Here is a 137,043-nt window from a genome sequence, read left to right as displayed (position 1 = left end):
ACAAGAAACCACAAAGTGTGGCAGAGTACAGTGTTGGTGTAATGAAAAAGATGATGGTCTCTGCAGTGATGCAGGCTGAGATACAAACACAGCTGCTGCAGCTCTAATGAGAAGGAGTAAGAAACAGCAGGAGCATCGGAGGCAGTAACAATATGAGCTACTGTCCAAGGCCGGACTGTGTAATATTAGATTGGCATTAACCAGTCAGCTGTGTTAGCCTATCAGAAAGGATCATTTAATTACAGTAAGAGAAAAATGTCAAAAGTAATTAAGGGCTCATATCAGTAGTTAAGGGCGACCGTGGCTCAGGGGGTTGGGAAGCGTATCTGTAACCGGAAGGTCGCCGGTTCGATCCCCGGGCTCTCTGTCCTGGTCGTTGTGTCCTTGGGCAAGACACTTTACCCTACTTGCCTACTGGTGTTGGCCAGAGGGGCCGATGGCGCGATATGGCAGCCTCGCTTCTGTCAGTCTGTCCCAGGGCAGCTGTGGCTACAACTGTAGCTGCCTCCACCAGTGTGTGAATGTGAGAGTGAATGAATAGTGGCGTTGTAAAGTGCTTTGGGTGCCTTGAAAAGCGCTATATAAATCCAATCCATTATTATTATCACATAAAAAAAACATACTCCATGTACTTATCATAGTTGAATTCAATTCTGTTGTATTTATATAGCGCCAAATCACAACCTCAATGCATTTTATATTGTAAGATAAAGACTCTACAGAGATCATCCCTATCAAACAACCCCCCATGAGCAAGCATTTGGCGACAGTGGGAAGGAAAAACTCCCTTTTAACAGGAAGAAACCTCCAGCAGAACCAGGCTCAGGGACAGGCAGCATCTGTGGAGACCAGTTGGGGGCAATGGGAGGAAGACAAAACAAAGGACAAACCATCCTTGCTTCTTTTTCTCATAAGCCCTCAGCGTACTCTAGATGTCCAGGAAGTACTTCATCACCCTTCGACTGCAGGTCTTCTGGTAAATCTGATACTTTATGTCACTACTGGCGTTCTTTCTCAAACTCTACAGTTCAAAAGTAGGACTGTACAGGTTAGCCTTTCATCCACAAACCAGCAATCACAGACAGAGCTAACCAGGACCTAGTAGCTGTTCTGTCACTGCCTCCAAACGTTGCTCACACAACTCTCACTGAGTGGACAGTCTACCCACATAATGAAGGCTCTCAATGGCTACTCGATTAGCACCTTTGGAATAAACTCTAGGTTGTCAGCCACATTTAATTCCAGGCCAGAAGTTGTCGGGGCATCCTGCTGCCATCCTGCATCATTATTTTCAGTATTGCTGGAAAGTGTAGAGAGACCAGCACTGGTTACTGGTGACTGGCTGATCAGGCTGAAGACTCTTGCCCAGGTTGGACACCAGGTCAGAAAGTTTGACTGCACTCTACAGATACCTTGTTACATTATTGTAACCATCCACATAAGACTTTAAAATATGAATCTCTAAACAGTTAGAGTATGATAATGCACTCGTGTCTTCGAGTCCTGCACTCTGTCATTATGAGCTGTGGTTGAACGTTTGCAGACTGCCTCCCACTGTCTCTGAGGGGGTTGGTGGTCTCCTTTTGCCTCTGGAGTGAGCCTAATGTACGTGTGTCTGTCAGGTCTTTTCAGAGGTGTGGCTTCTCACTGCTTTCAGCTCGATTTCTGGCTGACATACTTGCACTTCATCATCTAATCACCCCTCTGCAGTACTGAAGGAGCAACTTATCCACCCACTCTCTGCCAGGTCATTACAGCAGCCACAGTGCTAGCTTGTTCAACTGCTTTCAAGTTGCTTTTGTATTTCCCTGCACTTACTTTTGATTCTCCTCTTGTTCGAGAACTTTGACAGCCAGCAGTCTCCATGTCTCTGGAGCCCTGGCTCTCACCAAACTTTACTGCCCACTCACTTTCTGTTGCCCCTTCAGTGACAGTCTGACTCACATCCAGGCTTTATAACGAATAATTTTTTCTCATTCCAGATAATGGAAACACATGTTTGTGTCTGGCTTCACTCACTTTAAAATTGACAGTCAAGCTAATCATCACATGATCAACTTGATAAGTAAACCCGGGATTTCATAATTAGCAATAACGGCGGCATGAGAGTTATCACAAACATGGGCAGCAGAGCATCATGTTTGACAAAAGAAGGGCTGCAGTGTGCACGTGTGTTCACAACATGCTGTGTATGTATTTATCATGTATGGCTGTAAGGCTGGGAGACTGCTATGTAAATCTGCTGAAAGCAAGAAAGAAAAACTGGTGAAGTTATTGGATTTATCAGCATCACAATCCCATCATTAAGACAGGACTTTTACATGGAATTACAAATTATTGTAATTCCATGTTGATGCTAGTATAGTGGTGTTTGAGAGAAAATTAAAAACAAAAAACAAAAATAAAAACTGAATTTAAATGAGTAGATCGGCTGTTATGCAAAGTGTATGTAAGGTCAACAAGGAGCAACATTTAAATGCACAATTTTAGGATATTATTGTTATGCTTACACGACAGTAAAAGTATTTTAAGAGCAAGGGGAAAACTGAAGAACAGTAAAGAAAGTTGCTCGTCAGGCAAAGACCAACACTTTGTCTGTAGGAGTACACACTCCCAGTGTCTCTCACTGCATCCACTCAGAATGGGTTAATTGTTTTGAACAACTTTATTCTCTTTAACGAAGCCATGCAAACTTTTATCTTCATCCTATGAATATTTTTGAATTGTAGGACTTTGCTCTAATTTTTGAGCCTTTGCCTTATTTATTTATTCACTTATTTTTGAGAAAAGCAGACCTAAACTCTGCTAAATACCACAACTGAATAAATGTAACACCCACTCTTTGAGCATCAATATCATGGGATAAATCCTAGTTTCAATAAGGTGTGCTTACTGTGAGGCCCTGTGGAAAAGTCTGTATTACCTGACCAGTTGACGAGTGGTTGGTTGAGATTGCTACCACTGTTTGAAACTGGTTACACTTACAATCAGCTGGAGATTCCTTTGATCACTTGCAGGTTTCCAGCACTTCAGCTGCTCATTAAGAGCAGTGACACTGTGAATGGAGAGCGCTTTGGCTCAAAGTAAAAGTTGCACCTTTTGAAATGTGTTGGTTTTAGCATCAAGGCCCAACTTTTAACTTTATTTCTTGTTGCATCACTTTCACTACTTCCACAGACTAATTGGAGAGTTTTTCATGCAAATTATCATCAATTACCCCAAACAATCACAAGGGAGATCTATATGACTAGTTTCACCCTGCAACAGTCAGCACACAGATTTTACTCCAGCAACAAGGGGTCACTGACTAGTCTCTGTGACTATGGTATATAAAGGCTGGTATCATTTGCATTGCAATGAAAATGTGTGAAGTTTTTCTAATAATGCTGGGGAAGCACTGGTCCCAGCAGAGAATCCTGCAGAACTCTGAGACTAACTTTTGTGTTACAGACGCATTTCCACGCACAAACTGGAGTCTAACAGATAGATGTGATTCACACCACTGCAGCAAAGTTCCTTTAATAGCCTCATTGTGTTCTGTTCTCTGTAACAGCATTGTATTGTGTTGTGAACTGAATGTTGCACTGAGGTCTAGCAGGACAAGCATCACGATGAGTGCACTGTCAAAGGCTATAAGAAGATCATTTGTAACCTTCACTGTCTTCGCTGTCTGACAAATACTCTTCCAAGATTCTTTAAAATATAAGGTAAGTTAGAAATGAGTCTACAATTAGCTAAGACAGTCAGATGTTTGCTTAGAAAGTAAAGGCTTAATCACCGCCACCTTAAAAGTCTGTGATACGTAGCGTGTTACTAAAGATTAAAACTGAATCGTGCTTTGTTCCTGTTTTCGTTTCATCAGTGACAAGCAGTAAGGCGTCCTCGCTTAGCAGAGGGCTTTTGTTCATCAAGCAAACGGAAATATATAAATGAGCGCAACGCCATTTCCTGTCCAGCTTATGTGTGGTCTGCTCTAAGGTGAGAGGAACACATACCAACCTTAGATCAGTTTGAGGTATCTCTTCCTTAAACATAATTACAACACTTTAAGAAAGATTATTATTGTAAATGTTATCCAAACATGGGGAGACAGAAGAGGTTTCTCAGGAAATACTCTTTTACTGGTTTTGATTTTACAGTAAAGGTGAACAAGGAGTCAGGCTTTCAGCTGAGCACCCCAATCTGTGGTTACAGTGACAGATTGCTGCCACTCCTCCTCAGGCTGTGCTTCAAGCATTCTGACAGTTTGCATGACTCGGGGTGTTGATGTAAGGATTCAGCCTGCTGTAACCATGTGTCTGTAAGGCACAATCAATACGTTGATCAATTATTGACACTGGTTGTTTGGAGTAGTAAATATTACGATGGTTCTAGGGGCTCCTGCCCAGACTGGGACCAGCCAGGTTTCCCAGTCTGGCCCCCACAGAGTCTGAGCTCTTTTGTGTGGATACACATCATTTTAGCTGGTCTGATGATGACTTTATTTTTCTGAGTGTGTAAAGAGACGGAGAGTGTAACTGTGGCCAGAGGCCTTGCAGAACGTACGTCTTGGTTTGAGGACATGTTTATGGGCAGACTGGAGAGCACTCCAGCACGTGTTTATTGAGGACGACAATGCGATCAAGAGAGACGGGCTCACAATGGTAGGTTGTTTGTGTCTGTGTGTGTCTCCACCCTCCACCTGCACCTGAGTTAGGTTTCACTTGTGGAACGAATCATCCAAGTCAGCTACAACACAGATGCCTGTTTGAAACCCAACGATGTGGGACCACTGTAATGAGATAATGAAAAGACTACAGGATCTACTCTTCAAATGTGCAAAGCATCAAATATCTCAGTGTAAAATCATATATAAGGCCATGCTTTGATCTTTATGGAACTATTACTTTATTTGAAAATGTTGTTACTTTGGGTGCAACTCAACAATGCCTCCGCTCAGCCCTGGCGCAGGGGGCCTCTGGCGCATCGACCTAACTAGGGGGCTCTTCAACTGACAGGGAGGTTGTTCCATCCTTGGAGGAGTCCACTCTGCAGGTGGGGGAGAGTCACAGGAGAGGTGGAGAATAAACTTAACCTGGGTGTCTACTGTCTTGTGCAGTCTGGGAGATGATTGAATGTTAGGGTGGGTACAGTTTCCTCTGCGGTGGGGTCGGGTGGGCTGCCCCGGGTCCTGTGGGGCAACAAAGGTCGATCAAATGGATCAATACGGCAAGGCCGTGGTGATCCATTTGGCAAGTAAATCCATTGGGTCTCATTGTTGGTCTTCAGACAACAGTTCTGACGGCTAAAGAACCAAATGGGACAGGAAAAAAACCAAAAAAAACAAACAATGCCTCCGCTAACTCGTTTAGCTAATAGCCTGCATGCCATGTTTATAACTCTGCTAACTTCTGCAAGAAGGACACCAATCTCTTAATTTCTCAAGTGATGTTTGCTGTTGGTGAAGTTTGGCTTCAGTTGGTCTAATCCATCAACTATCACATGAGGAAGTAAGGAGGTGTCATATTCAGGAGTGGGTTGGCCAATTGTCTTGGCTCATGCATCATTCTGCTAGCTCTGCATCTGTAGCTTCTTGAGAATGCGATACATCATCACCGTCTTGTCTAAGACAGATTTGCACAGCGGCTAAGAGTTTTTCATCAAAGCGAAATGTGTCATCAAGTATCCAGAATAAAAGATGCCATGTGCTCCCTCTAATTCCTCTTCCTGGCAAAGTAGACGGTCCAGAAAACATTTAGACTATTCAGTCTTGCCCGCCAGCTTGTATATCTGCACTGTCTCTACCATAGGTGTGCAAAATCATTTTATATATGTATAAATTGCATTTAATTGCTTGTCGTTTGGACAGAGCCTGCTAGAGAACCTAGAGACTTGCAGGCTAAGGAGTCGTGTATGTCGGGTCACGAATGTCTTTTATTGTGATTTTATATCCATGTGGTGGCGGGAAGCTGGAGCCACATTACATGACAAACTGTTTTAATGGTTTCACAGTTCAGATTTGTCATCCAGATTGTTGTCTATAAATAATTACATCACATTAGCTCTGCAATAACAACTAACGCTGCCTGAGGGAAGCAAAGGACACCTACAGGAGGAAGGTGGAGCAGAAGTTGGAGAGGAACAATATGAGGGAGGTCTGGAATGGTGTGAAAACCATCACAGGCCACAACACCAAGAAAAGCACAGTGGGGGGACTGTGGAGAAGGCAAACGAACTCAACAACTTCTTCAACAGGTTTGACCAGCCCACAACCCCCCCACCCTCACCTTCACTACAGAGTCCAATCCCCACTCTCCTACCTCCCTCGCTTCCCCCCCTTCCTGACACCATGACACCCCCCTCCTCCAATCCCTCTCTCAGCAGCAAGACATCTCCCCCCCTCCCCTCTTCCCAAACATCTCCCAGTGTCACAGTGGATCAGGTCAGGAGACAACTGAGGAAGCTTCGCCCCAGAAAGGCAGCAGGCCCAGACAAGGTGTGTCCTAGGATGCTAAAGGCGTGTGCTGCTGAACTTGGGGAGCCGCTACAACGAGTCTTCAACCTCAGTCTGCGACTGGGGAGAGTGCCCGCCCTCTGGAAGACATCCTGCATCGTCCCGGTCCCCAAAAAGAACCGGCCCAATGAGCTGAATGACTTCCGACCGGTGGCACTGACGTCACATCTTATGAAGACTCTAGAGCGGCTCTTCCTCAACCTCCTCCGACCACAGGTACAACATGCCCAGGACCCACTACAGTTTGCATACAAGGCGGGTGTCGGAGTGGAGGATGCCATCCTGTACCTCCTACACAGAGCCCACTCACACCTGGATGGGGGAAAAGGCACGGTCAGGATCCTGTTTCTTGACTTTTCCAGTGCCTTTAATACCATCCGGCCCTGTATGCTTCAGGAAAAACTGAACAGGATGGAGGTGGACCCCTGCCTGGTGGCTTGGATCTCCGACTACCTCACCGACAGACCACAGTACGTCAGGCTGAAGGACATCACGTCTGACACTGTGGTCAGCAGCACAGGAGCACCACAGGGAACTGTGCTGTCCCCTCTTCTCTTCACCCTGTACACCTCTGACTTCTGCTACAACTCTGAATTATGCCACATTCAGAAGTTTGCAGACGACACAGCCATCATGGGGTGTATCTGGGATGATCAGGAAGAGGAGTACAGAAGTCTGGTGAGGAACTTTGTCGCATGGAGTCACACAAACCACCTGCAACTCAACACCTCAAAGACTAAGGAACTGGTTGTGGACTTCGGGAGGTCCAGAGAAGGTCCACTGCCGGTTCAGATAGAGGGGGAGGAGGTGGAGGTGGTCAACAAGTACAAGTACCTCGGGCTGTGGGTGGACAATAAACTGGACTGGTCATGCAACACAGAGCACCTGTATAAAAAAGCCCAAAGCCGACTGTACTTCCTCAGGAGGCTGAGGTCTTTTAACATCTGCAGGAAGCTCCTGAGGATGTTTTACCAGTCGGTGGTTGCTGGAGTACTTTTCTATGCTGTGGTGTGCTGGGGGAGCAGCACAGCAAAGAAGGACTCATCCAGGCTGGAGAAACTGATCAGGAGGGCTAGCTCTGTGGTCGGCATGAAGCTGGACACTCTGGTGACAGTGGCAGAGAAAAGGACATTAAAGAAACTGATGGACATTATGGACAATGCTGGGCATCCTCTGCACACGGCCATAAACAACCAGAAGAGTCTGTTCAGTGACAGGTTGCTTCTCCCCAAGACAAGAACTAACAGACTTAAAAACTCCTTTGTCCCACACGCCATCAGACTGTTTAACTCCTCTCTGGAGGGGAGAGGGAGGGGAAACAGGAGGACAAAGGAGGGGGGGACAACTAAGCTGTAGTGCCTCTTCACCTCACTGTGCAATACCTTGTGCAATACTTTTTGTAAATAGTCAACAGACTCAATACTTGAAATGTGCAATTCACTTGTATTTTTATTTTTTATTCCTATTTATTCTATTTATCCCCTTCGTATATTTTATTTATATTGTCTCTGTATTTATATATATGTGTGTGTGTATAACTCTGTAACTTCTGTCGGTGCTGTGCTTTTTTGGAAATCGAATTTCCCAGAGGAACCCACCCGAGGGATTAATAAAGTTCTATCTTATCTTATCTTATCTTATCTTATCTTATCTTAACTGATGCCAATTCACTGTCCAAAATTTAAACAGTAACACATTAGAAAAATTACACAATTAGAGACACTTGCTGACTTACTGACAGAATAATACCTTCATTTGAATTGACCTATGGAGTATTAATCCTTCGATGTCGACTTTTTCTGTTGTTTTGTAGCAGAATTGACGCATTAATAGGGAATGCGAGCTGGTTTTAGGCCATCATGGTTAGTTTTACTCTACTGATGATGTGTTGTTGCAATAGTCCGTAAGCACTTTGAGTAGAAAAACGCTATATAAGAGCCAGTCCATTTACCATTTACAAGACGAAACAAAGGTCAGACATTTGGGTTACCTGCTTGACTGTAAATCAGGACCCTGCCTAGACACAGTGATACTGTGGCTCTGAGAATTTCTGGATGGTCTTGGATAACTGGCCGTTGAAGGAGAGCTGTTTGTAAAAAGTTCCTCTAAAAGGATCGATATGTAGGTCCGCAGGTAGGCTGGCTATGATGGTCATGTGCACCATTACACCACCCATTCAACGGGGGACTGACAGAGTCAACCCTACCATTAAAATTAAGACTCATCAAACTTTTTCCTTCTAATTTTGGTGACTTTGTATGAATTGTAGTTTCCTGTTCTTGGAGGAGGAAATAATGACAACACTCGTAAAATAGTTAGAAAATGTCACCTGCCTAACACTTCTCAGTTCACTGACATCCAAATCACGTTTCATCTGAAACTGTGTAATGTGAGATGACCTAGTGGCAAGCAGAGGCGGAGCCAGACATTTGAAACACCCGGGGCTTAGCCCTAAAGGGTAGTATGCATGTGGGATTTTTTTTTTTTTTTTGGGGGGGGGGGGGGGGGGGGGGGGGTGTAGAAATGACTGAAAGATTAATAGGCTTTGTTTTGAGTTTTGTTCAAAAAAGAATGACTTCATATAGGGAAAAATATATATCACATGTGCAGGACACCTTAAACTAGTTTTTTAATTAAGCAGCGAGGCAGAACAAAGTCGGGCTGTATCAAGACACGAGGACTAAACCCCAATTCAACCAGACCCAGAACTGATCCAGAATTAAAACAGGACTGCAACAGTTCAAAATCAGGACTACTGAGGACTTAACCAAGACAGAACCAGAATCAGAACTAGATGATAGTAGCACTAAAAATCATCATAGACCTGCACTACACTTATTTTTTAATTCTACCAAAGTACAATATTTAGATTGAGAAAAGTTTATATAATTATTTAGCCTTGTTGTGCAAACAAGCCTGCAAAACTTAATTAATGTAGAATTTGAAAAATAGCAAACCTAAAAAGAAACACTAGGTACGAGATACATGAGGACCTGTGATACGGTGATACTTTTGGTAAACAACCATTTGACTAACATGTGTGTCTCACCTGCTCTTGTTCATCTCTGTTCTGTCCTCATTCTCCATCTCCCTCTCTGTTCCTCTCTCTCTCTCTTTGTGCTGACAATCATCAAATATACAGATATTTACAAACTCTTCAGATCAAAACACAAACACTTTTTTAATTGTAACATCAAATCAGACTAAATGTTTATTTTTTTTAGATTGATAAATATAAAAAACATATTTGTTAACTTTAAGAGTAAAGAGAGAAACTGTCTGTGTTTTTTAATTGCAAATGGCACCAAATTGTATTCAAACTGAGCCACACTTATGGAGCTCCACAGTTCTGTTCCTGGTGTTTTGGTTGACATCTCTTGATGTTCCCATGTCACAGAAACAGGCTCTGTGTTTTGCCTTATATGCATCCACAGCTGTGCCACCAGTTTACTCACATGGACTCTACTAACCTATCAGAAGCTTCTTCAGCTCAGAATGGAATCGTCTGCAGTTTTCTTATTAATTAACAATAAACTTAGTGTATATGTACTCCTACATTTGATCAAAGTGATAAAAAATAGAAGCTCTGTCTCTCTTTATTCTGACATTTAACTAATTCAAAATATATTTCAATATTCATCTAAAACAAAAGTTTACTCTAAATTGATGTTGTACAGTAAAAATGTTTTATGTTTTCTCCCTAAAGTGTATGTAAATATCTGGTTACAACTGTGAATATCCTGCTGTGTACTGAAATCCCTCTTGTTTTGCATAGAAATATACTGAACAACATACAAAGCATAATATATAAAATAACATTTACCTGAGTTTTTTCTTTGAAAGAACCCTCTAATGTCCATTCTTATGTTTCAGTACATAACTGAAACCGATTTAGTCGGGGAGTACGGAAGAGGATTAGGGCCACTGGAAAAAAAAAAAAAGAATTCTGACTTTTTTCTCAGATTTCTGAGATTAAAGTCAGAATTCTTTTTTTTTTTTTCCAGTGGCCCTAATCCTCTTCCGTAGGGGAGGGTAAGAACTGAAAATATGAAATAAACACACTAAGCTAAGACTCTAAAAAAATAGCATTTGTTGGCTTTTCATTTCGCCATTTGTTGATTCACTTGAAGAGCAAGTAACGTAATATTGGTCAAGTGATCAGTTTGATATCAATCTTTCATGATACACCGTCATATTTACATTATTTGTACAGTACGAATGATTTGCTTTGGTACCTGGTCAAACTTAAGCTCTCCTTAGTATGGCTGGCTCCGTCTCTCCAACAGCGCACTCACAGGCAGCAGCTGCCCCGCCCTCTCGCTCAGTCGCTTAGTGCCTGAGCTTGGATCATACCAATATCAGGGGGGGATTCACGCACAGTCGTAAATTCCCACAGTGTGCACTATGTGCTTCGAATATTGCTTGCACTTTTTGTTTTATACAGTTGTCAGCCAGGCATCTAACTATGAAAAAATTACACTCCAAAAGACCCCGGGCTTCTGACAAAACAACCCGGGCTTAAGCCCAGTAAGCCACCCCCACGCTCCGCCCCTGGTGGCAAGACGTCTCTGTTTCCACTATTGTAACAGGTCTGTTACTGCAAACCCGTCCCATATGGACACTCAAAGTCAGATTTAATCACAATGAGCGTGTTACAGCTTGTCTGCATAGATTATTGTGATGGGACATACTTTCTCTAAAATTTCTGATCCTATCCAAGCACCACCTGACAGAGCAGCAGTATTCGATGCCCTGTGATTGGAATGGTCAGCTATTGCCCATAACAGTAAAACATATTGACAAGTGTGGTAAATTACTTTGTGCATCACGACAGAGACATCGCCTTTCTGAAGTAGCATGGCAATAAAAATGGCCAGACTAGTTAGGAGCTAGAGAATCCACCAACCCCATAGATAGAAGCGTACACGAGTTCCACACAAGACAGAAGGAGACACAGACAAAGTGGATTTCAGTGTCATTTTATTGTGAAAACAGGATAAACCACGGGTCACGCTGCTGTAGGATCCACCCCACTCTCCCACACAGTGTACATTATTCATTATTCATGATTTTGGAAAGTACCCCTGAAAATGAACAGAGTAAAAGAGCACAGCGAGAGGCTGTCCCACAAGGAAAAGCAACATATAGAAAATTTGGGTGTGTTGCCATGGTAACGTGAGCAGGGAAGCAGTATCTAGAAATAAATAAATAAATTAATGGTACATGTTGGAACGAGGGTCTCGACTTCCTGGAGCAGTGGTGGCGCGCACACACGCGCACAAACTCCACTGACACATAGCTCTTTGATACAGCACACATGGTGAAAACGCTGATGATATGGAATAACGCAGCATCACACACTGATCGTTTAAATTAAAAGGTCACCCACACATTACAGCGCAACATCCGTGCCTCCTGGCAGCACGGGAAGCAGCTGGAACCACGAGACGTGCGGGGCCTCTGCTGAAGGACGTACACAACGTCAGGGCGACACAGAGACACGTGAAACCTGCTTGGACAGGTCATGCCCATGCTAATGCTAACTGATTTGAAAACGTGCCTAGATGTCGCTGAGCATGCGAAGGGCAGGCCTACTCAGGCTAACTTGTTTATTATAAGATCACTTATAATAAACACCATCTCAGTTTATTATAACTTGGGTTGTTAGTTTTGGAGTCATTGCTATTAAATATTTATTGGCAAGAGTAACAGTGTTACAACCAAGCTAACTATTTGCATCTTAAACAGGATCAATAACTGGGAAAAGATGGTTACGTTTTTTGGAAATCTGACTTTACTATGCAGGTACCATTTTCGGCCTGTATACTTCATAAACACTTTAGAAAGATTTACATTTGATAGTTAATTTTGTGCAGTTATATTTAGCAAAGTTTTCAGCTGTCAGAATGTTAGCTTGTTCTGGTGCTAGTTGGATAACTAATCTGTGCTGTACATATTCATACTATTCTGCTCTGCTAGTTGTTGGGATTGTTACAGATATTTTGGCTGAGTCTGCTGCTGTTTGACCTAAAAATAAAGTGGTTTAAGTCTAGAGACCAGTCGCACCCATCTGGCAACATCTGTTTGCAAGGGGAAAATGTGTATTCCCCAACCAGTTGGCAAGTGGTTGCTGGAAGCTGCTGGCAGCCACTGGGTGAAGTCAAAAAAACTCCAACTGTTTTCCAACCAGTCAGGGAATACCCACGTTTCTCTTGCAACCAGCGGCTCACTTAGAGGCCTACAACACTGAGAGTCGATTTTATAGCGACTGCCAACAACATCCAAGTGCTTGCAATTGGTGGGGGATAAAATGTCCACAACTTTTTCATCCTTTGACTGCTCTGACTTGTGTGTCTTTAACACTAACCTGTTGTGGTGATACCGGTATTACCAGTTTGTTGGACAAAATACTCCAAATAATCCAAGCTGTAATAAACTGAGCAACTTCTGACGAACGCTCATTTGTTTGTAGTTTTCAGGATCATGTCCGTCCCACAGATTTCTAAAAATAAAGCTGAAGTCATACCTGATGGGGTCACTTCTTTATTGCAGGTATGAGTAAGGTTATAACTGAGGATGTACGCCTTCTGTCCTAATGTGACTGCAGGATGTTCACTGTGTCTCTGTGTCGCCTCTGAATGAAAGGCACAGAAAAATGAGAGTAGTAATGTGTGTGTGTCTGTGTGTGTATGTATGAGGCAACCAAAGTAAGTCATAAATATCACAGCTCAAAAAATAACAGCAGAATGAATGACATCATGTTTGGACTGTACAAAAATATCCTGTGCTGGGACTCAGATATGTCTGACACGACACAGGCAGAGGACGCATGTAAGAAATCATCCTGGCTTTGTCCTTCTGTGCTGATGATATGATGCTTATTTTCAAATATGGTGTCTCTGCTGATGAAAAGTGTCCCCACAGAGAGAGAGACTGAAACGACCTTTGTGTCTCCACTGCTGTGAGTGAGCGAGTGAGCCGACTGAGAGCTTGCAGCGTTTGGGTGGAAACAGGTGACGAGGGTTAGGTCATTAGCCAAACTAGCAGCGTGCTCACCCACTTAAATTGTATCTTCTACCTTTATAATCAGCTCTTTTTTAGCATGTTAACAATCTGAACTCTGAAAGTAAAAAACAAATAAATGACCTGAACAAATAAGTGTATTTACACTAAAAGACTTAATCTGTTGACATCATCACTGACAAAGAGTCCAATCCAAGGCCAGGCGCTGCACCGTGTCTCCTGTTTTCACTCAGAATGACAGAAATGCTCAGCTCCAGCCTGCATAGCTGAATGTCACTAACAAGTACGTCAGATTATATTAGATATGTCCATCTTTTACACTGTGTGTATCATGAGCCAGGCACACTGACACCCACTCCAAAGCACAGAACTGAGTCAGGATTCCATTTGAACTTTCTACCATCAAATTTACAGGAAATTTCACTTCAAACACAATTTTCCTGCTTCTGAAACGATTCTTTCTTGTATTTACAAAATCTGGGTGTCAATACAATAAAATAAAAATACAAGTAAAGCAGAAAAATAACATCATCTACTCATCCTCAAGAGGAAAACTGCTGTTAGAAGACAGCAAATGTGTAGTTCAGTCTAAAAGCAGACGTCGTTCAGAAACAACATAAATATACCCACTAGCTAGTCCTCAATATAGACACAGCTATGGAGGAAAAATAACTTTAAATGTTGCTGCTTGTTTGTAACTGAGAGACTGAGACAGCGTCTCAGGGCTGCAGGAGTCCCCGTGGGCTCTGTTTGCTTAAGCAGGCTGCGTTTTCCTGCATGGACAGTACTGATCACTGACACTGAGCCTTTTTGTTCTGGTTTTGTTTTTAAACCAGGGGGCCACTTCTGGAGCGATGTAGGAGGAGAGAAACCGGAGTGTGAAGAGAGGCCGCTGTAATGGCTTGTTTGCAGGTTAAGAGGTCCTTTGTGCATTGTTTGTCTTTCATTCTGAGCGCAAAATGAGCCGTTTAAACTGAGCTCTGACAGTGTGAGGTTCTGCCTGCTCGTGGCTTTCCCTATAACTGCTGAGTAAGACGCTGCGTGGCAATAACCTCAGCAGCAGTGCTGGTGTGTGTCTGTGTGAGTGTGTTTGTGTGGGCCTGACCCAGGAGGAGGCCCAGATGAGAATATAACCATTGTTTCTGCTGGAGGATGAGGACCGGGGCGACAAGCCAGCCCAGTAGACTCGTTCCTTTATTAGAGCCAGATGTCTGTGGGTGTTAGAAAGGAAAACTAAGGCTGTTTGACTCGAACCTCCAGACACGGGCATGTGCACAAACGGACACCAGCAATGAGTCCAAAGCAACAAGAAGGGATCTGCAGCTACAACATCCAGCCCGAGGGGGAAAAGGCGTATGTGTAATCTGATTTAGATGTGCTGACTAACCAGGGGTCATAATGAGACAGTTTTCAAGCAGAGTGGACCTGGATTTATTCTATCAGAAAGAAAACATCATACTGCAACTCCAAAGAGTTAGGGACTCAAAAACCATCAAAATCCTTAATGAAGTACAATCAGTAGTGTTATATATATATTTACGCTTGTCTTGCTAATCTCTCAGGATGAGATCAAACTCAGTGATCAAGCCTGAGCTGTGATAACCCTACTGTCACCACGTCATCACCGCTGGAACGCTCTCGTCACATTTTGAGGGTCTTTACTTTGCAACCTAAAGCACCTCGAGGCGATTGTTGTTGTTGTTATTTGGTGCGATACGAAAACATGGAATTATCCTGAATTGAATTAAATTGACTATATTAACCACAATGCCCCCTCACACAGATCTGCTGACCTCCCTGAGCCTGCTTCTGCTGGAGGGTTCTTCCTGTTAAAAGGGAGTTTTTCCTTCCCACTGTCGCCAGAGTGCTTCAAAGGCAGTTGTTGTTCTCTCTGTTATTCTCAGGTCTGTACCTCACAATATAAAGTACCTTAAGGGGATTGTTGTTGTGATTTGGTGCTATATAAATTAAATATTCTAACGCTGTGAAATTAATTTGAAGCTGGAGTGGATTAAAATGTACAAACTGGTGTAAAACACAAAACGACTCCCTCTGTCACTATAGTGTGTGACGGGCAGCCCATCCTCCCTCCTGTGTAGTTATTGACATTACACAACATTAATCACACCACAGGATCCTTTCTCTGTTATGTTGATTGTTGACGTGTCTTCTTTGGGATGTCCTAAATGGCAATGATGTGCACTTAACAGTGACTGTGGGTCTCTGAGGCCCTCAGCCATTTTGGCACCAAACGTCTGACAATAGAAATGTAAAAAAACATAAATTTTGAATGATGTGAAGCACAGAAAGACAAAGCCAAGGGCCAAAAATGTACCACAAGAAATGAAAAAGTTTGAACTTCTCTAAAGTGTCCTAAATGTTTTTCAGCCCAAGAAAATAAAATATTAAATTCTTTCCATCTTAGTTTCAACAACAAAGCAAATTAAATAATCTTTTCATTGCTGCTCGCAGCAGTGATTCATAAGACAATAAAAACAAATAAAGCATGAAGACGAGAAAAGAGGATCATTTAGTGAAAAACAGGTTTGGTTGCTGGAGCAGGGGCACGTCAACGAAGCTCCTCTATGCAGGGCATGGCGGTAATGAGACTCAGCGCCTTTAACCCTTTAACAGCCACACAGGCCGTCTCTCGTCTTGTAGGTTAGAGGCAGGCCGGTGCGCCCACTGAGCGAATCCTGTACCTGTCCAGACACGTTCTGTAGCTCAAAGTATTAAGGATGCTTGGTGTTACAGGCAATGATACGTAAGCACTTCACTGCTGTGGCAGAAGGGCCGACAAACTAATGCTAGAAACCAGTGACAGCGAGCTGTCGGCTGCACCGCCACACTACTAATGTGGAGGTCTTGAGAGTGGAACCGCAGCCATCAGCTGCAGTAATCCTCGAGGTGGTGATGAGGCAGTTTCCCTCTCAGCTGTATGAATCTAATGAGAGCAAGCATGATGGGTACTGGCTCGCCACTCGGTGGAAGATGTGAAGTGTGCCTTACAATTTGGCGGAGTTTCTATATTGATCAGAAGGAGGAGGAGACAAACTTAGCTCCCATAATGCTTTGGGGTCAGGGCACGTGCGAGGACGCTGTTTGCTTTGCAGAATCTGAAGCAGCCTAATTTGTCAGCAGTTTGCGTGTAGGGAACAACATCAGGAGAATCCCTCATCCAGTCCATCCTCTGAGGATAACAACCATGAAGACCTGCTTCACCCACACATTTCAGTCTTTGCATGCGTCTAGTCCATTTAGCCCACATCCCTGTCCAGTCGGTGCTGACTGAACATCCTCTGAATTATTCCCAGAAACTCACACACCTCCGGCACCTGTTTACACATCAATTTTACAGTTTTTTAAATCAAGTTTGTTCCCATAAAATTCTGCCCTCCGCTCATTTCCTTTTATCTGTTTGACCGAATCAGCCGCTCTCAGAGTCCCATCTCTGTCCACCATTACTCCAACCTCAGGTAGCTGGGTATGGAGTAGTTGAACATGAGGAAGTCTAACTTGTAAAGCTGGTAGAGCTGGATCTGCTGCTGAGTGCTGATATTGCTGAAGAACTGAGCCGTCATAGCATCCGTGGTACGAGTGGACTTGGCGTAGGTCGGGAAGCGCAGGGAGTCACCTACACCCACCAGCTGCAACAGGTAGTTTGCATCCTCCTCCAGTGTCTCATACTTGCCCACCATGTCATAGTGGATGTGACACGGGTGACAGAGCTGGTACACAGTCTGCCAGTGCTCGTTGAGTCCGTCCCGCTGTGTGGCCGGGTCCACCAGATACTCAATGAACTCTTTGAATTTGACATCAGCCCCGTTGAGCAGGGCATCCTGCGTGGCGTTCTTGCGGTAGCGGCGGATGATTCGGGTGCCAAAGCGCTTGTGGAAGGATGAGTTGTACTTGAGGGTGAACTTGTTGCGATATGCAGAAACCAGCCTCTCGAAGGGCTCACGAACAAAAAGGAACTTGAGGTAGTTCTTGAGGCGGTGATTGATCTCGGCAATGCTGTACTGATTCAGTGTCTTAAGGTTGGAGGGAACGTGGGCTTCATTGGAAGGAATTTCCATTGGGTCACTGCGTGAGAGAGGCACGAGACAGTGAAGAACAACAGAAGCACTTATTTTCCTTCCTCTCTGTACAGTACCAAACTCACCTGTACTTGCCCCGGCCTGTAAGCACCATCATGACACGTTTCCAGTTGGTACAGGCCACCTTGGGGACATAGCAGTAGATAAGCTCATGGTCTTCATCCACCACGAGGTGTTTGAGGTCTCCGGGTGTCAGGACTCTCCGCTTACGACTCGATGCACTGTTGACCCGACAGGCATCGACTACCTGATCCCTCCTGGCCTGGTGGAGGACAGCAGCTCCTGATAACTCCGTCTGAGAGAGAGAGAGAGAGAGAGAGAGAGAGAGACTACTGTGAAATTCAAATAAAAGGCTTCAGGAGGGTAAGTACAGCACAAGATGTGAACAGTCAGTTTTACTTTAATTATGTAGTTTACAGCACAGAGTTGAAAAGAATCCAGAGTAAACAATGTGTGATGTGCAATAAAGGTCCCTGAACAAACACTGGTTCCCAGCTCAAACTGGGTGGTTAGCCAACTTTCAGGATAATTACCAGATAAACCAATGAACCCTCTTTAGGCTGATGTAAAAAATAAATCTTTCTTTTTCAGCTGTGATTGATTGGGTTCAGCTAACCACAAGCTTAAAGAAGAAAAACTCATTGGCTAAATGAAAAGCTCCAATTCCCATGTTACTAGTTTGGACGAGTATGTCCCAGTGAAAGCCCGGCTGTAATCTGTGTGAAGGGATGAACAAAACAAACAAAATGAACTGCCTACTGGTTTTATTACCAGTTGATCTGATAAGGAATCCAATAATTAAACCCAACAACACTTCATCATTAGCTAAACTCTGCGCAAGTCGTTTGTAACAAATGTAACAAAATGTGACAATTGTGGGATTTTTGTTGACAATAATTGAACTAAACCTTTCCCAAGAAAGGGAACATACCGTATTAGTCACCAACATTCATATTTAACTCACTACACTAGTTATTGTAGCAGAATAATAAAATATTATTTCACACATTTGTTCTGAAACTTAAAGATGTTTTAGTGCTCTTGGTCACTAACACGGCAGTGAGAAAAAGCCGAGCACTCTACAACTGAAATGAATCAGAAAGAGGGCATGAGGACGGATATGGAAAAGACAGGCAGTTAGATTGCGAGTTATCAATCTTAGGCTTTATTATCATACTCATCTCTTTATTCACTCTATCTTTTTGCCTTATTTGAGTCATTCCACAGACTGTGATAGAGATTAGTCCATGGGTGTGGAGGAAAATAATGATATTGGAGAATATTACAGATCCTGCGAGTTCGGTATGAGTGGCTCCAGTCGGTAATCATTTATCGGAGGCATATTTCACCGTCCCAGTGATGCCTGTGGTGAAGCCGACCGTGGCAGGAGAGAAAGGATGAGGTTACAGAAAGAAATGAGAAGAGTAAGAGCAGTATGGAAGTTTTGCATTTTAGGGGCGGGAATGTTTGCTCGTGCCTCTTGATTATTTTTCCTCTGGGTCTACATTCCCCTGTAGGGCAGTGCTCTGGGTTCCTCACAGTATCTAAATTGATTTTACTGTGGCCTGCAGCCTTACCACTCTGTCCCACTCCACACAGCCATGGCCTTTCAGTGATACACTGTCAGGGGCTGAGAGGGTGGGAGAGATGCTGACATGAAGTAATGAAACAACACTGGGGCTAACAGGGAGTCTGTACACGAACACAGCTTTGACTAAAGAGGTTTGCATGTGATTCTCTTGGACGCCAGCTTTCAAAACAGGTCTCCAAGTTTGCAGTTCATCACACGCACAGCTTGCTACGGCATCATGGGGAAAGCTTTTACAGTAGGGGATTGCACGATGTGCTCCTGTTATCCCGTAGCTAACAAGTCTACAACGATCCCAGCTGGGGCGAGAGGCGCGGTACACCCTGGGCAGGCGACCAGTCTATCGCAGGGCAAACACAACAGACAGTCACACCGACGGGCAATTATAATCATTTAACCCAACCCTACTAACTGCATGTCTTTGGACTGTGGGAGGAAGCTGGAGTACAGAAAGGCCCCGGCTACATGGGGGAGTCGGACCCAGGGACCTTCATGCCACCGTGCTGCCCCCCATAAGTCAGATAAGACATCTATAAAATACACTTCTTGAACTAAACCAAAAAATAAAGTACTTACAATCGTTTTTTCTCACTATCTTTCTGTTCACTTATCTAGTGCTCAGTTCATTTAAGTATATCTCACAAAAATACTCTACATTTAAATACAAATACAAACCTGTCCACAAAAATGATGTGGACAGGTTTGCAAAGCAGTTTCATACTGTGAGTCACCTGGTGGTCCAACCTGTCTCCTGACAATTGTTTGCACAGTAGTGTCTCAGTTATAAGAAGCACACTGACTCACACTGACTCACACTGACTGGGCCTCGGTGTAAAACATTGCCAATTGGTTGTATTTTGGTTATATCCCTATACAAAAACACGGTTGCCCAGCACTTACGATATTTTGCAGTCAAATGTAATTTTGTGTAGTAAAAATAAATAAATAAAACACATGCAATCCTTGCTCTCCCTGACCAAAAAATAACTTCCTGTCACATTAGACAGCTCTGCACAAAACTATGATTTATTTTAAACTAAGATTTGCTTTTTTGCACAAGACACAATATTTTATTCCCACCAGAGAAAAAGTAATATCTAGATCTTTCTTCATTGGGCAACGATAAAAGAGTATTTTCAAACGTTGCTGTCTTTATTAGAATTAAAGCAATAGTGGGCGTCCTTTATTCCCATAGTTACTCCTGCTTTTGGGAAAGGGAAGTGGAGCTTTTTCAGGATGGACAATGAAAGTCTCCAGTCAAGATGAAGTGCTCCTTTTGTGCGTCTCCACTTGTTTGCTCTTTTATGCATTTTGCAGTCATGGTCATCAACTCCAAAGCATCAAAGCCCACTAAGGCATAAGAGCTCTTTGTTGATGAAACTCTTAAAGAAAAGGAAGAAGTGGGAGCATCAGGCTATAATTCCCTCAAATGTTGCAGCAGACATGCAGCCCTCCATCTCAGCACAGTTTAAACTGTATTTAACTCGGGAAAAGAGACAAGGGGATCTTCTCAGGCTTGCCCTCAGTTTTCCTCTCATCTCTCTTCTTTCTCTGGGATCACTTTCTACCACTTATCTCATCTTTAGGCAGCCCTGTGAAGTCTCTTGTGGGGTTTTGATGAAGAGTGAGGACAGGGATGAAAAGCAGGAGGAGGAGATGAGATGTGGTGGAGGTCACTGACCTCTGGCCATGTCGAGCTTTTCCCATTGGACAGCAGACTATAGCACTAGCAAATATGCTTGCCCATTTCTGCCCTGATACTTTGTGGACACAAGCTAGTGAAACGGCACCAAATAAGAGCCAGTGTCATAAAATGTCATAAAACCACAGCTATAAAAGTAGTTAGCCGTGACACATTTTATGGCTAATTCAGTTTGATCTCTTCCAATAAGAGCCTCAAACATCCAGCTCAGCAGTTTCTGCGTGCAGGTATACTAGATGATGAATTACTTAGTGTTACAGACACCATGCACTGATATGGAAGTGAAGGTTTAGTCCCTATTTCTCTCTGGCAAACACCATCACAACTTTGAGAAAACCGGGGGGCTGGAAATCCTTAATCCCACCACGAAAGTCATTGTCAGCAGCGTATCTGCAAACAGGGAAGGCTTTACTTCCTTATCCTGAGGGTTCGAGATGATGGGAAATGCACATCCTCTCCTTGTTGCACATTTGTTGTTAAAATGTGTGAGAAAGTGATGAAAGGGCAACATGGAGACTGTGTTTCAATATTTCAAGTCTTCATTTCCTCACCACGACTGTGTTATTGTCTCTGAAAGTTGTTATGAGTTTGAAATATCATCTGTGTATCAGCGCTGAGCCGCTTGTCGCAGCGGTGGTAATGAATAGCTTCCTCCTAATCTGCTGATGATAGCAAAGAAAGAGATAAAGGAAGGAAGCCAGGAAGTGATCGCTAAAGGACAGAAGAAACATATTCCAGTGAAAGTCTGTAAACTAGCTTACATACAAACGTAGACCCAAGGCTAAAGTATCAACAAAGCAAAGCAAGCCAGCGACGCAGGAAGTCTCAGGGTTACTCCACATCAGTTTGGTCACTTTGATTTGACCAAAGTCTCTGACAGAGCCTTCATCAGACTGTTAATTGGCTGCCTTGGCAGTAGTTTTATATACGTGTGCTATAACCTGTGTTTCTGTATTGTAACAAAGTTAAGACAAGTGTAAAATATTCTGAAAGCTAAAATAAAGATTGAACCAACCATATTTTTGACAGTAAATCATCTTCTGTTACTAATCAAACAGTTTTAGTACAGATTAGGACTTAAAGACTTTTACTATGTAGCTAAAGATGACTAAAAATACACTTGAATGTTCCAGTTAGAGTCATGAATTTTCATGGTGCAAAAGTAAGAAATTCACAATTTGTCTCACGTAATGACCTGAGGATGTTTCTTCAGAATAAGCTAAATGCTGAGGACCAAAAGGTTAAGGGAAAGAACAAAATGGACAAGGATGCAGCGAGTGAGAAGGAAAGACTATGACTTGACTGGCAAAGAGAGCTGGCTGATAAAAGGAGAGTAGATATACTGTGCGTGCAGTTGTCCAGGGTAAATAAGGGGGAGGCTAGGAGCTTAGGAGATGGACTCAAACTGGTCTACAACGGTGCCAACAGAAGGGGAAATGGACTTTATTGGCTAGACTGACAGACTAAGTTAGAAAGGAAATGTACTAATGATTGAAGGGAGTGTGTTGAGGGGTTTGTGATGAAAGAAAATAAGAGAGAGAGACAGATGGATGGCAGTTAGTGAATCAGGAAGTGCAGAGGATGAGTAAGGACAACGTGAGGATGAAGAGTGGAAAGGTGGTTGGTCCTGATGACATACAGCGGACTTTTTTTTAACACAATCTAGGAGGATGAAAAAATGCTTGAGGAATGGAGACAAAGTGCCAATTTTCAAGAACAATGATGATGTGCAGCAGAGGCGGAGCCAGACATTTGAAACACCCGGGGCTTAGCCCTAAAGGGTAGTATGCATGTGGGATTTTTTTTTTTTTGGGGGGGGGGGGGGGGGGGGGGGGGGGGTGTAGAAATGACTGAAAGATTAATAGGCTCTGTTTTGAGTTTTGTTCAAAAAAGAATGACTTCATATAGGGAAAAATATATATCACATGTGCAGGACACCTTAAACTAGTTTTTTAATTAAGCAGCGAGGCAGAACAAAGTCGGGGCTGTATCAAGACACGAGGACTAAACCCCAATTCAACCAGACCCAGAACTGATCCAGAATTAAAACAGGACTACAACAGTTCAAAATCAGGACTACTGAGGACTTAACCAAGACAGAACCAGAATCAGAACTAGATGATAGTAGCACTAAAAATCATCATAGACCTGCACTACACTTATTTTTTAATTCTACCAAAGTACAATATTTAGATTGAGAAAAGTTTATATAATTATTTAGCCTTGTTGTGCAAACAAGCCTGCAAAACTTAATTAATGTAGAATTTGAAAAATAGCAAACCTAAAAAGAAACACTAGGTACGAGATACATGAGGACCTGTGATACGGTGATACTTTTGGCAAACGACCATTTGACTAACATGTGTGTCTCACCTGCTCTTGTTCATCTCTGTTCTGTTCCCATTCTCCATCTCCCTCTCTCTCCCTCTCTGTTCCTCTCTCTCCCTCTTTGTGCTGACAATCATCAAATATACAGTTGAAACCAGATATTTACAAACTCTTCAGATCAAAACAAACACTTTTATAATTGTAACATCAAATCAGACTAAATGTTTATTTTTTTTAGATTGATAAATATAAAAACATATTTGTTAACTTTAAGAGTAAAGAGAGAAACTATCTGTATTTCTTAATTGTAAATGGCACCAAATTGTATTCAAACTTGAGCCACACTTATGGAGCTCCACAGTTCTGTTCCTGGTGTTTTGGTTGACATCTCTTGATGTTCCCATGTCAAAGAAACAGGCTCTGTGTTTTGCCTTATATGCATCCACAGCTGTGCCACCAGTTTACTCACATGGACTCTACAAACCAATCAGAAGCTTCTTCAGCTCAGAATGGAATCGTCTGGAGTTTTCTTATTAATTAACAATAAACTTAGTGTACATGTACTCCTACATTTGATGAAAGTGATAAAAATAGACAGCTCTGTCTCTCTTTATTCTGACATTTAACTAATTCAAAAGATATTTCAATATTCATCTAAAACAAAAGTTTACTCTAAATTGATGTTGTACAGTAAAAATGTTTTATGTTTTCTCCCTAAAGTGTAAATATCTGGTTACAAATGTGAATATCCTGCTGTGTACTGAAACCCCTCTTGTTTTGCATAGAAATATACTGAACAACATACAAAGCATAATATATAAAATAACATTTACCTGAGTTTTTTCTTTGAAAGAACCCTCTAATGTCCATTCTTATATTTCAGTACATAACTGAAACCGATTTAGTCGGGGAGGGTAAGAACTGAAAATATGAAATAAACACACGTAAGCTAAGACTCTAAAAAAATAGCATTTGTTCGGCTTTTCATTTCGCCATTTGTTGATTCACTTGAAGAGCAAGTAACGTAATATTGGTCAAGTGATCAGTTTGATATCAATCTTTCGTGATGCACCGTCATATTTACATTATTTGTACAGTACGAATGATTTGCTTTGGTACCTGCTCAAACTTAAGCTCTCCTTAGTATGGCTGGCTCCGTCTCTCCAACAGCGCACTCACAGGCAGCAGCTGCCCCGCCCTCTCGCTCAGTCGCTTAGTGCCTGAGCTCGGATCATACCAATATCAGGGGGGATTCACGCACAGTCGTAAATTCCCACAGTGTGCACTATGTGCTTCGAATATTGCTTGCACTTTTTGTTTTATACAGTTGTCAGCCAGGCATCTAACTATGAAAAAATTACACTCCAAAAGACCCCGGGCTTCTGACAAAACAACCCGGGCTTAAGCCCAGTAAGCCACCCCCACGCTCCGCCCCTGATGTGCAGAGCTGTAGTAACTACAGAGAGATAAAGCTGATGAGCCATACCAAGAAAATATGTGAAAGAGTTCTTGGCGGGCTGATAATCAGTGAGCAGCGGTATAGCCATGCCAAGAAGGAGCACTACAGATGCAATGTTTGCTTTGAGAGTGTTGATGGAGAAGCACAGAAAAGGTCAGGACAGCAGCACAGAGAAAGCATATGATAGCATGCCTGGAGAGGAACTGTGGTGCTGAAGGAATCAGGAGTGGCTGGTGCAGCACATATATGAGTGTGTGAACAGATCTGTTTAAGGTAGGGATGGGATCACATCAGCAATCAGCTCTAATTCTTTGCAATGGCTGACAGATGAGATCAGATGGGAGTGTCTGCAGACTATGAACAGATAGAAGACAACCTGGTGTGTTGAGGTATGCTTTGGAGAGCAGAGGGATGAAGGTCATCAGAAGCAGGGCAGAATACATGTGTGTGAACGAGAAGACGACAGTGTGACAGCTGCATGGAGTACAGGTAGTGGAGGTGGATGAGTTTAAATACCTGAGGTCAACCGTGTGAAGCAATGGACGCATAAGAGAGGTGAAAAATATGTGACAGAAGCACAGCAGCAAAAGTGAAAGGGGAGATTCATGAGACAGTAGTGAGACATAACAAAAGGCTGGAAATGGACAGACTGTCATTGGGAGTGACGACAACGGACAGGATTAGAAACAAGTGCATGAGGACGGCTCAGGCTGAGTGCTTTGGAGACACAGTTAGAGCAGCAAGGTTGAGACGGTTTGGACACGTGCAGAAGAAGTAGACCACATGAATATAGAGGCTATGGGTGGGTGATGGTGGGGAGCCAGACGCTCCACTGTGGTGACCCCTAAGGTGCTGAAAGAGAGAAACTAATGCATTTGATTTATACCTCCCTTTGTTTAGAGAGGCACTGTTCATTCATGAAGCTAAGATTCTGCTCCTTATTGCAATTTAGACGCTGCAACAGTCATTACTCCTGTGTACATTTAACCGTTCGATTTATTCTGTGTATGCCTTGTGTTTCTGAAGACTTTACAGTGGGTGTGTGAAAAGAAGAAAGTCCAGTGTCGAGAGGGTGAAGTGCAGCAGCAGCACGTATCCTGTCTTTAGCTCGATGCTGCTTATTATCATAAGAATGCCGTTTCCGTTTTGTCTCCTAAAAATTCATCCGTCTGCGCTCCCCGTCTCGGGTCGCTGAGTTAGCTTCTCTCTCTGCTCGCCAGCTGTGAAGACAGCCAAACAAAGATCAACAGGATTCATCAAAGCACCTCTCTGTCACACACACTGAGCACTAAAGGCAGTCTGTGTCTGTGCGCACAGGCTGGCATTCATAAAGCAGGCAGGCATAAAGCTGCCAGTGTGCCACAACTGTACCAAATAACACCTGATTTGCAACCATAGAGCTTAACGGGTCGCTGCATGAAAGGTAACAAGGCTCTGCTATGAAAGCTTTATGAGGCAGATTCATCCTTTCCAATAAGACCAGCAGTACATGGACTTTTCCACTATGTCATTTATGAGAAGTCCAGTAGCTGCTGAGGAGAAACTGGGCCAATCATCATGACACAATAACCGCCTGCAGCCACGGAGACACCGACTGGATCTGAGGAAGTTTTTCTGTACCTGTATTTTTCCAGTGGGATAACTGAGAACACACACTCTTTTTCTGAAGCACTCTGCTTCATATTCCTTCCTCATACATTCATACCTAGAAAAAGAGCACAGCTGTCTACTGAGCTGCTCTGAAGGAGGAGTAAGCAAATGCTGCAGAAAATAATAAGCTTAATGTTAAATAATTGATTGTAAAGCAAGAATGTTTGTAATGCCAAATTTGTTGAGTCTTGCTGGCTTTTATACACAGACAGCACTCGGGTGTAGCTGCTGACAGCAGCTTCATTCAAAGTAGCAAGTGTGACTGTTACAGTGTAACTGGATACATTTGAAATACATTTCAGCCCTCTCTGTCTCTGCTACACTGAAACTGGAAAATCAGATCAGTCTAAAATGAGTTTGTTTTTGATGCTCTTGTCCCGCTTTGATGTTTTATGGAAAGCTGTGGTCGTGGTTATTACCTTCTTCAGTAAAGTGTTGAGCTACAACAGCAACTTCAAGTCAACAGCTCTCAGGGAAATGTAAAACATTTATATGAGGCATGTTTCCCACCATCAGTGATATTCTGTGAGTCTAACTTTGAACTCTGTGACTCTGTTGTGCAGATTCAGAGGATTTCAGTGGCAAACTGAGAACAAGAACCTCTCGACCTTGTATCCTACTAGCTGGATACGATCAGTTAACTAACTCACATACACTGGGTCCTGATGATACTGACATATTTACTGATGTCATGCCAATCTGCCTGCCAGCCTCATATTCAGTTAACAAACTGCACGTACTTACCACAGATGCCTGAACTCGACTGCTCTGTGTTTTATCTCAAACATGGCTGGTGCAATGTTTAAATACTGAGCATCACAAAAGCAGCCTTTCTAAGCTACAGCTTTAAATCTGTGAATCTACTGATTCATGATTTTTGTGCTGACGCTGTTGCATAAGGGCAGTGTGGGAAGGCCATGAATGGAGACAGTGTTCATGCCAGGGGCTAGAAGCACTGAGCTTTCCTGCCAGGTGCCATCAAGGTCAAGTAAACATGCAAACACACACAGATACATGCTCGCTATGATGCTACTTGCTGCAGGGTTCACTTCTTAACACATTCGCAGTAGCAGTTAAAAGTACTGCTAATAAAGTAAAAATATTCTGGGAATCCCCAAAACACCACCCTGAGCAGCAGCCAGTCACAGATGTTTCATTAGAGGCTACAGTTTGACACACAGCCCTGGATGTTTATCTGTAAAAGCAGCAGTGGAGCCTGGAGGCCTCGCCTTCACTGAGGGGGCTGTTAACAGACCATCATAAGAATTTAACTGGCAGAGGTTTTTATGGAGTCTTTAGTGTCTTGTGACGATCTGTAGCTTTTCAACCCTAACAGTGTTGTAACTCTGGGGGTAGGCACCGAATCCTTCTCATGCATGCATGTGACAGGAGGACAGGAGGTTAGTGAACTCTGCAGCATGGTCATTTCATGCTTTAAACTCCAGGATATCCGACACCTGGGTAAGGCCGGCCGTCCCTATCCCACGGTAACGTTAAACCGGCAACCTGAGCCCGGAGACAGACCTCCTTCACAGGTGAAAGCTAACCCACAAGGACAGAGAATAATCTTTACACTGTATCTCTGATGTCAGCCCAACGTTTTAAAGTTCATGTGAAGAATGTTATACTGTAAACTCTTTGGATGTGCAAGGGTTTTATGCTGTGGACACCTGCTCTGCCAGCTGATTTGTTTTTACCTGACGAGGAAAAATGAAACACACAAGGGAGAGTGTCGATTTAGTTTGTCGGTCTGTGGAAGAACCACTGACTGCTTAACAGAGTGAAAGCGGAGAGTATATCCCTGATTTTTTTAAAACGTAGCTATTGGATTTATCAACATTTAATCTGAATGGATTCAGAAGTTAATGACTAATAATGCATTGCTGTGACTGTTAAAACGTGAGCCTTGAAAAAGTTTTACTCATATTTACTTTGTTATTTATCTTCCTCTCTGGATACGTGCTCGTGGCCTCGTAATACAGACGTCTGTTTTACTTTCCAGGGTTAAAATGCAACAAAGAGTTAAATTAAGCAGGCGGCGCAGTGACACGAGAGAATGAAATGAACCCGGAGGCCGTACATGTGTGCAGTGATATGTGTTTACTGTATATGTAGAACGTGTGCGCTGATGTACATCTCTGGATCAACAGTGTGTTGTACTTAAATATACACTTGTGCAGAGAACCAGCGTGTGTCTGTGACTAAACAGCAAAGAGAAAAGTGTGGGGTATAATCATAGCACCAAAGACAAGATAATGACAAAGTGCTCTGACTTTCCCTCAGTGCAATCAAAGTTTCTTCTTCCTCTCATGAGCACTTTACTTTGTCTCTCTGCATCGTGTGTTTCACCCCTCAGGGAGAAAAAAATCAGAAAGGAGACGTCGAAGGAAAAAATGAGAAATAGGATTTCAATAAAACCCAGTGACAACTACATTCTCTTTTCTGTTTGTTTTGTTTGTTCGAGTTTGTGATTTGATGGCCTCAAATGCAGCAAACAAGAATTTGTTTGGGTTTAGACGTCTACATTATCAAGAAAATTACGCACTGTTAACTCTGCTGCAGTCAGTGTAAAGTAGAGCTGCTGTGGTATCAGTCCAGTCCTGATTTTCAGATAGATAACACTGCTAAAGCTAAGCTCTGAGATTCCTTTGGTTTTAATGTAAGGACATGCACTCAATGATCACTCAAAATAAGCGGCAATAGTTATTATTTTGGTAGAAAAGTGAAAATAAAATGATATACAATGTACAATTTCCAAAATAACAACAATAATAAAAAAACAGTCCTATTGAGTTCATTATTATTTCAGTTTGTACTTTTTGGTCATTAGTCAGGATTGTTTGTTAATTCCGTTGCTTTTTTTTTTGCTTTGAATCGAATAGAATAGAATTCAACTTTATTGTCATTGCACATGTCACAAGTACAAGGCAACGAAATGCAGTTTGCATCCATCCAGAAGTGCTTTAGCCATGATATAGATATATTACAAAATATATATTAGCAATAATATAGGTATATAGATATATTACAGAAATGGGTCTGTTATAGGTATGAGGGTACAAAAATGGGTCTATTATGGTATGTTATAATGTACACGGTATGAAGGTATGTTATGAATATGCTATAACTATAAGTATGTACAGGCTATGAACAGGATATAAATATGAAACTAAACAGAAATATGCAAGTTATAAACAGTTGTAGAATTATAATTATATTGTACAGAATGATTGTTTATACAGAATTATACAGTAGTGCAGTTAAGATCAGTGAAATATGTGGCTACTTTCTACAGAGGCTATATAAAGTGTAGGTGGTTATGGGTGTATGTTCAGTACATGTGTTAACGTGGGTCAGATGTCAGGAGGCAGAGTTCAGGAGTCTGACAGCTGTGGGGAAGAAGCTGTTCCGGTACCTGGTGGTCTAAGTCCGGAGCTCCCAGAGGGCAGGAGGGTGAAGAGTCCATGTGATGGGTGACTGGGGTCTTTGATGATTTTCCCAGCCCTTTTCAGACACCGCTTCCTGTAGATGTCTTTTATGGCAGGAAGTGGTGCTCCGGCGATGCGCTGGGCAGTTTTCACGACCCTCTGCAACACCTTCCGGTCCGAGGCAGAGCAGTTCCCGTACCAGACTGTTATACAGTTGGTCAGGATGCTCTCGATGGTGCAGCGATAGAAGTTCACCAGGATGTCTGAGGACAGGTGGTTCTCAGGAAGAAGAGTCCTTGGTGAGCCTTCTTGACCAGCTTGGAGCAGGTGGTCGTCCACGTGAGATCCTCGGAGATGTGGACTCCCAGGAACTTGAAGCTGCTCACACGCTCCACAGCCGTCCCCTTAATGTGGATGGGTGGATGTGGGTCAGCATTCCTCCTGTAGTCCACGATGAGCTCCTTGGTCTTCTCGGTGTTAAGCAGCAGGTTGTTTGTGTCGCACCACTCAGCCAGACGATCCACCTCCTCCCTGTAGGCGGCCTCATCGTTGTCACTGATGAGGCCAATCACCGTGGTGTCATCTGCAAACTTAATGATGGTGTTGGAACCATCAGCAGGTCTGCAGTCGTGGGTGAAGAGGGAGTAGAGGAAAGGGCTCATCACACAGCCTTGTGGTACACCGGTGTTCATCGTGATGGTAGATGAGCAGCGGTTATCCAGCCGGACATGTTGGGGGCGGTTGGTCAGGAAGTCCAGTAACCATTTGCAGATGAGGGAACTGATGCCCAGGTCTGTCAGTTTCCTGATGAGTTGTGAGGGGTGGATTGTATTGAATGCTGAACTGAAGTCTATAAACAGCATTCTGGCGTAGGTGTTGTTGTTGTCCAGGTGTGAGAGGACAGAGTGCAGTGCGATGGAGACTGCATCCTCTGTGCTCCTGTTCTGGCGGTATGCAAATTGGTGGGGGTCCAGGGTGGGGGGGGAGACAGGATTTGAAGTGTGCTAGGACCAGCTGCTCTAAGCACTTAGTGATGATGGGGGTGAGTGCTACTGGGCGGTAGTCATTGAGGCAAGATGGGTTGGAGGTTTTGGGTATCGGGACGGTGGAGGTGGATTTGAAGCAGGCCGGTACCACAGCGTGGGCCAAGGACAGATTGAATATGTCTGTGAGCACTCCTGCAAGCTCCCCAGAACACGCTCTGAGAACACGCCCGGGGATGCCATCAGGGCCTGCAGCCTTGTGGACATTGATCCTGCTCAGCACCGCTCCTACATCGGTGGGGGAGAGAGTCAGAGGTTGGTGGTCTGGCGTCATGTCTGCTTTGGTTGTGGTTGTGGGGTTCCCTCGCTCAAAACGAGCATAAAAGTTGTTGAGCTCATTGAGGAAGGAGACATCAGAGGATGCGGGGGAGGGTTTGGTGGTCCTGTAGTCTGTGATGGTCTGGAGTCCTTGCCACATGTGTCGGGGGTTGGAGTTGGAGAAGTGTTCTTCTACCTTCTTTTTGCAATGGTGTTTGGCTTTTTTGATTCAGTGGTTTGGTTTGGTGGTCTGAGTTGTTACCACTTTGGTGCTTCTCAGGAGAGAAGAATGAGTTTCTTAAACAAGAGTTCAGTTCAGTCTGGGCATAGGCTCGCCATCTCCATCCGGAGAGAATCCAGGAATCTGTTCCATCTGCTTTACACCAACGCCAACAAAAAAAACCTAGGACAGTGGCGCGGCTGCCCCTCTGTTGGTCTTCCTTGGTCTCTTGTGTTCTGGGGGCCTCTGGATGTCTGGAGTTTTGATCTCCTCCATACCTGCTTCATGCCCTGGAGGACGGGGCTGTGGCCCCCCCACACCCTCTAGCAGATTATTACATGAAGGAACCTTTTAAAAAACAAAAAACAAGCGCGTCCATGCTCACAGGTGTACACACGGGTGATCACACCCACAAACTACACCCTTTTTGGCTCCTACCTCAAAGCACACTGTGTTCTGTTGATCTTATGTGCTGCACAATAATGTTTAATATTTAGTATTTACTGTCATATTCCCATATATCATTGTGATGTTGTTTATTCTATTACTCTTGTTCTCTTCTGCTTGTTTTCTTTTTTCTTTCTCAGCAGGTGATCCAGGTGATTGATATATGCATTTTTTTTTCTCTGCCCGTTCTGTTAGTTTTTGTCTTTTGCCCTTCTCCCCCGTCCCTCTTCTCAGCTGTTTCTCTTTCCCTCTTTCTTTCTCCCCTTCTTTCCCCCAGTCAAGTCTGTCCCGTATTCAGTAAGTGAAAATAAAATAAACAATAAAAGGTGAATCAAATGGACCATTACGGCAAGGCTGGGATGGTCAGTTTGGTAAAGTAAATCCGTTGGGCATCTTTCTTTGCCTTTAGACAACAATTCTGATGCAAAAGAGCCAAACGGGACAGGCCAAAAAAAACAAAAAAAACCTAGCCAAGATGAGGTATCAGCGTGAACGTGGCAGGGGACACAACCACACGCCCCCCTCTAGCTCCTGCTCACATCAACAAGACGACCGATAGTTCAGCATGGACGTCTGCAGCCTGTCTCATTTACTTTTCAAAGTGCAAATACTCTCAATACTTAATACATGATGGCTGGACTAACATAGTTTCTACACAAATGACAGTATTATCGCAGATCGGATGACTGCAGAAAAGTAAATTTTTTACAGTCACTGGTCTGGCTCCAGTCCCCTCCGCTAACAGGGAGGCGGGGTTTATGACCTATACTGCAGCCAGACACCAGGGGGCGATAGAGACATTTTGGCTTCATTTTGGGGAGCTGGTAGGTCGTCCTTTTCTACAGTCGCTGCACTGATCGCTAACCGTGAAACAGAGAAGGTCACACTTCCTTTTTTCAAAATAAATATTTTTCAAAGAAAACGACTGCAAATGCAAAAATATACATAAAAGGAAGAGAGAAAGGAAATAAAAAAAAATCGTTTTCTCTACTCTGTTACACTTGGTAATGCAAATATGTTATCAGCCAATCACATGAAAGCAGCCTCGGTGCATTTAGGCTTGCAGAAAGGGTCGAGTTGACTTGATGAAGTTCAGACTGAGCACCAAGCAAATGGTTTAAGTGATTTTTAACGTTGTGTTGCTGTTGGTACCAGACATACTAATATGAGTAATTCAGAAACTGCTAAACTGCTGGGAATTTCCCACGCAGCCATCATTAGCATTTACAGAGAGTGCTTCGAAAAAGAGAAAATGTCCAGTGAGCAGCAACTCGATGGGTAAAATGTCTTGATGCCAGAGAAGAGGGCCGAGCTGATTGAATGAACTGAATCTATCCCATGAAGAATAAGGGCAATTCTAACCCCACACTAACGAGGTGTAACTAATCAGAGTGGACCCTGAGTGTATTACTGACATGACACTGCTCAGGTCAAAGTGGATTTTTTGCTTCATTTGCTTGGTTGAGATTTTACTGCTGAGCTTGTAATATCTTTTTTTGATTTCACAGAACTCAGACATATTTATCTCCCAAACTGGACAACTCACACCAAAACACTCTTTAAGGATAAATAGCACCACAGACCAGGTAAAATATGGGAAAACTGTCCATTTACAACCGAGACTTAACACAGTAGCTACTGCTGCAGCCAGAAACTCCACTGTCAGCTACTTTTATGTAGACTAACTAATACAAACTCATCATCTTGCAGGACTTCAAGATTCAAGAACATAAGTGTTTGTCTCTGGAAAGCAACCAACAGCAACCAACACCGTCACACCCAATTTGGGATGAATCAGACTTTCCATTATGACCTGAGTTCAGGTGTCGCATCTCTCATTTTGCAGTATTTTAATTTTTGGCATAGATCGAAATATCTGTCAGCTGAATCACTTTTTGCTGTAAAATATTCTCCTCTGAGAATCCATCGCATACAGAGACCTGAGACGGCAGGAAAAACATTGCTGTGCTTTCTTCTGCCTGCAGTAGGTGCGTCTCACAGTTTCGGGGACTCCACTGCACTATGAAAGCTTAGTGTGGAGCAGGTAATGTTAATGAGCACTATAACCTACTTTAATACACAGTTACATACGAAAGAAGACCAAGGTGGAATCACAAAAAACAATTCAAGATTAGTTTTTCTAAAAATTCAAAGTAGTGAGCCAAAGGCCTTCTGGAAGGACGTCTGCTGGAATCGAGCTTGGTTTGAACTTCGTGTAACCACACAATATAATTATTTTATAGTTTTAAGTAAACAAGCTTGTAATTTCAAGATCACGAAACATTTGCTTTTTGATCTCGATGACACACAAAGTCTTATTTATGCATTTCTCTAATCCATTTCTCTACGGCCTTCTGTACTATAGCTCCTCTTTCATGCACACAGTTTATCTTCTCCGAGAGCAAAACAGAGCACTCATCCCCTTTAAATCCCTTTGTCTCTCTCTTTTCACCGCCTTTCTTCAGCCTGTTTATATGCAGCCTGTAGAGATAGGCAGAGACAAAAAAGAGTAAAGCCTCCTCCTCTAAATCCCTTTGTCTTTAAACCCAGAGTGACTTATCCAGCTTCCTGCGCACACATCTTAGAACCCACACCCACAGCGTATGACTGTGCTCCGGTCTGATGGCTTTACAGCAGAGGAACACTCAAGACAGCTGCTTTGGCTTTTTGCTGTGGGTGAAAGGTGTGACGCTTCTTTCAAGTCTGTGCCAGTCTCAGCTGCTGTGTTCCTGCATAATCTGGCCCAGGGTGCCAATTCCAGAGAGTGCACACACACACACACACACACACACACACACACACACACACACACACACACACACACACACACACACACACACACACACACACACACACACACGATTGCAGTGAGTGGATTGCAGGGTTAGAGGCGTATCTGCAGCTGGTGAAACAGCCACACAGGTATTAGTGTCACAGACACACAGAGACACTTTCCTCTTTTCACTGATTACATTTATTTATGAAGCAGTAAAACGACCTGTCTGCACAACATGGTTAAAGTCTAATGATGTCTGGTCTGAAACATGCAACCCTACATGCAACCCTACATGATGTTCAATATGAACTAATGTGCAGTTTGGTCTACAACAGCCTTCTTTGCTTGTCAGAGGTGGACCCTGTTTATTGAATGTCCAGCCCGCCTCCCACAACAAATATCATTTGTTGTGGGAGGCGGGCTTCTTTCGTTGAGCCTTGTTGATTGGTCAGCTGCTTTGGTGTGATGAGTCATAGAGCGCTATGTCGTCTGAAAGATTTTCGAATTAGAGTCGCTCTTTTTCACCTTTCTGATGATGACCTCATTATTTTTGTCAAACCTGTCAAACGCTCATCTAAACTTTGCTGAATGAGTAAAGCAGCTAGCTTCCAGCCTGGATTAAATACCATTACCAGTCAAATTATTAGTCAAGTGTACCATCCAGTCATTACCCTGGGACCTGACTATTTACTGAAAGAATGACATTTCACAGCCTGAAACTCTTTAATGTGATATTCCTCAGAAATGTATGTGGACACAAAATGCAACTTGAGTGTGATTATCAGGAGGTCATAGAGTCAAGAAGCAGGTTTGAGATGTATGGAACTGCTATTTTTTCACTTTCATGCAGCTTTTATACCTAAATTACGTTTTTGGTTCACGAGTTTCTGTCGTTCAGAATCTTGATGTGGGTATTATAAATCCTCCTATTTCAAACTTTTACATTTAACAAATAACCCACTGACTTTAGCCCCCTTTTAACTTTCAAATCAATTTATTTGTTCAGTCGTTCCAAATTACGTCAGTAACAGAAAGGAAACCGTTTCAAGTTACTACAAAAGGGCTGTTGTACCAGAATGCAGCACGTTACCTGATAAAGTCTGAACGGTAAGTGGCAAAAGTTTAGTCAGATTCAGGTTTTGTCATTGACCCATCTTTTAAAGCGTCTCTCTGCTATGTCAGTATAAAGCTGAAATGAAAGAGGATGAATGAACAGAGCTGTAAAAAACACTCCTCTGTATCCTTTGACAGAATGGTATCTTTAGCAGGTATGGAGTTTAATTCCAGTTCAAATGTTCAGCCAGTATGAAAACGAGATACCTGGAATAAAAGTCTCCCTACAAAACGCCTTGTTTTGTCACTCTGCAGTCATCTGGAAACACCTCTGAGCAGTTATTTTCTGCCATTATCTAAGTTAGACTCCACAGCCATAGACAGTACATGTTTAAACTGATAGTGAAACTTGTGCTCTAACCGCTCTCTATGCTGCTGTGGACCTGTCATGGGTTTCATCTCAGGCTTCTTTGTGCTGTACTCGACTTTCTCACAGAATTTAAGATGTTTTCTCAGGACATTTAAATTCTGCCGTCACTGCTAGCTGAGGAAATCTAGGAAAGAGCAAGAATTCATGGGTTTTTTGGTGCTCTTCTTTTAACACAGTGCTGTGCATAGTTCAATCCAACATATTCATCTCTTCAAATAAGTCATTCCATTCAAATAAAAAGGATTTCAATGCACCTATCAGCCAGCACTAACCAGTGAAGTGAGTATAAACATGGATCCTGACATTCAAGTGGGAGCTACTCTGACATGTCAGCTGACTCCACACCGAGCACAGGAAATGTGAGAAAAGAGTGAGACACCAACACTGAGGTAACCAGCGTTTTTAAAAATATATAACCCCAAAATGTGATGCACACACACACACACTGATGAATGGTTTAGGGGCAACCCAGGGGTCAGGGGTCAGGACTTGCCCAAGGATGCCTCACAATACAAACTGGAGGAGCTGGGGATTGAACCGCTGATCTTGTGGCCACCTTCATACTCCGTTTAAAAACTATTATTACAACCATGCATATCTGAACTGTTTGGCTTTCAACTTAACGTTGATGAGAAGAATTCACCAACAAGCCAAGAAACCTGCATAACTCTGAACGATTGTATTTTTCTTATCAGACTGTCCTGTTACTTTTGGACAAACTCATGCATGTTTTCTGGCAGCAGAAAAGTTTGTAGTAAGAACAAGAAAATAATTCTCTAACTTTTATTAAATGCACTTCAGAAGAAATCCTGGCATCTGGACTTTATGATGTCAGAGGTGGATATGGATGTGATTAGGAGACAACAGCAGTATGATTAAGGCAAACTATTGTTTTAAGCCCAAACAGATGGATCATCAAAACAACTTGAAGCATCTGTGTATCCTTGGATCCCTCAGCACAAACACAATGAACACACATAGACGATGTTAGCCTACATTAGCTGAGTCATTCCTTTTACTACGGCACAGATCTGAGCATCAAGTCTGATTTCTGATTCAGCATTAATGAGTGAGCTGGTATAATCTGTTATAACTGCCTCTGTGAGCCAGCCTGTCATTGCTGGTTGGAGGATAAAAAGCAGGTTTCTTTACTGTATTTAGATGTACTCTGACCACATGTGGCCACGTTAAATTACTTAATTACATTCAGCATCTGATTTAAATTGTGGTTAATAAAACTATCTCTGAGGAGTCAGAGCTTAGCTTTAATATAATGTATTCTAAAAACACACAGGTTCAAGTCACAAAGACGATGGTGTCATTGGGCTTTTGGAAGTCTAAGCGAGACCTTGTAGCTCCCGCCTTCTGCGCCTCCAGGGCTCAATAAGAGGGAAGTTAAGCCCTGAATTAAACACTTGACTTCAGATTTATTTAAAGTGAGCTTTTTTGTAAGAAAACCAGCGAGCATGTATTAGCTGAAAGCAAAAACATCCAAAAGAAGAGAGCGGCACGGAGAGAGAGGAGTGCAGATTATTACAGAGTAGCATATTAAAGGGCTGCGAGGAGCTGAGTGGGTAAATGAGAATACTGCAAGGGAAGCTTTCATTTACTTTTGTTTAATAAACTCTGGAGCTGTGTATTAAAAGTGACGCTGGGAAATTATAGATATGAATATGAGTAAATCTCTACATGCAAATAATAACAGTAAAGCTGCAGGCCTGTCAGCAGTGATGCTGGTGTGTGCAGGCTGTGTTTGCCAGTCACATGAATCATACCTCAGACAGCACGGCCCTGCTGACAGAACGGCCTGAGGACATGGACCCTGTTGCTGTATGCATGATTAATACCGTATATAGAGACATGATGTTGTTCACTAGCAAGGATGCCACCTACAGTGGGGCAAAAAAGTATTTAGTCAGCCACCGATTGTGCAAGTTCCCCCACCTAAAATGATGACAGAGGTCAGTAATTTGCACCAGAGGTACACTTCAACTGTGAGAGACAGAATGTGAAAAAAAAATCCATGAATCCACATGGTAGGATTTGTAAAGAATTTATTCGTAAATCAGGGTGGAAAATAAGTATTTGGTCACCTCAAACAAGGAAAATCTCTGGCTCTCACAGTTGAAGTGTACCTCTGGTGCAAATTACTGACCTCTGTCATCATTTTAGGTGGGGGAACTTGCACAATCGGTGGCTGACTAAATACTTTTTTGCCCCACTGTATTTAAACTGGTTCCAATATTTTGAAGTTTCATTAGATTTTCTGCATTTCGTTTCAATCATTTCTATCATGCAGCAGTTAAAAATAAAAACAGGTGGATGGAAACACGCCTACAGTCTGCGTAGACCTGCTACTGTGAATGACTGCACGAGGTCGCTGTGTAGCCACCGTGTAGGCTGCTGCTTGCAAAGTTTATGTTTTGTAAAAGTGGATTACAGATGCACTAAAAGCACAAAGTGAGGTTTTCATATTTATATGAGTCTTACATTTATTTCTATTTATGATTCTGTTTTCCGCTCGACGCCCACACACACACACACACACACACACACACACACACACACACACACACACACACACACACACACACACACACACACACACACACACATCTCTCTTTGACCACTGACCCCAAGCACCCTGCTAAAATTTACCCTAGCTGCACTAGAAGCCTCCTCTACATAGAAATATATCAATGGTGCTTCACATGAGTGGGAAAAATCATCCAGGGAAAATCAACTAACGCCAGGCCCATGTGCGCCTGGTCTAATCTTAGCTGTCCAGCAAACCGTTTAAATTCCTATGGTATGCTTTTAAAAGGTCCTGGGTGATAAATGGCCGACAGTGAAATGGAAACGGAGAGAGGGAGAGGATGAGGGACAGCCTGAGACAGCACGCAGCAGAACACAGTGAATAAAGGACAACAGGAAGCGTGAGGTAAGACACTGTCGGGGTTAGCGGCAGAAGAAAGAGGCATGCAGACAGGAAGTGATAGATGGTAGGACATTGATCAGAGAGCAGAAGAGGAGCAGAAACTATCCAATCTATCACCATCACCTCCAGCAGTGTCCTCCTGTCATGCTCCTCTCCTCAGTGACTGCACTGCTGGCAGGTTGCGCTCAGCCCCGAGAGCCACAGCTGCACAAAATGTGCATCTCCACAGTGCTCCAAAATGTGCCTGATTTAGTTGATACTGCATACTGCAAAACATGTACACTTTCCATCCTTTCCAACCATCTTTTGAACATTAAGTTGTTGAATTGATTTTCTACCTTCGAGGCACTCATTGGTTTCAGCTCACTTGCTTGAGATTGGTAATCCATCACAGTGAACATCGAGGCACAGTTTCATTATCACAGCAAGCAGGGTTTCTTTGAACGTTCCCCTCTCTGATGCAGGCTGTTTGAAGTCAAGAAGACTCATACCTGTGCAGCCACACTCGCTGGTTCACCTACAGCCTGCTTTACATGCTGTAGTTTCCAGTTTTCTCATGAAAACTAAACATATTGATGATACACTGTCCAGATAAAAAGTTACATTCCAAGAAGGTAAAATACTCGAATTCTAATTGGAGATAAAGTATCTGAATTTCAGGCGTGGGACCTCGCCTCCAAACATGCGCCTGCGCCTCCCCACACAAGCTGTTCATCTTGTTCGGCCCTACACTGTAGAGGCTCTGGTATTACACAAAGGGAACAATCAAAAGAGGGTCAGTTCCTCTTGCTGGCAGGACATGCAGGGTTCAGCTTGACAGAGTGTGACGTCCAGCACCAACCTGGCTGCACTCAGTTCTGTGTACATGCAGGTCTGTGTAAGGATGTCTGCTGTACCTGAAACACTGCATAGACCAATCCTATAGTGGTACCTAATAATTTGGACCAACTGACGACTCGTCTCTCTGATATTTGATAGTAACCTTTTGACTGCAGCACGCTGTTATTTTAAACTAAGAGGTGACCACACCTTTCAGGACGCAGTGCCTGAACTCTGCAGCAGCCCTCCTCAGCTCATCAGGTTGGCTGAATGAGTTTGCTTAAAATGAAACACATTGTTGTATGTTAGCATTTCCTTTCATCTTGCATCCATTATTTCGGTCATACTTTATCTGTATGCTGCATTCGCTTTAATGCATGTTTATCCAAACTGGAGCATTTTGTAACCGTGTGTTTGAAGCAGCACACCGACACAAGTGAAGATTCATCTGAGAGGGACAAACTGAACTAGACCGAGTGCTGAACTTTATTTATTTTTTCTACTTTATGGGACAATTTTAGACTTTTCAGGTCAAAATAATAGCCATCACTGCCAAATCCTTCTTCTGTGAGCATTAACAGACTGGGCAGATTGTTGCAGTTTTCACTAGACTCATTTTTCCATGAAATATAAAACCTATAAGAATATTCTATACATGGTATTAAAGTTAGCAATGACTTTGTTAGTGCCATCCTTTTAAAACATATGCTTTTCTCTGGTCCCCCTTCAGTTCAGTATAGCTTATGAACGCAGCACTGTTGGCAGCTACATTTAAAGTGCTGCCAAAGCTTCTTTTTACCCTTGAATTAAAAAGCTCTCTGGGTGATAGGAAATCATAGCAAACATAGCATATGCTCAGGAGTAATGTGCAAAACCACTGATATGGTTTGATTCGTTTGATTTTATCCCAGCCATCGCTCTTAAAGTCATTCACATGGTAGGTGTTCTCTATTTTATGTCCTTTGCTTCTTTAATTGTAAGCATAAACCGACGAGGCTGAGGCCTGTGTCTGCATCTCCTTCTGATTTTTCCTGCGTCAGTCTCTTCACTGTAAACTGTCCAGTAAAACTCGAGCCATTAAAATGACATCACATTATACGCTTTAATTTCATGCTGGCAATCACACTGTTATAGCAGGCAGCGTGCGGTCAGATGGTCGTCGTCCTGTAAAGCGTTTTAAATCGTGAAAAATGAGATGAAGCAAGGTTTCACTGGCTGGGACAGACATGACAGCACTGTAATAGTCTCGCTGTTTATGCGATATGAAAAAATGCTGCAGAAAAGAGCTTCTAGTAGGAGTTTGTCATTTCCTCACTGTCCTTGAAAAGGGTAAATTGTGAGACCTGAGAAAAACCTCTGTCCTTTCTTGTGATTTATTGTCTGCTCTCATTTATGATACAATCGGGATGACTTATCACCTGAGGCCGGCAACATTTCCTGACCAAGAGACGGAGAATCAATCATTATGCTGAGCTTTCACAAACAGTCAGCTGTTTCCTCAGGTAAAGACTGAGCATCAGTCCTGTGGGCACCAACAGTTAGAAAAGAAAATATCTGCCTTCTAAACATGCAGGCAAAGACAAATATAGGCCTTCTTCCACCGCCTTCTTCAGGCGAAAACCTGGAGTAAAATACAAATGTGAAAACAGATGCAGGTGGTGATAAGGAGATGACAAGGGCGCTTATGGAAGTGGGACAGTGTCCTACCTGTGTGGGGTTGTAGAGCTCCTGCAGGGCATTGCGGGATCCTTTCCTACAGCAGCCTTCCACCATGAAGGGGTTCCTCCGCATGACTGGAAAACAGATGATGCTCCAGTAAGAACGGAGGACATTCAGACTTACTGCAGCTGTTCTGACACAGCAATCATTTTGACAGCATGCAGTGCAGAACACACGTCATCCTATATAAAAACATATCGTTTGGGTTGGATTATTTTTCATGCAGCTATCAGTGTGAGAACGCCTCCACGACACTTGAGGCTGGCTCCAAGCGTCCATCCATCCTTTCTATACAGTCTGTGATCTCAGCTCATAGCTGCTCAGCAGCGGTGACTGTGGCCACATGTGGTAATTACACAACAGTAATGCCTTTTATTCCTCACACTGAACACGAGTCTGTCTACATCCAAGGGGGCTGTTATCCTTTGACTGATGAAAGATTAAATCCCAGCTTCCCTTTATTTTTTACTCCCTTCCTTGAATATCCCACATGTGGAAGCATCACCTTGAACAACCAACTGCTGCAAGTGGCAAGCAGAAAGCTACAGGGATAAATAATGAGAGCAGTGACTATATGCCAAGGGCAAAGCCACAGTTCAGTGTTTATTTGGCTGGATCTCAGCTCTTTATACAACTCGATACAGAGCAGTAGCTGCTGGCACCGGCTCAGTGGGAGCAGCCAGCGCAACACTTTGCCTCGGCCAGCACACTCTCTCCAATTACTCTGGACGGAAAAGTGCGCAAGAACAGCGCAGGATCAACAGGAAAGGAAAGGAACCGCTAACGAGAAAGCCGAGGGTTTAATAGCACTTTGTTCTGCACGTCATCTGCCTCGTGTTCGTGGATGAACGCGTGTTCTTGCCATCAGGAAAGCTAACGATGAGAATAACAAGAGGTGTACATTCATTTCTACGGCGAGTTTCCATCTGTGAATCAGGTTTCACAGCATGTTTGCCAACCACAAAGCAACAAAGTAGGATTATACGTGGACAACAGAGTATGTTTACATTTAAAGCACACTGATACTGTTCAACTGATCAGGGGTTAAAATAATAGCCAGACCTGTTTCTAAACACCACAGACTTCTTATGGGTTAAGAACTATTATAATTATATGAAAACAAAGCAGTCAAACACACAGTTTTATATACGCTGTATGTTTGAAATGGATGGTCCACAGGCCTTCTGCACACAGGCCACAGGGCTCAGAGGCTGAGGAAGTCCCAGAAAGACAGAGGTGCTGCAATAAAGAGGAACAAAGGGATGAAAAAGACAAAATTACCAGAGAGACACAAAAGACATCAAATACTCCAAAAGAAAACTGAGAGACACAATGTGATTGCAGACAAAGTCACAAAAAACCTGCTGCAAAACACACAAAGAGAGACAACGCAACGATGAAATGATGATGAAATAATGAACAAAACAGCAGAGATGCAACGAGCAGTGGAAGTAAATATGAATGAACACAACCACAGACAAAGTTCTGCCACAAAGAGATGCAAGAAAGAGACTAAATGGCTACAAAGTGCAGCAACTGGACCACAGAGAGATGCTATTTCGAACAGTTTTGTGATGCTGTCAGTTTTGCGCATGACATGGAGGGCGTGGCTTCTAATTAATGATCAGTTATTGGTTAATGATTCAGGATCAGAAGCCAGATAAACACCGTTGTCCTGTTAGACCGACACTTTATGAGGGTGTGTGTCTGTGTGCTCGTTGGACATGCTGCAAATCTGCTGTGCAGAGCTGATAATGTCACAATGGATATTTGCTCATCTGCAGCATCTAACAAATGTGTTGACCGCAAACATGTAGCCTGTGTACACAATATCTGATGAAGATGTCGTTGCAGTGTCATCATCATTATTATTATGAATGTTATTTAGTGATTCATTTTTCCTGTTGCGGAGAACTTTCCGTCAGGACTGATTGAGGGGCGTGTCCTCGCCTCTCTCGTCCTCCGCGTCACAAGAGCATCAAAGCAAAAAACAGAAAAGGAGACTCTTGATTTTTTCAAATCCTGCTTAAAAATTGAAGAATGGGGTGTGATGGGGCTGGAACTGAGCACAGCCTGGATCCCTGTAAGAGACGTGTAATCCTCTGTTCACACGAATCCTTTGACAGAGCCCTAGGGAGTGAGCCGGTGCTTGTTAGTGTAACGAGCCCCAGCAGACAGCAATGACCTTCAAACACCAAAGGGAATGCTAGACAGAAAGGAGGGATGCCTTTACACACGCTATGTGCAATTAACCATGCACAGACACACACGAGAGCGTGATTGATAATAGTTTTGTGAAAGCTGGTCTTTAATAATGCAGTTCAGCACAGCACTGCTGTGGACGTTGTAAATAGGCAATTAATGCTGGTTTGGAGAACAAGAGCTCGCAGCACAGTAACGCAGTTGCATAGTATTTGCCTTTTAGGTGCTTCCACAGGCCAGCTCAAACCCAGCACATACACACACGTCTCCAGCACCAGTAAGTCAGTACAAGCTGAATCAGCAGACGGTGGGCCACTGCTGATTGCTGTGGACACAGCCCTGAGGTGGGTCTCAAGGTATTAAGGATTTAGTGTCTGAGTGTGTGTGATTGCACTGTGTTCACTGACAGGTTGCACAGCTGGGGGGATTCTTATTCACTAGCACCAGTGGACCCAGGGCTAACTGGAATGGAGGCCATAATAAATCAGGCATCGGTAACAGTCACTACAATTGAAGAAGAGGCTTGAATAGACATAAATGAGCTAGTTGTATTGTGGGGACCTTTCACTTGTTACTCCACATAAGAGCACTGTTACACATGTAACAAATCTTATTTGAGAAAATGATTATATATCTTAGCACATGCTCTTAGACAACTGGATGCAACAAAATAAAAGAGGAGGCTGAAAGCAACCACACAGAGCACAGAGGAACACAACTGCAATGAAAAAACACGCAAAAGCCTGAGACAAACCAGAGAATCAATGAAAGGTATGATTTTACTTTTTAACAACGTGGATATTAGTTAATATGTACAAAGATATAACATCATTATCATGTTATGTCAATAGATACAACGTGACCACAAAGAAGCTTCCCACAGGGATGATGAAAATATACAGTGGGGCAAAAAAGTATTTAGTCAGCCACCGATTGTGCAAGTTCCCCCACCTAAAATGATGACAGAGGTCAGTAATTTGCACCAGAGGTACACTTCAACTGTGAGAGACAGAATGTGAAAAAAAAATCCATGAATCCACATGGTAGGATTTGTAAAGAATTTATTCGTAAATCAGGGTGGAAAATAAGTATTTGGTCAATAACAAAAATACAACTCAATACTTTGTAACATAACCTTTGTTGGCAATAACAGAGGTCAAACGTTTACTATAGGTCTTTACCAGGTTTGCACACACAGTAGCTGGTATTTTGGCCCATTCCTCCATGCAGATCTTCTCGAGAGCAGTGATATTTTGGGGCTGTCGCCGAGCAACACGGACTTTCAACTCCCGCCACAGATTTTCTATGGGGTTGAGGTCTGGAGACTGGCTAGGCCACTCCAGGACTTTCAAATGCTTCTTACGGAGCCACTCCTTTGTTGCCCGGGCGGTGTGTTTTGGATCATTGTCATGTTGGAAGACCCAGCCTCGTTTCATCTTCAAAGTTCTCACTGATGGAAGGAGGTTTTGGCTCAAAATCTCACGATACATGGCCCCATTCATTCTGTCCTTAACACGGATCAGTCGTCCTGTCCCCTTGGCAGAAAAACAGCCCCATAGCATGATGTTTCCACCCCCATGCTTCACAGTAGGTATGGTGTTCTTGGGATGCAACTCAGTATTCTTCTTCCTCCAAACACGACGAGTTGAGTTTATACCAAAAAGTTCTACTTTGGTTTCATCTGACCACATGACATTCTCCCAATCCTCTGCTGTATCATCCATGTGCTCTCTGGCAAACTTCAGACGGGCCTGGACATGCACTGGCTTCAGCAGCGGAACACGTCTGGCACTGCGGGATTTGATTCCCTGCCGTTGTAGTGTGTTACTGATGGTGACCTTTGTTACTTTGGTCCCAGCTCTCTGCAGGTCATTCACCAGGTCCCCCCGTGTGGTTCTGGGATCTTTGCTCACCGTTCTCATGATCATTTTGACCCCACGGGATGAGATCTTGCGTGGAGCCCCAGATCGAGGGAGATTATCAGTGGTCTTGTATGTCTTCCATTTTCTGATGATTGCTCCCACAGTTGATTTTTTCACACCAAGCTGCTTGCCTATTGTAGATTCACTCTTCCCAGTCTGGTGCAGGTCTACAATACTTTTCCTGGTGTCCTTCGAAAGCTCTTTGGTCTTGGCCATGGCGGAGTTTGGAGTCTGACTGTTTGGGGCTGTGGACAGGTGTCTTTTATACAGATGATGAGTTCAAACAGGTGCCATTCATACAGGTAACGAGTGGGGGACAGAAAAGCTTCTTACAGGAGACGTTACAGGTCTGTGAGAGCCAGAGATTTTCCTTGTTTGAGGTGACCAAATACTTATTTTCCACCCTGATTTACGAATAAATTCTTTACAAATCCTACCATGTGGATTCATGGATTTTTTTTTCACATTCTGTCTCTCACAGTTGAAGTGTACCTCTGGTGCAAATTACTGACCTCTGTCATCATTTTAGGTGGGGGAACTTGCACAATCGGTGGCTGACTAAATACTTTTTTGCCCCACTGTATATATACACATATATATACACACACACAGCACAGAGGCACTAATCATGGCAGCACAAGAACAAGCTCTGAGCACAAGATCCATAGAGGCTGGGGTCTATCACACCAGCCAAGACCCCAGGTGCAGGCTGTGTAAAGATGCCCCAGAGACAATCCAGCACATAACAGCAGGGTGCAAGATGCTAGCAGGCAAGGCATACATGGAACGCCATAACCAAGTGGCCGGCATAGTGTACAGGAACATCTGTGCCGAGTATAACCTGGAAGTCCCGAGGTCAAAATGGGAGAACTAAGTTCCTGTGGGACTTCCAGATACAGACGGACATAGTGGTGGTAGACAAACAGAAGAAGATGGCCGTAGCGATAGACGTGGCGATACCACACGACAGCAACATCATGAAGAAGGAACATATATACAGAAGCTGCTTCCATCAGCTGGAGTGAGCTGTTATATTCAGCCTATGTGTTTCCATTTTTATGGTAAAACGAATTTCTCTGTAGGTTTGTGCAAATGAGACCACCCTGGAGAAAGAAGTGAGAGAAAAGCTCATCTTTCTAAATCCCTCACATGGTGCAGAACTTGCCCCAAGCACACATACAGACACACAAACCAAAATGTACAAGTTATATTAAATCTGTCCACACAGGCCTTATCTCTCTGCTCTGATGCCTCCAGGCATCACATACACAGCCACCACGCACAGCTGTACTAATGAACTTTTTAGTCTGCCAGTATTCCTGCGTGTGTTTGTTACCTTGAAGTAATGGATTAGTCACAGCGCATGAAGGCCTGGGACTGGTGCGACAAGGCTGAAAACCAGCTTCCAGAACTCTGCATGTAATCCAGTCAACAGGAACACAAGGTCACCTCTACCAGTACCTGGCTCCTTAATTAGTGGGAACTGGGCTGAACCTCCACCATCACCTGCACCAGCTGGCTGGATGCCTGAGCTCTGGAATCAGGTAAGGTCATGGGAAAGCAGAACCTTATTCACTTCCTCAGTGCTGACAGTATTGATTGTGCACCATCATAACACACACACACACACACACACACACGCACACACACGCACACACACACACACACACACACACACACACACACACACACACACACACACACACACACACACACACACACACACACAATGTGGATGCCAATAAGCTTTCAGACTCACAGATTCTCAGCGTACATGAACATGTACATTTCTAATGCCACATTTCGAATGCTACAGCGAGCAGAGCACGTTACAAATGCAGGCCCTGCATGTGTTTGTCAGAGATACTTGAAATTTAACGGCAATGGTTTGTTTGTATAAACAAACATGCATAAACTTTTCCAATAAGCAGATCTTCAGCTCTGCTTTTGACCCTTTATTTGCTAACATTTCTGAAACTTCAATACGCAGTTTGCTTTTGACAGTTCTGTGTTATATTGTACAGCACGTGTGGATATTAGTGAATTACTAAGTAAAGTAAAGCTTTGGTTATTGATTAGCTGTATGGTGCATCAGCTGTCATGTTTATGCTGGCACTCTGCATGTCACACAGCTGCAAAGTTTTCCCTTTTCTCTTCAAGCTGTTGCAAAATCTTCTTCTTCAAAAAAGAGGGTTACCGGGGCTCACCCTGCACCCGGCCTGGGGAGGGAGGGGCCACTGTTGCAAGCAATTCAGTGCGTGTACCGCTGCAGTGAGATCTCAGTCCAGAACAATAAAGGTACAGAAATAGTGTTGGTTTGTTTTTTCTCTCTGACCAAAGCTGAAAATACTGCAGCCAGTTCCTGTCCATTAGTCTCTGGTGGATTAAATTCAAATTTTTTATTTGTCACGTACACAGTCATACACAGTACGATATGTAGTGAAATGCTTGGACAACTGCTCGTGACCTGATTAGCACAAGAGAACTGCAGCTACTGGTGATTTTAGTAATTGAGTACTGTATTGATCTTTCCACTGATTAATTGAGTAACCAGTTAAAATATACTTTCAAAAATAGCCTTTACTCTGTCTTCTTGAAGTAGTTCCAACAGTATCTCCTGGATGAGGTCACTTTTTAGCCGTACCTCTGTGGGCTACACTGTGTGTGTGCAGACAGACTTCAGTTCCACATTAAACTACAACAACTGTGTAAAGCTCAGGCTTAGGTAAAAGCATGTTTGTGTGACTTTGAGTACTTTAGTGCTCCACTTGAGAGCATAAGGTCTAAACTACAAGTGGAATATAAGTTATATAGTTATAGTGTCTATGATATGGCATATAAGCAGCAGGCTACAGCCATGAGATCGTCCGTTCTTCTGCTGTAGCTTGAGGACATTGCCTCATTTGGCCTCTGCTCTCAGGGGATCTGGGCAGAACATGCTGAGCCATTAAGATGCTCTTTCACTTTCATTTCCCTTGAGATGCAGTTCTTCTAAGTTTGCTGTCTCATCAAGCATGAGTCAGCGAACTTAACACTGTTTTGGGTTCAAATGTGCTTTTAAATCAAACCCCAGCTAAGGTCTGATAGCCCCTGGAACTTCGAATTGGTTTATTTTACTTAGTCAACCCCGCCACACCGTTATTTAAATGTATACTTTTCTACTACAGCTCCTGATTTGATCTTTTTCTTGGACATATTAGACAATAAACTACTGCTAGATTTTTAAAGTTGGTGGTTGCCATATTTTGGTATTGCTGGTCACAACGATCCCTTCTCCAGTGCCTCCTGTTAGTAGATTTTAGATGATCCAGTCTGTGTTATTCTCAAACTAGCATTGCTGGCTGAGAACTGGTGTGTGATAAGGCACCAGCTCCAAACTGGCACTTTAATTACATGACGTGCTTTTAGAGCCAGGATTGAGTGTACAGGAGACACCAACACACATGAATGAAAACTTAGAAACAGCTGAAACCCATCAGAGGTGCTGAGGCAGACTGAGACATAGCTCTGCCTCCACCACTGACATGGTTCCTGCCTCCTCCTCATTCAGTAACACTCACTCCCCTGCCAGCCCAAATGGCAGCAGCCCACGCAGTCTCCAGCGTTACCTCGAAACTAAGAGGCGCTCTGCGCACTGAACAAACATCCATACGCACCACAGATAAAGAGTGCACACAGCATTCAGTCACTGTGATATGCCGCCTCCTCTCCTCCTCTTTGCTGTCACCATCATCCCACTGGTGAAAGTGCTCCAAAAATGTTCTGATTTCAAGTGTGCGCTCTTGTAAAAGCAAGTGGAGAAAAAGCCAAATCACTGAAAGTATTCTCCAGTAACAATGTTTCCATGCTGCTTCCTGAGGAACAGCTTTCTAAAATAGGCGACAAAAAACAAACTCATTTCACAATTTACTGAAAAGACAGAACAAAAGACTTGCTAAAAGATGTTTTTGTCTGAAAGCACCACGGAGGTGACAGGATTTAATAGGCTGTCAGCAGAGACAAGCATGAGAGTGCTCAGAATGGTGTGTGCTACTGTACACCAGTACAAAATGTGCCGTTTGAAAATCAGAACTATTCATGTATATATACTTTATTTGAAATGGGCTTTCATAAGCCTGTCTGTTCAAACGGAAACTGGATTCATCTCTGAAAGGCAAAGATTAAGAGTGAAAAGGGAGATGAGGTTGAAATAAATTTTTAAATGATATTTGCAGCTTAGTTTTTCTACATTTGGAAACTTTCACTTTACATATAGTTATGTTTTGGTTTTATAATGTGCTGAAAAATCAAGTTAAAGCACCTTATGTGTACTCGCATTGTAATTTAAGTCCTGTTGCTTTTTTAAAGTTTACAGCCCAAAACTATCCAGTCTAAGTCTTCAGGTCCCAAAGTCAAACGAACACTGCAGCATCACTGAGAGTTACAAACGGTCTAAAGTCTTTCATCTGTAATAAAATGATCAGCGTTCTGCTCTACCAGGTGTAACAATTAAGTTTAACATCCAGGCAATGAAAACAGAATTTATTACATCTAACAGCGTTAGAAGTTAGCAGGATGTTAGCTCGCTAGCTTCCACCTAAACATGATATAGCATGTTCTGACTGAGAGGTTTCTGAGAAATTAAAACGTACAGCTCTGCTATCACTTCCAACATAAATGAAGACAGGAAACTAAACAGCAGTGACGTTTGTAGGGTTACTGAAGTTGGGCTAGCTGCTATATAATGATGTGCTCTCAGGCCTCCCAACGTGTAACATACGGACGATTTGTCACAGTCGTGGGTGTGTTAGACGTTGGGATGAGAACATGTTGTAACTATGCTGCTGCATGGGCTGGGCTGTAGTTACATCGTAAGGTTTAAACTGAGCTTTAAAATGAACAGTGGTAATAAAATCCCAGCGAGGCCGACGGCAATCACGGCCTTTTCTAGGGGCTCGTTCAGATGAACTAGAACAAGATGGAAACCATTCAAACAAGTTAAAAACACACCAGCCTTAATCTCCAAAGGCTGATTCTGTTCATCTGGACGTTTTCAGTGGGAGAATCGCTTCACTCATCCAAGTGACTTCTTCAGTCTGCAGGTTTCCAATCTTATGAACAGGACATTTGCACAATGACTGAAACCAGCCCACTGATGGAACAATGGGCAGAATCATCAGAATCAACTTTTGGAGATTTACTTACCTGGATGATTGAGAATGCATCAAGACACGAGCCTTAATAAACACAGCAGTTTGGGTCCAGAAGCAGGGTTCATACATCATCACAGGACAGGACCAGAAGTCTATCGGTAAACCCGTAAAAATAATGCTAAAGAAAACAAGCTTACCTTTTTTCAGTTTAGGTCAAACATTATCATGTGCACTGTGCACACACATCAGCATGTGAAACATCTGTATCCTTCTGCAGGTTCTGAGAGTTAGATCTGGTTAAGATTTATTTACTTTTCTTTGAAAGTTAATCTGATATGGTTCAAAAATAAAAGCACAGTGTAGAAAATTATGTCTTTTTAAAAATGAGGCTGCAGTTTAATGCACAGTCTCAGCGGACAAGCTTTAAAGTGGCCTAATGCAAAACAAGCACTGCAGCTAGAAAGTATTACACTGCATTCAGTTTTCTCACCATCTGATTATGAATGAGTCACCTTATAAACAGCAGGGATGCTTCTGCACATGCTCGGTACGGGCCTGCAATCAAGCAAAACATCTGCCATCATCTATCAGCAGAGGATTATGGTCCACTGGAGGATGAACTCGTCACTAATCTTACCTTCACAGTAGGAAAGGAAGGAGAGACAATTCACACTGGGCCGCCCGCACATAATAATCAGCCAACACACACACACACACACACACACACACACACACACATATGAATCTATGTGTGTGTGTTACCGTCCTACACAAAGTGAAGTGCCACAGTGTAATTGGGATTTAAATGAACAATGCAACTGGAGCAGGGAAGTAGAGATACAGGTGATTAGCAATGTTGGCACAACTTCATTAAACAAAGCTCAATAAGAAGTTGGGGAAGTGATTTTCCCAGCGTGAGTGGGTAGGCTATAAAACCAATCAAGTCTCCAGTGATGATTGACTGCATGTGTCTTTTCCTGGTTGGAGCGCTCAGTCTAATCCCCTTAATGATGATTACTAACACGACGATAATACACAAGCAATTATGTCTGTGACAGTCCTCACCTGAGGCTCACAGGCAGAGTCAGGAGGAAAGAAAGATCTAATATTTCTCCAAACTCCATGTCTGCTCAGTCTTATTATCAGTATGCATCATAATAAGCTTTGACTGGTCCTGAGAACAGCAGGAGGCAAGAAATGCCAATCACCACGTTTGAAGATATAATCAAGTTATCACGGAGACACATTCAGAGTTTCTCTCATTATAAAGAAAATATGAATCTCAGTTACCGTAATTGTCGGGCTATAAGCCGCTACTTTTTGCACAAGCTTTGAACCCTGCGGCTTTTAGTCAGGTGCGGCTTTTCTATGGATTGTCCATGATTTTTGTGATATCGTAAGACGATTTGTTTTGTGTGTTCCGCTGTTGTACGGCACTACGTTGCCTGGCGGAAGGATCGGGGTTCAAGAGTGGTATGTTAGTCACATGTCCGTCCGCCAGGCAACGTAGTGCCGTACGAAGTAGCGCGAAAAACAAACTTCAAAGTAGCGCTACGCGTTCAGCGGGAGGCGTGGATGATGAGCGGCGATAAACTTGCGAAAAGCAAGTTATGCTCAACTCCACCGGTGGATTCTGACAGCGTGGAAAAGTGCGAAAACATCCACGATCACCAACGGATTTTGAAGGGCTGGACTGCTGCATGATGGAGAGGACACTGCCACGGCCCTTCTGAGGGTGTTCGACTCTGACACTGACAACGAGGATTTCTTTGGTTTTGAAAGTGACAACGAAGGAGAGAAGCGGAGAGTGGATGACGAAGCCATCCTGAGCCTGTTCGTTTCCGACATTGGAGAAGAGGACTTTGGTGGTTTTAGAGCGCAGGAAGAAGAGAAAGATGGTGAATGACTGACTTTTCTTCTTGTTAAAGCCGTGTCGCTGCACCTGAGCCTAAAAGGTAGGCCGGATCTATTTTTCTGGTGTGCTGTAGGTTACTGTTATGTACTACATGTGCAAATATGTACCCATAACTTGTTTTTCAAAATATTAATAAAAGGGGTGTGTCTCCAAACAGCCATCTCTTTCCTGACAATTCGCTTTGTGCATATTCTCATAAGTCAACATTGAAACACCTGCGGCTTTTAGTCAGGTGCGGCTAATGTATGTACAAAACAGGATTTTCCCCTGATTTTAGCTTGTGCGGCTAATATTCAGGTGCGCTTTGTAGTCCGGGAAATACGGTAGTTTAATTCTCCTTTTCTTTTTCAAACTAAACAGAGCAGCTGACTGGATAAGGTTGTGGAGCGAGAACCCTGAGCCTTCTATGAAATGTCTTCACATCTTAACACTAGTAAGAATTGTAAACAAAGTTGGATTCATCACTCCATAAGACCGGCTGCCACTGGTCTTTAGTCCTGTTCTTTTATAATTTGGCATCCTCAGCCTTGTTTCTCTCCTTAAGTGCAGCTTCCTGACAGCCGCCCTGCCACTGAGCCCATTTCTGATCAGGCTTTGATTAGATGGATCCAGGTCCAGACGCATCTGTCAGATCACGTGTTAGGTTTCTGGCACAGCACTGGTTCTTTAAGGTGCCACTTTATGCTTACATGATCCGCAGGTCAGTGTCATCAAGAGGCTTAAGAAACAAACAATATGAAAGTCTTCTGTAGAGACCGGACTGAAAATGAGTGGAAGAGCAGCCATGTCCAGACTTTCAGAAAGCCAAAGTTAAAAATGACTCCACTCACATTTATTCAAGAGTTCAAATTACTTTAGCCATCATTTATGCTTTGTTCTATGGACAGCCACAAAGGAGGGTCACAAGAGCCATCTCATGGGGTCTCTGCAGAATGTCCAAAAATCAAGAACACTTCCAATAAAGTCACATTAAAAATCCAACACAAATCTAGCTTGACAATTATCATATTACGTAAGAAAAAAAGCTGATCATTTCTGGAGAGCTGCCCTCAGTACGATCGTTGTTCCGCCTACTCTGCTGTACCAAGTAGTCTTCTGTATCACTTCCAGCCCAGATGTCCCTGAGACAAACTGAGGAAAACTGTGGACTGAATCCACAAGGACAAAGAGAGCACCTGACAGCTTCTACACACATCTACATTGTACTACATGAACAGTGGACCGGACGTTTCAGGCCTCCTTTAACACAACAGAGCATGAAACACAAAGAAGTGGCAGCAGGTGAAAGAGCACCACCGCGCAGCACGCAGATAACCTCGGCATCATCCTACCGTCAGTGTTTTGTCATTCAACACGAGGAATCCCATTGCTGATGCATTACTCCAGGAACATGAGCTGCACTGCTGCAGTACGTAGATGATGCACTTGGAGCCACAATCAAATCCTGATGTGTTGCTTCTACATCCAGTACTGATGTTGATCGCTGTTGTTTCTGCACTGACTCTCACCTCAATGCACCAAAAAGGAAAGCATCTACCAGAGGAATTGATCCTGAACTACAGGATTAATAAATAAAGTCGTTATGTTAGAAGCTTTCAGATGAGAAATAATAAATATTACATTTATAGCTTCAAGGCCAGTTTTATTCATTAGCTGAATAATTAAAAATCGATGGGGGAATTAATACAATATTAATAATTTGCACTAAACAACTATAGATTCATATTTTGGTAATGCTGACATCTCTAAGGTGGCAGTGAGTGGAAAAAGTGAACAACATGTAACACTCTTTTGTTTTTATTTCCTTTCATCCATCTTATGCAGTGACACTGAGTTCATTCATATACAAGGCACCATTTCACACAAGGAATTTTAACAGCCCCACCCTGCAATCGGACGTATCCGTGAGAACTTTATCCACATATTATCCCAGTTTTGAAAGAAAAACACCCCCAATCAGTACAGGTGGCTGATATCCCCAAGGTGTCCAGGCAGGAAGCACACAAACACAATCGGAGTCAGTCAGTTTATTCCAGATGAATGAGCCCAGAACAGGAGTCACATAGGCACCCTAAACCATCTCACTGTCCTAACCTGTGACCTTCTGACTCTGTGGAGTCATTTTACTCACCTGCACCTGCAACATGAGGTCATGACCACATGCTGGGTCATGCTGGGTCCACATGCTGCCAGAGCCTGCAGGTGCATGTTTCAGTGTCAGTATTCCTCACTTCACTGCTGTTAGTCACCCACACCTTCTTCAGTCAGTGGAGCTTTCTCGCGTGTTTCCACGTGTTGAAGTGGCTCTAATGCTGGGCAGACATTGTGCGATTTTTGGCCCATTTTGAGCCGATTTTTGAGTCGTGCGACCGTTTTGGCGATCGGCCCGATTTTGGCCTTCAACGTGCATCGTGTAGTATACGTGGGGTAACGAGAAGCGATTGACACCTCACGACCAGCTCCCGATCATCAATCGCTTGGGTTTGAAATCTTCGCGATCGTCGTGAGGGTGTCACCGCAGTTTCTCACACTGCGCACGCGCAAACACAAATGTCAGCGAAAAAGACGGAGCAGCACGGCTGTGCAGCGTGTGATGTGGACACAAGCGATGGAGGTACAACTTGTAGAACTTTAGAAAGCTCATCCGAGCCTTTTAGATGTGGCCTCACAAAATTATCACGACACAACAACCGTGAAAATAGTTGGATTTACTCTGCTGCTCAATCACAGCTGCCTGATCATGTTTTTCATTAGCAATTTAGCAAAGTTGATGGTGGTGGTGTGTGTGTGTGAGTGAAAGACAGAGAGGGAGAGCGAGCGACAGATTTTCTGTTATAACCTTCATTTTATGGACGCACAGTGTGAGCACTCAGGTTGCATCAGAGCATCGGGCCGTATAGTGTGAGACCTGCATCGTGACCTATGAACTTCTAACCCCTGCGAGTCAATCGTACAGTTTGAGCAGGAGCTGAATCGCGCGACTGAAAAAATCGCACAGTGTCTGCCCAGCATAAGGTTTAAGCTTTCAGCTGACATGTCAATAAAGACATTTGATAAGAAAAGCAGCATGGTGTGCATATTTAGTGTGTGTGACGGTCGTGTGTGTTATCAATGCAAATTTAAAAGCTCCATTCAATCAAAAATATGTTACAAATATTCCTCATTGTTTTTTAACTTTCACGTGCCTCTGGTGAGATTTCTTGTTATCGTATGAATCCGACGGTTATGAAACCTTCACACGTCAGTATTAAAAGTCCAGCCCACGTGCAGCTGCAGACTACTGTCCATGATGCCACCATGCTGCTTACACATTTGCTCCAGAAGCCCTGAGTCACAGCTCGCTGCATGACTCAACATTCCCTCGACAAAAAAGGGAAGGAATTCGTACTCAGTGGCCTTCAGATGGGAACGAAGACCTCAAACGTCCACTTAAGTCTTTGCCTGGCAACCGACCACATGTGTTTTGCTGGTATCATAGTCGAGCAATGTATGTGTTGAGGAAGTGTCAGCATGGAAACTGAGCATAAGTCAGTGAGACAGAGGAAACTTGATGGTTTGCATGCCAGACTTTTAGAGGCTCCAGACTTTAATTATTTACAAAGAAAAGATTTGGAACCTGAATTTAGACCAGTGCATGATGGGAAATCTCCCACAAATGAAATCATATACTTTTTTTCAAAATGATTATTGAATAAACAAGTTAGAAAATAAATATGCAAATAACAGAAAGTTTATGAGAGTATTCCATCATATCATTTTACAATGTAATAACGATTTCAGTAGGTGGAGGGAGATGGAGATTCATGTAGCTCAAGGTTTTGATGAATGGCAGGAAGTGATGACTGTTTATACTCCACCTCTCCCTCGACACACACACACACACACACACACACACACACACACACACACACACACACACACACAGAGCATAATTTGGTTGAAAGGTGGCCAAGTGTGCAGACAGACCGAGTCACATGGGGGCCAACCAGGGGCCTCGGAGCTCGCCGGGCTCAGACAGTCAGAGTCATGAGGAGACAAAGACGGAGAGAGACAGTGAGTCAGACAGTGGAGGAGACACCTCTGCCTGGATACAGGCTGGAAAGCTCAAATTGAACTCACTGAACCTCTTCACACATGCCCTGTGGGAGTCACACACCCACACATTTCACGACTTTCACCCTCCACCTCCCCACACTCCACCCTTCAATAAAAAAGCATGTATGTAAGCAAACGTCAACTAAGTGAAGAAGAAAGGCATGCTGGGCTCAGACGGAGGCATCTGAAGCAAGCTGACAATTTGAGCTGTCATCTGCAAACCATCACACACCGGCAGACACAGGCAGCACGCAAGGAGATGAATAATTCAGACAGGAAAAGGCGCCAGCAATGCCACTAAATTCCCAACATTGCTACGGGGTGGAATGATCTTCGTCTTCCCTGGTGCTCACTGCCTGGACTCCAGGGTCTTTTGCATTAAACATCTTAAGTTGGAGAAATGTTCTCAGGAGAGAGAAGCTGGTGAGAAATTCATGAGGGTTTGTAACTGTGAGAATCCTTCAAGAAGGGCAGATATTGAGCTGCATGTGCGAGCTGGCTTGGTTCAAATAACTGAAGTTGTGCTCTGTTATCAAGGGCACGATTTACAAGCACAACACAGCAGAACGTTAGGATGGAGAAAACTGACATTTGTTGTTTGCAAAACTTAAACTTAAAGTCATGAAAGCAGTTAGCAGATGTTGTATAGAGCCACGCTGCAAACACACCTAAAGCTGTGCTACAGCCAATCACAACAGTCTCGCCAAGCAAATCCAACTCATATAACACACACTAACACTGTGTTCTTGCCAATAGCACTAAATTCTGTGCTAATACTCCAGGATACGTTTGTTTTTATCACCAGCAGTTATTCAGAAAAACTCTTCTTCCTAAAGTTTTCTGCTAGGCTGGAGGCAGAAGACCTGAGGGAGTCTCACAAGTAGAGCTTCTATTGCATTTACATTACATTCCAGCTTTGTACAGCGTCAGGAGAATTTAACAGAAACTGCAAGCTTAAAGAAGCCGTGACTCTCCCCAAATGACCGACTCACAATATAGATGCCAAGGATGAAAAGCCACAGGGGTGTGATAACAGATGTACGAAGCAGAAGTGAATATTTGAGTGTCCTCAGTGAGACAAAGGATCACCACATGAAGACAGATGAGTCAGAGCAGACGTGACGTGAGTGGTAACGAGAGGAGTTATTCAAACTGAACATAAGGAGCGACTGCAGCTTCGCCTGTGGCAAGAAGAGTAAGACGAACGAGGCCCAGGTGGAGCAATGCCCCAGCGACTGCTTCTGAGTGAGAGCTGCATTTGTGCTAACAGCTCAGAGTTAAATGCATCTGCTAATGGGAGATTGGAGCTCCCACAAAGGCCACATGCACTGGAGACACCCCCACTCCCCTCACACACAGGGATGTCCTACACTTCCTAAACTCATTCTTCAGTTTGGAACTTTTGTGTAGTGGAGAGGTAATAAAGACGGACAACGAGTAACGAGTAACAGCCAATCTACTACTGTGTTTATGCCAGACGAGTTCGTATGAGGTAGAAGGTAAAGAGACAAATTTATGCCAGACTCTGTGACTCTGCTTTCATTCAAAGCTTTCTTGCTGGCCTCCAAAAGTCCACCAGCACAGGTTTTCCCGTAGCTGTGCTGTGGACCGTCATGATGCCGCTGACTGTCAGAAATGGAGGATGAACGTGAGGAAAGAGAGCAAAATTATATGACCTCCTGGTAAGTTGTGAATATTTTACTGTAAATTGATTCTCCTGTTGGCCGTTAGGGAAGAATATTTTTAGCTTCCCAAAACTCTCCAGTGATTCTATTTGCATGAATATTAAAAGGAAAAACTTTGCCTTGCATTTATTCTGAAAGCATCATAGTTGGAGACGTGAGCTGAATGATTTCTATCAAGAAGTCACATCCAATAACAGGGTCAGAGAGCAACTTGGGGTCAGTATTTTACCCGAGGATACGTGGGATTAAACCACCAGCTGTCTGATTGGTAGATGACCTGCTCTGCCTCCTGAGCGACCAAACTACTGTTGACAGTCTGAAGATATGAAATTAAGAGTTCTAATTTCTTGAACATCTTTTTTCACCTTTCAGCATGGTGGTGCAGTGTTCAACACTCATGTGAAAAAGATTTCGGGTTCAAATCTGATGGTCACACGGGGTCTTTCTGTTTAGTGCATATTTCCCCTGTGCCTGCATCGGCTTTCTCCGCTCATCCCAAACACATGCATGTTAGTCGGCAGGAAGTGTGAACGTCACTACTTGGGTACCCTGCATCTTGCATAGTGATAGATGGAAAGGCTCTAGTGTGGATGAGTGGTTAAGGAAACAGACGAATGGATTTGCTCCTGCCTTCCTAGGAATCTGGCCCTCGTAAGGATCCATGTGTATTACAGATGTTTATGCCTTTATCAGTGATTCAACCACAACTCTGCTTTTGTTTAAAAATGTTCCCTTAATCCACCCATGAGGTACCAATTATTCAAGCCCAAGCTGGACTGGCAGCTCTTCCAACCAGGGGACATAATCTGTCCAGCATATCCTGGGCGTCCTCCTGATATGACTAATTGATGGATATTAGCAGCTCTGCTCAGGGAAGCCAATCTTTTATAACATGCTTGTTCACTAAATGAAGTCAATGTATCAATATTAAACGGAACAAAGTTACTAGATTTAAATAAACATGTTAAAACTAAACATTCATATTTAGTTTTGTTATGTAGTAACAAATACAGTGTGTACAGAATGAACACAACAGTGTGTGTCTGAGAAAACTGAGACACAGAACCCAAGCTTGTATCCACCAGTGCAGCGTTTTGGAGTTATGAACACTGGTTTCTCTACATGTTCTTTGATTTATGCATGTTGGCCATTAAAGGACAGTAGACCATGGTGTTTGGTATTCATAGATCAGCTTTGTGCATCCAGTTTTTACGCCTGTCAATCAGTCTAAGCATCTTTTAAGACCCAGCCTTTCAGTATGCCATTTTTAAGAACTGCCTGCTTGGCATTTACATTTCCTGGTGGTTGGTTTATAATCATCAGTGCTTGGTTTTATGTTTTCAGCTCATCTTTCTTCATTTTTTGAAGTTCCTCTGCTTTTGTTATGTCCACTGGGGCCACTCATGCTAAAAATAAAAGGCTGCTCCATTACAGAATGGTATGGATGAAAGTGTGTGCATGATGTTTCCACAGTGCAGAACCAGTTAATACTGTGGTGGACGCCAATGCTAAACAGTCTTTACACTGAGCTCAGTTCACTGTGTCAGGTTAACCGTAGGACAGGTCAGCACTGCTGCAATGAAAATACAAACACAGGCTGACACAAGCAGTGCTAATTGGTAACTACTACTCTCCCAGAGCACTCGAAGCACTCTACACAACATGCCGCATTCACTTCTATGCTTTCAAGTGCTTTCTAACTAACATTCACGCACATTCATACTCCGATGGATGCATCAGCGAGCAACTCTGGGTTAGCATCGTGCCCAAGGGCAGCCAGGGATCAAACCACCAACCTTCCAATCAGCAGATGACCTCCTGAACTACAGCTAACTTAGATCTGACACACACAAAAATATCCAGCAGGTATTTAAAACAAAAAAGCTACAGGAACAGAGAACCATCCAAAGATACTGAGGTCTGTAGCGCACAAACAGACACACACATGTGCGTGCTCACACACACACACATCACACACACCAAGCAAAACCACTTTCATTACAGTCATCAGCCTCATCAGCGTAAGTACGACAGCACTTACTGGTTACAACCTTACACTGACCAGCAAACAGCTTAACACAAGAAAGCAGACACACACGTGCACGCACAGCATCTGTATCTCAGCATCCTTGGAGAGCTGAGACGACAGGCCTCGACTGGGTGATGTTGTGATGTCTATGTTCACTGTTCCTTTCTGCAGTGATAGATGTTTGTCAAAGATCTGATGTGTGATTAAACAAAGTTCATGGGTATGAGGCAGGTTTATAACCGTCCTCAGAGAAACCCAAGGTCTTCAAAAACACTTAAAACTACATGGAGTTTGTGCTGTAAAAGATAAAACACTAACACACCCAGTAAACAGTGAATCTCCATTGTGAGATCTGTCTTTGGCCTGAGGGAGCTACGGGAAGCAGCAGAGTCAGGAGATCATTTTCTGTGAGCTTATCTTCACATGCAACATAATCAATATAACGTTTTGATGTGACTGATTAACCTTTAACAGTAACTCAGAAATACTGAGTTGTATCGTGTTTGAGTTGTAGCGTGCTGCCTGATGGGTAAACTTTACTATTCATGACCTTGTTTCCCTCATCACAGTGAGACCCTGTGAAAAATTATATTTCTCAGCATTTTTAATTTAGTAAGATTTCAGCCTCTGGGGAGCAATACTGAGATTTTGACTTTTATTCTTATTGTTATCTGTACCCAGGTCTATAAGTGGCTGCATGAAATATTTAACAGACCCTGACAAAGGCCACAGGCCAAATTGTGTTGGTCAAGTAATAAAGTTGATTCATACCACAAGTGGAGCCTCAACCTCCTTTGAAATATTGGACAGCAGAGTATTGTAGCTGTCTGTCCAATCGAAACAAGCTTCCCTGCAGCAATATGCAGCTCGCTGTGATGTAGACACAAACATACACAGCTTCCATTACGCATGCTGTGATTTCAATCTAATTCATATCGCTCAGTGTTTCTGGATCTGTGTGTCCCTCTGAAGAGATCGCCTTAAGTCTGGAGTGCTGTAGCACAAAGCGGGGAACGCTTTTACATGTTTGCACTCAAGCATATTGTACAGAAATCTGCATTTCCAAACCACAATTTATGTCAGTACTCCATGTCTTTAACTTGGAGCATTGTCTCAGCATCACTTAAAAGAAAACTAGATTTAAGACACTGTTTTGCAAGACATTTCCTCACGTGGAGCTTTTAAATGATCTGTGATGCTAAAATCCTCAATAACAGATGAAATCTTTCAACTGCAACAGTGTTGAAAGGTAACTGAAGAAGTGCTGGAACCAAAGCAAACGGCAACATCTCCAAAAGTCCAGGAGCCAGTAATGTGTGAAACTACCAGGCTCTATGCTGCTGATTTAAATGTAAATGCATGAAACCGAGTTGCACACTATGCCACCCTGAACACATTTTATTACCACTGCTATGATGATGCAACCCAAATTTCTCCACAGGGAATTGGATGAAAGTATAATATATCCATAAAGATGGATGTGTTATACGAGCAGTGCTGCCGTACAGACATGGAGCTTTTTTAGCTCCATGTCTGTGAATCCCTTTATATTCAAGAGCGCTGAACCTGAACCACTAGTCACCATCCTATTTATCTTAATTCCACCTAACCTGTCGGGGCGGGGGGCACCAGCGTAATTATGATGCAGACACGAAAGGAGACGGAACTGAGTTACAACAAAAGGCGAGTCGTTTATTTGGGCCGAAAAACATGGATACAAAATAAGCCAAAACTGAACACCGGCGAAAACTAAAACTAAAGCCTAAACTGGGAAAAACTGATTGATGACTGTGAAAAGGACATGAGCACAATTCAGAGCAGGAGCATGCGGGAAAAACACATGAACATGAGACATGAGCATGACCTGAACAGAGTCATGAAAGGAAAACAGACGACCTGACAACTGAATGAAAACACACAGACTAAGGCTGTGTCCCAATTAGGAGACCGCACGCTTGAAGTACGCGCACTACGTACGGTGCGTATTATAAGTGCGAGTAGTGCAGAAGTGGGAGGCTTGTGAACCATGATACTAACCGCGAGACACGTGTCATACAGCTTTGTGTGACAGAAATGAAGGAGAAAAAAATGTTTTGTTGGTCATTCATTCTTGTCATGACATCACTGTGATTAGTTGAGTATCTGAGGCTGAGACCACGGGACTGTAAACATGATTGTTGGGCTTCCTTTCTGTGCTGAACAGTCATTTAAGATTAGTTAGTAAATAACAATCAGCTAATGTTGTTCTTGAGACTAAAGTCATCTCACTGTGGTAATGGAAATATAATATGGCCAATATTATAGTATTGTCAGATTATTATGATATATAACAGCAGTGAGCTGTCAAAGACTCAAGTTGCATTTATTTATATTTCCTATCACCTTAAATCTTCAGTCAAAGACAAGTATCTGTGACAGTGTATCTACAGATGTATCACATATAAGAGACAAATATTATTCGTTTAATATGTTGGCATTACTAAATTTGGCTCAATGCTTACATACATGTGTAAAAAGCAAATGTACGAGCTGTGATAACTGTGTCTGATAGAATGAAGAGTAGACTGATATATGAAATATTCCTTTATTGGGTGAGAAAATCAGACCATGTCATAACTGCTGTAAGTCATACAGAATAGACATCAGAGCCTTAAACAGGCTGACGTCTGCTAAATGGGTCAAACTGGGCAGAAAGTCTACAAACACATAACATCCTTATAGAATATGATGTAACACTATAGATCAACTTAGCTCAGAATATATAAAGCATATAAACAGTTACAGCAATATGATGCAACAAACACAGCAGCTACTGATCCAAAATACTCAAAGCTTCATAGAACTGAAACCAACATTTATTTTAGCTCCATTCTGCTGCTGATACATACTTTAGGTTTCTGAACATTAAACTTGTTGCTGCCTTTCATAGTGTGTAACTTGAAGGCCCTGAGTACTCTGAGTACTTTCTCCCACACTGGAAACACTGGGATGATCACATTATTTGAACATTACCTAATAAGACTGATTCAGCACAGACAGTCATGTTAAACTTTCCTAGCAGTCCTTCACAAACAGGGAACAGTCTGTCTATTCTCTCCATCTGTCAGCTGCTGCTGGCTCTTCCTCCTCCTCTTCCTCACACACTGCTGAGTTTGTCCTGGTGGATCATCAGGGCTGCAAAGCCTCACAGATGATGTGCAGCAGTGTGTCCCTCAGTCTGTCCTCACTCTGGACACTTGCAGTTGTCACACATGGAAATCAAATGTGTGATAAGCTGCAGGATTCAGACACAAGTGTAACTTATAAACACATGTTCATACTTTTATTCCACAATCAGAGAGAAAGAAACAGAGAGAGAGTGCAGGACAGACAGACAGGTGACAGTCTCAGGTGTACACACTGCTACAAACAGGAGGATTTAGTGTTTGTGTCATTACGAGTGTAAACAAGAAGAGTTCCAGATGGTGCAGTGGACACATGTGTGACTGCTGTGATTAAAGCATCTTTCTTTCAGCTTAACGAGTGAACCGTCAGCTCGTTCAAACACACGTTAAAGTCCGTTTGGCTCGACACCACCGAACAGAGGCAGCAATATAACACAGCTAACATTAACAGTGCAGTGGATCCTGCTTGTGCCGTGATGTTCAGGACTGCAAACCGAGCAGCATCACTGACTTTCAGCTTGTTGTGTTTGTGGATATATGACTGACTTTAATTATCCATAAATCATCACATTCTCTGTGAGATTAAGGTCGACTATATATATATTTAGAAGTAGAGGCTTTAAAACCAAGTTAATGCTGAAAGTACCAACATCACTAATGTCACACAACTTTGCCGACATGTGGCCAACAGCAATGTTTTAATGTTCTTCATTATTAAACATTCGCACATAAATAAGTGACATCATATTCAGTACTTACTTTTGACAGTTCACTCTTCGGCCGCTCCCTTTTGCCGTATTTTGCGGCAAAATTATCCACACCCACCGCTGCGCTATGAATTGTGGGATATATGGGACCACGAAGCGTGCACCGGACCACGCTTGATATTTGGGGAAATCGACGACGCATTTGAAGTACACTTCGAATTGGGACAGCCGTCGTCGCGTGGCGGTGACGTAATCACACTCAAAATGCGTACTTCAAGCGTGCGGTCTCTGAATTGGGACACAGCCACAAATGAACATAACAACGTCACAGGGGAGGAGTAAAACACACTGAACAAAGAAACACAAGACTTTCAAAATAAAACAGGAAACACTGAGACGTAGACTTGACATCACAGGCTTGAAAAACATGAAACACGCAGACAAGAAATACAGAACAAGTAACGCAGAAGGCCTGGGTGATACACAGACTAACCTAAAAATTTAAAGCCTAATAATAATCCAAGCATTCTCCATCATCTTCAACATATAACAAAAGAGATCAGCCCCTGACACTAACCCATCATACTTTGATTTTAGATCTGTGACTTCAACTGTAGGCCGTAGTCACACCACCATAGAAACTGGCTGGTGACCACCATGGTTACCACCAGTCTCTGGGAAAAAATGGATATTCCCAGACCACTTGCAACTGGTTTCTGGAGGTTCCTGTCAGTCACCATGAAATTAGCTTACTGTTATGTGTTTCAACAGATCAGCAAATGGCTCATACTGGTCGATAATATCAGCTCACTGATAAATCAGGTGGTTAATTTAATAATTATAACAAAAACATTGTAGAATTGGGATTTAGATACAGTCCACTGCAAAGTAGTTAAAAGAGTTTAGTGCACACTCTTACACCCTGTTAGTAGTAGTATTTTTATTAGCTAGGCCCATTCACAAAGGCCTAGAGATCAGTGTGTGATCCCCTGGCAACCCCAAGCATGATTTGAAATTACACATATGTTTTTGTTTATTTGTTTGTTAATTCAACATATATACATAAAGTTATTCAATTCCTAGTTACACAAACACACACCACCATCCCGCCGAGAGACTCTTCTTTTTGCAGTTTGCAGAACACAGAAAAAAGAAAACTTTGGCTTCGGTGCATTGGAAATTTATAGTTGATCACATTTGTTAGAAAACGTTACAGCTGAAAAGTCACTGGTGGCAAAGAGAAAGTGAGAGAAATGCAAGTGTAGGTGTAATAGCTGCTGAAGGGTACGGTTTTCTAAGCCTGGCTCGGTTAATTGGCTTCTGTTGTCCTACTGGCAAACGATGGGCAGCTTGGCTCTACAGCCCACACCTGCTGGGCCTGACCCTGGTCCAACACTAGCCCAAGCTCGACTCCTCTGAAGGGAATCAAAAAGCAGGTAAAAGCAGTTCGTTAACCCTCGCAGACACTCATTTGCATTGTCCCTAAGTCTTCTTGCAGCAATTTCACAGTGAGCATCAGACAACAACAGAGGTACAACTCATTAGAGTCACTGCAGACATTCTTTGGAAGTTAAGCATCTGCCTGTGTCAGAATGGTTGTTGTGGTAAAAGACAGATAATTGTGGATGCCCAGCATTTAATCAATCAAAAGTGTAGTGAGTTAGGTAATGAAAGATTCATGCAATTCATCCAACGTAGCCAAAGTGTGCCAGTTTCTAATGCTTACATTACAGCCAGCTTTATCAGCATTCTGAGGTGTGGTCTGAGAAACATTAAAGTCATTCAGGATACACAATGCCAGAACTCGACAGTTTGTAAAATGAGGCTACCTGTGCTTCACCACATTCTCTGTGTACTTCAGTGGAGCTGTGACATCTGACCTTGCAGTCTTTCTTAATGTGGTTCAGTGGACACATTGATTACAGGATAATTAAAAACGATGCTGGTTAATACCCAGACGACTCCCACACAACAGCAGCATCAGGAACTGGGGATAAGCACTTTGTAAGACACACACACACAAAGCTCTTTATAGTCCTAATGACGGTCAATGACTTAATGGGTTGAGGACATGGCAGTTATGAATCCTCCCACTGGGGCAACATATGTGAAATACAGTACAGACCAGTACACACTGAAATTGAATTAGCGTGTCAGCCATATGGCAGCAGAAATCAAGCGCTCCAACCCCCGAAGCAAAGATGTGTATATAGCAAAAGTTCCACTTGGACTCTTTCAGACTGTTAGCTCACATTAAACAGAAAGATGCATGCATGACTGGGATGGAGCAAACACACTGCCTTTAGCTGCAGTTTGGCTGTTTCCTAATTTAACTGTTAAAGCTTCTACAACTACATCTTTACTTGCTTGTAGATAACGTTGTCCCTGATCTCTTTACTCCTGGGTGGGCAGTGTACAGACAGTTTAATGATTTTGGCTGTAAATAGTTTCCTGCTGTGACTGGCAGCTGATGAAAGCCAGGGAAGGGGATCTAAAGAGTGAAATGGCTGGCAATAAAAAAGAAACAATGAGCTGGAAAATGCTAAAATATGCAGTTTGCACACTGCAATTAGATCCATTTTCTGTATTTTTAAGGAGGCATACGCAGAGCCAGAACTTTTAGGCTTATACTCACTGAAAGGTGTGACTTCAGTCTCAGAAATGGTCTTGCTCAGCATTGTATACACATAAAACAGCTTTAGTGCATGTTTAAGGAAAGGTTTCCAGCTCTGTCCCCAACATCCCTGTAAACTTACTACACTTGCTGACTTTCAGACTGTAAATTTTAAAATTTATTAGTTTGAAAACTTCACAAGCAGGCAAGTCTGCAATGACACTATAAGCCAGCTAAAACACAGACGGATTAAAGATGCAGTGAATTTACAGATGTACTGAACAGCTTCCTGCACAGATGCATAATTAACATTTATGATATTAGATTGACCTTCAAGTGTAAAATGGACCCAGTGCCCACTCAAGGCTTTTGGAAATTTGGGTCACAATGAGCAAACCTACTGTCACACATGAAAAATGTTTGCACCAGACTGTTCCAGTGCCAGGCTCGTCTTTGTGTCCAAGTCTCTGCTACATAATCCCTTAAGGGTGTAGAAATGCATTTTTGTTAGTTCTTGTACACCACATAACTTTTTTCACATTTTATGAGGCCATGTTATTGTTACTGATGCCCAGCAGAGCAAACATGCTCACACGCTCCTCAGATCAAACCATCGAGCTGTTGTGTTTATGACCTGCACCCTGTGGAGAACTGCATTGTTTCATGGAGGCCTCCCATAGTGCTCTGAGGCACTGTGTAAGTCCAAGCCATCTGCCACGCTGGAAGTCTCCAACAACAGGACCGCAAGAGCACCTTTTGAATTGCATCATTGCAAAATCATAGTTTATCTAGAACGTTTCCCACGTCCGTGCGCTGCTGGAGTGTCCTTCAGGCAAATCCACAGCTGAGTTTGATCCTTCTGCAGAGGATTCATAAAAAGCTGCTGCTACAGGAACATCAAATTAAAATGTGCTTGCTCATGACTATTTGAGACTCTGCAGCCAGGTGCACCATCTATCAGACCTCTGACATGACAGAGGCCCAGTGGGGACCGTCTTAATGGCTCGTAGACTCCATTAGCTTCAAACACTGGTACCAGGTGCCATTTTTCACAAAGTAAATTTCTCCTTTTGGTCCACGTGGCTAGATCAGCTAACGGCCAGGATGATACAACCAGCTCTTCATACACCTTGCCAGACTCTGGAGGTCATGAGTCCCAGCTTAAGTTAATGACTTGGCTTGATTGATGGACCCTCCATTTAAAGGTCGAAGTTTTGTTAGGCCAAATAATGCTAATAATAGGTCCAGCCTTAACCAACATGGGAAGAAAAAATATATCTTGAATTTTGTTATAAAATAGAAGCTGAGTTCAAGCAGAGGCTTCTGTATCTACACCAAAACCAGGAGGGCAGACAAATGACCCTGACTGCATTTCTTTCTTATGAATAAGACCTTTGACCTGAGCTGAGTTTCAGACGGTTTCGAACAAATAAAATGATCCTTATCATTTAAGAAATCTTGCTCCTTTTTCCGCTTCGCAGCATTTTAACCACTTTTCATATACTCCCATAAATGTTATATGAATCAAACCGCTCAAAATTGAAAAAGTTAAATAATCTTTGTTATATGCAGAGCAGGATGCTTATGATGAGATGATAAATGGAAAGTCAGCTCCCCTTGGAAGATTATTGTAATCCTTTCTATCCAAGCCTAGAGCAAGATTCAAACGCAGTTTGAGGTTATCGTGGTTATTTTACTGCTAAAGCTGCTTTCTTTTGACATCATCTGAACTAAGTTTCTTTGCATTTTCCCAAAACTAATGTTTTTTTACCCCAGTAAATATTCACATAACTACATCATACAAATTAAGAAGATTCCTAAGCGGCCAGCGTTTGAGCCTTACAAATATAATCATGCTGTACATTTCAATACAGTTTCAGTCAGTTCATGCAGTGGGAGAAGAAAATGTTACACCGGGATGACACATGATTAAATAGTAAGGCTGTAGTAGACAGAAGAAGTGGGATTACATTTATCATTAAATATATGTATTAAATCTGCTGAAGCAGTAAAACTATTGGAACTCTGTGTAAATGTGTTTTACACATAAAATAAATGGAAACCAACTGCAGAGCACGGTTTGTAAAGTACTTTAGATTCATGTAAAGTGTTCATGATTTGTAATTAATGGGCTACAATGTGCAAAATCTTCTTAATTAAGTAACTTTCTTGGAGCTTATTGATTTTTCTGGCCTAATGAACTACAGGACATCCATACATAACCATTAACAGAGTCATCGTGGGGCACAAAGCTTCCAGCTGACAAACTGTCCCTTGTGGGAGAGCCTGTTTGGCTGACGTCACCTTGGCGTTAGTGGTCTGTTGGCACGACGCCTTGATCGACGTCACCGGCTGTGGTAAAGTGAGTCTTTCAGAAGGGAAAGCGCAAAAGAGGGAGTGAGAGAAGGGGAGTGGAAATCCCGAGTCAGCAGAAAAGCTGGGTGTAAGATATCTGATGACATCCTGACAAAGCACAGAGTGTGTGTCTCAGGGCACTACAAGGCAGTGAAGCAGACAGTATTTCTCCCCGTCAGAAGCCAATGTCGCTTCAGTCGTTCTGGATTCACATAGACAGATTATTCTGCTCTCATGCTGCAGGGATCTTGTCTCCATATGTCACCTGAAGGACACTTTTAAAGTTCGTCACTGTCTCTCAAAGTCTATTTCTGTGTTTGAGAGCTAAGCAGCAGGGAGGTAAACATTGTCAAAGCGAGTCTCCTTTCACTTTGTATCTTTATCCTTGTGAGAAGCAGCTCGAACTGAAGGTCATGTTTGCTGATCCCCAGACTGAAGCTGGGGTAAAATGAAGTTGAACTGGAATTAATTGGGCTTAATGGACGGTGCTGGTGTGATGCTTTAAACTAAATCACACTGCATGTTCTCAGACTGCAGCTCGAACCTGAATGCCCGTTCGGCTTGTTTAATGATTTTCACATGCAACAGGGAGTTTGAATCTCAGGGGAAGAAGATATCATTTGTCCTTCAAACCAAGAGAAATTTCTCTGCATTACCAAGACAAAGGTTTATTTGATCGGCGATGAAGTGCAGCACAGAAGCTGCATGTAAAAATAGACCAATGGTTTCCAAAATTAATGGTGGTCTAATCTTTGATTTTAGTGTGAAATTAGGGCTGAATAGAGTCATGTTAATGAAACCATGTGGGAAGTTCAGAGGGTAACAGTGGTCTGCAGACCACAGAGATGCATGTATGCAGTGTCTCTCTCTGCAAAGCACACACTTCTCTAACGGCTTCTTGACGTATAATCTTTGACACATCAAGACATGAGGGTGTAAAATAAGCAGCAGAGATTAGCTCAGTTATAATGCGAGCTAAACACATGCACTTCACCTAGGTATGCTGTTGCAGGTCCAAGCCATCACACTGCCTGTGCCGTGTTTTACACATGTTGTGATGTATGCTCTGGATCACGAGCTCCTCCACTCCATCTCCATGCGTTTTTCTTGCCATCGTTCTGGTGGAGGTTGATCTCAGGTTCATGTTTCCAAAGGACTGAGGGCCCAATGATGCCATGGACTGTAAAATCTTTCTCCCTCAGAACTCATGGATGGGTCATGGATGGGTCTTCCAGCTTGACAATGACCTAAATTATACCACCGAGGCAACAAAGCCGTGGACCGGCTCTACGTGGACGGACAGCTCTACCGCGACCCCGGCACCACACCGTGGTTATATTGACTGCACTCCAGATAAGAACCCGCTACACTCTTTTCTTATTCATTCACACTTTCTCTTTTAACATGGGTTTAACCTAGTAATATCAATATGATGTCATAGCAGATATAACACCGTCACCCTCCGTCATTGCTTTAATTGGAATGTTTCAGTTTCGCTTCTTTTTTGTTGTTGTTGCTCACAGTTCATGTGGTTTCTTTCTTTCTCTTGTCTTTCACTGCTGTGGTCACCTACTTCCCCACTCACCTACAAACAACACCCTCTATTCCTCCATATTTTCACACCACGATCACGCAAACACATCAGCTCAACGGCAGCACATTCACAACAGCCTCACAGCACGCACAGACTTGCAGGACACATAAGCAAGCCACGCTTGTTCATATTAGTGAATATTCACACACATAGTCAGACTTATGGAGCCTCTCACCACACTTCTTTTTCTCTTTCTATTTACAAACAAGGGATGTTTCCACATTCTCTCCACCTGTCTAAACGAAACACCCAGCATACTTCATTAGACATACACATTATGGGCATGCTGAGGTTTGTCACATGGAATGTAAATGGAGCTGGCTCCAGAGGAAAGAGGTTAAAGATATTTAACCAGCTTAAAAAACTACAGGCAGATGTTGTTTTATTACAAGAAACTCACAGACCTGTCACAGGTTTAAACGAACTTAAAACACCTGAGTTTCCTAACGTGTTTGCAGCCTGTTATAATTCTAGACAACGGGGAGTAGCAATTTTAATACATAAAAATGTTAATTTTACAGTACTCGATACAGTTATAGATCCAGAGGGTAGATTTCTAATTATTAAACTATCAACATTGAACAAAAAACTATGTATTGTAAGTATATACGGTCCAAATGTTGATGAACCCTCATTCTTCCACGGTTTTTTTAGTGCACTCTCTGAACACCTTGATTGCACACTCATTCTTGGCGGTGACCTCAACCTTGGACTAAATGAAGACATGGATAGGCTCAACACAACAGGAACTCAGCGCAATTGGCAGTCCACAAATATAATCAAACAGTATATGAGCGACTTTGGTCTTTGCGATGCATGGCGCTCCCTTCACCCCACCAGTAAGGAATATACTTTTTTCTCGCATGTTCATCACTCTTACTCTCGTCTGGATTATTTTTTGGTCAGCAGCTCACTGCTGTGTGACATTTCAGACACTGAGATTCATCCTATAGCTGTCAGCGATCATGGTCCTGTATCTTTAACACTAATGCACAAGAATAACACTACGCCAAGAAAAAACTGGAGATTTAATATATCACTACTTAAAGATGAAGACTTTATTAAATATTTTAAAAAGGAATGGACTTCATATTTAGACTTTAATGACACTCCCGGAATATCAGCTTCTGTTCTATGAGAAGCAGGGAAAGCTGTGATGAGAGGTAAAATAATTTCTTTCTCATCACACAAAAAGAAAAAAGAAAACAAAAATATTCAGGAATTAGAAAAAAACATCAAATCACTAGAAGAAGCCTACGCGTGCGACCAAGATCAGGAAACATTGAACAAAATATGCAAAACAAAACTAGAATTAAATGAAATTATTAATAAAAAAACACAATTCCTCATACAAAGACTTCGCTTGCAGAATTTTGAACACAGTAACAAATCAGGTCGATTTCTAGCTAACCAGCTAAAAATAAATAAAGAAAAAACAACTATATGTGCTGCTAAAGATTTATCGGGGAACACAACATATGATCCTGGAAGAATAAACAACATTTTTAGGGATTTCTATGAAACTTTATACTCACCACAAATAAACCCATCAAAAAATGAAATTGATCTGTTTCTTGACAATGTAACTCTTCCAAAATTACTAGATAGTCAAGCAATGGAACTGGATTCGCCACTGACGCCAAGTGAACTCCAGGAAGCCCTGATAAGTATGCCCAATAATAAGGCTCCAGGTCCAGACGGCTTCCCTGCAGAATTCTACAAAGAATTCTGGATAATTTTGGCACCAGTATTCCACAGCATGTTGCAGGAAATCGAGGAAAAGGGCAGACTACCACCAAATATGAATTCTGCCAACATTAGTCTCCTGCTAAAATCAGGCAAAGACCCTTTATTTCCCTCAAGCTATCGTCCAATTTCTCTTTTAAATGTAGACCTTAAAATAATCTGCAAAGCTCTCTCAAAGAGATTAGAGAAAATGACCCCCCTCTTAATTCATCCTGACCAAACTGGTTTCATAAAAGGTCGGCACTCCTCAACAAACACTCGTAGATTACTTAATTTAATAGACTACTCATACGATAAAAACATCGAAACCATAATATTATCTCTAGATGCAGAAAAAGCATTTGACAGAGTTAACTGGAAATTTTTATTCGCAACTTTACACAAATTTGGTTTTGGAAACTCTTTCATAAACTGGATAAGATTAATATTATACAATTCCCCAACAGCTCGTATCAGAACAAATGACCAGACATCCTCCAGCTTCTATCTCCTGAGGGGCACCAGACAGGGATGCCCACTCTCCCCTTCACTTTTTGCAATTTTTATCGAACTTCTAGCAGCAGCAATTAGACAGAATTCAGTAATTAAGGGCATAAAATGTAAGAACATAGAACATAAAATCAGTCTCTATGCGGATGATGTGTTGCTTTTTCTGCAAAACACACAAACCAACCTCTCTGAGGTAATTACTTTAATAAACTGGTTTTCAAGAGTTTCAGATTATTCAATTAACTGGCCAAAATCTACAGTTCTCCCCATTAACTGCTCCTTCCATAATTCTTCCTCTGCCCCACTGCAATCTGGAAATATTAAATATTTAGGTATTAATGTCTCTCCTAAGCTTTCAGACTTAACTAAATTAAACCACATCCCACTTCTAAAGAAAGTAGAAGGCGATCTGACTAGATGGAAATCTTTACCCATATCACTCATGGGAAGGGTCGCCACTATAAAATTGATGATCTTGCCAAAAATAAATTACTTATTTTTGATGATCCCTAACAAACCATCACAAGATTGGTTCAGATCTCTGGATTCATATATTTCCAAATTCCTTTGGAAAGATAAACCCCCGCGTATCAGCTTAAAAACGCTACAAAGAACCAAGGATAGAGGAGGATTAGACCTGCCTAATTTTCACCAATACTTCTTAGCCAACAGGCTTCAGTTCATCTCAGAATGGTTAAAACATACCTTCTTAGTTGAGCCCTGGCTAGATGTTGAACAGGCACTATGCAAGGATCTAGAGATTTCAGACCTACCATTTATTAGCTCAAACATCAAAAGACATGAATGCTTTAAAAGTATCAACATCAGCTTTTCTCTGACAGCATGGTGGGAGTTTCTAAAAATAACGGAGTCTTCATTAATCCCATGCAAACGTACACCTATCTGGAATAACCCTGACATATTACAAAACAATAATATGATTAATTTCCCAGAATGGAGTTGTAAAGGAATTAAATACTTAGAACATATATTAGAGGGAACAGAATTTATTCCATTTGACAGACTAGTTGCACAATATGGGATCAACAAGACAAGATTTTTAGAATATCAACAAATTAAATCCATAGTAAAAAAGAAATTTAACCTCAGTCAAGTTGAATTACAAACACCACTAAGTGCGGCACATTTTCTTACTCTTAAATCCCCCAAATTATTATCTAAAATATACAGAATGCTTTCTAAATTAGATGAATCAATATCCCTTCCTATTGCAAAGTGGGAAGCAGATTTATCAGTCAGCTTAGACCAAAACTTCTGGTCTCAGATTTGCTTAAAAACCTTTAAATTAATTAAAAATCCCAGTCTGCAATTAATACAATACAAAATACTACATAGAGTGCACTATACAGGTCATCGGATGTTCAAGATGGGCTTTACATCTTCCAACAACTGCTCACACTGTCAAGGCAATACACCAGACAATTACATCCACGCTCTTTGGTTCTGTCCACCAGTGCAAAAGTTTTGGCGCGAGATATGTGAAGACTTATCAAAGTGTCTGAAATGTAACATTCCAACCTCCCCCTTAGTGTGTTTACTGGGCAGCTTAGATAATGTCACTTCAGAAAAGAATATAGCCCATATGGTTTTCACTGCCCTATGCATAGCCAAGAAAACAGTCCTCATGAACTGGAAAAATAAAAATAATCTTAATTCTAACCAATATAGAAATTATCTATTAGATTACATTAGTCTTGATACAGCCTCTGCCACCACATCAGATCAATTGCTCTGGACTCCTTTTATCAGCTCCATCACCTAGTGGGGGTGGGGGGTCATAATTTGGTCCCACCTTCACTGTTGTGATTGGTGTGGGGGTAGGGACAGGCTTAGGGCGTCGGGGGGTTCCCCGGAGGCATCTTCCTTGGGGGGCTCAACCCGGGGTAGCGGTCATGTCCGGTTAGGGGCTCTGTTGGCTCTCAGGTGACTGTTTCCTCGCGGCTGCGTGCAGCGGGGCTAGGGGAGGGTCTGTGCTGACGGACGTGGGTTACTGACCTGGTAGCCTGGCTGGCCCTGGGTGGGTCCGGGATGGGCGTGAGGTTCTGGGGGCGCTCCGTCTCTGGGCTGGGGCCCGGGCCGGGCCTCGGGGGCTTGGATCCTGGTTGGTGTGTTGCCGGGGTTGTGGGCGGGTGGGTGCATGGGGGCCCGGCCCTGGAGCAGGGTGCCGCCGGTGCGTCGAACCACCTGGGGGGCTCTTCAACTGGTGGGGGAGATGGTCACATCTTGCAGGAGCTTTCCTCTCTTCAGGAACTCTCTCTGCAGGAGGGGGAGATACAGGAGAGGTGGAGGAAGATCTCAGCCTGGGCGTTTACTGTCTTATGTAGTCTGGAAGATGAGTGGATGGTGGGGTGGGTGCAGTTTTCTCTGTGGTGGGGTTGGGTGGACTGTCCCGGGCTCTGTGGGGCCGGGAGGCGCTGCTGCACTGGGCCCCGGTCTGGATGGGCCTGGGCCCCCTTTCCCTGGCGGGTCGCGGAGTATGGGGGTGCCTACTGGGGTCGGCGGGGGAGTTGGCCCCAGGGAGGGGTTACCTGCCCCTCCCTTCCTTCCCTCCCCATCTCCAGCTGCCTCTCTCTTCCCGCTCCACCACAACCACCCACACATGCAGGGCCTTGGAGTAGGGGTATGTCACCAGGGTGCAGAGGAGGCTACCCCCCCCTCTGTCCCCTTCTGGCTGCCTCTGCCTCAATTTTATCCCACAACTTAGACATTCACATTATTCACACTCTCATTACACATACATATAGGACCTTGGGGGTGGGCACAATCACGGAGTCCAAATTACCATCAGGGTGTACACCCCACCCCTGGCGTCATTGCCCACCTCTCAATTTTAAATACACTTAGACATTGAGGGCTATCAGGAGGGACTATGCGCTTACCTGCTGCTCCTTGGCAGGTAGCTCCATGCCCTCCTGGGTTTTAATTGCACCTTAGAACACACATGCATCAACACTACAATGAGCGGGTGGAGGGAGGTTTGGAGTCTTCTCCCACCCCCATTCTCTGCGGCCTGCTGGAGCGGGAGGGCTAGGACTAGGAGGAGGAGTTGGCCGTCCGACTGCGGTCTGGAGTGTGGGGCCTCCCTGCTGCTACGGAGTCGGGGTGGTCTGCCTCTCCCCACCGCAGGGAAAAGGGTAACACCACCTGGGTCTGGGTGCAGTTCCCCCCTCCAGGGGCAAGGGTACCTAGACCCGGTTTGTAGAGTACGCTTGGGGAGTGTGATCGTGTGTACAGCGTCTCTTTATGTCTGTCTCCACGTTGGTTGAGTGTGGAGTAAGTGCATATGAGAGCATGAGGGCGGGAATGGATGTTTGTGTCTGTGTGTGCCTGTATGTCTGTGTCTATATGTCAGGTTGGGTATCAGACGCCACCTCTCTGGGGACACCTCAGGCCCTCCAAGGTTTGGAGGCCTATCTCCACCTACCACCACTTCCCCTGCCGGTGGCGGACTCCCTCAGGTGTCGGTGCGTTGGTGGTTCCTTGTGTCTGGGGGTGGGCGTCCAGGTACACACCGGCTCACTCCTTGGCGGCCGCTTATCGGGGCCTGGAGCCTGGGGCTCGCTCGGGCCCCTTCGGGGGTGGGGTGCCCCCGGCCTCTCGGCCTGGGGCTCGGTCACTCAGGCGCAGCTGGCGGCCGGCGGAGCTCACGGGCGCGTCACTGCAACTCCCCCTGGCTTCTGCTCCGCGGCTGCTGAGTGAACCCTCATCTGGGACTCTCCTCAGCTCTTTCTGGAACAGTGGCGCGGCTGCCCCTCTGTTGGTCTTCCATGGTTTCTTGTGTTCTGGGGGCCTCTGGATGTCTGGAGTTTTGATCTCCCCCATACCTGCTTCATGCCCTGGAGGACGGGGCTGTGGCCCCCCCACACTCCCTAGCAGATCGTTACATGGAGAAACCTTTGGAATACAAGCGCGCTGATCCACACAGGTATGCACACGGGTGTTCACTGCTCGTAGACCCAAATTACACCTTTCTTGGCTGCTACTTCGAAGCACATCTGTCCTGCGTGCTGCACAACAACATTGAATATTTAGTATTTACTGCTGTTTACACTTAGCTAGATTAATGCGATGGTGTTGTGTTTAGTATGTTGCTTTGTTTTGTTTTTTTTTTGTCTTTTTTTGCTTGTTTTCTATTCTTCTCTCAACAGGTGATCCAGGAGATTTTTATTTTTTTTCTCCCCCCCTTTCTCACTGTCCCTCTCCCCTTCTGTTTTTCCTTTCCTTCCTCTTTCTTTCTCCCTTTCCTATCTCTCACTCATGTCTGTCCCGTCTGTAACATCTGAAAATAAAATATAATAAATAATAAAAACAAAGATCGACCAAATGGACCAATACGGCAATGCCACGATGATCCATTTGGCAAAGTAAATCCATTGGGTATCCTTGTTGGTCTTCAGACAACAATTCTGATGGCTAAAGAACCAAATGGGACAGGCGAAAGAAAAAACAAAAAAACAAAACAAAACAAAAAAAAAAACAAAAAACAAAGGAGTGGCAAAAGAAGAAGCGCATTAAGGTCATGGAGTGGCCTAGTCAGTCTTCAGACCTTAGTCCTCAAAGGTCAGGAAAGCCAGGAGAGCGAAAGAATTAGAGGTGGACCAATTCCTCCCTAAAATGTCTGCAAAGCTGGTAACTACAAGAAACACCACGCTCTTGTGCTTTTGGGTGCACAGCATTATAATCATATGATACTTCTATCTAATGATCTCAGAGCATTTTACCTGTAAGGACAAACCTTAAGCAACTCAAAGCTATTGTCAAAGAGATGCACTGGACTAAATGGCCCTAGAAAGCAAACACAAGTGGATACAGTACTTGACTACAAGTCATTTCTGTGGTCTACAGCATCCGCACTGTCTTACAGGTGATCAGTAAATGATGGAAATAAGCAGCAAGAAACTCATTCACAAGGTTTGGTCTGTCTTCATCTTCTTCTCGTCATAGAAGATCAGTCTCCCAATATAACATTTGAAATGGGATTAGCTGACAGGTCTGTAGGTTATTCAATACAGTCGGACCAAGAGTTGAGAAAATATCTGACAAAGAACGTACAAATGCAACAAATCATTTGGGAAATTGACAGTATGTAGGTGGGCTGGTGGGTGGATGAAAATGATGATAAACGTTGACAATTCTAGTTATTCAGCCTACACACACACTGCTGCTTGAAAATCAGATGCAGGGTTTCAAATTTATGCCATCCCTCACTCCATATCATCTGAACACGAAGAGAAAACTCAGTATGTTGAACATGTGCTTGTATACAATCCCTCTGTGATCTTTATTCCATTCCAAGAGTTATTTCTGAAATGAAGCCTTATAATTAACTTTTTTTGAGGTACCCACATTACCTCAACTTGCCTCATCTGTTTCTGTCTCAGCTCAGTGGGTTCCTACACTTCCCAGAATGCTTTTCATCAGCCCACACAGTGTAGGCCCTGACCACAGGAATATAACTCAGATTTTTAGTGGGGTTTAATATGACTGACTGCAGACGTATGAGAGTATTTCAGTGACACTTAAATGTAGATGCTGTCCTTCAACAATGTTATATAAGAACAAATATAGATGAATGTTAGCGCAGAGCGGTTGACAGTTTTTTTGGGTCATGACACAATCTAAATATGGAAACAAATGTGAGTAAGACATTTGGCTTTGTATCTATAGAAACTTTTAGACACCCTAAGATCCGTTCAGCTGTGGGTATGTAGGTGAAAGCAGCAGCAGTGATGACAGTTTTCTGCTTTAGAATAACTGTTGTGTTCTGGTCTGCTCACCTGCCATTGATCGCACCCTCCCTGATGGATTTTATAACTTAATACTTGTTGATTTTTCCAGAAAGGTTTGGGCTCGTACTAAAAACTTTTTTAGTTTTTTCACGTCCTTCTAAGCTAGAATATGTTAGTCAGGTTAGCTGGCCAACACACTCTAAAGCAAAGTCTATTAATCTTGCTTTCTCAGTATCTGAACCCTGAATTGTTCATGTTTTAAATCCAGCGTAACAAAATAGTTGTCACTTTTATTTGTATTGGAGAAATGGGTGCTAGTGATGTGTGGCTCTTAGAGCCGACTCTTTGAAGTGAACGAGGCGAGCTGTGTTTTTTTTTTCTTTCTCACCCTCTCTCTCTCTCTCTCTCTCTCACCCTCTCACCCTCTCTCTCTCTCTCTCTCGCACTTTTTTCGCTTCACTCCGCACGCGAGCCTTGTGCTTTGCGCTGGGCAGAGGGGGGAGGGGCGGTAGTTACACTCAGTAGCACAGGAACAGAGCGGGAGGAAGAGAGAGAGAGAGCCAGGGACAACAACGTCACATTAGAAAGGTACAGTATCCACAACTATTTTCAGTTGCAGATGATAAAGGATTCAGAAAGTTTATTCATGCAGGCCCATCTGACAGAGAATGTGCATCTTCTTTTTATTTTCATTTTTAATTTATATTTAATTGTGTTGTGGTTTGCAGAGTTTTGTGTTGTTTCACTTTAAATTTGCTTAAAAGGAAAAAGCTGAAAATTTAAATAGTTAAAAGTTGAAGGTGGCCCCTAGAGACAAAGCACCCGTACAAAACACAACAGAGGTGCTCCAGGATGCTAGGGGGCAGCGTTGAGCTTTTGTTACCTCGTGGCTACACAAGCCAGGAAGTACCAACGACCGGATTTAGTGTGTGGTAGTAACAGGTAAATGAACATTTTTTTGAATTATTTGAATATATATGAGTGCTTGTGTATAAATACACAAACAATGCACACATGCTTTCAATTGTGTCATTTAAGTGATCTAGTAGCTCTGTTTTGAAGTTCAGTTCATGCTAGAAATGTGTTTTGGAGTTTGTACGTGTTTTGTCTCTTGGGGCCACCGCATATATTTATATATAAATATATATAAATAAAACCACGTGTCTTTTTTTTTACATTAGTAATTCCATTTGTGCATAATTTTATATTATTGTTAATAATACATTAATTAAAGCAACAAAACAACCTGAAGAGCCGGTTGGGAGCTGAAAGAGCCGGCTCTCTAAGAAGAGCTGGAAATCCCATCACTAGTAACTGCAAATACAGATATTGTCACGGATTTTCTCTATTTTTGAGAAAATAAAGAATTTTAAGTGTGGAAAATATGTTATACAGAAGAAAAGAATATATCGTTACCGCACGTGCTTCAAATTATATCGCAATATGAATTTTAGGCCATATCGCCCAGCCTTACAAGAAAGCCAAACTAAGACACTAGACTAAAGAATAACTAAATAATAATGACTCAAGTGTCTGACGGTGGCTTTAGTTAGCTGCAGTGAAAAGACAGCTACTTGAGCTGCACAGAAGCCTGGTGAAGTCCTCACAAGTATAAATGAATATTTGTGTTTTTCCTATGGTAGACCTCGCTGATCTGTTTGCCAGTACTTTTCTTTTCTCTCCTCTGAAAATGAGATTTCAACACAAAGCTAATGAGCTGCTTTTATGGGCTCATTTTCTACTTTTCTCTCCCACTCTTTATTTTCCCCATTTGCACACTTGTTCTTTCAAATCTACTTTTCAGCTTTTTCCTAACAGTCTGCAGCCATTTCTTTCTCCCTCTCTTCTTTCCAGCATCTCATTCATGCTGCTGTCTGGGGTGCGGCCCATCCGATTAAGGGTATTGTGGGAGAGCTGAGCCATAGTGAGGGCTGCTCTTAGCCAGATCACCCCCCTCTGGAGCCACAGCTGGCCTCGGGGACTAAATATAGAGAGAGAGCTTGGGGCTTGGCAATCTGGAGAAAAAAATAAACAGAGGCTGAAGAAGATAAAGAGAAAGGAAGGGAAGATCGATTCAGATAACACCCTTAAGGTTTATTACAGAGAGGGAAGGTAAAGAAATATAATAAAAACAGTGAGAAGAGACTGAGAGCCCAACAGGGCATGCTTTGTAATCCTGACCTCCACAGTGGACTAAAGGGATTTAAGGTGCATGCTGAGGATTTCTCTGGTCACGCTATCTATCTATGCTCTCTGGCCCAAGGCCGAAAGGCCTCAGTGGCTCCTAGCAGCAGCATCAGCACTCCAACCTCTGTACCTAGCTACTAAAAGAGGCTTTTATGTGCACCAGGCAATGTTGGACTATAACCACTAGGGATGGGTATTGATAAGATTTTCACGATTCCGATTCCAGTTTCGATTCTGTTTAACGATTCAATTCTTTATTGATTCTCTTATCGATTCTTTTTTTTTTAAAAAGGACAACACTAAGGTTGATTAGCTCAGAACTTTGTTTTATATCTTCTCTTTGAACAAGATAGAAATTTAGGAGTAACATGGCCTTACAAACCCAACAGTGAGATCTTAAGAGATCCAGCCTACGGCTCTTCAATGGGGTGTCACAAGGTCCCCGGGGAAAAAAATTGTAAATGTAAAATAATAAAATAAATATTCTTCTGTAGCAATAACAAAGTATAACATAAATTATTCAGTAGCAATTACACAAGAATATCCAGTAATGTCCCTGCCTACAATTAAACACATTCACTTACTGAAAATCATCTGCTGTGGCAAATGGGTGCAAGCCTTTGACCACAAACTGAGTCACTGCTCGGTGACATTCGTCTATCCTGGCCTGAAAGGAGACGCTACCGGTAGACTGCAGCGAGAGCTGCCAGCATCTGAGCCAGACTCTGTCTCTCTCATCATGGTCACCTAAATGCACAGTAATGGCAGGTTTTGTAATAAGGCAGATCGCGCTAACATAATATGCACTGTTGTTGATTATTTACCTGCCGCGTTAACGGGAGAGGACGTGCAAACGTTACCGCTGCTGCTGGGTTGAAATTCACGAGTCCGGAATTAAAAACACGACATTCATTTAAGGTCATCGCGTGTTTTGTGAGCAAATGCTTTTGCATATTCGTAGTGTTTCATCCCTTAAATGAAATATCTACTTTGCAAGTATTGCAAGTTTCCCCGTTGTCATCCGTTCTCGTAAAGTACAATCAAACTTTTGAGTGTTTGAGCCGCCGTGTTTCCTGCCAGGTAAATGACGCTCCGCAATGTGGTTACGTCATTCGGGGCGACTGGAATCGATAAGGGAATCGTTTGCAAAAATGGCAAACGATTCCAAGGAATTGAAACAGTGGGAACCGGTTCTCAACAAGAACCGGTTTTCGATACCCATCCCTAATAACCACACTACAATGTTTTTATATACAATACTCAGAACTGGCCTTTATGGTTTAACCTCAGTTCTAATGGCTTGCAGAAAATTCCACAACACAAATTGCTTTTTGGTGTGAATGTGAAAGCAAATGTTTGGCTGTCGCTATATGTTAGCCCTGCTACAGACTGGCGACTTATTCAAGGTGTACCCTGCCTCTCACTCTAAGACAGCTGGGATAGGCTCCATTCCCACATAGCAGACAGGTCTGACCCGGATCTGGTGTCAAGCCGGCATTGCTGGCTGACTTCTGGCACGGTAAGTGGTATGTCATCCAGATATGGGCCAGGCCTGGCATAGACGGCACTGTTTATGTGATGGCATGTCACATCTGGCCCAGATCTGGTTTGCCAGAGGTAATCCACACATGGGCCAGCACAGGACCACCAGTGTGTCTCCAATTGGCCTTGTGCTGGCCAACGTGTGGGCCACCGCTGGCAAACCAGATCTGGGCCACCAAAGGGCCATCATTCTTTGCGGTATGTGGCCCAGGTGTAAGCACATTGTGTGGGCCAGATCTGGGCCATACCAGTTTTGCTATGTGGGATTGGATAAGTGGAAGAGGATGGATAGCAGGCTGCATTTAAATGAGTTGATCTCCTAGCACAGACAAAGCCCCAAACTCAACCCTGTCGAACATAGTCCACAAATGCTCAACAGGGCTGATATTGGGGCTTTGGGAAGGCTGTTTCACAAGCTTAATGTTAGCCTCCTTTATCCATTCCAAAATCAGTTTACCTGATCCAACACCTAACTATATACAAGACTCGGCTGTCTAGCTGTTGATTTGAGATGAAATTGAAGAATTTCTATGTAGTCCTTCATATTCCATCCACTTTGTGCAGTGTACCAATACAACTGGCACCAAAACAGAGCATGGTGCTGCCACCACTATGCTTGACAGTTGGTATAGTGCTATTAGGTTTGAAAGCCTGACCCTTCCAACTCTAAACATACTTCTTATCAGCATAGCCAGACATTTGATTTTAGCTGACCATAAAGCTTTTTCAATTTGGGCAGCCAAAAACTTTCAGTCAAGTCAAAGGGTTTGCTTCTTGGTCAGCACCCTCTCAGTTCATGGAAATATGAAACTGTGGACAGGTATCAGCAGTTTCCAGTTCATGGCAGGCAACATGGTTCCTAGGTTGTTGCTGAACAACATAACCACATTTCCTCTCATCTCAGAGTCACAGTTTGGGTCTTCATTCAGGTTTTGGCAAAGTGATGGCACATCACTATGAACTTCTTTCATTCAGCTGTTTGGAAATGTCTCCAGGAGACCTTCCCAACTTGTGTAAATCTGCAAATGAGTGCTATGAAACTCTGTATCAATCACTATCACTAACTGAAGTTTGCAGACCATGGCCTTGTCAAGTTAAGAGATCGCAGAGCATTCAGCACCACTTACTGAAAGTGACAAATTTGTGCATCCAATTCTTGTTTTTTCAGTGGTTAATCATTCCACCTTGGGAAAAATACAGTTAAAAAAAATAACAGAAAGGCTAAAATCACAATGACCTTCATGTCTATGAATGTCTATGTCCTTTTTTTCCAACTCTAAGTTGATAAGCTATTAAAAGAAAAAAAAAAAAATCCCCACATTCCATATGAGCACAAAAGAAATAACCCAGAAGAGGACAAAAACAAAACGAAACACTTGTTAGAAAATCACATTTACTCATGCCAAAAACATCGAAACGCAACAGCAGAAACACAAAATGAAATCTGCCCTTAGCTCAGATTACTTTCGCGACTCAGCAGTGGCAATGGCAGCTAACTTCCTGTGTCAGCTCTATTTGTGCTGTGGTGCAACTGATGCTGCTGAAGCAGAAATGGAAGCGGTAAGCAACCCGGTTCAACCAATCAAAGATTTTCAGAAAAAAAAACTACAAACTTCAGTGATGATGCAGCTGACATGAAGAGGGACTGATTTTACACAAGCGCTCCCTCAGCAACCAGACGGACTTTAGAGGAGAAGAGACGTCCTAGTCATCTACTAAATGACCTGCAGCACAATGCAGGAACGCAAACAGCTGTGCCACGCCTTACAGCATCACGTGTCTGTTTCACTCAGTCATTTTGTGGGTTAAACTCAAAATATTTAAATCAAGAAACTTTAAGATGAAAACTTGTTGGATTAGAGTTACTCAAAGAAAGACGTGTAATTGAAAAAGATTCTATTCAGTTTTATTTATGCAGCACCAAATCACAACAACAGTCGCCTCAAGGTGCTTGATGTTGTAAGGTAGACCCTACAATATGACCCCCTATGAGCAAGCACTTTGCCGACAGTGGGAAGGAAAAACTCCCTTTTAACAGGAAGAAACCTCCAGCAGAACCAGGCTCAGGGAGGGGCGGGGCCATCTGCTGTGATTGGTTGGGGTGAGAGAAGGAAGACAGGATAAAGACATGCTGTGGAAGAGAGACAGAGATTAATAACAGATATGAGTCAGTGCAGAGAGGTCTGTTAACACATAGTGAGTGAAGAAGAAACACCCAGTGCATCATGGGAATCCCCGGCAGCCTACGTCTATTGCAGCATAACTAAGGGAGGATTCAGGGTCACCTGGTCCAGCCCTAACTATATGCTTTAGCAAAAAGGAAAGTTTGAAGCTTGATCTTGAAAGTAGAGATAGTGTCTGTCTCCTGAATCCAAACTGGAAGCTGGTTCCACAGAAGAGGGGCCTGAAAACTGAAGGCTCTGCCTCCCATTCTACTTTTAAATACTCTAGGAACAACAAGTAGGCCTGCAGAGCGAGAGCGAAGTGCTCTAATAGGGTGATATGGTACTACAAGGTCATTAAGATAAGATGGGGCCTGATTATTTAAGACCTTGTATGTGAGGAGCAGGATTTTGAATTCAGTTCAACTTCAAAAAGACGAGGATGATCCACGATGAGCTATCCATGATACCACTTTAATATCTGGGGTTAACCTAATGACTCAAGTGTGTTGCCGAACATCATGAAATTTAAAGCATTACACTTTTTCATTAGTTAAGTACTAAAGTTGTTTGTATAGTATTTATGTATAACTGTTTCATTGACAAACGAGAATAATAGAGGCAACAATATGAATGTTGATTTCTGTAAGAGGATTTGAAACAGATGTACATGCTCTAAATTTAGCAATAAAACCAAGCACAGATTTTTCTATAACATCCTCTCACTGCTGCTGCATTATCTTTTTGCCAGCTTGTAGAATAATATTTGAAGTGGGCTTGTGTGTTTAATTCTGTGATCACTGCATTCATTGAGGTCTGAACCATAAAAACATGTTAGGCTCAGGAAAGAGGAAGAAAAGAAGAAAAGAAGAAGATGATGATAGACTGATTGGAGAGAAATCATAGGATGAGTCTTGTGTAACGCCGCTGCTCCTTTCCTTCTCCAATCATGGACATGCAGCTTTGAAGTGCGAACAAGTTGGGCAGTTGGAGGGTTGTAATTATAAAAGCCATAATCAGCATGGAGCAGAGGGAAGTGTGTGTGTGTGTGCGTGTGTGTGTGTGCGTGTGTGTGTGCGTGTGTGTGTGCGTGTGTGTGCGTGTGTGTGTGTGTGCGTGTGTTTACGTGTGTGTGTACGTGTGTGTGCGTGTGTGTGTGCGTGTGTGTGTGTGCGTGTGTGTGCGTGTGTGTGCGTGTGCGTGTGTGTACGTGTGTGTGTGTGCGTGTGTGTGCGTGTGTGTGCGTGTGTGTGCGTGTGTGTGTGCGTGTGTGTGTGCGTGTGCGTGTGCGTGTGTGCGTGTGTGTGTGCGTGCGTGTGCGTGCGTGTGTGTGTGTATGGTTTAGGATGATGCACGTGGGGGTGCCTGTTTGAAAATGGAAAAAGTGTTGGACTGTGTGTATGTCTCTGAGGCTATAGCATTGTGTATATGCTCCTAAATGGCTGTGCAGAGCTAAAATCGATGGTGTGTATGTGGCTGAGGATGTGTGTGTGTTCACAGGCATGTGTGTGCGTGCGTGTGTGTGTGTGTGTGTGGCTGCAAAAAAGCCCTGATGTGATTACATGTGTCCGTGTGTGCACTATGACAGTGTGGGTCTGGGGGTTTGTATTAGTGCATGTCTGTGGTCATTTGTGTGTTTGCAGTGATCAATGAATAGTGTGTGTGAAGGAGCGCGTGTGCATTTCAAATATCTGGGTATAAAGCAGTGTGCATTGTGCATTATAAAGACAACAAGATGAGTCATATAATTTATTCATAGTCTTCATCATTCCCTTTAAATTGTTTTCTAGGCAGGTGAGAAAAAACCTTCCTCACTGTGTATTTGCATATAGGTGTTTGTGCGTGAAGCGTAATTCTTTTAATAGTTTGTTTATCTCGCAGCATTCGCCCTCACATGGAGGAGTGCATTTTGTCATTTTCTTCTTCATTAGTTTCTTCAGAGGCCAGCAAGGCTCAGCAGCAAGCTGCCACTTTGCTTTCAGCTCCACTTACATTTAGGGAAATCTATTCCTCATTATGCCACCAAATGAAATGAACCTATTACCTTTTCGGCTTTCTTCTTCATCGTCTCTTCATTATACCAGGATGCTGTTTCCATTCACACGCACAAGGTAAAAGCACATCATGAAGTCATGTCTTAGGGAGGAACCAACATCTTGCTATTGTTAGCTAAACAAAAATGCAAGTAAAATAGCTGAGATAGAGGTTTGAATGTTGCGTACTAGTACTGGCTTTCTGGGATTAATAACTCATAATCAACCGGTTAGGCAAAAACATATCTCACAGGCAGCACTAAGCATGGTAACACAACATCTATCTAACCACATGCATGTATTTGCGCTCTTCCTTTCAATTCAGATCAATATAGCACCAAATCACAACAGGTTGCCCCTTATATTGCACGGGGAAACCCCTAAAAATAACACAGCTCAAACAGTTGTGTGTATCACTACTTTGTCACAGTCAGGAAGAAGACCCAAACTACCACCCTCAGAGGAGACACAACTCCTCTGAGCTGTGTGTGATGTGTGTGATCATCAACCTCAGGTTCTCTGGAGGTTTTCGGGTTCTGTAAAACATCTTTTTTCCAGGCCTCCACTCTTCTGGACAGAGACCTCCGATATTGTGTCAGGAATCTGCTGGAATCACTCTTTCAGTTTCGGAGTTAATACTCACATTATCACTAGGACCACTTTGGACTTTGCCTTCTGCACTTGCTCTAGTTGTTCCTCCAGCTCCTAGTACTTCTTTTTCCTTATTCCCGTTATTCCTGATGTTGCCATCCACTGTGATAATTACTTGTTAACCACCATTACGATTGGTCGGTTGGTCAGCAGCTGCTTGTTGGTTTGTAACTCAAAGTCTCACAGGACCTTTGCCATGTTGCTGTGGTTGAGGCCTGTGCAGAACAGTAGCAGGGAATCACCTTGGTGTATACCATACCTGATAATATCAGGCCATCTAGTATCCATGTGTTTGGTACTGAGTCATAGACAAACGTGGTGCTCACGCTTGTCTGCCTGGTCTTAAGTCCTGATGCTTTATCAACAATAAGCTGGTGCTTTGGCCCTCTGGTGTCATTTCCGATGCCTTTCTCAGTGATGCTCACATCTTTACTGCATACACTGTTTGTTTGCTGTGTTGCCTGAGAGACTCTTCAGTGGTCTGGAAAGAGATAATTGGCCAGTAGTTTCATGGTGTAATACAATTTTGAGGATCCCTTAAGACCAGAATTGTTCTGCTCCGTGTTAGCAGCCCTTTATTTTTGCTGCCAGGAATTCATATAGTGCTGTCAGCTCCTTCAGCTTCCACAGTAGGTGTGGATAATGTCGTATCCTAGTGCCGTGTAGCTCTTCCTTGATTGCTAGGAATCTGCCTTTGTGATAACGACTGATTCTTTCTCTCCGGAGCTGCTGTGGTCTGCTCTGTGGTCCACCAGGTACTTGGCATTGGTGTTGTGTGATGCCCTTTTCTCTCAGATGTATTGCTATTGCTATAGTTCCCTTGTAGCTGAAAGTACATCCAACTTGGGTCTTTGGAGAACAGGTCATTTATTCTACTGGCCTCTTCAACATCTCTTTAGCCAAGTATTAGTGGGTTTTGTTTGGACCATTTAGGACTAGGATTAGGACAGTTTCTTGTGCCCCTTAATCATGTGGGAACTGTCTCTTGTGATACCTTTCTGCTCTTCAGTTAAATGACTAATATCTGTCTGGGTTTCTTGATTTTGACCCCCAGACTTTTTTTTCATGGGAGCTTTCTCTCGAGGCCTCTTTGGTCGTACACCCAAGTGCTCCTAGGTTCATTGGAGCACATTGTTTTCAGTGATAATTGAAATAGGGTTGGTGCATAGAGTACTGTTCACATCTGCAAGCATCAACTCTGAGTTGTGCTCTTGGTTAGGTGCCTACCTTGAGTCTGGACACAACTTTCTCCAATCAGCAGACACATCTGCCACTGCAGATGGCCGGGCATCATCTAAATTATATCCATACTGCTCACTATTGTTCCAACAGTGTTGTAGCCTCTGGATCACCAGCTTTGATAGTAGCTCCTTTTATTGATGTCTGCACAAGTGACAGTTTGTTGCAGAACGTGGGCCTGATGCTCCAGACGATAAGCGGGCAGGACGTGCGACAGGAAGACACCTGGGATGGAGACGAGGCGGTGTTCTTTTCAAACTGTGTTAAAAGTCATTGTGGTTTTGATTTGACGTATGCATGTATTGTATCTGATGACGCATGAGGGGGCGTTAACCCTGATGAATCAAAAGCAATCTGAAGGTTCTTTTTGGGCGGAGATCTACAGTTGATGTTTTGCAGTGTACATCTCCCTACGCGTGTTCATTAAAATCATCGTTTGACTCCACCCGGCCGGATCAGTGTTGTTATTTTGGAATTCCTCCTGTATCCCTCCTCAATATTTGAACCCTGAACATACTGCACTAAGCAACCAGGTGCTTCTTGCTACATGTGGATGTTGGCTTTTTACTTATCCCTAGTTCTCACATGCATTACAAATATAACCTGTCTCACTGGGTTGGCTGATAAAGTCACTACATTCCCCAGTTATATATTTAGCATCCTGATACTGAAGTGGTATTTTTGACTTTGTTAAACTCTTATTACAAACATGGTAAAAATAGCTAATGATGGTGTAAAAGTGAGCACTGAGAGTGTTTGCCTGTATTTAGGCTAAGAAAACATGTGACTCGATCTTTATACATACACAAGTCGAGTCCAACAGATCTCAGGCTCATTGTCACCACTATGAAACTCACTGCTTTTTATGTGTCAACCCCTCAATGCATGACTTTCCCATACAGAGAAAACACGACACAAAAGTGTGCAGAGGAAAAGAACAAGCGCTCATTTCTGTGCTTCTGTCTAAATGTCTGTTTCCTGATGATGCCCACCCACACAGAAACAGGAAGACAGGCTCCTAGACATGCTCTTGACTCATATGTGAGCAAAAGACCAGAACAACTACTTCAGGGGACGGTGCAGTTTTAATTGTTATAAAACTACTTACAGTAAATACAAAGACATAATCTGGAACAATATACTACAGCATAAATGAACCACACATGTATGTGTGCTCTTCTGTTCTTTTCGTTTGGCTGGCCTTTTCTCTGTGCACTCAGATACCTTTAATACTGGCTGCTCCTCCAACACTACAGTTATATACCGCTAAATTACAGTGTGTGTGTTTTCTTTCTGAGGATTCCAAGTCCTCTTAAAATAGATGGCAGGGGAAATTATGGTTCTGTATGCCCATGTGTTAGTATATGTGTGTGAGTGAGCACGATTCAGTGAGCGACAGAATAAAAGCTGCATCTTAGATGTTTCGGTTCTCTGCCATTCAGGACTACAGCAGACACAGCCATGACTTTGCATCGGAAAGCACCTCGAAATGGCACCGAGACAAACAAACACGTGTGCTACTCATTACAACTCAACATCAGAGAGATTTACAAATATAAGAAAAGATTTGGAAATACGGGAACACTAGCAGCACTTCCACAAATGTACAGATTATAACTGATCTCAGAACAGTGAAATCAGACCCAGAAGCAGCTTGTCCAGCGTGCCAGTTTCCTGTCAGCCAGAAGTTTGTCCACTGCACACACTACCAGTCAAAAGTTTGGACACACCTTCTCATTTATCGCTTTTTTCTTCATTTTCATGACTGTTTACATTGTAGATTCTCACTGAAGGCATCAAATCTATGAATGAAGACATATGGAATTATGTAGTAAAAAAGAAAGTGTACAATTACTCAAAACATCTTATATATTTTAGATTCTTTACAATAGTTGACTTTTTCTGCATCGCACAAAGACACACAGGTGGAATCAAAGATCTCACATTTGGACTCATCAGGCCAAAGCACAGATTCTAATGTCCATTCTTTGTGTTTCGTGGCCCAAACAATCTCTTCTGTTTGTTGCTTTCCCTTAGTCGTGGTTTCTTAGCAGCTGTTTGACCTAACGGCTGCCTCAGAGAGGTGTCTGCTGCTGGACCTCTGTGTGGGCTCTAATCTGAGGTGCTGCTAATTTCTGAGGCTGGTGACTCGGATGAGTTTACCCTCAGCAGCAGAGGGGACTCTTGGTCTTCCTTTCCTGGGGCGTCCTCCTGTGAGCCAGTTTCATTGTAGTCTTGATGTTTTTCTGACTGCACTTGGGGACAGATTCAAAGCTTTTTCCAGACTAACTCACCTTCAGTTCTTAAAATAAAGATGGACTGTTGTTTCTTTACCTAGCTGATTGGTTCTTCCTGTAATATGAATTCTAACAGCTGTCAGATAGAGCTGTCAGCTGTGTACCAACGTGACTTCTGCACAACTGATGGTCCCAACCGCATTAAGAAGGAAAGAAACCCCACAAATGAACCCTGACAGGCTCACCTGTGACGTGAAACTATTTCAGGTGACTACATCATGAAGCTCGTTAAAAGGAGGCCAAGGGTTGGCAGCGCTGTTAACAAAGCAAAGGGTGCCTACTTTCAGGAATCTAAAATATAAAACATATCTAGGGTTATTTATTTTCTTTGCTACATCATCCCACACAACTTGCTTATTTTAGATGTGATGCCTTTAGTTTGTGTCTATAATGTAGAAAGTAGTAAAAATAAAGAAAAAACGTTAAATGTGAAGGTGCAACTTTTGGCCGTGTGTTAAAGGACAGATGCAAACAAACAAGAAGCTTTGTGAATAAAGGTGTTTTAGATGCAAGGAAGCAGTTTTGGCTTTTAATCCTGAATTACCCTTCTTTTTTCTATACACAGTGACAACAATTTAAATATCTTGCTCTATCTTTGCAAGTTGTCACTCAGAGCAGTACCCATACAGCCCAGCGTTCCCACTTTTACAGTGTTTTTCTCAAGCTCATACCAGTTGAAAACATTTTGTTATGGTCTTAGAAAGATGGCAAGTGTAGAGCCTCCATGGCTACAATGAGAAGATAAAATTAAGCACAGGAGTTTGAAGTCCATACCAATATGGCACTGTTCTTAGAAACCAGAGATAACAAAGGTGATAGCACCACCACAACAACAAAAACATGCAGTAAAAGCAAACTGTGAGAGTAAATTTAAAAGGTCGTAGATCAGAAACAGTCTTGGTTTGGCCCATACAACATGTGCCGTATAGACCTCTTATTCAAAGGTCATTTTCCAGCTGTTACATGGCAACCTCATATTCCTAAATGTGGTCATATTTCTATTTTAACCCAAAGTAAAACATGTTCAACTGTTATTTATGGGTTATAGAATATATAATATAAGCTTGTGCTGATGAAAGCCTTTCAAACCCCATTAGGTGAACACACAAATGCATTTTGGTCATGCAGTAAACAGGGCAAGTTGACACGAGGCTTTGTTCCTGACAGTGACGATAACTAAAGGCACAGTTCTGTGATTTATTCATTGTCTCTGTCTTCTCACATCTTAGATGTGTTTGAACCAAACAGATTCCAACAAAGCCTTTCCACACTATCAGAAGTCACACTTCTGCTACGCTACTGTGTCAAGAGGACCCCCAGCCAACTGGGACGCCCATCACCATGGCAACCCCATCCTGCCCGAAAAGCAAGCTGGTAGTAGGAGGAAGGTGTAAACGCTTTGTGCATCTGTTCCTCTCCATCCTCTATCATCTCTCGCTGTCATTCTTTGCACTTCTTTCCACTATCACTGCCTCCATCCTTTCCCCCTTTTTACCAGCAGTTAACAGATGCCCAGCCTTCTCATAAATATCTCCTAATCACCAATACCAGTGATTCATGAAGCACACAGATGGATAACCTTTGGCTACATAAACAGTTTTGTCACATACACACATGCAGAGGACAGCTGGGCCTTCTCAGAGACACTACTATGAGGTTCTGCTGGGCAGCATGGTGTAAGCACCAGAAACCCAGAAGCAGCAGGACAGGAGAGGGTGAGATAAAGGAAGCAAAGGGGATCAAAGTGGAGAATAAAAGAAAGAGCAGGAAAAGCCAGAGGCAAGCACAGAAAATATGAGAGGAGAACGTAGTATCAGTTTAAGCCACATTCAGTCGCACCAGTATTTGACCATTTATGGTCGGTGAGCTGCACACGAGGCAGATACGGAGCAGAGGTGTTCTGCAAAGTTGTACAGACGTTTGAATCCCATTTTTCCTCCGAGTCACAACTGCTGGAGCTGAATATGTACTTAAAGAAAAGCTTTAAACTTCTGGACTCCTTTAAGCCACAGTTATGCTTTGTGCCTGCTGCTGTGGTGGTTTTAATGAGACGGGGACATTGATATAGCTTTCTGGATTTTCTTTTCTATATTTGGCAGGTGTTTAAAATGAAGGCTCTGAGATCATATATCAGCATTCATGCTTCAGAGGGACACTATTAGCAAATACCAACTACTACGCATTCATATCAAGTCTGAGCATAGTCCAGTTCAGAATCTGCTTTAATCATTAATGTTGGTACATTTATATCAATGAGACATAGTTGAAAGCATAAAGGAGTATTAGGGCCACATTAAGGAAAACAATATTATTGATCTTCATCCTGACATCATACTGTGTTTATGTGCTCAGAGAGAAATCCTTTCCTTGTTCCTAAAACCGATTCTGAAGCAACTGTGCCAGCTGGTCTCCACATTTTGACTTTTGTCTTTAATAATATTAAAATGCTTTAATGTGGCCCTAACATATGTACATAGTGGAAAATGAAATATTGCAGAGAAGCAAATACAACAGAAGAGACGAGTGTCAGCAGACTACAGCAGGGATCCGAGGAGCAGACAGCTGTTGGTATTCTGATGTTCTGCTCTGCTTGTCTGCATGTGGTTTGACTGCAGTCTGGCTCTGACTCTGTACAGAAAGCAGACTCACAAAGACTCAGCCTTGTCTTTGGTACTGCGTGTAGCATTGCCATGTCAGCAAGGCGTAAACACATTCATTTTGAGATATTAATTACTATAATCACCGCAGTGGGAAACTGTTGCAGAGATGTTTGCTGAGGGCTAAATCTTTGGCCAAGTCTGACTTGAAAATTTTCAGGTTGGATCATATCATAGAGTCTCAGGGAGCCATGATGTTTTCAAGACTTTGCATAAACAGCTGGCCACACCTTAAATATGCCTGTTAGAAGCCATTGGCTCTGTGGACATCAAACTACAGTTCCACACTTTGAAACAACAATTATTTGCCTTCTTGCAGAAAGTTAGATGCTAAGAATCAGTTAGCTTGGGGAAAAGAAGATTACAGAAAGTTGTAAATAAATAGTTCCACCATAGGCCTGCCTCCAAAAACACATATCTCTGTCTAAATATAAAATAATTATTACTAAGTTTACATACTTCCAGGTTTAGCTTTTGTCATGTCAGCTTTCCTCTAAAGTTTCTTCATATAGAAGAAAACATCTTCCGGCGTTAAACACATCATGTTCCTGGACATTCGTTTGAGCACTTTGAAATATAATAGGAACATTTGGGCTTTCACCTCATCAGTGAAGCACTCAGACTACTGTGACTGTGTTCATAAACAGCCCTGACATAATCCATCCTTTTACACTCAAACGTGTGCATGTTATACAGACTTTTGAACTAACTCATTTACCTTTAATTAATCTGAAACTCCGCCCAGTAAAACACATACGTGTGATCAACAGTTTATGTTTTCCTTGGTAAACATTAAAACAAGGCATTTCAAAGGAATCTGTGTTTTGATTAATTACAAACTTTTATATTGCAATGTATCTCATAATGTAACCCACATACTCTTTATCAGAGCACACTTTCTTTTGAACCACCTGGGCTTTGTATTAATAGCATTCAGGTATGCAACAAGTCAGAGATGCTTGACTCCCCTGTGTAACTTTCAAACATGCGCCTTAAAGCATCTTTAAGCAACACCATTTCCTCCCAAAGGAAACGTTGCTGAACTCAATCAAAAGATCTTCATTTGGCCTGAAAGATTTTTGTTATTCTATTCTTTAACAAATACGCCCTCGGTGAAATTAGGACATTTGGCACAGATCGAGGAAAACAGGAAGCACCCAGGTTTCTGTGCAGCTCTGCAGCCAAGCTGACACAGACTCAGAGCTCAGTCAGTCCAAGTATCCCTGCAACCTTAACTAGCAATAACTTCACAAATATGATTTTAACTGTAGGAGCAACATTCACAGCCGTCCCACAGATGCATCGTTACGTGCAGCAACTTTGATAACTGCTTTTGCTCCTATCGATTTTTCAGAGTTAAATTCAATCATTTCAACAAGACTGCTCAAAGAAGTTTCACCGTTAATTAATGCTTCAGTCTTCAGACAGCCGCCTCATCTCGCTCTGGCTGTTGTGCTACATCTTGGCATTCAGTACCACTGATCACAGTGTTTCGCTACAGAGATTAAACACCATTGGTGTTAAAGCAGCTACATTGCACTGGTTTGAGTCATATCTATCAGATGCATGGGGAGTCTTCTTCACACACGGTATAAATAAAATCAAACTGAGCTCCATGGTCTTGTTCTCTGTAGTGTAACTCTTCATTGTAGATCTGTCCCTCACTCATTTCAGGGACAATCTTTTCAGCCTCAGTGGGGTTAAGGGTGGAAAGATGTGAGGGCTCAGCTGTGGGGCATGCAAGAGACCCCGGCAATAAGTCTTATCCGATTCCTCGCTGTCCGTTTCTGTCCCATTACAGGCTTCTACAGGTTTTTGGTGGAGGTAGAGTAAATGCTGCAGTGTCATCTACTGTCACTACAGGGAGTGTTATATCACTCTTTTATTACATTTGGCATTTGCTGATGCTGGTTTGACTGCAGACAATGGGAAAAAAAGATGGATACGGTTGTTCCTTGGTGTGATTAAGTAGTTTTCTTCAGTTAAACATCAGGAAAATAAAGACCCATAAAAGTAGCTGTTTACTGCACTGAAGTTGTAAATGAATACAAGTATTTCTCTTTAACTAGAAACTTGTTTGGCCTGTAGAAAAAACTCAATTCAAACCGTAACTATATCTAGTAAAACTGCAGGTCTGCAGCAACAGTGTGGCAGTTACCACCATCAGATCAGAAGTACACGGCAACACACTGTAAACTACTCATACAAGAGTATCTTCTAGTATGTCTCTTTAGACCAGGTCACATTGGAGGCGTGGGATATTGTATATCGTGGTACTTTGATTATTGGTGATGAATTTTGTTGCTTGCATGTAATGTTTGTCGTTGCGATACTTTGTTGTGGTTGTATTTATCTGACAGTTGCCACAAACACAGATAACTTCCAAAAGAATAGCACACAGCTAACTCACTAACTATCAGCTCCAGCAAAGGAATAAGCCTTCTGTTTACTCATGCAGCCTTGTAAAATTGCTCTGCAGCTCTGTCTTCAAGGTTTATAGAGGCGAGTGGTGTGTGTGTGTGTGTGTCTGTATGCATATTCATACTTCTTGCTGAGTCAGTGATGAGAAGAAATTTGTTTGCCAACGTGTCCGCCCTGACCTCCATGTAGGGACATGAGAAGAGTCTTTGAGACTCCATCAGAACGGCCGCTGAGCTGCGTACTGCCATGCTGCACAGTGGAATCTGCAACAAGGCCAGTGGCACCATCCACCAGCTCCATGGGCCAAACTGGCCACGCTGGCAGAACAAACAAGGCTGGAAAAACTCATGCAACACTGAGCTCAGATGGAGAGTGGCAAAGAGAGCTCTGTGGAGGAATTGAAACAAGTGTGCTGTGGTAAAAAGCAAAAGTGATATCAGTGCCTGGTAAAATGTTTAGTGGCTGTACAATCAGTCAAGCAGTAATACACATAATGACTTTATGTCCATGTAGTCGGATTGTCCTGTTAGCTATTTTGTCATTTTCTATATAGCAGTAAAAGGAAGAATCCATGCAAAAGGAGGATATACTCTTGTATAACACTTTATTAAGATGCTCCTTTGCTTGCTTTTTGTCAAGTACAGATATATTCTGAGGCAATAAGTAGCCATCTCCCCAGTGACTCTCAGAGACATTTACTCTAGTCAACCATCACAGGCTCTCTGAAGAGGCAGCCAAATGATACCGAGGACCGCTAACACTGGCCTAGTCAGCTGACAGCTGGTAGGAAGGGGCTTTAAAGATATGGCCAACTGCTACTTGTGCAGCAACATTATAGTGTCACTGACCCCTGACAGCACCTTTACACTACCAAAAAAGCATATTTTTTCAGTCACACACATTCACTCACTCACGTCATTTACATGGACTTTTTCCAAACAAAACTATGGACTCTGCCTCGACTACGACACAGGTAACAAATTATTACTATCTATTACCCTTGCCGTCTACGATAGCAGATGTTGTGCACTTACATTCTGCATGACCGTTATCATTTATCATGTTGCTACTGATTTTGTGCTCAGGAGACAAGTCCAGTAAACATGTGTGGTCATGTGATATGCTTTTACTTAGACTTAGGTCCTGCTGCACCGTTCAGCGCATTGGGCGGCAGATCTCCGCCAGCATAATCAATCAGCTGCGGCTGCTTCGGCCTCATCCTATGCAATGTCTAAGGCGCGTAAATCATCAACGATAGTCCTCTGCCATGTTGTACGGCGGCGTCCTGGTTTGTGTCTTCCATGGAGTGGGTTCCACATGATCTTGGGCAGTTGGTGCAGGACTTGGTGCAGAATGTGACCTCCTGTGGCTTAGTCAAAATGTCATGGAGCGGACGTGTAGTCCGGCGGTGGACTTCTGCATTGGTGACATGGTCCCAGTAAGAGACAGGCAGGATCTGACTTAGCCATGGCTGTTGGGCCACATTGAGTCTTTTGGTGATTTTGGCTGCTGTTTTCCAGTTAGGTATAATGATGGAGCAGATTAATCTTCCTCGCCAGATCGATCTTTGCGTTCGACCAGATCGGCCGAAGAGCGCACCCGCTTTCGCGATCTGACACACGACGTCATGATCAGCATCTCTGTCGCTTGCAAAGATGCTGCCCAGGTAGGTGATTTGGTTCACCTCCTCCAGCGGTTGGTATCCTACTACAATGGGATCCTGAGTCATCACGTAACTGATCCTCATGACCTCGGTCTTGTTCCCGCTGATTTGCAAGCCCACTTTGGCTGCCTCTTGCTCCAAGCTTGGTGTCATGGTCGTCATGTTCTTCCGGACGTCGGCCAACAAAGCGATGTCATCCACGAAGTCGAGGTCCTTCAGGTGTGTTGATGGATGTCAAGGTATCCTGAAGCCATCTTGGTCATGATAACTTTGATTTGCCCTTTCAGTAGCAAGTTGATCTTTACAGGGTGGGTCGCTAGCCCAACGCCAACCCTCCTCCTTTCTCAGCCGGGCTTGGGACCCTCAATGGCGGACTTAACCATCCACGCCAGAGTTCTGCATTTACAGGCATGCTAATCTGGATGGTGATCTTTTTCATTCATGTAGCATGTAAGTGCTAATATGGGCCACCTATATATACACCACCCATGTTTTCCCACTAAAAATCCACCGTCTTTAAGTCTAATATTATATACTGTTTTAGTTATCATTATGCTATGCTACACTGTGACTGTCTTCTCAGGCTTGACAAAGGCAGAGCCACAGTTTTACAATGTATTTATTTATTTTTAGGATGAGCAATATACCCGTGGCAGGGTTAACAGACCTGGGGGATTGCCACGCTCAGAGAAAGCCAGGGCTAAAACTGAATATATTACTAATCATTTAAAAAGCTCCTAGTAGACCTGGATGACTTACGTTTAAAGAAATGCAGCATTTTATCATACGATGAAAGTTCTAAAGGCAATGACATTTAACAGTGTTCAAAGAGTACACAGGGCAGATAATTCCTTTTCTCTGGCAAATGGAGTGAGTCAGGAGAGGCTAGAGGAAGAAGAGTCGAAGGAGGAGGAGTGGAAATTCCCTCCCGTTGTTCTGTAAAGTGTCCCAGTAGCTGATGTAGAACAGGCAGGTTTAAATGTTCTTAATTTAATGAGACACGACTCAGCCTTCCTCCACTTAATTAAAGCCATGATTCACTTCTCGTATGCCACACAGTCTACAGTACATCTGGCAGCCAGAAACACACCGTCACCCTCTTTATTTGCTCACGTGTACAGAGCCTATGCTCTATACGCTGCACTTTGCTGACTTTCAAAGAGCTCAGCACCTCATCGTGCCCAGTTACTTTACCTAATTCCTAAATTAACTCATTGACTTTCCAAAGACAAGGATTCGAGGCACACAGGGAAACATGTATGCATACACTTGCTGAGTTGTCCTGGGGAAGCAGCAGGAGCGACTGTATGCCTAGTGGGTCATCTTGAGCACAGACACAAACCCACACACACTCCTCTGGCTCCTTGCACTCCAGGGTAAACACTAACTGTGAGATCAGGCCTGAAAGCACTTCTGTCACCTCCTGAATATGCCCCAGTCCTGGACTGCGACTTCTAATGCCTAAATGTGGCAAACACAGACGTCTTGATGTCCTGCTTGGGGCTAAAACATAACAACCGAATCGATATTTATCTGCAGCGGTGCTGTGATTACATTCCCATCTCCGCTGCTGCTGTTGTTCTGTGCCAGCATATGCACAAGGGGCCGCTGTGCATGAGCCACTGGAACCATCCACTCCCACTACAAGCTACACTGTAATCAACATGCTAGTAAATACACATACCCAGTGATGCTGAACCCCCCACTTCCAGTCAGACACATCTCATTTAAAGCTGCTCTGGATTTTCCTGTAATTACACAATTATTAGTATCAGTCTGTATTAAACAGTCTCAGCTGTCATTCCACATACTTGAGATGTTATATTTTACTGCAATTTGTAATAATTAATTATACGGTTTATTTAAAGGTAAAAAAAAAAACCCTCTGTGGTATTTCAGGTACAGTTACTTCAACTGGAGGAGCAGATCTTTGAACAAACTAATAAAACAAAACAGGGTCATTCTTAGATGTGAATTGGCTTTGCATGTAAGGAGATTATTCATTTGTATCCCAAAGAATGGGACCAATTTTACAAATGGAAACATTAAACACTGATCATTCTCGTATTACTGCATGACTCATTTAAAGCAATGCTTCCTGTTCTGCTCAAACACCAATGTTAGCTAAACATTAGAGAAATCCAAAGTAAGCACAATTAGCTTGGAAAACATGGCATATAGACAGGTAGATAGATCCATAACCAAATATAGCTGTTCAGTGAAGTGAACTGAAGATCTCATTTGCGGTGTTGCCTCTTCATTAGTGTAGCACGCATCCTTTTCAAACAAAGACAACTACAGACGATCCAGACGTCACTGCAGAACATGGATGTGTGGCACATCACAACCATGTTTCAGTTTACTGCTCTATAATCCCCCTGTGAACACAGACTCATATAGAGAAGAATTTTTGGACACAATCTTGCCTTTGGTAAATTGATTGAACACAAGATGGATGAATACCCATCAAAACATCCTGTGAGACGTATTTTATGATGCATGGTGGGCAGATGTTTATGTGCAGGCCACACCGCTGAGGCTAACATTAGCACTTCCCTGTCTGACAAGTGATTCTTTGATCACCACGAGTCATTTTCTTTGTTTCTCCATGAGTCAAAGTTTACAAAGGATGCACTTCAGATAATAGTCTGCTTGATTCCTCCTGCCAGTTTGTGCAAATGAAAAGTGCACAACTAGAGAGTGCCTGTTTCTGCCATACAGTTTTATGTTGTATTCCAGCTGCAGTCACAGACTTGAATCCAGAGGACCACATATAAAGCAGACTTTGGTTCTCCAGACATCAGGTGGTTTTTATAGGGTGGGAAAGAAAGCTGGGTGACTGCAGAGTCAGTTTGTGCAATGTTGCAAGTATGAGTCTGCTCTGCGAGGGATGGTGCATTTCAAATCCCCCAAGGCCTTGCTGATGATGCTCCAGTGAAGTTATTGGGGAGGTAAACGTAGATGCCAATTGGTCTAGAAAGGCCTCACACACACACACACACACACACACACACACACACACACACACACACACACACACACACACACACTTGTTGGCTCTGACAGTATCTGTCTGTCCATTGTTTGCACTCAGAATAGGCCTGGTTGTTGTTCCGAGCTATGGGAATGTCTCACTGTGTCTGATAATGGCCATAAAAGCTGTGTTATTGTTCGTGTGCAAATTGTTTTCTTACTGATACAAAATGTCAAAAAGGAAATATTTCCGGTTGTGGCAAACTTCTATCACATGATTTTGTAAATCTCAATCAAGGCTCAAAGTGTGTGTGTGTGTGTGTGTGTGTGTGTGTGTGTGTGTGTGTGTGTGTGTGTGTGTGTGTGTGTGTGTGTTTTCAAGTGTCTCTCTTTGTGGCAGTCCTTTCATCGCCTCACTAATGAAGTCCAGATGCTCGTGCAGATGGTGACCGACTCTAGTGAATGAGTGTTCAGTGTCAGGGCTCCGGCTGCTCAGAGTTTTACACTAAAGATTTTTAAAGAGTCAGGACAGTCACCTACCTTTGTTTAATATTAGGTTTCAACAAACATAAGTGTATATACACTGTTTACATTTTAAAGGAGCAGTCAGCTGCAATGCCCTGTACACCATTTTAATGTCTGAATGTAATCTTTGTTACTTTATAACTCAGATCAGTGTCCTGGAAACATTCTAAATATTCTTATAACTCGTTTGACTGCCTGATATATCTGACTATAAATATATGTTGTTCGAGTGTTACTGTAACGTCCCTCCAGCTGTGATGGGGACAGGTGCGGCCTACACTGCACAGTAACACAGCGATGGCTCTTTAGATGATAAAGACCTGAAACTTTCCAGCTGGCATCATCCCTCTTTTGTGTTTAGCTGGTGTATGTTCAATACATTTCATTGTCCTTTAGCCCTGAATTTAGCCCTCGTCTAAAGTTAGCCAAGCAGAATATGAACTTTTTGTTAATAATAAATTGTTATACAGTGGTCCCTCGCTATAACGAGGTTCACCTCTCGCTGTTTGACAGATTTTTTTGTTGGTTTTTTTTTTTTTGGGGGGGGGGGGGGGGGGGCAACTTTCCATTGGTTTTTTGTTTTTTTTACAGCGCGTTGTGTTCTGCGTCCTGATTGACAATAGTCTACAGCCAATCAATCTCGTGCCGTGTCTGCTGTACAGTACAGAACATGTTCAGCTCGTCAAATTTACATAAATCTTCGATCCTAGCAGTGAGTCCTGTAAATGGTGAAATGGTAAATGGCCTGCATTATATAGCGCTTTACTAGTCCCTAAGGACCCCAAAGCGCTTTACACTACATTCTGTCATTCACACACACATTCACACACTGGTGATGGCAGCTACATTGTAGCCACAGCTGCCCTGGGGCGCACTGACAGACTGGGGATAGGGTTAGGGGGTAAGTTTTCTCCCCAACAAACAACAGTGTTGATGAAACGTCGTCACCTGCGGGTTCCTTTGGTTTCTTTCTGTAATACTGGACTCATTTTCTACAAGGTTTGAACTTTGAGAGTTTAAACAAGACAGAAAAGTGTGAAAATGTTCATGCCTGTCTAACAAAAGTGTGTAAAGTGTGTCGTGAGGGGTTTTACAGCCTTAAAACATCTATAATAATTGTAAAAAATAAAGTTGGCTACTTTGCGGATTTCACTTATTGTTTTTAGAACGTAACTCCTGCGATAAACGAGCGACTGCTGTACATAATTTTATGAAATGAAAATAGATTAGTGTTTGTATAGAGGATTTCCAGTCTCATTGCCGCTCTTTCTATTTCTGTTGCTTTATTTTTTGCACCTGTGGCTAAACGAAATGATATGTCTAGCTTTACTGTCCATATGCACCTTTTTGGCCCTCAGTGAGGCGCCATAGTTACCATGAGCTCCAAAAATTGGCCCTTGGGTTCATGTTTGTGGAGACTTTCCTGCACTTTGTAAGAATGCATCAAGAGCAATGTCAGACATTAAGTCTACTCTGAACATCCCTGATCATCACACATATCATGACGTTATGTGTGGGAGTTCATCAGGGCGCACTGGGATCAGAGAACGAGCCATAACAGGGATCCCCTGCTCCCCGCCCCCCGCCTCTGATGCACTGGATGTTTTAAGCAGAGCAGGAAAACAGCAGCAGAACCGGGATTACACACACAGGACATCCGGGATACACTCTCACAACACACACAGACATAAAGTGGCAGAGAGGTGGGAAAGGGGACAACGTTTGGAGGTAAAGAAGGGGGTACACAAACACAGCTATGAGGCTGAATCCAAACAAGGCAGCTATGCTTTGCTGTGTATCTGGATCATCTCCTCGCACTGTGATAACATCAGCCGGGTTCTGTGAGGAACCCTAAACAGGAAGGATACACAGGAAACCTGAGAAGTGGCAACAGGCTCTAAAAGAAAGGGAGCAGTTTGGTTGTGACAGCATTTGTTAAAGCAGCGGTTTGAGCTGCAGTCGCCGCAGCTGGTAGTTATTGTCCTCAGAAGAAAAGTGAATCTGTGCGCTGTTCTGAGGATTTCTCAACATGTTGAAAACATCACTGACCTTTGAGCACCGTGCATTTAAATGTTAATGCAGCTCCACGGCTTTGTAAGCGCTAAAGTGATCAGTCATCACATCGAGGATCTGAAGTGATCATACACATGTAAACTGCAAAGTTTACTCGAGTCTGTTTCTCACATTTTACATCTGAAGCTCTTGAATGCTTTTTAGTAGACAGGCTGCTGGAACAGAGATACCTGCTCTGGGTAACTGGACCAGCAAACTGCAGCAAGCTTGATGGGAATTCATGGCTCAGGTGCAAAGCTTTTGCTCTTGCTTGTCTCACTTGCACACAGGTGTTAGCATCAAAAACACACATGCTTTGCTCTAGACGTTTCCTAAAACAGACAAATCAGACAAGGCCAACATCCCCTCCTGAAACCAAAACTGCAAAGAGCAAGCATGAACCTGCACGCTGACCAGAATAAAAAGAAAAAAGCTGCAAATCAATAACAGTAGCTAGAAGACACGCACACAGCCAGATGATTTACACTGCTGGATGCATTTTTCTTTCTGTTTTTGTGTGAATAGAAAATTTGAGGGTGTCTCTCGGTTCTTCAAAAGTAAAGACTAATCGCCTTGTACACGCAGAAATACCAAATTGCAACTTGTAGCTCATGACAAACTCAGAAGCTCGGACTTGAGAGCGCATTTGTCATGGTCCTGGGTCGTTGACCCAGCGTTTTGTGTTTTGTGACTATTTCCCTCTGTTCTAGTTATTCTGTGTCCTCCCCCCTTGTGTCCGGTTCGGGTTCTAGATTTCCTGTTTTACTTTGTAGGTCTGTGTCTCGTTATGCCCATTAAGTTCCAGCTGTGTCCCCTCCTGTGTGCCATTTCCTCATTACCTGGTGTGTGTATTTATAGTTGGTGTCTGCCTGTGCTCCTCGTCGGCTCGTCTGCACTCATCCGTGTATTTCTGCGTATCTCTGCATTCATCTGCGTTCCATGGTGTCCTGTCTCTGCGTCCCTCTGCCCCGCACCCCCTTTGTACGGTCTCAGGTTTGCTATTTAGTTTCTCCCAGTTTAGGTTTCCGTTTGTAAAGTACTCATACCTCGTTGCCTGTTTTTGTCACCACCACCTTTGTAAATAAAACATCACTCGTATCATCAGTTTGCTGCATCTTGGGTCCTCCTTTTCCTCCACACCACACGGCTCCCTCCGCCAGCCGTGACAGTACGAGCCGACCAAACATGGACCCAGCGGCATCCGCACCTCCCGAGGAGCTTCGGGAGGAACTAATTGACTCTGTTTCCAGGTTGGTTAACCTATGGCTCGAGCATGAGGGGGAAGAGTGTCTCCGCGCTGTAGAAGCCAGGCTACAGCAGCTCATCTCTGCTCACTCCTGGCTGCTGGACTCTCTTCACCCGCTCGCACAGGACTTCATACTCAACGAACTGCACCTTCACCCACCAGCCGCTACCGCTTCCCAACTCAGCCCGGCGGCGAAGATTTTGCCCGGCCCGCCGGAGGTTTTGCCCGGCCCGCCGGAGGTTTTGCCCGGCCCGCCGGAGGTTTTGCCCGGGAGGAAGCGACGATCGCGCCGTCGGCGCATCACCCCACAGCCGAAGACTAGGACTTTGGAACTGCCAGCTGTGGTGAGTGAAAAGGACCCTTTTTCTGTTTTGGACTGTGTCTGTTTATTCCGGGGCTGTGTTTTTTGAGTCGGCTGCCCTGCCGGTAGCTCAGTTAGCTGCCCAGCAGCCACTAGCTCAGTTAGCCACTCAACCGTCACCCCCATTACAGTCACAGCCAGACCTATTAGACACTTGGTTACAATCCATAGCTCAGTCAATAGCTCAGTTGACAAGAGACTCATCCGCCTTATTATCACCTATTCAGCCATCGTTGTCACCAACTCCTCCTGCACAACAAGTTAAGTCCATCCAACCCGGAAAGAACTATTTTTCACCTGTTCATGTCAAGCAGAGAGACACACCACATAATATTGTAATCAGTCCTCAAAAGCTGGCCAGCCCAGAGACTGTGACACACTCCAGGGCCTCCCCAGAGGCTGGGTCCCAGCCCCCGGCCGACTCTGGACCCCTGGAGATTAAGAAGCCAGCTGAGGACTGTATCCGGCTGTCGCTGCCTGAGCTGAGTCGATGCTCTGTGCAGCTGCAGTCTGCTTTGTGTTTGCCAGAGGCCCGTGCGCCTGCTGGTTCTGATGTGTTCCTGCCAGAGGCCCGTGCGCCTGCTGGCTCTGTTCTGTGCCTGCCAGAGGCCCGTGCGCCTGCTGGCTCTGTTCTGTGCCTGCCAGAGGCCCGTGCGCCTGCTGGCTCTATTCTGTGCCTGCCAGAGGCCTGTGCGCCTGCTGGCTCTGATCTGTGCCTGCCAGAGGCCCGTGCGCCTGCTGGCTCTGAACTGTGTGTTCCAGGGGCCCCGGTGCCCACTGGTCCAGAGACTGTTTTCGCTGGGGGGCCCGAGGAGCCCGTCCAGCCTCCTGCTTCGCCTGCTGGGGGGCCCGAGGAGCCCGTCCAGCCTCCTGTCTCGCCTGCTGGGGGGCCCGAGGAGCCCGTCCAGCCTCCTGTCTCGCCTGCTGGGGGGCCCGAGGAGCCCGTCCAGCCTCAAGACTCGTCATCGCCACCAGCTGCAGCCTCTGTGTCTCCATCCTCGCCAGCTGCGGCCTCTGTGTCTTCACCCACGCCGTCGCCTGGTCCAGCCACTGCTTCACCCACGCCTGGCCCGGCTTCAGCCTCTGCTTCACCCACGCCTGGCCCGGCCTCTGCTTCTGCTTCATCCTCGCCTGGCCCAGCTTCAGCTTCTGCTTCACCCACGCCTGGTCCGGCCTCTGCTTCTGCTTCATCCTCGCCTGGTCCGGCTCCAGCCTTCGTGTCTTCAGCATCGCCTGGCCCGGCTTCAGCATCCTCATCAGCTGCCTCGTCTGGTCCAGCCTCTGCTTCGGTCTCGTCTGGTGCTGCGACGGCCACGCCACCTTCGGGTCCCAAACTGCCGCCTCGACATCGGCGGTCATCTGCCAGGCCGCTGGTGGAGCGTCATCGTCAACATGGACGACCTCCTAGACGCCGCCGCTGCCTTCCGCGCGGTCGGCCTCCAGACTTGTGTCATCGCCGCCGTTGCCGTCCGCACGGTCGGCCTCCAGACTTGTGTCATCGCCGCCGTTGCCGTCCGCACGGTCGGCCTCCAGACTTCTGTTATCGCCGCCGTTGCCGTCCGCACGGTTGGCCTCCAGACTTCTGTCATCGCCGCCGTTGCTGTCCGCACGGTCGGCCGCCTGAACGGTTTCCCTGTTGCCGCCGCTGCCGTGTGCACGGGCGGCCCCCTGAACTGCCTCCACTCCGCCACCGCTGCCTTCCGCTCGGTCGGCTTATGGATCTGCGTCGCCGACGTGGCCGGCCTCAGAAGATAAACTGTCCTGGACTTCTGAGCTGTGAGCCTCTGGGCCGGCCTCCTGAACTGTGTTTTGTCCTAGTACTCCAGCATGTGTGTTTTTGTTTTGGACAATTCCCTCGGTCCGCTGGAGCTTGTTTTGTTCGGTGTTGGTCCCTCCGTCCTGGGCCCCCGCCGCCCGCCCTGGGTTGGTCGTCTGTTTTTGTTTTGGGCTGTCTGGTGCCAGCCCTTGGAGGGGGGGTACTGTCATGGTCCTGGGTCGTTGACCCAGCGTTTTGTGACTATTTCCCTCTGTTCTAGTTATTCTGTGTCCTCCCCCCTTGTGTCCGGTTCGGGTTCTAGATTTCCTGTTTTACTTTGTAGGTCTGTGTCTCGTTATGCCCATTAAGTTCCAGCTGTGTCCCCTCCTGTGTGCCATTTCCTCATTACCTGGTGTGTGTATTTATAGTTGGTGTCTGCCTGTGCTCCTCGTCGGCTCGTCTGCACTCATCCGTGTATTTCTGCGTATCTCTGCATTCATCTGCGTTCCATGGTGTCCTGTCTCTGCGTCCCTCTGCCCCGCACCCCCTTTGTACGGTCTCAGGTTTGCTATTTAGTTTCTCCCAGTTTAGGTTTCCGTTTGTAAAGTACTCATACCTCGTTGCCTGTTTTTGTCACCACCACCTTTGTAAATAAAACATCACTCGTATCATCAGTTTGCTGCATCTTGGGTCCTCCTTTTCCTCCACACCACACGGCTCCCTCCGCCAGCCGTGACAGCATTTCTTTTCCCATTCCAGCCCGACAGTTTGAGCAATCTCACTGTTCTACTTTCCACCCTAAGAACACAATTAATGTCTTGTTAGGGTGGAAAAGATGTCATCTTAAAAATGCTGGTTTGATAAGGAGAACACAGAAACTGTCTTCATGGATCATGATGCCACAGTGATGACAAAACGTTCTTTTGTCTGTTTGAAGAAGGTGAAAAGAGGCACATTTTGGTCACAGATAAGAATTGGTTAGAAATATTCTCTGTTTTATAACATGTTAAATAATAAAACTATTAGACAAAAGCAGCCTTTGCAAAGGCATTCTTCTATTCTTCTCAGTTTGTTGCAAGTTTCTTAAAGAGGCTCTCCATTTTTTTCAGATTACAAGGCCCCATAATTGAGGTCACTGACCCGAGTGACTCAGCCTCTTTACCACAGCTGACGCCACAGAGCAACCAAGGTGAGGAATTTTGAGTTTCCTGTAGACATTCTAGGATTTTGTTCTTTCTCGAGACAGAATCAGTTCACTCGTCCATCTCTGTTGTTATCATAGAGCTTTCTCTCTCCCACACAAACACATGAGGAACAAAACTAATAATGTTGAGATTTCTAATGAGGTCACTGAGGTCTGTCTCAGCGAGCAGCTGGCTGCTCCAGTGGCAGACGTGAAATGTGAGCACGCAACTTTGAAGCCTGGGTGCACAAGCAGGTTACCTCTCACAGGCTGAGCAAAGACAGTGCAGTGGGCGAGCAGGGCTGCAGCCTCACACACACACACTCCAGATATCCCAGACAAGAAGCCCACGAAGCAAACGGCCTTATTAGCCGTGCTGATTTCTGCAGCTACGATGCCTTTAAAGGCCCAGCAGCAACTCAATGTGGTGACGCAGATGAGATCTGTCACAGGCACAATGAAGGCTGCAGGTGAATGCACCCAGAAAGGATTAAGGTGGAAGGCCAGAGGTTGTAGCTCTTGGCTGTCAGCAAGCTGAACTATACAACAACAAGAGCTGTGACAGTCTCCGTTCAGCAGGAAAGGCCTATGTTTCCCCGTCTGGCTGTCGCATTTGTGATCACAGAGATGCGTATTGCACCAATAATCTACCGTATACTTCTTAAAACCCTACACCGCCTTTTTTTGCTGCGTGAAATTCATGACTCCATATTTCAGGCAGGCAGGCAGGACTGTTCGCCGTAGGCATCCTAAATAATTTGAGCGACATCCTAATGTGGGCTTTTCTATCATGCCAGTAGTCATTTTGTCAGATTAACTTTGCCTTTTTCCAGACTCTGGATATTTCATTTCAGTGTGGAAGAAAAGCCTTGAGAGCTTCCACCAAAGCTCTTAGAACTTTTGCCATTTTTTTATCCAGCGTGTGATGAGAGGTTTGGCAAATGCAACAAGGAATTCAGCTGCTGTAGTGTGTAGAATACAAGCATGTGTATAATGACAGATCATGTAATCAGTATTAGGTCAGTATAGATAAATACTGCTGACAATTAGTGAGAGCCCCTAACATGGTATCCTGGATAAATCATTTAGAGACTGTGTGTCATGAGGCTAAATGCCAGAGTAAATGGAAGAAGCAGAGAGGCCGTGGTTCTGAGCATCATGAGCGTTATGAGCCATGCAAATAACACTCCTTAAACCTGAATAAAAGTACAGCATTAAATCAAAGTAACTACCTATACTTCCTTTGTATGGACCCAAAACAGTAATTATATGTTCCAGCAACAAAGACCATAACCGTTTTGATTGGTCTGCTTGGTTGTAATATGTGCTGTGAGGCTCTCATATCTGACTGCTCACACTGCCAATGCAATAGTCAGTGTGGTCCTTATCTTCCATTTTGAAGCGCTAACGAGTGTGTCGAGTCAAACGTCTTTCCTGTGTTTCAGCTGAGACGATAGGCAGGATCAGTCCTGCTGGCAGAGCAAGGCTGACAAACAAGCACATGTGCATGAGTGCAAACCGTACTCACTATAAATCAAGTTTAATGGTACAGTAAAAAGACTTTATAAAAGACCATGTGGGAGAATTTACATTTTTCAGGTTTGGGGACAACTTTATTTTATTCTTTATGTACCTTGAGAACAGAACCTTAGAACGACAGTCTTGTTCTCCCGATTCACTCGTAGATACAGACAGTTGTACCTAACAAAGAGTCGTCATGTCTGACACAGGTGCAAACAGCTTAACTTCACTCTGAGCATGAGAACTGGTAATGTTCTCCCTGCCGCCATGCTTTCTGCCTGTTTTGTCTAGGCTGGCAGTACGCGCCAAACAGAATCTCATTTGGCGTGCGCTCAACAAGCTGTTGAATACAGAGCTGCAGGCTAATGCCAGTGCACTGGCAGCATTACCGGGGCATCTCCTTCTACTGCAGAGATTATGAACTGCACTGGGAGCAGAAAAGACCACAGGTAAAACACCAGTCTCTGGAGAGCTGCAAAATGCTTCTTCACACTTCCATTCATGCCAAATGATTTTTCTTTTTGAGCGTAAACTTGACAGTTTTTGACATTTTGACACGGTGAACACACAAAAACCTTGTTGCCTCAGACTACACTTGAGCTCTTAAGCCTTATTCTGTAGAGATATTAGCAAAGACTACAGTGTGACACCACTGTAAACCCCCTACCCAGCTCACCACCACTCTACCCTCATCCCCCTTCCTTTGTCTCTTCTACAAGAGGTCGTGATCCTGCAAGCCCTGGAGGAGAGGTGAGAGTTTACACTGGGAGGCCCAGTGGGATTCCTAAACCAGCTAAACATGCCTGAACCACGGAGACGCTGCTTCCAACTTTATCGGAAGAACAATGACAGTGCTGGTGTGTGTGTTTGAAAGACAGGAATGTAAAGGAGTGAAAGGGAGGGGAAGGACAGAGGGCTTACAAAAGGGTGATTAAGTCATTTCAGAAAGAGGGATAAGATGGCAAAGATAGAGATAACGATAAATGTCATAAAGGAAGTCAGCAACAGTAAACACACATGCTAGTCAGCAGTACCCGTCTCAGCTGTGTAATCGTGCACAGACACACACTCCAGCATTTAAACTTGTACCAAGCTCCTGCACAAACACCCTGCTTTAAACATGTCCTCTTTAATCACAGCATCCAGACCATGTCATTGCCATGACGACATCAAATATCCACTTTGTAATCTGTATATTTCTCTGTGTGTGTGTGCGTGTGTGTGCATGTGCGTGTGCGTGCATGTGCGTGCGTGTGCGTGTGTGTGTGTGCGTGTGCGCGTGTGCGTGCGCGTGTGTGCGTGTGTGTGTGTGTGTTGAGCAGAAGCTGATGCAACATCTGTGGCGATTGGCACAACTCTTGGAGCATGATGCCGGGGTCCTTGAGAACAGTTTTATGGAGGCTCGGTTCAACTATTACAATCACTTCCTGCCCTGGAAGCTCCTTTAATGACACACAGACAAGAGGTCTCTCTCTGTACAGTGTTCCTGCAGCAGGTTACAGTTACGTAATTTTTAAATAAATCTTATGATTCTACCAGGATCTTCGCAAACAGGGCGTCTTAAGAAGACATTTTAAATGGATAAAGGGTCACAAAGTCTAGTTGAGACTGAAGTAACTGACTGGAAACTCTACATCCAGATCAACAGAATCAACCTTTCTGGGATTTACTAACCTGGATGATTGAGCGTGCATCAAGACGATTAAAGGGTCAGTTCACCCATATTAACAAAAATTTGACTCTCACTTGGAGCCAGGCAGTACAGCTCTGCTGCTACCCAGTACACCAGAGCTTTCACTTGAGTTTTCAACATGAGCATCTGTATCCAGAGTCAGTGTGCATGCACCTTTGCACAACACTGCAAACTACTTTTAATTTGACCTATAAAAGTTGGAGTTGCACAGAAAACTGGGCAATACAGCAATTATTTTACTATAATTTTTGTTTCTCACCATCATTATCTAAAACCTGAAAATCATGTGGAGTAATTGGTGTTTCAGCCCCTCGGTATCTCTTTCTATAGAGACGTGCAGAATCAAGCCAAGGCTCTTTGAGCTTCTTCTGGCAGCACCAAACAGCCCAACATCTTATAAAGACTAGGGATGGGTATCCAGTGCCATTGTGGCACCGGTTCTGACATAAACGGTAGTAACCAGACCGAAAAGCAGCGCACATTTTGGTGCTTTATTTCGGTGCTTTATTTTCCTGAGATGTCAGACACTTTGGATTCTAGCCAATCATTTTACCTTTGCGAGCGTAGTAGGCGGGCCCAGGTACGTACATTCTTTTAGAGCAGAGCTACAGATTAAAAATGCCCAAGGCGAAGCGGTCAAAAGTCTGGCTGTACTTCACAGCAAAAGATGCAAACTCAGCAGCAACAAGTGCTTTAAGCTGATACTGTGATACTGTCAAAGGAGGTAACACCTCGAATCTGATGAAACACCTGGCGACGCATAGCGTTTTTTTTAAAAGCCGAGAAATGCGCCGTATTTGATAGCTTGCTGCGAGACCTCACACCGAGCACATCTACTGCGGGTGTGGTGCCTGTTATCGGACCCGGAGCAACATCCCCCAAGAACCCGAAGAGGAGAGTCCTGGCCCCTAGCCCTGCCAGTGTAGCAGAAATGATGAGGATGATGATGCAGCAGCAGCCGTTCTTCTCTGCGTGAGTAGCTTAATGTTGTTCGTGTGTAATTTACGCTGAGTAGGCTAACCACGTTATTACATTAATGCATGTAAGGTGAACTAGCAAACATCATCATAGCTACATGCGGCTGTCTTCTTGTTTGATGGCAGATACTCCCTTCACCCTGGCCACAAAGGCTAAAATGACCAAAGAAAAAGTGGAAAACAGTTAAACATGAGAGGTTTAGGACAAAGTTTGTGTTTTTTCCATTGTTTAAGCACTGCTTCCAGCCAAGAGTGATACCATATATGTCCCATAGCTGCAGAAAAGATGAGATGAGATGATCCTTTATTTGTCAGTTGCAGGTCTTTTGCCCACAACCGAGATGACAGACCTTGCCGACCGTACATACAATACAGAGACAGGTCAATGTGATGTTAACTTGTTAACTTTTTACAAAAAAACAGCTAAACATGAGAGGTTTTTGGACCAATTTTGTGTTTTCCATTCTTTAAGCACCGGTTCGAGCACCGTTTAAGCACCGTTTCAAAAGTACCGGTTTGGTACTGGTATCGGATAAAACCTAAACGATACCCATCCCTAATAAAGACATCATTTCATCATTTTATCATCATCATTGTCATAACTGTTGCATTATTTTTTGAGTAGAATTTAATCTTTGCATTTTATTCCATGTGTGACTCCTTCCTAACTATAAAGCTATGACCAACAACTGCTTTGCTTAATTTCAATTTGGATGAAAATAAGAAATCATCATAACTAAGCAGAGCTCAGTGTCACAGTAACCAGCAGACTAAAGTTGGACCAGTTTTATATACAACACATTTTTACACAGTCTCTGCTCTTTCTAAGAACAAAACTGCACTGTTAGAAAAAACATCTTAAAAAAACAGTAATATTCTGGCAGCTGGGGCGCCAAAATACTACTGTAAAATAACAGAAAATAACTTACTCATGAAAATACGGTTATTTCCAGTAATGAAAATACAATTTGTTGCCCTAATTTTACATGGAATTTTGCCTTTTTCAAGTGCTTTTAAACATTAAATTAGGAACATTTTAATGTGATTAAACAATGAAATTACCTATAAACAAGGTCAATGAATGCGGCAATATGAATAATAATACTTAAATGTACAGAAATATACAGTTAACAGTTGGTTTAAATAATAATGGATTGCATTCATATCGTGCTCTTTGAGACCCTCAAAGCGCTTTACAATTCCACTTTATAATTCTCCTCCGACCACCACCTGTAGGTGAAGCGTCTTGCCCAAGGACACAACGACCGAGTGCCCGAGCCGGGGATCGAACCGGCAACCTTCTGATTAAAAGGCGAACTGCCAACTCTTGAGCCACGATCGCCCTAAATAACAATAATAATTATTATTATTTGATGTAAAAAAAAGTTTATACGAATCATTTTATATATTTTTCCATAGCATCACATTTGAATTTAACAGTTCAATCTTTCAAATAACGGACAGATATTTGTGAAATTATGATGCATTTGTGAATTATTTTAACAATCTAAATATGCTCATGTACAGACAGATACATTTAAAAAACAAGGAAATTATGTTTTATTACATTTACAGTGCCCGAACCACCTCAGGAGCCAGCTGAGGTGGTTAGGCTGCTGCCCCCGCGACCCGGCCCCGGATAAAGCGGATGAAGATGGATGGATGGACATTTACTGTGATTTTACGTTAATTTACATTTGAAATGTGAAATCAGTCTATTGATGTAAATTTAATGATATTCTAGAAGAACAGTACAAAACTGTAAAACACACAGTAAAATACTTTTATATTAAGATTTGTTTTTACAGTGTGGTCAAGGGGTTGAAATAGAATTGTTGACAAATATTTAGTAGTATTTAGACATAATTATAGATCAGAAGTTATCACAGAGGCCTAAATAAAATGTATTTTCTCCTTCTAAGTAACGAAACTGGCATTTAGCCTTACTGGACTGGATGCGTTGCCACAACTGGTTATTGTGGATGACTTAATGTAAATGTTAAAAGAACTCTTTGTCGGTGTGAATGGTGCATGAAATTCGTTTGAAACAGTTGTGTGTCTAATGTGTTATGTCATATAGTCTGACTGCTGTGTTTACTTGTATTTGTGTTTTTTCCTTATGTTTAAAAATGTCACCTGGTGCCATCTTTGTCAGGTTATCCTTGAAAAAGACACTTTAAATCAGTGACAAAAGATATCAAACTCTCAAGGATAACAAGCCCAGTGACTTACTAATACACAGAACACGTGTATTGTGGTAATATTTCTGAGCAGATTAGAAATAGAAATGATGGTCCATCTATGGCAGCAGCACCTGCACTGGTGACTCACACAGTGGCAGTGTGTGTACAGAAAAAACAGCAGGTCAGTTCAGTTTCATATTCCCATGGATGATATTAGCCTTTCTCTGTTTATCTCATGTTTCATCGCAGCCCCATTACCCACACAGAGCAGCGATGTCTCCAAATCATTACCTGCGCACCGATCCACGTCTCTACACGATCTCACCAGTGGTGGCATTAAACCCCTGTAGATATTTTATATGTTTATTATAACCTTAAGTATCGTAGCCTGATCCAGTCAATCTGAAATGAGCCGCTGAGCCGCGCAGACACCGGGACTTTTCTGGGATTTAAATGTCTGGTGCTTCAGTTTATTAAGAGAAAGCAAATACTCCGAAAGTATGCTCTCCGTTCAGAGCTTTAGTAGACCTGTTGTGCAGCAGGTCGGCAGCCCTGAGCCTGAATAGTCGCTGCGCCTGTGCTTGACGCGCAGACTTGTGTGATTTCGGCGCACAGAGACGCTGCTGTACAGCCCTTCCATCCATCCAGACAGCGGAGATTTGGCAAAGCAATAGATCAGATTACATAATTTAACATAATTAGATGCAAATTCTATCACCGAGCCCCCGCTGAGATGGAGAGGAGCTCTTTTCTTGTGCAAGAAATTACTACCTGCTGGTCTCCAGACAGGACACGCGTCCTAAACGCTCCCCAGAGACAGTTCCGTTTTAGATATGGATTCCACATGAAAGTAACTCCTTGTTCTCCTGACAGCGAGAACCACTGGGGAGGGTTTGAGCATAATGCCACAGCCCACGCTGCGTGCCAGACCTAAGTGCTGCCCCGTACACCAGTTCCTATCGCCAAGCCGCGTTTGTGAAGACAAAAAGCCCCCCCACCGCTACTGCCACCATGCCACTTGTCAGCTGAAGGGAAGCGAGTGGCCAGCCCCAGGTTACTCACACATACACACAAACCAAGAAACACTTCAACCAAAAAAGAGCAGCTCAGCAAACGCCGGAACGCGCAACAAGGCGACCGGTCTCACGTGGAAGATCGATTTAAACCACCGTACTCACTCTGGTTGATTTACGCCTTTACATCGCGCAAGTATCAATTATTTATCGGGCGCATTACTGTACAGCCAGAACAAATCGATGTGTCGGCGCGCCAGGAGGTTACCAGGCAGGATGCAATTCATCAACACGCACTCACACACCCGAGAGAAAGAGCAGCGAGATCCTACCTGGTTGAAACATACTTTGGAAATAAAAGATGACCAGAATAAAGGATCCCAAACAAGTGGCAAATATCATCCGGCATATCCTGCTCATCCTCATCAGTTCGCTCAGAGTCTGTTTCATGGCGGGACGGAGAGGCTGGAGGATGCCGCGCGCTTTGTGCGGGAATGAAGGGCCGGTCTGTCGGAGGCTCCGGGGCTCTGGCGGTACTGATGAGGATTGTCCGCCGGTCAATGAGCTGAACACATCCAACATGGAGCGTACCACTTCTGGGCTAAAAGAGGGGTGGTTCGTCCTCGGAGCGAATGAGCGCGTCCACGTGTGCACTTGAATTTATGAGCATAATTCCAAGCTGCTGTTTGTTGTTATGGCGCCGTGTCTGTCGTGGCTGTATGACCAACACAAGGAAACTTTTAAAATAAGAACAAAGTATAAAAATATCACCAGTCTCAACAGAGATCGATATAGATTAAACGTTTGCAACATTGTGTATTGGGCCTATACCCCGATGGCGTGCTTTGGGTGTCAGTTCTTAACTGTCTGTATTAGTTAAATAGATGTATTGTGGGTTTAAAAAGTACAGTGCTTCCTTCCGAAATGCATAACATAAAATTAAGTCAACAGCATCTAGTCGTTTTAACTTCCTTTGAACATCCACAACGTCAGCTTACATTTGAGTCGACTATACTGCAGTGGTGCACCGTAACCAAGTACACTTTATTACAGTTCAGTATACTTTTCATTTTATGCTGCTTTTCACTTTGACGTCTGATTAGTGCAGAGGTAAGTGTTCTAACTCTGAACACTATAGTTTTGTTACTTTACAGCACATTAGGATTTTAAAACTTTAATAATATAAGGAATGAAATGAAACACAGAAAGCGAAGCCTCAAAAAAGTGAATCTAGTGCTATCGCCTATCATAGCACAAGGCTCTGACCCATCCAGGTCCACCAGAATAACAAGAATATTAGTTATTCTTCGGTCATGTCTAATTTTTAAATACAAGTTCATTGTCTTGCAGAAATCCATCAACATTGGTCCACCTTGGTTTGCAGTGAATATCTTTTACTTTTATTGCTACTCAAGTACATTTTGCTGACAAGATTTGCATACATTTAGTTAAAACAGGCTGCGAATGCAGGACCTACTTTATATTATAGTCCACTATTTTTACATTGTATTGCTACCTTTACTTAGCAGAAGATGTGAGTATTTCCTCCACTATTGCCGTTGGATGGCTAAAACTATAATGACTCAGAGGGAGAAGGACCAAATGAGTTAATGTCCAAAATAAAAATTATTTGGTTAAAACACGCAACTATCTTACGAAAACAGTGTGCCAAAGAAGCACAAGAGGAGCACACAGGAGCCTTTAAACAGTCCAAAAAATGCCAAACACGATGAGGAAAACATGACAAGAACAAGAGCAATGTGTGGAGTACATATGCCTGCGGGTGAATAAAGGATCAAATGTATAACTGTGAAACTGGGCAAACCAGTTATCGAGGTCTAAAAAGTTACCATCCAGACAGGAACCAGTGATAACAACACAAAATGTGAAACAGCTCGAACAAACATAACAAAAATCCAAAAACAGTCATTCAGCATTCAAAGTGTGTAGTTTGTTTTGTCATGTCTCAGCTGATTGATTTGTTTTTCTGACAGAGAACTAGAAGCACTGTAAATGATTGTTTTAGGCTTCAATGATCGAGTATTTCACAAAGCAAAGAAAAAAGATGGATCTGAGCACACAGATGTGCTTTTACTCTTCACTCTGCCCTCTTCATCATGTTACAGCAGCTTCATCCTGTGACCCTTTGGAGGTTCCTGGGCTCCATGGGCTGGAAACCATTGGACTAAACTACTGAGCTGTGTGCAGTGGAATTAGAGCTGGCTCCACCTTGAAGAGCTACAAAGCTAAACTACTGCTTATACACATGAATAGATCTGTATTAGCAATATAATGCTGTTTCATATATTAATGACATTAGCTGATAATATGAGGACTTGTGCTTCTCATGAAATCAACCAGTACAGCTTTTCAGTTTGTGACTTAAATGCAAGCAGAGCTGCTTCATTCACTTCATTCAGCTACAGTCCCACCTAGTGGAGTAAGAGCATACTGTAAGAAGGTCAGGCAAAACCTTTAAACCAAGTCCAAACCAAGAGGCCGGTGATAAATAGACTCCTACATGGCATCTCCACCTTGCTGTGAGACCTGCACAAAGTCATAGAAGCTGCTTTGCTTTGATCAAATTATGCTCTAATTGCATTTTCAAGCACACGCCAGAAAGAGGCAGTCCTGTGCACTTGTTCTAATGAGGGTATCTATCTTTTGCAGGCAGGTCTGTCACAGAGGCAGTCAGAAGGTGGTCAGGGGGATAGCAATAGAAAATCTGCATCTAATCACTCAGCATCAATGGTAAATGGACTGATTCTTATATAGTGCTTTTCTACTCTCCCGGAGTACTCAAAGCGCTCTATACAACCACTCATACCAGCACGTCTATACACAAGTGCAAACTAACCTGCATTCACATTCATCCACGCTCCGATGAACGCATCAGAGGGCAATTTGGGGTTAGTATCTTACCCAAGGATACTTGATATGCAGACTGGGGAAGCCAAGGACCGAACCACCGACTTTCCGATCAGTAGCTGATTTGCTCTACCACCTGAGCCACAGCCACCCCATCAATGATCATAGAGTGCAACAACATGGAGTGGATGTTTAACCTGTGCACTCGAGACAGGCTGCAACTCACCAAGACAATGAAAATGATGCCCTTGCACGGGACACGTCCATGCTGTGAGCTCACAGAGGTACTTTTTTTAAAAAATGTAATCGAAATGAAGAGTGCAGACCTGAGGTGATGAGGGATGAAAGAACTCTTCAGAGAGATACTTTATGTGCTTCACTCAATGACCTGCACCAAGATTCAGCTGTTGCTTTAAAGCAGATGTTGTGCTCTGTGATGCTGAGTTGGAATATAAGAGTAAAAATAGGGAACTCTAAAGGCTATAGCATTAGCTTCCACCAAGAATACCATTAATTTAGATAATTCCATAATCTTCCGTCTAGTTCATTACATGAAATTAAGTCTGTAAAACCCCCGAGGCTCGTACCAGGCAATAAAAACACAGAGTATAAGCCAGAGCTTTTACTCCATGTAAATGCAGCAAATCCCAGTCTTATCACTATGTTGCAGCCTTTAAAATATTCTACTAAATTTAAGCTTACAGAGGCTTTCAAAGGCAGAACCTTAGGGAGCATCTTATCTTCCCTGAAGCAACGAAGCAAAAAAAAATGCTTCAGTGGGACTTTATATTTTAAAGTTATACTCAAAGCAACCAGTTCATAAAAAAAAGCAAACAAACCGAAAAAAGACGCACAAAAAGAGAGAGTGTGTTAGCAGCAGACTAACAGTCGTCACCCGCCTGTCTGTCAGGGTTCAGGTGAAAACATCACTCGAGGATCATCCAGCCTTTCTGCCACCTCCACTAATCAGCTGGTCACAAACGTGTGCCTGCTGTCCTGTTGCAGTAAGAGACGGTGACGCGCAGCAGGGGAGCTAACCTCAGCAGTTTCCTCTCAGCATCAAGGCCTCAGACAGACGTTGTGTCTGGGTCAAAGCGCTGAGCACCACTCCACTGCAAAATCCATAAAAGTGAGAAAATGTTTCACTTTGTCTTTGCAACAACACACTTTTTGCAAAGACCAATGATGTCATCTCATTTAGATGGAATCTAAGCCTACAACATAACCTTCGGCCTGTGTATAAAATAAACTGAGCTGTTTTGGCTCATTTTCAGACAGACAGACGTCTGCGTCGAATCATAATTACTACTGGTTCATCACTGTGACACATTTCACATTACACACAGTCACATTCAGTAATTACAGCAGAGCAATCAATCCGTAGTCCACAAGGTGATATGTAGTTAGCCATCACTCCCCGAACCTCGTCTTAGCTGACACTGGCGGACTCAGTGACCTCTATTTACCACTTCATTGAATGTCTTATTAATTAACTTTTGAAAATGTCAACTATTACGGGCTCATGTACTGTGGGGTCAATCTCTGCTGCCTTGAGCGACAGGTTTTTGTTTTTTAATTAAATATTGTCTATGAATAATTCAGACTGGCTGCATCCAAAGTGGGAGACTCATTTAAATGTGCTGCTGTGGCAATGACCCCAAACAGCAGAGCTTTTCTAGGGCATGAACACTGTAATATCTCCAAAGTGAGCTCTCAGCACAGCTCTTCAAAACCAAGTGTAACAGCACATCAAGCAGAAGACAGAGGATTAATAACAAAAATTATTAAGAAAAATTATTAGCAGGTGTCAGAAGCAGCAGTTTGTCATTTGGTGCCTTAATAGCGTCCAGATTAAGTTGTTCTTTCTAAACGGTTTTTTAAATATTGTGGAAAAATACTGACCTGGGCTGATCGGGGTGGCTGCTCACAGCAGTATCTAGTTGTTCTTTGGTGAGACAACATTTCACTGCTGCCACAAAACCCTGGAGGATATCTCCAGCACTGGGGCCCATAATATGGAAACCAATCACATGTTCCTGTTGAAGCACAGCAGTTCGGCATTGGTTGAGCTCTTCTGGATTGATTTTTCCTTCAGTGGAACAACGGAGCTTCAGGAGGTGCAGGGGCGTCAAACGGCTGCTGGCTATGTCCAGATGATGCAGAGAGCATCCCTCATGACTGAGGGCCCTCGTCTGTGTGGTAACCACTGGGTTTTTCAACAGGACAGCGCTACAGTACACAATGCCCGCAGGAACTTGGATTTTTGTTGTGTGTGTGTGTGTGTGTGGGGGGGGGGGGGGGGGGGGGGGGGGGGGGATCACAGGTTGGTTTTTTTTGGGAGGTGTGGTCCTAAACTTTGGATCAGTTGTAAACAGCCTGTTTCAGTTTAAGTGTTGTTTTCAATAAACACTCCCATTTCTTCTGGTTGCATGTTGAAAGCTCTACTTGGAACCTTGTTAAGATCCAACCATGCAAAGCTGTGGTACACCTGCAATAAATATGCCTTTTTTAGGTGTGTGTGAGTGTTTGCTGTGTGTTGGCTTTTCCAGATGTCATACAGGCTTTCTCCTCAGACAGACCGAAGGCTGCGTACAGTGGAGTGAGAAGAACAGTGGGTACAGTAGCGTAATCACATTGTGACCAAAAGACTGATACCGACTGTTTCTCATGCAACATTTATCTCACTTCTAAAATCAGTTTGATAGACGTGTAGAAATCACACATTTATACAAACTGCATGTTCAGATTTTTTTTAATGTACCAAGACGTTCTCCCCTCCATAAAGTCACATGACCAGCAGCTTCCCACAATGCACAGAAAGGCCTGCAGTGGAGAGGCGTCCATGCTGCACTGATCCAGTGGCATAAATCTAATCCACGCTGGTCTGGTCCCTCTCATTTACCAGCATCCTGCCATTACCACATACACACATTTTACCGACCATCATTGTAACACTGGGCAAAACTAGACCCGTTTTTTGGATCAAAATGAAATGTAATGTAGAATAAATTCATCTGACATGAACTTCCCCAAATAGGAGTTGACAAAAAAATCTAATAATTTGTCCCTGGGAAGTAGCCAGACTTTTTCTTTCCCATACAGGAGGTTTAGTCTCATCCTGAGGAGGAGAAACTACCCTTCTGCCCCCCCAATTGAGATCTGATGTGTTTTCAGAGTGCTCCTTTCGTTCCGCTTTTTTGCCCTGTGTTAAAGTCACTACTAACGTGAAGTTTGCTGAGTGGTTTGAACACTTGTACTACTGATCCATGAAGGAAAACCTTACCCTGACACACCAGCATGTGAACAAACTAATTGCTTTCTTGTTTTATCCTTGTAGCTACTGGTGTCCTTGGCTGCACTGAGGGGAATCTTTGGTACCTTGCACAATGACATAAAGCCAGATACTATCATGTTTTTAATGTGCTGGAGCCCCTTAGAGTCAAACTCCCGAACTCCAGCTTCAGTCAGGCAGATACAGGTTGGTTCATCCCACATGGTACATACCCCACCCCCCCTCCCAGAGGTATATAATTTGCCCAGATACATGGTAACCCGCTTCAGCCTAATGTCTTGAACCAAACACAACCTTTATGCAGAATTTGTGTGCTTGTGTCTGTTGAGGATGCACATAGTGGAGGTTCTGAGAAAATATACCCAGTACTGGTTCTGTGAACTCTCCTAGTATATTGCTCGTGTATATTTTGTTCTTTCAGACACCAGAAGAATACACAACTGCTAACAAATGAAAGCAGAAGAGAGAAGCAGCTTTATTAACGTGCCCAGCTCACAGAATGACCTGGTTCATGTAGATGTCTTCTGCTGCACCGTATAAATAATGACACAGTCAGTAGTAGTTATTGATCCAAGTCTAAGGAGTGAGGAGCTTATTAGCTCACTTGTCTCAGTTTCCAACCCAGATCTATCCAAAGGAAGGGGCTATCACATTCATGGACATTAGTGCGTTTGTGGACATCCTGACTGGGATGCTCCATCTTCACCAGTATCAGATGAATATCTCCACGTGAAACTTTGCAGTACCCACTTAGCACAATGTCTCACGTGACCGAGATCACTGACAGCAGAGACTGCTGAGCAGTTGACTGGCTTCATGACTGATCCACCAATTTAACATTACACTTTGTTGTTTTGCAGGCCTTCGTTACGGTAGGGGTCAGACTGACAAACATGTGAGCATCTCTGTAGCCTTTAAACCTCATCATAAAATGCATAACTGCTTTAAATATAAAGCAGTTATTTTGCATTAACCTGCAATAGCAGGTTAATGCAAAATTAATGTTAAGTACAATTAATGTGAGTCCACTAAGAACAATGGCCTAAATTATGCTAAAGATAACTGAGCATCATAAACCTGCTTGTTGGTCAACATGAAGAAAGCCTTTGAACAGATAAAGAAGGTGTGTTTAACAAAGCGATCTACAGGAATACATCGAAAACATCATAAAACTTAGCTGAAGGTGTTAAAGTTGCCTGAAAACCACATCTGTGGTCAAACCAATGCAAATGTATTATTTGATGAAAAAAGATCCACTAAGCATCAGGCAGGTACTGTATATGTCACATGTAGCTGACGTGTGTCCTCTTTCTGATTTCTTTTTTTTTTGCATATTTGTTACACTTGCATGTTTCAGATCATCAAACATTTTTATACAAAATGCAGTATTTAAATGATGATTTCATGACGTAAGGGAAAAACGTTATCCAAACCTACCTGTCCTTATTTCAAAAAGTAATCACCCCTTAAACCTAATAACTGGTTATGCCAACTTTGACAGCAAGAACTGCAGTTAAGTGTTTGTGATCGCTGTGGAGGAATCTAGGTCCACTCTTCTCTGCAGGATTAATTCGGCCATAGTGGAGGGTTTTTGAGTGTGACTGGCCTGTTTAAGGTCAGACCAAAATATCTTATTCAGACAATCAGATTTAAGTCTGGACTTGGGCTAAGCCACTCCAAAACCTTCATTTTTCTTTAATTTTCTTCTCTTGTTCTTGAACCATTCAGAGGTGGACTTGCCAGCGTGTTACAGATCGTTGTGCTGATACATAATCCAAGTGTGCCGGAGCTTGAGGGCACGAACTGATGAGCAGATATTTTCTATCAGAATTTTCCAGGAGAGAGCAGATTTCACAGTTTTAACAATTACAGCAAGTCATCGAGGTCCCAAACCCCCCAGACCATCACGCTGTCACATTCTGTTTGACAGCTGCTATAATGCATAAAATGCTGTGTTAGCTGCAAACAAGTGGAATCTTCCACCAAGTTAAACTTTTTGTCATTACTTCACAGGATATTTTCACAAAAGTCTTTTTTTTTTAGCAAATGTGAGACAAGCCTTTGTTTTTGGTCAGCAGATGTTATTTTGTCCCAGTAAATTTCTTATAGTTGAATCATGAACACTGAATAGATGGACATGGGTGGACGGGTGGACGGATGTCCCAGACACTCTCCTTTGTTTGAAGGTAATATCAACAAGGTCTGCGTCAGGTGTTGAGGAACCAGGGCACCCTGACGAGAAGTGGGCTACTGGAACAAGAAGGCATCGGTGGGCAAGAGAAGAAAACAGGGCGTTGTTGGAATGCTACTACGCAAGTAACCCCGGCAGAAGGGGCTACATGAATAGGATGAGGGACCTATGGATTCTTCGATACCCAACATCCACAATGACGGCGAAACAACTAGTAGCTCAGTGTTCCAACATTCGAAAGAAGGGACTGCTCTCACAGCTAGAGACTGACGAGGTACAACATAAATGCTACGGCAAGGAGGAGTCAGGACACCAGGTCAGGGGGGAGATATCATCACCCCCACCCGAGATTAGGTACATAGCCCCAAGTGCGATAGGAGAAGGATCGTTGAGTGCAAGAGGAACTGACCTGAAAAATAGGATCATGGCCAAGCTTGAAACCTGGACCCGGTTACCAAGATTACGTGAAGTACCCTCAGAAGGTCTGCTAGATGATGTTAATGCAGCACTACGGGCAATACCTACAACCACGATTACCGACACTAACAAGCTGATCTACAATATGGCAGCAGTGATCAGTGAGATGCTTGGCTACAAGTTGAACAGCGACAAGGGGCAGTACCCTCCATGGAGAAGGAGGCTAGAGGGCAAGATCAAAGTAGCACGGAGGGAGGTTAGCCAACTATCGGAGTTGCAGAAAGGTGCGGCAAAGAAGGTGCCTAAGAAATACAGCAAGCTGTCCATACCTGAGGCCTTGGAAACTGCCAAGCAAAGACTCACAGCCTTGGCCAGCCGCTTGAGGAGGTACACCAGAGAGATAGAAGGCAGGAGAATAAACCAGCTGTTCTCCACAGAACCAGCAAAGGTGTACTCTCAGTGGCAAGGGAACAATAAGAGAACAGCACCACCAAAGCTGGAGGCAGAACAATACTGGAAGAGCATATGGGAGAAGGATGCAACCCATAACGGCAATGCTCAGTGGCTAGAGGATCTGAGGGCAGACCACAGCGACCTCCCTGAACAGGGTCCAGTAACCATCACAGTGGCAGATATCCAAGAAAGGGTCTCCAGTATGAAGAGTTGGACAGCACCAAATCAAATCAAATCAAATCACTTTTATTGTCACATCACATGTGCAGGCACACTGGCACAGCACATGCGAGTGAAATTCTTGTGTGCGAGCCCCACAAGCAACAGAGATGTGCAAACACAACAACACAAACGAGCAAAATACAAGAATGGCCAACCTGAAACTAATAAATATATGTACAATATATAATAGTATATGCATTTCTGGATGTGTATACTAAATATTTTCCTACGTGTGTGTGTGTGTGTGTGTGTGTGTGTGTGTGTGTGTGTGTGTGTGTGTGTGTGTGTGTGTGTATACACATTTTTACAAATTAAATAGTAAAAAAAAAAAAGAAAAAAAAAAAAAATAATAATAATAATAAAATATAAAATATACAGAGTTGAATATGTGCAAAACAGTGGCATTACTGTACAGTATGGAGTGCATAATGTTGAAGTTCCAGTAGTGAAGCTGAGGTGTCTATGACGTGTTCAGCAGTCTGATGGCCTGATGGAAGAAGCTGTCTCTCAGTCTGCTGGTTCGGGACCGGATGCTGCAGAACCTCCTTCCTGATGGAAGCAGTCTGAACAGTTTATGGCTGGGGTGACTGGAGTCCTTGATGATCCTCCCCGCTTTCCTCAGGCAGCGCTTCCTGTAGATGTCTTGGAGGGAGGGAAGCTCACCTCCAATTATCCGTTCAGAGCACCGCACTACTCGCTGGAGAGCTTTGCAGTTGTAGGCGGTGCTGTTGCCATACCAGGTGGTGATGCATCCAGTGAGGATGCTCTCAATGGCACAGTGATAGAAGGTCCTGAGGATGCGGGGGCTCATGCCGAATCTTTTCAGTCTCCTGAGAAAGAAGAGGCGCTGCTGCGCCTTCTTCACTGTTTTGTTTGTGTGTACTGACCACGTAAGATCCTCAGCCAGATGTACACCAAGGAAGCGGAAGCTGCTCACTCTCTCCACAGCAGCGCCGTTGATGGTGATGGGGGTGTGTACTTCTCTGCACCTCCGGAAGTCCACTATCAACTCCTTTGTCCTTGCGACGTTGAGGGTGAGATGGTTGTCTTGACACCAGTGGGTCAGGGCGCTGACCTCCTCCCTGTAAGCCGTCTCATCACCGTTGGTGATAAGACCCACCACTGTAGTGTCGTCCGCAAACTTCACAATGATGTTGGAGCTGTTAGTGGCTGTGCAGTCGTAGGTGTAGAGTGAGTACAGGAGAGGGCTCAGTACACACCCCTGTGGAGCACCAGTGTTCAGTGTGATGGGGGATGAGGTGATGCTGCCCAGTCTGACCACCTGGCGTCTGTCAGACAGGAAGCTAAGGATCCAGCTGCAGAGGGAGCTGCTCAGTCCTAGATCCTGCAGTTTCCTGTCCAGCTTCGAGGGAACGATGGTATTGAATGCTGAGCTGTAATCTACAAACAGCATTCTCACATACGTGTCTCTCTTCTCCAGGTGTGACAGGGCAGTGTGTAGTGTCAGGGCTATGGCATCATCAGTGGACCTGTTGTGGCGGTATGCAAACTGTAGAGGGTCCAGTGAGTCGGGTAGTGCAGAGCAGATGAAGTCCCTGACCAGCTTCTCGAAGCATTTGCTTACGATGGGGGTCAGGGCTACAGGTCGCCAGTCGTTCAATGAGGAGATGGTGGAGGATTTGGGTACAGGGACGATGGTGGCCATTTTGAAGCAGGCTGGGACTACAGACAGAGAGAGGGAACCAGGCCCCGACATGGTTCACGCCTACTGGCTAAAGAAGCTGACTGCACTCCACGAGCGTCTGGCAGCATAAATGAACCAGCTGCTAGTTAACGAGAGACACCCGGAATGGCTAACCGAAGGTCGGACAGTCCTGATCCTCAAGGACCCCCAGAAGGGACCGGTCCCCTCCAACTACCGACCAATAACCTGCCTCAGTACTACATGGAAGCTCCTGTCAGGCATCATATCGGCTAAGATGAACAGGCACATGGGTCAATACATGAGCGGGACACAGAAAGGGATGGGCAAGAATACCAGAGACGCAAAACACCAGCTACTGGTAGACAGAACAATCAGCCGAGACTGCAAGACCAGACTGACCAACCTGTGCACGGCCTGGATTGATTAGAAGAAGGCCTATGACTCAATGCCCCACAGCTGGATACTGGAATGCCTAGAATTGTACAAGATCAACAGGACCCTTCATCAGGAACTCAATGGGGATGTGGCGGACAACACTGGAGGCCAACCTCAAGCCCATAGCACAAGTCACCATCAAGTGCGGGATCTACCACGGAGATGCTCTGTCCCCACTGCTGTTCTGCATAGGCCTGAACCCCCTCAGTGAGATCATTAACAAGACTGGCTACGGATACCAACTACGGAACGGAGCAGTTGTCAGCCACCTCCTGTACATGGATGACATCAAGCTGTATGCCAAGAGTGAACTGGGTACTGGATTAGGACTGAGAAGCTCATTTTTAGGGTTTGGTGTCAAACCAGTGACCTAAAGAATTATTTAAAGACGTTTTTAATCTATGAATCTTAAAATATTGTGCATGGGTGTGTATTACAAATATGTAAGCACATTTTAACAAATATCATCAAACTGAGTAACTGAGTCTGTATAGAAATAGCCTCTGTGACTAATATATTACTTTTATGTACATTTTATTATTCAAGTGTTGTTGTTTCCAGCCTTGTGGTGACAAAGGGGCAGAAGATAAATCTCAGAGATCTCGAGGTGATTAATGGGTGAGAACATTAAGTTTGGGGACCTTATCTAATCCTTGCTCTTTGCTTTAGTGGACATTTTTGTTTTTGGCGACTTTTAAAAGGTTATTTGATGAAAAGTTTCTCAAAAGTTCTGATAAAATGCTAACAATTTTATGTCTGTCTTTTTGTACGGGATCAAACCCAAACCAGTCGATAATAATGCTGAATCTGAACAGCAGCCATTAACAAAAAAGGATCCATTCATCCATTTAACCACCGATTGCCTGAGACACAGCGGTGGTGGAAATACCCAGGTTTCCCCCGGGTATTCCCACCACCTCGCAGTCCAGAGACACCTGTTAGGTTACCTGATGATTCTAAGCTGGCCGTGGATGTTAAAAAGATAAAGTTCTTCAAGTATGCACAGCATTGTATGGGGGTTTGTGGTCCAAAGTGCTCTGAGTGGTCAGCAACAAGAGAACAACACTATATAAATCCAAGCCAGTATCTGAAATCCACTGTACACTGACCAAATAGCCTGAAATAGCAGACGCCGTACTTTTTACTACCAAGTTTCTATCATCAGAGGAAAGCGTCACACCCCTTCTTAATGTCTTTAAAGCAAGAAAGTGTAAAAATTGGTGATTGGGCAAACTCAGTGTTTCTAACAGTAAAATCACATGTCCCTCTTCACTCTGAGGCTAAATACATTTATTAGATTTTACAGTAGTTTTCTGATTTGACAGTATCGCAGTATGTCCTTCTGACCCAATATAAATCACCTTAATGTGACTGCTGATTTTATTTTAGGTTATATGAAGAAAACTGGATTGAATTGATTCTGGCTCGGGACCAGCACTCGCAGCGCACAAGCTTCTGACGCTCTAAGGCTGGATTGTGTCTCCTCCAGTTTTGAACAAGGGACTTTTTCACATACAAAGAAAATGTGCTAATCACTACACCATGCAGTCACTGTTGTAGTGCAGTACAGTACTCGAGTACTTGATTGCTCAGTTACTTTCCACCATTATTTGTTCTTTGCAGATATTAAACCTTGGATGTATTTAGGCCATAATTTGGGTTGATTACATGTCTGCTGTGTAAAATTCTCTAAAAAAAACCAGATAAACATCCCTCAAACTGTTAGAAGGACTATTTTTAGGATCTTAAGCAATTTTATTATAATATAACCTATAATTGATATTCTGTTTCTCTGTATTGTTGTAGGGTCTTTACCTTAAAATATAAAGTGCCTTGATGTGACTGTTGTGATTTGCTGCTATTAATAAAACTGAACTCTAATAAGTTAAAAAGAAATTACCATACCCTAAAAGACATCCAAAGTCTGCTCTACCTAAGAGACAAGGAGAGGCGTTGAAAGTTTTGATGATGTGTTGTTATACAGAAAATTATCATATTGTTATCGTCATATACCTCAGTGAGAGAACAGTGATAAAGGAAGTCCACTCCTCCACCAGTCGGATAGTTCAGATCTTATTCAGCCATTCAGCCTGGGAGGAGGCCAGGCTGCAGCAGGACGGTGACCGCCAGTCTGAGACCCGACAGGAAGCCAGCACGCTCCAATCCCTCAACAGACCCGCCCACCACCAGGGTTCGACCTGGGGAGTGAGGCTGGACTGGCGACAGAAGGAAAGGTATTTTAAGGTGATGGTCAATAGATTTTAGATGTTTTTTTCTGTAGAGATGTTAGTTGACCTCTCTGTCTCTGTATGCCAAGATACTGAGGTCTGCTGTCAGGTGGCTTTTTCTCACATCCATATCTGCACCTTAAACTATTGGGAATTGGAAATTGTGAAAGCAGCTTAGATTATAACAGAAGTTTTATATTTTAATAGAAATGACTAATATTGACAACCAGTGAGGTAATTGGCTTCCCAGCAATAAATAGTCAGCACATTAATGCTACAGACAATCTTTCTGTGCTGCAGTTCATCTAGTGGCCACTGGAGGGTGCTCCAAACATATTACCAGTGCATGGATGTAAATGCAAAAATCTCTCAAAACTCACTTTTCAAATATAGATATTTTTCAACTTCACACACAATTCAATTCATTACTGTCAACAGATATTTGAAAGTATGAGAAATCTTATTAGGCACTGAGCATGTAATAATAACATTGTGACAAATGTCAGAAACCATCCCGGGTTTTGTCTGCTTGTTTGTTTTGTTGTTGTTGTTAAACAGCACATCATTTGTATTTACTGATGATTTCTCTGCAGTGATTCTATCAAAGATCGAATGTATTTTAACAGATACCGTGACAGTATGAGGTGCTGCAATCTCTCCATGAGCACTGAGGACAGTGACTCCACAGCTCTGCAGCGCCCTCTTCAGCTCTAAACTGCACCCAGGTGTGTCCCACTGAAATGAATCAAGAGTTGGATATTTGCATTTGGACTTACACATAGTTATACAAGAACTCAAGTGCTTGTATTTCATGTGAAGTTGGAATGTTTGCACGATTAACAAATCTAGTGCTTATCTATAATTGAATGACAAATGGGGTCAAATAATTCATTTTACCATTTAAAACCAAAACATATTCTGTTTCACAAACATTCCCTCTTGGTTAAACATCCAACCATATTTTGTAGAGTCTTGGCCTCTCCCAGCAGTGATGCCGCTTGTTCAAATTTCCTGATGCTGTCAATCCTGAAAAACAAAGCTCCCAATTTTAAAGGAAAGCCAAGGCAAGGAAAGGACAGGACTTAATATTTATCACCATAGCTCTGGTTCAAAAAACTGAACACTCGCCCCTGGTGCCTCTTGGAGTGGTGGCCATGAGGTCAAAGACAAGCACCTTTTTCCCCAACACTGCAGCTTCCTGAATGATTAAGAGGAGAGGAAAACAGTCAGAGAGCAACTTGAAGGAGAGAAATTAAATATTTAAACGGCCTAAGCATTTGTCCTTCTCAACAGTCCCAGCTCTTGTCCCTTCATCTCATTTCCACTCGTGTCGAGAGCTGCTCACACATCATCCCATTACCATGAAGCCCATTAATATGATAATTATCTGAGCTGGGCTGTGGCAAAGAGTGCATTCATTGACCAGATTAGCAGTAATTATGAGGTGCAGTTGGTGAAGTGTCCTCTAACTACTGGGAGCGCAGCAGGAGTTAATGCTGGATGCATACAAAGGAACGTGGGGATGCACAAATATGAATAAAAGGAGAGCAATCTATGCCTTATAGTAGTCATATAATGACTGATATTTGGGAATAGTAATTATAGAAGGTACTGTGTGGTTGCTAGGGTAGACTGTGAGATAGAGCCTGTTGCTTTAAGGCCCCTGTTCTGTGAAACCAGCTTAGATTCGGGAGATTAGATTTAAGATTAGGCTTCAAACTTTCCTATTTGATCAAGTTTACAGTAGTTAGGGCTGGATCCGGTCACAATACACCCTCCCTTAGGCTACATCCACACTCGTTTCCTCTCCTTTTTGGCCTCCCATCCACACTGAGACGCCATTTTTCCCGAAGAAAAACGCAGCGTTTTCAAAACGCTCTCGAAAACTCTCGAAAAAATGCAGACTTTCGAAAACAATGACACATTTTAGTCATGTGATGCAGTCATGTGACCAATTACACTAAAATAGCGGAGGGCATCATACAGCAGTTGTTTTGTTTGCTCTCAATTTTGACAGCCCTATTAAAGATTAACATCAGTTTGTACATGCTACAAATTCTTTAATTCTCACTCGCTTTTGCAACGTTGTACTTTTGTGTTACTCGCAGCAACAACTCCACCTCATTGTGAGTCCATTTAAAGAACTCGGTGCTTTTCCTCAACATTCTGCCGCCACGTTTCAAAGAGCCGGAGAGTAAATAAACGGCAGACAGAAATGAGGCAGGTCGAATCTTCTTGTGTCGAATCTTCTTCTTCATGCGCAGGACTAGAATGTAAGTGTTTACGGCCGTTTCAAAGTGGACGCACAACTCTGTGAAGACAACTGAAAACGCTGGTGTGGACGCGGAGCGTTTTCAGACGTAAACGACGTTTTCAAATTTATCCAGGCTAGTGTGGATGTAGCCCAAGTTACACCACTAGGCCTAGACTGTGCTGTACTAGACTTCCCATAATGCACTTCTTGTTCGCTCACCTTTTTTCTCTCACTATGTGTTTACACACCTCTCTGCATTTAATCATTAGTTTTTATTATTGTTATTCATCTCCAGCTCTCTTCCACAGCGCGTCTTTTATCCTGTCTTCCTCCCCCTCACCTCCGACTGGCTGCAGGCGGATGGCCCCGCCCCTCCCTGAGCCTGGTTGTGCCGGATGTTTCTTCCTGTTAAAATGGAGTTTTTCCTTCCCACTTTTGCCAATTGCTTGGTTGTTGTTTGATTGTTGGGGTTTTCTCTGTATTATTGTAGGGTAGCACCTTGAGTTGACTGTTGTTATGATTTGGCTCATTTGATTGAGGTGAGTTGAACCCTTGGATCTGATAACACTCTTGTGACTAACCTTTTTTAAATGCAGTATATGTACGTAGGTTGTATAAAGTGCCTGCAAACCTGTTAAACAAATGTGTAAAAATACTTTTTCTGAGCGTGCTCACAGAGTACTTAGCTAGTGCAGTATTATTTTAAATTAAGTTTAGTAATCAAAGTTAAAAAGAGGTGTTCAAAAGAGAAGGAGAGAACAGAATGATTATTGAGGAATGAGGAGTTTTAGAAATAAGCATTTGTTATACAGGGTGGGCCATTTATATGGATACACCGTGATAACATGGGGATGGTTGGTGATATTAAAGTCCTGTTTGTGGCACATTGAAAGAATAAAGTTACGTTGAAACCGAGCACACCATTGTTTTTCTTGTGACATTACCAATAAGTCTGATGTGTCACATGGCCCTCTTCCTATTGAAAAAACAAAAGTTGTATCCAAGATGGCCGACTTCTAAATGGCCACCATGGTCACCACCCATCTTGAGGAGTTTGCCCCCTCACATATACTAATGTGCCACAAACAGGACTTTAATATCACGGTGCATCCATATAAATGGCCCACCCTGTATAGTGACTCATTAAGTCAGTCTTTGAAGACCTGTGACTTCTCATTTGTTTCATGTTTACAGACATTACAGATATTTTATCTGTGCTAAAAGTCATTTGGGCTTGTCGCCTCATTGAAGTGTGTGAGTTTATAGCATAAGCTTAGATGAAAGTTTCCTTTTCCCAGACATGTGACTCTAGTTTTTGTCTATAATGCTGATCTTGTGTGTGTGTGTGTGTGTGTGTGTGTGTGTGTGTGTGTGTGTGTGTGTGTGTGTGTGTGTGTGTGTGTGTGTGAGACAGAGGGAGAGAGAGACTTTGAGATGCTGTGTTTTCTCTGGTACAGCACGATGTTGCAAATATTCTAGAGGAAAATCTTTGAGTTCTTGACTAAATATCATCTTCCTAACACCTTTGACCTCATGCAACTGCTTACATCAGACTCTTTGGGATTGGAAATACACAGTCACAGTGGTAGTTAGGCCAGGTCACAACAATCATGCTGAACAACATCTAATCCAAATGAGAAGTTTTAAACTTTAAATTTGCAGAACCAAGATTTTCCACATTATCTGTGAGCAATGCCACAAATCCTAATAATGTGTCTGTCATTGCAAAGGTTCCTAATAGTGGTATGTTGTAAGTAATAAATTTGTTCTCCTACCTTCTCCAGTTTTTATGAAGTCTCCTTCATTTGAAGCTATACATAGCTAGGATAACAACATCAAATATCTTACAATTCAACTTTTCAATAAAAAATTTGTATAAAGAGTATAAATATCTATGAGTATATGCATTTCCGCCTTCTTTCTCGTCTAGTTTATCTGAAAGCAGAAAGCAAGACATATCTCATTAATGAAAAACATGTGCCCTAGGTACTATTTTTCTATTAAATGAAAATCAATCAGAATTGATCACAACTAATTAGTGTCATAGCTCTACCTGGGGTTTTTTAATGGACTGTTTAACTGTCGCGCCATCTTGTGGTGAAAATTGTGAATAACATTTTCAACTCAGCAGCAGCCACTAAGCAGTAAAACAAGGTTTGGGGATTCTGAGCAAGTGCACACGAAATGACCCAGACATACGAAAGCCCCAGACACAAAACAAACAACCATAAAGTGTAACACAAGGCAACCATATAGTGACTTGTTGTCGCACTTGGTTGAAAAATGCTCCCCGAGATGAAAAAGCCTATCTCAGTCAGAAATGTCTGGAACTATTACTGTTGCTGCGCCTTTCAACCGCTTTAAAACAAAATTTGAGTGGCTGTTTTTTTCGGGTTTGTGTGTGTGTGTTTGTTCGTTTTTTACTTGTTTTTTTATTATTAATTTATTATACCATATGCCAGCGGCGGTAGGCAGACCACGTAGACGTTTTCTGGAAATCCACGCGCTACAAGATGCGTTCATTTGCTGCCGTAGATGTAGGAACTACACTTTCTGTGAGATTACATTATATTACATTATAACCAATGTGTACTTTATCTAAGGATGTAAGGGTTTTCTACTTCGTTTATGTTACTTCTTGGACATATAGTTTCGATAACAGTACCAACTACCATTCCTATGTAGATGTGGGCTTGTGCGGTACTGAAGGTCATGAACGCAGCACGGGCCTCTACTGTTGAGATGGGGTACTGCAGCCGCGGCTCCGCGCTGGGACTGGTCCTTTTGCAGCCATTTTCTGTCCAACCAAACAGCCGTCTCAGGAAGGTAACCAACCAGGGCTTCATTGCAGGTTTGTTCCTGGCTCCGGCCAATGATTGCTAACCGATTTCTCGTTAGCTCGAATGGAAATGTCCGTCTCTGTCTGATTTTTTTATTTGTTGTCTGGGTGAATGAGGGCTGCTCATCAGGAAGTATCCAGCGGGTGAAAGTTTAAAAATGACTACTAAACATTTCGGCCCTGGTCACGTCTTGCTATGCTGTGCACCACAAAGAACAGGCCAAGGCGGACGCGAATTGCGTTGGATCTGCAGTGAGAATGTATTTAAGGGACACTCAGTGCCTGAATAGGGTTAACTACTCAAGGTAACAGTCCACTGGAAAGCTTCTCTTCATTACGTTAAAAGCACTGGTTTCCCCAATATTGGCGAGGCCACGGGCTAACCCCATCCCCGGGTTAACATTAGCTAAAAATGTCACAAATGATAACCGCTACTTACCACACGGTAGCCAAACACATGCCAGTGTATTTAGCATGTGGCTAACGTAAGCTGGCCTCACCGTTGGCTTACAGCTGTTTTACGTTTTCCCTTTCAGATAAATGCTAACAGTTCCAGTGGGTAGCTAGCTGTGTCATGCCAAGTTAAACATTTCTCAGTGCAAACACACAGGCCGATATAAAAGTGCGCACAGTATGAGGGAGCGCTGTTATTGTGGCATTCCTCCTTATACACGTCTGAGTACCGAAATACGCTACTTAACCAAGCTAGTCGTTAGTAGAAACTCAGGATGCAGATAAACCCTCTAAAACAAGCACCAAGACGCAATAGCAACAAACCCGCCAAGTCAGTCTGCTGGAAAACAAAAACACACGCATGTATCAGGATTGGGTGACAACACAAAACACGTTTGGCGCACTATTAACGGCCAGGTTACCTCCACCGAATAAGACCTACTGATATTTAGTGTACATTGAAATGTTGAATGACTTAGTATTACGCTATAAAAACATTGCGATGGCCTTCTCTCCCTGATAGATGCGATGTTATAATAAAGTAGCCTTTGCCTTTAGCTTACCAGTTGATTGAACAGCTGAATGACCTCGTTAATTAATACATAATAAAAGAAAAAAATAATTAAAGTGTCCTAACCTGCAACAATTAAAGCTAGCTGCCCCCTTATTTACAAAGAGTTGCTACAGTAACAGCTTCTTTTAGTTGGTATTATTTTTAATGCCCTTCCTGACACAAGCCCAAAGGGATTTGTGTCTCCTCCCGGGATCGAACCAGCGATCTTTCACTTGTTAGGTCAACCCTTGATGTGTGTTTCGCTGTTGATTGCAGGGTTTGACATATGGCCTAAAACATTATGATAAAAATGCTCAAATCAGTCAGCATTGATCATTATCATGATCCATTTAAAAATACTATTACTTTAAACTTTAAAGCTTCTGTGTTCATTTAAACAACACCTTACCCTACTCAATACAACAGTAGGTCTGCTACTGTCAAGCAAAAGATCAATAAATAAAATGGATAAATGGTTTGTTTAACAGGTCATAGCTGCACTTTCTTTTGTGCTCACCCATGTCAGACATATCTAGGTCAGTCTGAGTGTTGGAGTCACAGTGTAGCTACGGAGAAAAACAGCAAGCAGGCATTATTTATTCTGTTTCATAGCTCAGAGCATAGTAAAACAGCATGTGGCTGAATCCCAAAGGAAAACATCTTCTCCTACCTAGAGGAGCATGCATGCTGGGACCCTTCTAAATAACTCAGATCATGCCTAAGGTGTGGCTCTAAGAAGCTGGCTACATTCAGGCTTCATAGGTTTACTGTAGTGCTACAGCTCCAAATAACTAAGCCAGCTGTGTGGTATTGCAGATGGACGGAGACAGCTCGACCACCGACGCCTCCCAGCTGGGCATCACTGGAGAGTACATGGCTTCCAGTCACTATGTTCTCCAGCCTCAGGAAGGTAAGGAAAAACAAAGTGTCAGTATAAAATCTTCATCGAAGTGCATTTTGGCTTTGTTCTTATAGCGCTGACTCTCTGTGTGTTTCATAGATGATGGAGATGAGAATCTGAATGACCATGAAGACGGCAGCAGTAAGGAGAACTACAGGGAACAGGACATATATCTTCCCATTGCTAATGTGGCTCGCATCATGAAGAATGCTGTTCCTCAGACTGGAAAGGTTTGTGAGGGATGAAAGGGAAGAGAAAGAAAACAGAAATAATAACGCCTTCACACAGTATGTTATTGAGCTCACAAAGAGATTCTTAACCTCCTCAGTTTCACTTTCATCCTGGCCACCTTTAAATAGCTTTCACTGTTATGATAAGCACCTCTTCTAGCTTTGCCTCAGCAAGAAGGGCCGTCTGGTGAGATGTCTCACTCATGCTACTTTGACAGCCATCGTTAGAGATGGGAGATCACTCTTTAATGTCATTGCACAGTCATACCTAGTACACTAGTGCTGTACAAGTCCTTCAGGGTGTGTGTGAATGTGTGTGTGAATGGGTGGATGACTGAAAGTAGTGTAAAGCGCTTTGGGGCCCATAGGGACTGAGTAAAGCACTATACACATACAGGCCATTTACCATTCAGGGAGGGAGGAGGATGTCCAGTGATTTTTGGGCCATATTAATGACCCTCTGAAGTGCTTCTTTGTGTGCCATGGTGCAGCTGGAGAACCACACACAGATGCAGGATGTCAGCACACTTTCAATGGTAGAAGACGACCAGCAGCTCCTTCAGGCCCATTTTTCTGAGGATTCTCAGAAAATGGAGATGCTGTTTTGCCTTCTTTACAACCACTGAGGTGTTTGAGCTCCACTGGAGGTCTGAGTCTATGTGCACACCCAGGAACTTGAAACTGGAGACCCTTTCCACACACTAACCATTCATGCTGATGCAGCTCAGACTTCCTCCTTCTAAAGTCGACTCTCAGCTCTTTTGTCTCGGTGGTATTGAGGTCCAGATTGTTGTCTACACACCAATCTGACAGCCTCTGAACCTCAGCTCTGTACG

The 137,043-nt window shown here is 43.3% G+C and overlaps 3 protein-coding genes and 1 pseudogene across 4 annotated transcripts in view; 2 read left to right on the top strand and 2 right to left on the bottom strand.

Annotated features, from left to right (window-relative positions):
• Positions 1-16,977: 16,977 nt before the first annotated feature.
• chst11 (carbohydrate (chondroitin 4) sulfotransferase 11) lies at positions 16,978-115,655 on the bottom strand. Its single transcript, XM_085376197.1, has 4 exons — positions 115,538-115,655; positions 41,460-41,545; positions 17,679-17,908; positions 16,978-17,599 (listed from the first exon to the last, which is right to left on the bottom strand). Exons 1-4 carry the CDS (start codon positions 115,653-115,655, stop codon positions 16,978-16,980), a joined length of 1,056 nt encoding a protein of 351 aa, XP_085232323.1.
• Positions 104,362-110,093, top strand: LOC146614439 (uncharacterized). The gene is made up of 5 exons (XM_085376561.1): positions 104,362-104,862; positions 105,107-105,448; positions 105,605-106,340; positions 106,458-106,802; positions 110,059-110,093. The coding sequence occupies exons 1-5, from the start codon at positions 104,458-104,460 to the stop codon at positions 110,091-110,093; spliced, it is 1,863 nt and encodes a 620-aa protein (XP_085232687.1). The 5' UTR covers positions 104,362-104,457.
• Positions 115,656-119,112: 3,457 nt separating the features above from the next.
• Positions 119,113-130,819, bottom strand: LOC146614437 (thioredoxin reductase 1, cytoplasmic-like; annotated as a pseudogene).
• A 3,176-nt stretch (positions 130,820-133,995) lies between these two features.
• nfyba (nuclear transcription factor Y, beta a) overlaps positions 133,996-137,043 on the top strand; it is a 7,772-nt gene continuing 4,724 nt past the window's right edge. The window contains exons 1-3 of one of the 2 annotated variants that reach the window (XM_085375872.1): positions 133,996-134,082; positions 135,893-135,986; positions 136,077-136,207. In XM_085375872.1, the coding sequence (XP_085231998.1) occupies positions 135,893-135,986; positions 136,077-136,207 (225 nt within the window). In that variant the 5' untranslated portion in view covers positions 133,996-134,082. The other variant, XM_085375873.1, reaches the window with a different exon arrangement.

The sequence above is a fragment of the Diplotaxodon limnothrissa genome, linkage group LG17 (assembly GCF_057381915.1).
Source record: "Diplotaxodon limnothrissa isolate DT_005_m linkage group LG17, D_limnothrissa_male_GT1.1, whole genome shotgun sequence".
Lineage (NCBI taxonomy): Eukaryota > Metazoa > Chordata > Actinopteri > Cichliformes > Cichlidae > Diplotaxodon > Diplotaxodon limnothrissa.
Note: the sequence above shows the minus strand (reverse complement) of the source record. Positions and strands in the feature narration are given on the sequence as shown.

What these genes read in the sequence shown, in the direction of transcription:
- LOC146614439 (XM_085376561.1), top strand. Translation starts at nt 104,458, where the DNA reads ATGGACCCAGCGGCATCCGCACCTCCCGAGGAGCTTCGGGAGGAACTA. An exon ending in CTGATGTGTTCCTGCCAGAG is followed by an intron (nt 105,449 to 105,604) that starts GCCCGTGCGCCT and finishes TGCCTGCCAGAG; the next exon opens with GCCCGTGCGCCTGCTGGCTC. An exon ending in GCCCCCGCCGCCCGCCCTGG is followed by an intron (nt 106,803 to 110,058) that starts GTTGGTCGTCTG and finishes CTCTTCTACAAG; the next exon opens with AGGTCGTGATCCTGCAAGCC.
- chst11 (XM_085376197.1), bottom strand. Translation starts at nt 115,655, where the DNA reads ATGAAACAGACTCTGAGCGAACTGATGAGGATGAGCAGGATATGCCGG. An exon ending in CCAAAGTATGTTTCAACCAG is followed by an intron (nt 41,546 to 115,537) that starts GTAGGATCTCGC and finishes TCTGTTTTCCAG; the next exon opens with TCATGCGGAGGAACCCCTTC. An exon ending in AGCTCTACAACCCCACACAG is followed by an intron (nt 17,909 to 41,459) that starts GTAGGACACTGT and finishes TCTCTCTCTCAG; the next exon opens with ACGGAGTTATCAGGAGCTGC.